The 133,840-nt window shown below is 34.4% G+C and overlaps 1 protein-coding gene across 2 annotated transcripts; it reads left to right on the forward strand.

Annotated features, from left to right (window-relative positions):
* Window positions 1-14,038: 14,038 nt before the first annotated feature.
* LOC111640832 (acetylcholine receptor subunit alpha-like) lies at window positions 14,039-117,019 on the forward strand. 2 transcript variants are annotated; one of them, XM_023386901.1, is made up of 8 exons: window positions 14,039-14,314; window positions 60,316-60,475; window positions 98,529-98,668; window positions 105,031-105,075; window positions 105,151-105,260; window positions 107,848-108,028; window positions 108,096-108,950; window positions 115,511-117,019. In XM_023386901.1, the coding sequence occupies exons 4-8, from the start codon at window positions 105,049-105,051 to the stop codon at window positions 115,700-115,702; spliced, it is 1,365 nt and encodes a 454-aa protein (XP_023242669.1). In that variant the 5' UTR covers window positions 14,039-14,314; window positions 60,316-60,475; window positions 98,529-98,668; window positions 105,031-105,048; the 3' UTR covers window positions 115,703-117,019. The 2 variants fall into 2 exon arrangements, with proteins under 2 accessions (XP_023242669.1, XP_023242668.1); XM_023386900.1 differs by lacking the exon at window positions 60,316-60,475.
* The last annotated feature ends 16,821 nt before the right edge of the window (window positions 117,020-133,840 follow it).

Here is a 133,840-nt window from a genome sequence, read left to right on the forward strand (position 1 = left end):
TCGCAAAAATTCATGAGAAATTACTTTATTAACCTTCTTGGGGTTCGAACCCACGACGGGATTCAAGTATCTGAATAATAGAATTAAATAGATGGCAACAATACGTATGCAATCACTCCCCTGTTTAGGTATTACAAAGACGAAGAAAAACTCGTTAAAAATCACGCAGTGAGGTGCGAACCCACGACCTTTAATGATTTTATTCACTCGTCTACTGGTGGGTATGTCGATAGGGACATCTTTATTTTAATCTTTTAATATAATAGGGGAAGATTCTTCCATTATTTACGGTAATAATAAGAGAAATAAAAGAACAAAAGAATTCGTTTTATGTATTCACAGTTAACAATAAACGTAACCGTTCCTTATCATAATAAAATACATCGGTGTCATTTAACTTTACAATAATATTTGCAGGGCGAAGTCGTAAATTCTCGTTTTATTATAAAGTGACCGGGAGACAAAATTAAAACGAATTTTAAACGTTGTCACTCGTGACGTTGTTACTTAAATAATTGTAAATTTATTAATCGTTTTTCACGTTTAATATTGTCATTTTAACCGCAATTTTAAACGAATTTAAAGTTAAAAATATATATATATATATATATATATATATAATATATATCGGAAATTCCTTCCTAGATTACCGGCATATAAGGCTCACCCCATTTGCAGTATTTTTTTAAAGGTTTTTCTGACAAAGAGAAATTACATCTAGCAATAGTGTAATTTTATTACAACCGTAACTCTCTATATTAAAAAAACTGGCAACGTTGTTGCTGTACTTTTCCGGCAATCTTCATTTGTTTTCATCCCTTTAAATGTATTCAGATTAGTTCGGAGATATTAAGTGGTAGGGCTATATCTCCCGAACAAATGGTTCGATTTTCATGAAAATTTGTAGAAACATCACACTATAATACGCACACCTCCATGCAAAATTTGAGAAATTTTCGACAAAGGGCACGCGAGTTATTTATCTTTGAATTGGGCGAACAAAATTGTGTTCATCCATTCATACAGGAACTTCTTTGTATTTCTGGAGGTTATATAGGGCCTATATATATATATATATATATTTAAGATTATTTCTAAAAATTTTGATGCGATATTTTCGAAAATTTTCTTATAAATTCGAATTATCGAATAAAATAAAATATATTCGGATAAAAATGGCCCGAAGGAAAGGGGAAAGTATCTTCGATCGAAGATTTAAGAGACTGTCGATTTGACTTATTTTACGAATTAAATAAATTCAAAACCAGTAAATTTATAAACCGCGGAATACGAAACGTAATCAATAAAATTGAATGCCTATCCTCCATTGTTTGATACAAATGACAAAGCTACAATCTAAAATATTAACTGTACAGTTTCGATTCTCAGTGGACTTCTATAATTTAAGTGAGACCTCTCTAAAATGGGCCCACGAATTAAAAAATGTGGCTGTATTTTTGGTACCTTGAAGTTTGGATTATTATAGGGGCCCTACTCAACCAGTAACAAGGTCAATAACGGGCCCTAAAGCTTAGATCCCACACTGTGAATAGATTCCAAATAACCTTCCACCCGTTACTGTATACGGCATTGCGTAACGTTAAGTACTACACTGGCTTATTTGACAGGTAATTCGTCTTTTTAAATAATTACGTAATAAGTGATTGGAATTTTAATTCATCGGGGGTATTCAAAGAGTAATTTTGTCGAATTTTTAATTAATTACTTTCTAAAATCAACTTAGGAATAACTGCGAATTAAATAACTCTAACTAGATACGATCGGAACACAGAATGTGTTTTAGATTTAATGCAAACTAATGATGATTGTGTCAGATATAGTGCAATAGATAATCTCGTTTCTGATCACTTCCTTCTTATCTACTTCGAGAATCGACGTAGAGAAAATTTTTGCTCACTTATCGACAAATAAATAGAAATTCTTCGTTTAACTACTTTACTCGGATAAATTTACACCAAATTATCTAATGGCCGAGCAGTTATGGTGGCAGCTTACCGCTCTGAGGGACCCGAAATCCAATCTGGACGCTCGAATAACTCCACCACCGGCTAGGACCACGATTGGTACCCTTTATGAATGGAATGCCATAAAGATGGAACCCATAATGAATTTTTTGAGGGGTTTATCATCTAGGCTAATAGAACCCATAATTGACGTTTTTAGGCTCTCTTAATGTCAATTATGGGTTTCGTTAGCCTACAAGGACCTCCAGGACGGAGATATTGCCCACTTTCGAAGAAACTTTTATAGTTTTGTTTTGTTCCGCTTATTCGGCAACGCGACACTTGGAGGATCTGACGAGAAGCGAGGACTTTCTATGGGAAATTGGACCCTATTTAAAGAAAACCCGAAAAACACGCGACCAGCGAGGAGCGGTTGAACCCCCACCACCAACTACCAATGTTCTGCGATTGTAATGAGTTTTAGAAGGGTTATTAAGAAAAAAAATAACTAACGAAACTAAAATTTTAATTTATAAATAAGGTTATTCTTTAAAATACGTCAAAGTGAATATAGTGGAAATTTTGTGAAATCGCAAATTAAGTGAAATGTTGTGTAGCAAACGATGCAAAAACTTATTATAACGAGCGACTTACGTTTAATGATAATAATTCTGAGAGAAACGGGGGGAGGGATAAAAACATTTACACGTTTGCAGTTTTTTAAAGAAATAATTGTAAAACATTAGTTTCTTGTCATTTATTTCGTTCATTTTCGTTTCGATTTTGTTCGAAAGTTAATCGATCCGACGAGACTTGAGAATTAATAGACGTCTAGTTACCGAGTGAAATGATTATTTATATACTACTGTACTTCCTCGGCGTATTTAAAATTACCAAAATGCTGGACAAACCCGTAAAATCGATGTATTTAATTTAATTATCGAGTTAAACTTCTCGAAATAAAAGATATTTCTTACACAATACTTCTGATAATGACGATTTGAAAAGGTTGGAATTGTTAGAAGATAAGGGGACCACCGGTGGCCGAGTACCATTTGGACCAGTTGGTCGTGGGTTCGTACTTCGCCACGTGGAGTTTTTCGGGTTTCTTCGCCTTAGTAACACCTAAATGGGGTCAGTTTCCATGAAAGTCGTTCCATGAGGCATTCCCACTTGGCACATTGCTCACGTAGCAAATTGGATATGTGCCAACCGGGAGGATTTTCTGGTTCAAATTTAGGTATTAGACACGTGAAGATAACTCTATTTTGGTATGGAACACTCACAGAACACTCGTGGGTTCGTAGAACCCACGAGTGTTCTGTGGTGTTATCCATTGATCACTATTTTGAAGAGAGTCTACGAGGTAACGAGTATGAAAGACATATTAAAAGAAAACATAAAAGAACGGATAATTGAATAAGTGTTTTTCTTTTCTTTTCTTTTAGTGAGAATAATCTCATCATTTAGAAAATACAGTCAGGTGCCACGACCTGAAACTAACGTGTTAAAAAAATAATCTTCTACTTGAAATAATTGGTTGCATTCTCTAACGACACGATACAACAATTAAATATTAAATGTAATAGTTTAACGGGGCAAAAATGACGTTCTATATAAAAAATAATTGGCAAATTTGTTCACGAAAGTCGTTAATTATAACTCAGATCGGTGCCATTGCCACCCGAAAAGTCTTTTCGGTGACCTGGTTCGAAATTATGATACTATATTTAATTTCGTAATAATGTCTAACTGAATTAATAATAAATTAAATAGATAAAATAAAAAAATAAAAAATTCTACACGAAGAAGGATTACGCACGCCCTTGAGAACCGCACCCATTCTTATCATTACTTTTTTATGTTCGATTTACGAAAAGACTAGGCGTGATATATTTAATAAAATTCTACGAATACCTCCGAATCGATCCGAAACAAAGGTTTACAAAAAACAAAACGTTTTAAGCGAGGCGATTCCAAATACAGTAAGTAAATTGCTCGCTTTATTATCAAACGAGCTTAGTATACGACAACGCGACACACAAGTGATCTGCCGAAGAGGATGCCACCCCGGATGTCTTTTATAAGAAATTGACCCTTATTTAGGCGTTACACGTGAAGAAAACACGAAAAATTCCACGTGCCAGGTCGTTAGCGAGGCGCGAACCCGCGACTGGTGTTCAGTGGTTTTATTATTCACTCGGCCAGTGATGGGTACTTATCGAATAAGAAAAAAAAATTATAGTTTTACAAACGTTAATAATGGGGCATGAAATTCAGATTAAAATATATAAATGGAGCCATTATATTATTTGTTAAAAACATCAATAAATACACGTAAGTGTTCCATTTATTTTATTTAGCCGTTAAAGAATAATAAAGATATTCCATTTAATTCTTAAAATATTGGAAGGTACTCGTAAAATAAATATTAGTTCGTGCCTCGGAGCATATTACACTGCAATTTTATTTTATTTTATTTTATTCAAAAAGTGAATTAATTATAAAAACTCTATAGCGTAAAATATATTTAATATATTTTTTTATAAGAATTTTACGGCAGAAAATAAAACAAATACGAGAATTTACACCGTGAGTAATTACAGAAGTGAAATAGTTAACACGGCCGTGGGAGTACCCATATTTCTGTACGTTGAGAACACTACTTAATGTTATTTTCTCACAAATATTTTACTTATTCCAAATAATTTGTGATTTTCTCTGATTTTTCTTTCTTTTTTTGGTCTTTTCAAAGCGTAATAATTTAATGAGAGAAAAATTCGGATAATGAATAAATAGAAGAATATTCAAGACACTTCTTTCTTGTGTTTACACTTAAAAATCGATATGCACAAAATAAACAAAGAGGAGGAGAATCGAGTCTCATTCAATTCTAATAACGTTTTTACCTTTCTGGCTGTTTTATATAGGCCTATAACAGAGAAAAAATATGGCCATCTGTCAAAAAAAATGGCCTCCCAGAAATACAAAAAATTGGGTGTTTTTTCCCCCTGTTTGTATGGGTTAAGCGTGTGAATAGTGTTTGTATATGTACAAGTCGACCCCCCTATAACACTGTTGATTATTCCGTTTTATATGAATTCCATGTTGTACGAGTCACTTAGATTTTACAAATATGTGAGCCGTTCACAGCCCGGCACACGCATTTATAAAATCTAAGTGACTCGTACAACATGGAATTGATATAAAACGGAATAATCAACAGTGTTATAGGGGGTCGACTTGTATCTAAGAATGCTCTTCTAGGGGGGTTTTCAGATGTATAAGGTCCTAGGCAAAGGATTAGGCATGCCCCCGTTTTAACGCATTTATACACGTAATTCTCGATATTACTAGGTATAAATAACAACGAATCTTGTGTACTCGTCTTGGACACGGTAAAAGAGGAAAGTCCTGATAAACAGCGACTGCGATTTGTCAAGCGATAAAAGTAGCGAGTCGCGTTTTCGAGGAAAAAAGAAGCGATAAAACGCCGATACAAATATCGTTGCGATAAGTAGCAATTCTATCGCAGTACTTGAGAGTTTCTATGGCTACTAAACAACATAATGGGTCGTTGGAAAACATTTTTTAAAACGTAAATACATATAAACTCTTGAAATCTTTAATTTTTTCTATATCTCGCTTCTCGCCTGTCGCCACGCGATAAATTCGCGTTACAGAATTAAAAATCGAGTTTTTTCATCATTTTATAAGAACGATAGTCGCCGAGCGAAAATTAATTCTATCGTTTATCGATAATCGAGGAAAGTGGTGATATGTTTATGATGAATTCTGAGATTATCGTAAATTTCTTTTCGCTTCTCGCAAATCGCTTGCTACATCTAAAATCGCCAGCGTATTTTCACTAATAAGTCGCGTAGTGAATACTTTATTATGAAAATATAATATATAAATGTATTCATTGTAAGACTTTTTATATTATTAATTATTATAAAATATCAAAGGCTTAATTTTGAGGGTAGAGATGGGTTTTATAAAAATTTTAAATACTAATAACGAGTAGAACCGTTAATTTCGACTCCAGTCGCGATACGACACGCGACTCTCTCTATCTCTTTAACCCCTTGGTCTTTAACCACCAAAATTTCACAGCACAAATGCCTGTAATACCCAAACCTCCCTGCAAAATTTCAGAAGTTTAAGACAAAAGGCATAGGAGTTATTTAAGCTTTAAATTAGATGGACAAAATCGCTCCCTACACACACATTAATTAACACGTGTAATAACGTCTATCTTTTATCGAAAATGTCTGAAATTTTGCAGGGTGGTTTGTGTATTAGGGGCATTGATTCTATTAAATTTTAATGGCTAAAGGTCTAGGGGATGGTGAGATAGAGGGGTGGACTTAATGACGATTTTACTTGTTAGCAACACAATATTTCTACCTTCAATTAATATCAGTCGACCCCCTATAACACTGTTGATTTTTCTGTTTTATATGAATTCCGTGTTGTACGAGTCACTTAGATTTTAAAAATACGTGAGCTGTTCACAGCCTGGCACATGTATTTGTAAAATCTAAGTGACTCGTACAACACGGAATTCATATAAAACGGAAAAATCAAGTGTTATAGGGGGGTCGACTTGTACAATTTTAACATTTTTGCCAGGAAAGTTACACAATTGCCTATAGGATTTTATGTATTATACAGTTTATTTTATACAAAAAACATATAAAAAATCTTCGTAAAATTACTATTATAAATTCGATAGAAGAACCATTTGTTTACTGAAATAATGCGTTTTAAAATACAATACATTTTTTCCAAAGTCTTATATAAATAAATCGAATTTATTACATGACAGCATAAATACTAGAAACATGCATTGTTGTGACGAATAGAAATTGCTGTTACGCGACACATATTTATATTGAATCTGTATATCATCGAAATATATCTATGGTCTACTATAATATAACGTCACACATCAAATTCGATCACATTTATAACACTAGGATATTGATCTAAAATAATAAAAATCTAAAGGTATGTCATTTTGAAACACAGAAGGATAAAATACTACGTAAAGTATGGCGTTATTTAGATTTTTCAAGGGATGGGAGATTGTTGAGGATGTTAGTAACTAAAATATACACCTATTAACCACAGTATTTTACGATAAAGAAACCGCTCGGATTAAACTTAACGGGGAGTGGGACACAGACATGTTGGTAACACTACATTTACCACTTCGGTACGCTCGAACCATTGTATATTTCTCAAATCTCTCTTCGGCGATGTCATCTACGTAATAAGAGCTTTAATTTGATACCTGAACCATATTATTATCTCTCGCAGTTTACTCGAACTAAGTCGAACAAGTTGAAAACATCTAAAATTGTCGTGTCTGTCGATAACGCTGTAAGGATTAAGGCGAAAGGATAATCAATTTTTTTATTGTTATAATTAATAACTAATTTATTTACCAATTTAATTAATAGTAATTAAGTAGGAATTTTCTGTAAATAAGAGAATTAAATAAATAATTATCGACTACTCTTCGACACTGGAGATTTATTGAGTGGCTTTCTAATCCAAGCACCTGTCGACTTACTTCTAACTTATCACCTCTATATTTTGTGAAGTAAATTTGGTAGACATTTATATTAAAAAAATACGACATTTTTCCAATCTTAATTTAAATATATAACATTAATTTATCAATAAATTAATGATTCGCATCGTCGTAACTCATGTCTCTCTCCTGTGTTCTAGAGAAATTTATGAGCAAACTCTTCGACGACCAAACTATTAAAACCGATTTAACGATATAAATTACTTTATGACGTATTTTAATGTAATTTTATAAAGTCTACTTAACTCGACTGACGAATTTTTAAGGTTTTAAAAGAGATTCGTACCCGTACAGAGCTTGTTAGTTCTCTCTCTCTTCTCTCCTCTCTGTCTCTCTCTATGAAAGATCCCTTCAGGATAAGAGAGATTCTGCTGTAAATTATTCCTTTATTTGGGATAAAGTGAAGGATTTCTGCTACTTCATATTGTGCAGTAGATATTAGTAAATATAATTAAATATAAATGCACTGCTTTAAGGGAAAATGTAGGCAAATATCAAAGTGCATCTAACCGTCGACATTACGTTAACATAATATAGAATTGCTGTATTTGAACGATTAACTTTTGACCATCGAAGCTGCAGTTAATTTGGATTGGAGCGAAACAGGTGCTCCTTTATTCGCCCTCGTTAATCATTACGTTGGTGGAATAGGCAAAGAGCCAATGATATAAATTCTCTCTATAAAAATATAATCGAGAAAAAACAAAATTGAATAAGAAAATAATTAGTTGGGAAAAGGTGAAAAAAGATGGCAACAATGTTGCTGGATTTTGCCGACATTCTTTGTTTTCATTCCTAATAATTGCTACTATTATCTTTCAGTCTTTAGATCGGTTCGGGAGGTGTTAAAGAGATGGGGCCATATCTCCTGAACCAATGCCCCGATTTTTATGAAAATTTGTAAAATAATCAGCCCCCAATACCCAAACCTCCTTGCAAAATTTCATAAATTTTCGATCACAGGTATGCGAGTTATTAAGCTTTAAATTGGTTGAATAAAATCGTGCTCCTCCCAAAAACTAACATCGATTTATACAGAAAACCTCAACTTTTTTGCACTTCTCGAGTCCAAACACATAAAAATCTTAAGGGTAGGCCTTTTTTTTAACCGGTTTCCACACTTTTCCTTTGTTAAATAACAGCCAAAAAAAGTAAAAATGGCGCTACGAATGAAAAACGATTCTGGCAAATTATCCGATAAATTATTCATTTATTTATTTAGAATGAGATGAATAATTAGGAGTAAATTGTAATAGAAAAAAATAACAAGGCGTTATAATAATGAATACAAGTCATATCGTTATTCAGTAATTAATAATCATCTGATTAAAGTAACTGTAATTTGGGATTTAAGTTTGAAAACAAAATTAACCTCATCGTCTTTCGTTTCTTTTTGCTTTCTAAAAGAACAATTATTCTCGTAATTAATTGCAAATTCTTTAGTAAAATACCGAGAGATTGGCATTTTTATACAGAATTTTATAATTAATTATGAAGTTAAGTGTACGTAAGGGAGAAATAAATCCATATTTTGAAACAAAATCGTATTAAAATCGGGAAGAGGATTTAATGATCTTTGATTTCTTTTGATGGGAAGAATTTAAAAAAGAAAATAACATTTAAGTAAATTTAAAATTTAAAAAAGAAGATAACATTTAAGTAAATTTTCTGATTGTCTTTTTCCCTCTTCCTTCTTTTCTTTTTTCCTGAAGACATTTGAGAAACCACAATTAGTTCCTCCTCAAGATCGATCTTCGATAATTTATTTACACGATTCTTCTCTGATTTTTCGTGAATATCTGTGAAAATATTAATGTTTCTAATTGAAGAAATGCTTCTCCCCACCCAAAAGGTGTATAGGTTAGATAGGTAATTGGCACGACTCTATTGTTAAAAGGAAAAGTATGATTTACAGGGGCAAGCAATGACTTTTGACTAAGATCTTTTCTATTTGATAATCAGAAACTACTAACCTATTTATAAACAAGGTGTAAGTACACAGGATATAGATAGATATTTAAAAGAGTAAGGATATAGAGAATTACTACAAAAATTACTTTGTAAATGGTGGGTGAAAAATAACTAGGCATTGAGAAATCGTTATAATTTTTATAATTTTCATGCAAAGTTAATAAAAATTATATGAAACGTATCTTATTAAATGAAAATATGGATGTATACCCTAAATTCGATGTAGACACGGCGTTATCTATCAAAGACACGTTTTTCTCAGATCGTAATGTGGATTAACGGTCTTATCTCTGTAAGTCCGCAACCGAATCTCTAGTCATTTTAGCTTTAAATAACAATTCTTAATTGTTTCCGAACGGATTATGTCATCACCGTACGCCACTATCTCTGTAAAGTACATCAACTACTGATTTTCATATCACAGCGTGGAGCAATCTTCGCTCGCTCCTAAACAGACGAGCGGTTGGCTACCTTATAAACTACTACGAACTGTATCCTCTCTCGTTTAATACCCATATCACCGGTGCAAGAACTATAAAATTACATTAACTACTATATACGAAAATATAAATTTTATTACGATTTCTTTATTTTTACAAAAGTTATAGCGATTTCTCAATGCCTAGTTACTTTTCATCCATACATATTTAATTGTTATTGAAATTAATTCCGTTTCATTAAATTTACATATTGGCGAAAGGTAAAAATCCAAGCACGAGTACAGGTAAAAATAAAAAAAAATAAACAGTAATCTTGTTTGTAAAACGAAAAAAAAATGAAAGAGAAGAAGAGAATTACTGATTGATCGCTTTAATTTCTCCATACGAAAAGTTTCAGTGACAAGGTGATATATAAAAGGTGGAAAATTTTTGCTTCCGAATTTAATTTAATAAGTAACTCCAATGTCAGATCGGTTTTCCCTACAATTATTCTTTCACCCCTTTGTTAATTCAACCCGGGTCTGGACCAATCGAAAGCTGACTTCAACACACTAAAAGCATTCGATTCCCATAATTGACACCGTCTTCCAGCAACAAAACCCCCGTATAACACAGTAAAACCTGTCTTAAACGGAACCTGGAATAAAACAAAAACCTATCTAAACCGTAATATTGTCCTAACGAAGCGATTTTATATGTTAAACGTATGTTTAGTTATGTAGTTATGTAACGCAACACTTGGACGATCTACCTAGGGGAGGACTTTTTAAGAGAAAATGACCCCTATTTATGCGTTACAGACGTGGAGAAAACCCATAAAACTCCACTTAAGGGCTCTGTGTGTTAAGTAGAAAGACCTATTTATAACGGAAACCTGTCTAAAGAGGAAGAAACATTCGTTACCACGCGTGTCCACTTTACACAGGTTTTATCGTATAAGTTCTTCCTCTCAAATAATAAAGAATAATTCCCTCAAAAATACGTCATTTACAAGAATGGGAAGAGAGAAATTACGTTTTAAATTTCGCGAAAATCGTTAGAATAAACAATTTCGAAAGAAAATTAAACGATTGCTAAATATAAATATTATAAGAAATTTATTCGCTCTCTCAAATAGAATATTCTTTATTATTATTATTATTACTTGCTTTTTTTGGATAGAAAATTGCAATTGAGAGAGAGATCCGTGCCTAAATTCATTTCGAAAATAAATTATTAAAATAGGAAGAGAAATTCTCCTCTCTCGAAATAGAAATCGCACGACAAATTTTATAGCAGCGAGAAAGATTAATCGCCGTTTACTCTATTTATAAATGGAGTAGTAAAGGAATACGTCCGAGAAACTTTATAATTACGAATACAGGAGTTAATATAACGAACACGGGAGAGTAAATAGATGTGTCGCGATTATCTTTCGGGACAAAGCGACAATTAGACTCGTCGTATAGCGCCGAGCGATTAACGAAAGTGTAGAAAATCGATCGACAAACTTCGAATCATTTAAAATGTAATTCAAGAAATAAATAAACATAAACACTCGTCAACACTGCTACTAGACTCGTCACTAATGATTTCTGCCATTAATGTTAACGTTGTGTTGAAAGATATTAAAGGGAGATATCCTCCGAAAAATGCTTCGATTTTCATGAAAATTTCTAGGAACGTTTTCATCTAATACGCGCACCTCCGTGCAAAATTTCAGAAATTTTCGACCAAAGGTACGCGAGTTATTAAGCTTTAAATTGAGCGTAACGAATCGTGCCCCTCATACACATGCTTAAAAATCTACCAAATTTATTGCATTTCTAGACGTTTGAAGGTCTCTCGAGTCTAAAAAACGTATAAATCTTGGTGGGGGGAGTCAATTTTTGACCGGTCGCCATACTTTCCTGTGTTATATATAACAGGAAAGACGTCTCGTTCACCCCTCCATTATATTTCTCTCCGTAACAATAGAGTTAAAAACAATTTATTGATCTTGTTTCCTCTGTTAATAGATTCGATATCTTAAATGAGACCATAAGTTAGACTTAACTACCGTTTGACACCCGATCCTATTAATTATATTTCCCTACTCCCAATAATACCGGGTGTTCTCCACCACGTTCTCGAGCCGTTTTCCTTCAATCTTCCTCGATTTTTAAGGACGTTTTCATTCGAAACGTCTATTATTCAGGCTCCAAATATGAAATTTTAATCTGACAAATTAATGGCGTGACTCCTGATGGAGGAGGAATTTCGTTTTGGACCATTTACGAAGAACATTGGCCCCTGTAGGATTCTATACTTGCAGCTAACTCATTGATTACATGTGTATTGCTCAGTTTATTTTTAATCATATATTGGCCTACTTCCGCCCTAACCTATTTGTTTGTTCGCATCCCCTCCTAATATCCCGCGAAAATACACTTCCGCTTCCGATCGAATTTTGGTTTCTAGTGTGGAACGACGTCTCCTTTACACTACGTTTGTTTTCTCATCTCTTTCATATCGGTGATTAAAGGTATACGTCATCCCAACTCCAACCTATTGACGTCACAAATAACGGACCCCCCCCGACTATCCAGGAGGACGTAGAACATTTAACCTATAATTTCGTGTCCTACTTAATTAGCTTATTGTTATAATTCTTCGATCGTATTGTTAGATGCACGATATGTTAGTACGGAGATTTACGTACAAAACCTATACGTTAAGGGGAGTTTATGGCGCTTCTATCGGTAAAACTGTTACTCCTATTAATTACCTCACCGGTAGATCATTTCGTACGTTTGAGGCCAGTTAAAAATGGCTGAGATGACAAGAAAAAGAGAAATTGTAAGCAATCCCCCAGACGAAAATTTCGTTGACCCTTTAAAAATTTATAACGTATTATTTTTTCACGTCACCAGGTACCACCCGGCCGAACGATGGCGTGACGAAGGTCTACTTTATAAAGAAAAAAATTAATAATAATAATAATAAAAGGACCGTAAACAAATTTACTAATGACAAATTTAAAGAGGGAGACGACGACCGTAACCAAAACAAATCCGTTTAATTGGTAAATAAAACATGCTTACAGTGAAATTCACGGTTATAAAGTTCCCAAGTTTCGGGTGACTCGAGCCCTTATATTAAAGAGAATCTACCGTTACGTCACTACCGGGGTCAAAGGGGAAGAGTAGGAGCGAGAGTCGCTCCGTTTCTCGCGACGTAATTGATAGAGTAAATTTCATCGCCTCGTGTTTTTTCGGACGGAGGACAAGCGAATTTGGTTGTTTTCTTAATAGAAGAGAGCTAAGGGGTGCGAGAAACGATAGAAAAAGTATTGTTTTTGTAGGAGACAGGACAGCCACAGGAACCGAATTTTTCTCTCCAAAAATTCCCTAGAGACTGGAAAAATCCCTTTCGAAAGTCGTCTTCCAGAAGAGGAAGAGGGACTTTTTCCCTCATCCTCTATCTCTGTTCGAAAATCTCCGTTCGTCTCTCTTCCCGACTGGCGAAATTATTAGTTTGGCTAATTACAAATAAGCAATTATTATTAATTAGTAAAATGGTGGTGACGTACGGGCCGTGCAACTTGGGAGAGAATGAGAATAGAGAAGACGAACAAACAGCCGGACGAACGAACGAACGACCAGACGTTGGAAAAAAATGGGAAGACGTGTTTAAAGACGTCTCGGATATCCGAGCTTCTTGGTCTTATTTATTTAATCAACGCGATAATTAAACCAGGAATTTGGGCGTAAACAGACTCTTCTCGCTCCTCCTTAAGCTACGGAGGAGAAGCTCGCCCCTAACTAATCCTCGAGACGCTCCAGGAATTTAAATACTTCTCCCTCTTCATAATTTATATCAATTTTCCCAACGCTTTCTTTCTGCTTTTCCCCGCTTGGGGAGGACGACGACATCTTTCCAGTTTAATTAATCTCTTTCCTTTATCAGGCGACGCGTGTGCGCTACGCGTCGCGTCGCGCATTTACCGCAAAAAAAAACCGCGACTGGAGCGTAGGCCTTGTCGTTTCGTCTCTTTAGCCTTCGGAGAGAAGGGCGCCACGTTCGAACGCCGAGACGGGACCCTCGAAGGGGCCCCTACCTAAAGGGAAGGCCCCGGGGGAGAGGGGGAGCGCTCCTTTCCGGCGGCGGGTCGGCGCGCTCCCGATCCTACGCCGACTCCTTCGTCGGTGGCTCCCCCTGGCGGCAGCGACGGCGTCCGTCGGGTCGATAAGGTAGGAGAACGGCGGTGGGTACGGCGGCGTCCGCGCGCTTCTCAGGATTACGGCCCGAAAATTCGCATCCGGAAGACGGGATGGAGCGACTGCTCAAGACCTGCTTCTTCGTCTTCTTGGCCGCAGGTGAGTCCCTCTTTCCTTCGGGTCCCGGCCCGACTCGCGGTCCTCCCCGGCCCGGGGGCCCGGTCCCTTCCCACCACCGGGCGGCAAGCGGCGCCTTCTGCCGGCCGGCGCGCGCCACCCCCGACCGGTCGGGCCCCTTCTGACGGCGGCGGAGGAGGCCGTCGGGCGGACGCCGTCTCCCTCTTCCGCCCCGCACGAGCGCGGGCGGCCTCCCCCGGGTAGGGAGCGACGCTCCGGACGGGCCCCGACGGGTTCCAGGCTCCTGAGGTCTCGGGGCTCCAGCGGTCCGGTCCCCCCGTTCGCCGGACCAGACGACGGCCGGCGGAAGGCGCCGCCCGGAAGAACACTTGTTGCGCGCGCAACAACCGGCCGTCGTCCGTCTTTCCGTTTCCGGCGGGCCGACGGAGCCCCGAAAAAACATTCCTCGCCCGCAAACACGTTGAAGACCGAGCCGAGGAAGCCGACGAAACTCTCCCTCCTCCGGGGGCGCGGGAGATCCATCGGGAGGAGGAGAATATTCGGGTGAAGAGGGAGGGACGACGGATCCTCGGGAGCCAAAAAATTCGGCGGGAAGGCCAGCGACTTCCGGCGGAGAGGAGTTCCGCGGATGCGGGAAGAGAAGGGAGAAGGAGACCTTTTTCCGGGCGCGGACGTTCTCTCTCTCTCCCTTTCGCCCGAAGCGGGAAGGGGACCGGAAGCGGCGCGCGGAGGAGCTATCGATCTGTTCCCGACCGATCCGCCGCTCTGTCGAACCCGAGGAGCGGCGTCGGGGTGGTCCTTCTCCTCTCTTCTCGCGGGAGAGGCGATTCGATCGACCTTCGACCTTCGACCCGGATAAAGGACGATTCGTACGAACCCGCCATCGGTCTCCTCCCCAATCACTTTTACTCTTGAGGGGGACGGAAACAGCCACGCCATTACGTTCGGAAGACGGAGCCTCTTTCGCGCGGCTCTCTTCCAACTCCTTTGTCTCCGCGCGCGACCTGTGCAGCGGTCTCTCCTCCGCAAATTTCTACAGAAGGGAGGAAAGGACGAAAGACAGAAGCGCCCGTCCGACGTTCGACCTTTTCTTGCACCGGAAGTAATTAGGTGAGAGGCGAGGTCTTTCGGTCCGACTGTCTCCCCGTCGCTTCCGTTTTTCTTTCGTTCTGGTTTTTTTTCTCAGAATAGCGGCGGCGACGCACTTCCGGTCGTCCTTTGTATCGTAATCGAGAAGGAGAGAGAGAGAGGGAAATCTTGATTTCCGAAGAAGAACGTTGGAAAACGACCTTTCACCTCCTTAACTCCTTCATCCCATCACTTTGATGGCGTTGCGTAGAGGGGAGGAGACATCCCTCCCCTCTCGATAGACGACCTTTCATTGAAAACCTTCCTAGTTGTAAGAACTTCGGAAAAGCTCAATTAATTTGAATTCCTACCTCCCGGTGTCTTTTCTTTTCTTTTTTTTTTTGTTTTTGAAGTCGTCGCCCCGCGTATTTAACAAAGATGGCGCCGTTTTCCGATTGAGAAAACTCGATCGAAGTTCGATTAAGATAACGGCGGAAAGGAGGGACGAGTCGAACTTTTGTTTTATTTCTGCTTGCATAAGACACGAGAAAGGTCGACGTAGACAAAGAACCAAACCCCTTTATAAAACTGCAAGAGTTTGGAAAGATTCTCCCTTTATAATCCCGAAGAGTGCCCTGTCATTCCAAGGAATGGAGGGAGGGATGGGATCGATTTAATTCCACTTAAAATTAGCCACGTCCCACTTAAACCGCGGGGTGGAAAGTTTTGCCTCGACCTCTCTGTCGAAAGAATTAGCGTGAAACGTTCCTCCCTCAATTTTCGTTAAAAATCGACCTTTCTTCAAGGTCATTTCGGGGTTATTCCAAGCCTTGGGGTCATTAAAATACCATGTCACCAATTCTACTGACGCTCCCTTTATCCTGTCGCAATCGTTCAGAAAATTTGTACACTTCCCCCACTCCATAGAGGACGTCATACTGAATAACCCCCACCTTTCTTTAGGGAGAAGCTTATTTAAGGTAGGGGTGAAAGAAAATTGCTTTGGTAAATTATAACAAAGGTTTCCTCTCTACTTCGCCTTTTTTTCGTTGACCTCCGAAAAGTTTTCGCCCTCTGAAAAGTTAAGGGGGAGTGTAAAATGGTAAAGGGGTCCTTCGCTCTTTCATTATACTAGAAAACACAATAGAAAGAATAGTTTTGGCTTTTTCGGCTCTCGACTCTTTCCAGGACCCAACAAAGAGAGGAAGACTTTCTTGTTTAACATTTCTATTCAGTTCGGTGGAGAGGATAGAAGAGTAACTTCTATTACGTTTCTGTCATCCCCCAAACAAGAAGCGCCGATCTAAGAGAAAAAGATGTCACGCGCACTCACCCAAACACGCGGTTTTGCCAGGAGATATCGTCCACCATTTTAAACTTTCTTTCCGGAGTTTAAAGAGGTCACGACCCTTAGAATTAATTCAATTGTTTCTACCCACTCGCACCCGATCGTCTAGAATATAAAGACAATTAAACTCACGCTGGCCAGCATATACCTCGCGAACATGGCGACTCCCTCTTGAAGTAGAAGGTCGAAGGTCGAAGGTCGATTACCATATCCACAAAAGGAACGTTGGCTTCCGGTATTAAAAGGCTAAATCACGTTCCAGTTTTATAAAATGGCGGAAGTCCAAACGTTGACGGATTTAAAACGCGAAAAATTGACGAATTTCGCTTATTTATTAGTAAAACCTTTGTCTCTCGATACGAAAAGTATGGCGTAATTAAGGGGGGATGATGCGGGTGTTTGATCCTCCCAGAGATTTTAGAATAAAATTTAAACTATGTGGATCGTTCTAGAAGGAAGATAATCCAAGTTTCCTTCTAGATGTATGGGGAAATTCTAGAACAATTGTCTACCTGGTATTTCAGGCACGCTTAATTTTCATTGTGATTTGTTCTCTCGGATCACCCCTCCAAGCAAAATCTTACTAATTACAATTAATTATTCTGTTATATTTAAATTAACCTCGTAGTAACGCGATTGAATTCTTTCACAATTGAATGCTTTTCNATAGGGCATGAGGCTGCTTGGCACAATGGACAAATATCGCTAGTTTCTTTTATACTTGCAGAATAGAGTAGAAGTTAATTTTCTGTTGTCTATTGCCCCTCCAAGCAAAATCTTACTAATTACAATTAATTAATCTGTTATATTTAAATTAACCTCGTAGTAACGCGATTGAATTCTTTCACAATTGAATGCTTTTCCTGTACGTATTTTCCTGGCATCCGTGCTTTCATGGTAATGGCACCATTCAGTCGAGTGCCAATCGAATTCTTCTTTACTGTTTTTGATTCCACGCACGACGAAACGATTAATTATTTACTCGATTTTACGTCTTTCTCTATCGGCTCTCACCAATAATAAATGACGTTGTATACCGTCTCGTAAAATTCTATGCAGATTTTCAAGAGAATTCCTCCCCCCCTTAAAATGGTGTGAAATAACAAAAAACGGGGGAATTCGAATACTTTAACTGGTCGGATCCGAGTCTCGTTCACGTGGAATTTATTATTGTTTATGTCGACAATAAACGTCACGATATTACGTATGACGTAAGCGGAATAAATGAAGCGTGCAATAACTTTAATTACGTGAATTTTATTTTTAACTTTTTACCATATTTGTTTTTGACAAGACGTTATAAACGAGACCATTTTTTTTACCACATCACACCATTACCGCTCAATACACATTTAAAAAAAGAAATCCTCGCTACGGTGGGCTTGATACAAAGGCCCTGTTGGTGCCCCGTGGATGCTAAAAGGGCCCCTTTTTAGTGGAATCGCCCGGGCCCACAATAGAATGGCCGGGACCCGATATACCCGTAAACCCACAAAACATTCCAGAGGTTCCGTTGGGATTCGATCCCGGTTCCTCCTGCAATCTTAATTCCTCGTGTTTAGGATATAACTTGTATAGAATAGGTGTATTATTATACGGGGGTGGGACTAATTTAAAAATCTGGCTTTCAATTTTAAATATCCATATTGGGCTGTAATTTTCATCGACGTATGCCCATTACGCGTGTCTGTCCTTCGCTAATCTCGAGAACGGAGATGGATGGATGAAAATAAAAACCGGATATGGAAAGATTAGGGGAAGAAGACTACGATTAACTACGTATGAACCGGAAATTACGTGAGGTTTTTTCTTTTTTTTTTTTTTTTGTTTTTGAAGTCGTCGCCCCGCGTATTTAACAAAGATGGCGCCGTTTTCCGATTGAGAAAACTCGATCGAAGTTCGATTAAGATAACGGCGGAAAGGAGGGACGAGTCGAACTTTTGTTTTATTTCTGCTTGCATAAGACACGAGAAAGGTCGACGTAGACAAAGAACCAAACCCCTTTATAAAACTGCAAGAGTTTGGAAAGATTCTCCCTTTATAATCCCGAAGAGTGCCCTGTCATTCCAAGGAATGGAGGGAGGGATGGGATCGATTTAATTCCACTTAAAATTAGCCACGTCCCACTTAAACCGCGGGGTGGAAAGTTTTGCCTCGACCTCTCTGTCGAAAGAATTAGCGTGAAACGTTCCTCCCTCAATTTTCGTTAAAAATCGACCTTTCTTCAAGGTCATTTCGGGGTTATTCCAAGCCTTGGGGTCATTAAAATACCATGTCACCAATTCTACTGACGCTCCCTTTATCCTGTCGCAATCGTTCAGAAAATTTGTACACTTCCCCCACTCCATAGAGGACGTCATACTGAATAACCCCCACCTTTCTTTAGGGAGAAGCTTGTTTAAGGTAGGGGTGAAAGAAAATTGCTTTGGTAAATTATAACAAAGGTTTCCTCTCTACTTCGCCTTTTTTTCGTTGACCTCCGAAAAGTTTTCGCCCTCTGAAAAGTTAAGGGGGAGTGTAAAATGGTAAAGGGGTCCTTCGCTCTTTCATTATACTAGAAAACACAATAGAAAGAATAGTTTTGGCTTTTTCGGCTCTCGACTCTTTCCAGGACCCAACAAAGAGAGGAAGACTTTCTTGTTTAACATTTCTATTCAGTTCGGTGGAGAGGATAGAAGAGTAACTTCTATTACGTTTCTGTCATCCCCCAAACAAGAAGCGCCGATCTAAGAGAAAAAGATGTCACGCGCACTCACCCAAACACGTGGTTTTGCCAGGAGATATCGTCCACCATTTTAAACTTTCTTTCCGGAGTTTAAAGAGGTCACGACCCTTAGAATTAATTCAATTGTTTCTACCCACTCGCACCCGATCGTCTAGAATATAAAGACAATTAAACTCACGCTGGCCAGCATATACCTCGCGAACATGGCGACTCCCTCTTGAAGTAGAAGGTCGAAGGTCGAAGGTCGATTACCATATCCACAAAAGGAACGTTGGCTTCCGGTATTAAAAGGCTAAATCACGTTCCAGTTTTATAAAATGGCGGAAGTCCAAACGTTGACGGATTTAAAACGCGAAAAATTGACGAATTTCGCTTATTTATTAGTAAAACCTTTGTCTCTCGATACGAAAAGTATGGCGTAATTAAGGGGGGATGATGCGGGTGTTTGATCCTCCCAGAGATTTTAGAATAAAATTTAAACTATGTGGATCGTTCTAGAAGGAAGATAATCCAAGTTTCCTTCTAGATGTATGGGGAAATTCTAGAACAATTGTCTACCTGGTATTTCAGGCACGCTTAATTTTCATTGTGATTTGTTCTCTCGGATCACCCCTCCAAGCAAAATCTTACTAATTACAATTAATTAATCTGTTATATTTAAATTAACCTCGTAGTAACGCGATTGAATTCTTTCACAATTGAATGCTTTTCCTGTACGTATTTTCCTGGCATCCGTGCTTTCATGGTAATGGCACCATTCAGTCGAGTGCCAATCGAATTCTTCTTTACTGTTTTTGATTCCACGCACGACGAAACGATTAATTATTTACTCGATTTTACGTCTTTCTCTATCGGCTCTCACCAATAATAAATGACGTTGTATACCGTCTCGTAAAATTCTATGCAGATTTTCAAGAGAATTCCTCCCCCCTTTAAAATGGTGTGAAATAACAAAAAACGGGGGAATTCGAATACTTTAACTGGTCGGATCCGAGTCTCGTTCACGTGGAATTTATTATTGTTTATGTCGACAATAAACGTCACGATATTACGTATGACGTAAGCGGAATAAATGAAGCGTGCAATAACTTTAATTACGTGAATTTTATTTTTAACTTTTTACCATATTTGTTTTTGACAAGACGTTATAAACGAGACCATTTTTTTTACCACATCACACCATTACCGCTCAATACACATTTAAAAAAAGAAATCCTCGCTACGGTGTGCTTGATACAAAGGCCCTGTTGGTGCCCCGTGGATGCTAAAAGGGCCCCTTTTTAGTGGAATCGCCCGGGCCCACAATAGAATGGCCGGGACCCGATATACCCGTAAACCCACAAAACATTCCAGAGGTTCCGTTGGGATTCGATCCCGGTTCCTCCTGCAATCTTAATTCCTCGTGTTTAGGATATAACTTGTATAGAATAGGTCTATTATTATACGAGGATGGAACTAATTTAAAAATTTGGCTTTCAATTTAAAATATCCATATTGGGCTGTAATTTTCATCGACGTATGCCCATTACGCGTGTCTGTCCTTCGCTAATCTCGAGAACGGAGATGGATGGATGAAAATAGAAACCGGATATGGAAAGATTAGGGGAAGAAGACTACGATTAACTACGTACGAACCGGAAATTACGTGAGGTTTTTAAATTAAAAGATGGTTGAAAATTGCAGCCCGGTATTGTGACGATGTCGCAATGAATAAAAAATCCTTTGTATTCTTTTCTTTATTATGTAAGATGGTTGTTTATTGGAGCGAATTTAGGTAACAACCGCCGGTTCTAAAAATAGATACCGGGATTAGAAATAATTCAGTCAATGGAGAGTTACTATATAATATAATATCTAGCAATAATTTACATTTATAGCCAGTTTTATATATAGGTTTATATATATATACACGTATAAGTTGGATTTATCTTTGCTGGCTGTTTTCAATTTTAATATAAGAAATTGAAATGGCAAATGTTTTATTTTAGAATGCGTACTGTTTCAATTTTTCATATCGATGTAGGATAATTTAGGATAATGTCAACTCGGACATATCTCGAGGAAAAATACACCAGAGAGGCTTATAAAATGTTTTGTCTGTGTTCCGCTCTTATTAATTATTACAAATACAAAATACCCAGGAGACGTTTCTAAATATAACAAAGTTAATAATTAACAGGATTTCAAAGAATATATTTAACACAAATTACCAGAAATATGGTTAAGTATATATGTAATTCACTCGGTAAATTTCGTCCATTGTCTTACCAAGTCTTTGTATTGAAGAAATCTGCAAATTTAGCCTATTGTTTTACAAATCTTTCGGACTACTCTCTATTTTAGTGCATGTATTTCTTATGTTTTCTTGTTTCCAAATGAGTTTTTGTCCCCTTTTGTATTCCAACACCCCTTCTCCCTATTGTCAAAGGGGCAAAAACCCTTGTGTCTTCTATCCAACACCCCTTCTCCTATTCCAACATCCTTCTCCCATTGCCAGGAAGGAGAGAAGGATGTTGGAATAAGAGAAGGGGTGTTGGATAGAAGACTCAAGGGTTTTTGCCCCTTTGACAATAGGGAGAAGGAGTGTTGAAATACAAAAGGGGCGAAAACCCTTGTGTCTTCTATCTTCCTGGAAAGTGTGGTAGCGCCCATTTTGAGAATCGTTGGAAATTAATGTTTACGAATGCATTCGTAAGTATTGATTTCCCATAAACTCATAGTATTTGCATGCAATAATTCGTTTCTAATTATTAGAATTAGTTTTCGAAAGTATTGACAATCTATTATTGATTTTTGATTTCATAATAATATATTCATTAGCGTATAATGTAGTGCCTAAATTATATATTATTATTTTTAACACCGTGTTATTATGGTACACGTAATGATCTATAATAATCTAGTATTAAAAATTGTAATAATGGGATTACTGTCAGATTTATTATTAACAATACTGTTAGGGATTAAATACGTTAATTGAATCGTATATAGAGCGATTACATTAGATTAGATTGTTGGTATAAGGCAAAGCAACACGTGTGGAGGACATGGGCATTGTGTCTTAACACCTAAACAGGAAAAATGCTTCCCTATTTAGCTGTCAAGATGTGAAGAAACCCGAGTTTTCCTGGTTTCTTCCGCTGATGGTCGAGAGTTTGTGCCCTTTGGCAAGGTGTTCAGTGGTTTTATCCACTCGGACCCTTGTTGCGTTGAAATAATTAGAATTAGAACTGTTAATAATTCATGAAAGTTTGCGTAATATCACGCCGAATATGTAGAAATGAATAAATTATGCCCATTTGATGGAATATCAATCAACTGGAATGTTTTTTCTTTCTTCTTCTTGCTTACTGTATCTTCACTATGATGTGTATACGTTTTCGCTAACGTTACATAAAAATTTCCACATAAAATATCTCGAAATATAATTATATCTGAAATTTATGGATTTTTATTTATATAAATCATAATTCGGAATAAATAATTTCCAGCAATGCGAATAGGAATAACAGTTTCGTTTATTTTTATTATACTCTGCATGCTGCTCGTCTTGCTCTGTTGCTTCTATTCTCATAAATTACCTTAAATTTATGAGTTTTGAATGGGGATTCGGTAAAAAAAACATTCTGTATTGGTCATCAAAAATTCAGAAGAAAGAGTAAATTTCAAAAATTTCAAATACTCTACGTTTAAATTAAAATTTCAAGCCATCTTCTAGTGTGGCACTATAGACGTTCATTTAATTAAAATGTTTCAATAATTATTAGAAATTTATCTGTTTCGTAATTGGTATTGTTAATTGAAATAAATATGAATAAGGTACACGCTCAACTCTTACGTGTACGTTGATTGCAAAGCGAAGATTGGTGCTGAAAATAAATTGATTGGTCTTTGCAGTTTGTGGCAACAACCGGCCCCCAAAACAAAAAAAAAGGGGAAAAAAAACCGGAAAAAAAGGGTATTGTATCTTATGCAAGAAGCTTCAAACACTATGACTGAACGTCGGATCAGCGTTCCGGGTAATTGCAATCGTGGCTAACTTAGCATTGAACATAGGGCATGAGGCTGCTTGGCACAATGGACAAATATCGCTAGTTTCTTTTATACTTGCAGAATAGAGTAGAAGTTAATTTTCTGTTGTCTATTGATAATGGAATTTGGAATCCTTGGGGATTAGGAAAATAGCAACCTAGACGTACCCCAATGTATGGGTCCCCTGGGTGATGGACACCACTCTTCAGGAAATTCAATCTTTAACTGGGGAAGGATTATCGACATTTCTGTATCTTTCCACAGATGAGAAGAGTTAGCTGGTCACTTCATTCCTTGAACATTTTCGAGATATCATTCCATCTTGTATATCTTATATCTTCTCCATTAAAATAAAGTTGGAATCAATTATACAGGTAAAAAAATGGGGTTCTTTATGTCACGAACATAACGTCGATGGTTTGGAAACACACAGTTACTACATCCATTGAACAGATTTTTCTCTAAACCATTAAGCCAGAAGATATTGGTTGGACATTTATCACCCGGGATCGTGCACGGAAGCTTTTGAGATGATTTTTCCGAGCCTCAGTTGATCCGCAAACAATGCATTTGGAAACATCTGTCAAATGCATTATTACACATTTCGCTGTGACTTTTTAATAATTAGGGTGAGATTAGATCGTCCGACACATGGCAATCCGTAGATATTTTCTGATATTTCTACAGGACACATTCGAAAAGTGTTCCACAAGTATCAATTTAAGATTTCATGATGTAAACCTGGACCACTCGGGATGCTAGATTCCACAGTTGAAAATTGATAATGGATTCGATATTCGAATTTGAAATATGGTATATAAATACACAAATATGCAAAATAGATTTTAACGTATAGGAAAATGAAATTAATTGCTTCGGATTAATTGGTTCCAGCAACGCGTCACGCCGAAATGAGATGACACAGCAGGATTTTTACGGGTTTATTGCAAACTGGATCCTATTTAGGTGTTACTAACGGTAAGAAAATCCATCCAAGTATAAATTCTAATAGAATTTCACTCGAGATATATTCGAAAGTAGAGAATTACAAGAAGAATTCTTTCTGTTTAGTTACACAGGACGATCAAAAAGTCACCGACCACCTACAGCACATCATATCATATATACTGTATTTGTAATGTAGATGCCAAGTGATTTTTCTGATCATACTGAAGTATGCATATTATATAAACCAGGATGGACGTTTACTATACATTGATTATTCAAGATAGACAAGATGGATACGAATATATTTGTATATATATATTTCCTGTAAGCAGATTTGATTTAATAATTCAAAAAACAATTGTTTTCCTTCTGTATTTTACCAGAAAAAAAAATAATAAAGAGACTTGGCAAAAATAGGAATATAAACGAGACACCTATTTTACCGTAAATGTCCTTTTTCATTTCGTTACATAATAAATAAATGTCGATTCTTAGAGATTTCGTTATTGACAAATTAATAATTCATCGTAACCCGCTTTCCTTTCTTACGAGCGAATTTTATTTATAGTAACAGTAAATGAAAATCCAAAAAGAAAATCATAAAAATATTTATTATACGACAAATAATATTAAATAAACAATAAATCGTTGCTGGAAAAGAAATGGCGGTTTTACTCTTACAGTACTGCCAGATGTCCATTTTGCATACGTAATAATATCACGTGGCTAATTCCAACTCTCTAATTGGCCTTTTAGTAAGAGATTTGAAATCTTCTCATTGGTTAAAATCGAATATTTCCTCGATAATGATCGATCAACGAATCGATCGAATTAGATCAAATTTATGGTGTGGCGTCACTAATTCTGTTTATTACGTAAATACATACGAGATTCTCTAGGGTGCCCTCGTTAGTTACAACGTCACACGTCTCGTTCTATCGCTAATTATTAACAATAATCTAAGTAATTATTTCGAAACTAATTAGATTTTAAGCGAACTCTTCTCTCGTTCGCGATATACGAGGGAAAATCTCGGCCGATGCCACTCTGTTATTTATATAAATCGCGAGAAGATTGTAAATATTGATTTTTGCTCGCTATATTTGGAACTCGTGTCGACAGCAAAATGCACGGTTCCATCCAATATCCGCTCTTGTATTCGGATCTGTAGCCGATAACGTTACCCCCGATTTATTAATATCTGTTAAATTCATACCAAAGACGTTAAATAGGGGGGATAAACTTCTACATTCGTTATACACGGGTCATCTCCGACTGATACGAATTGCTTATAGGTTCTCTATTCAATACTAGAACTACATACAAATCTATAGTTTCAATTATGTAGTATATTGTCTATGGCCTAAGTATGTGTGTGTGTGTGTAGAATACATGTACAAGAATAATCCTAATGAATGTATACATATATTTACGGTAATGGCGAGCAAAATTGTTAATACTCACATGAACGTTACGTATCGTTCTCCAAATATATGTAATTTTTGCATGCATAAATTACATATGTAGCCTATTTAGTAGTGTTTTTAGTAAATTTTAAGTGTATACACGTATATTTATACATGTATACATTACAGTTAATTAAGGAACAATACGTAACGATCGAATGTGTATTAACAGTTTTCTAGTCGTTACTCAGTAGAGGAGATTGTTATGCATAGTTTTGTTATAAGGCCCTTTATGTAATTGTTATTTTTATATTAAAAAAAGACGACAAAATCCTTGTGTAATTTTCGGTGCCCCCGGAGAGCGCCTGGTGTTTCTAATTGGGTAATCTGCCACTGCCGTTACTCAAAGAAATCTCTAGTTATTCCTAAAAGATAGAGGAAAATCAGGACAAATTAAGGGCGTGAGTTAAGCAGGAATTTACGAGGGACATGCCCTTAAATTTATATTTATTTATTCGTGTGTCCTTGCGTGTTTTTCGTCGTTACTCACGTCTTCTACACGTGTTACTCTATTTAGTGACGAATATTTACGTATTATATAGCGCGCTTTCGTCCTTTAATCCTGACGTTTTCGGACCATAAAATCTTGTAATTAATTTCTCATATAATTAGTGGGCCTACGTCTCTGTAAGTAGCAAATAAATGAGAAAAGGTAGTTTCTGCTAGAGTCGCACACTTTGATCCGCAATTAACTCAATAGAATAATAATAATAACAATAATAATAATAATAATTATCGAGCAGAAACTAACCTTCTATGTTGTAACACGTAGGATAATCATTGAGGATAAATTAATTCATTTATTTTTCGAGTAATATAATTAAAAAAGGAAATAAATTTATAACGTAAGAGGAAATTATTTTTAAAGTGTTTTTATGTTTATAAAATGTAGAAATCTTCAAAAATTAATTACGTTTGGAATAATAATTCAATGAAAATCTTTCGTTGCCACGTTAGAAAAAAGGAGTGGCACTCTACCTTTCTGAGGCTGTGTAATACTATTGATAAACTGTATTACTTTCCCGGCTGTTATATAACAGAGGGGAAGTATGGTGATCGATCAGCACCCTAAAACGTCGAGAAATACAAAAAAAAAATTAGAAGTTTCTGTATGTTTTAATGTATGTGGGGGCGCGATTTTGTACTTCAAATTTGAAGTTAAAAATTAATAACTCGCGTGCCAATTGTCTAAAATTTCTGAAATTTTGTAAGGAGGTTCGAATATTAGGTGGTAACGTATGTAGAAATTTTCAGGAAAATCGAACCATTTTTTCGGGAGATATGACCCACCCTCTTAATATTCCCGAATCATTCTGAAGACTTTTAAATGGAGGTTTTAGGAAAGTTTATCATATAAAATAAATCTTAAAAACTTTATCTTATCCTTTATATTATAAGGAATATTGTAAGATATTTTTATTTGTTTGTTCGAAGTGGAACCTTTTTATAAAATGAAATTTCGTTCGAGTTATCGTATTGCGAAGCGCTCCAAGATGATAATTATTTGATAAATAGGGGCAATCGAATCAACGTCTGGCCCAATTTTTCTATTCTTCTATTAAGTGAAATATTAAATATAAAACTACGAAATTAAGCAACAAAGAGGAAAAGAGAATGAAGAGTTAAGCTCAATAAAATAAGTTAAATAACACATTTTTGTAGCGGATTTTTACGACGAATCTTCATAAGACGTTTAATTAGATGTTTACGAACAGTTTATTCGTAACTTAAGATAAGGAAATTACTTTATATCGAGGAAAATGCCGTGTCGAGCCCCCTATAACACTGTTGATTTTTCCGTTTTATATGAATTTCATATTGTACGAGTCACTTAGATTTTACAAATACGTGAGCCATTCACAGCCCGGCACACGTATTTGTAAAATATAAGTGACTCGTACAATATGAAATTCATATAAAACGGAAAAATCAACAGTGTTATAGGGGGTCGACTGTATTCTTAACCGGTTTGTTTCTTTGTGTTTTATAAGTAGTCTGCGCTGTAAATTTTTAGAGCCAAGCTCAGAAAGTGGACGAGAATTTAAGCCATTGTTTATTACAAATAATAAATTTTAATTATACTTTTAATATAACGGTTATATAATAAATATGGGGATAATTAACACCATTCTCGCTTATTTCTTCCTTGTTACGTATATTAAAAATAACATAAAGAAGAGAGGGATTAAATGAGGAATTTTCAAAGTTGTCTTTTACTCCCGTTGTTTTCTTACCTAGTTTCTAGGGAATTCTTTTTTCCCTGTTTCCCGACGGACCCATTCGTCCTCGCCTCCCTCCCTGGGGAGGTGGAATGCGTTCGCAAATGTTTACGCGGAATCGATTTCTTACCCGCGAAGCGCTCCAAACACACTTTTATATCTCATCCCTTTCCCGGTTAATGCTGTTTTTTTTTAATATATATATATTTAATTTTTGATGACAGATTTCTTTACCGCCAACAGTAGCGGGTAAAACACATTTTACTCTATTGAATTGTTCGACGCGTTACCTTTGTGTATATAAATACAGTACAAGGACACATCACTAGAGAAAAACGCTCGTTAAAGCTAAAATTAGCTTCGACACGTACCAAAATACAAAGACAGACTTCAACGATACTCTTACAGGACTGATTATTTAAAGATAAACGCACTCTTAGAAAAAAACTCGATGTCCGAATGGGGGGAACCATCGTGGCATCGATTGTCGCGCGCGAGGGCCACCCAAATCGTGCCGCTTCCTTCAAACATACCCAGAATAATAGGCGTTAGTTCTCGGAGGTCTCTATCAGAGGGGAGACTCCGAAACGGAACTTATAACCATTGGAATTTTTGGTAAAATGCATAAAATATTCATAATCCACAGTAGCGCGTTATAGATTCATGGCACCCTAGCAAATTTGATTTAGCGATCCCATGTACAGTGTTGACTTTAAATATTTTTGTTGGGGGATTTTGGGGAATCTCCCAGGGACTTTTCTTCTGTGCCAGTATACCATGCGTCTGAGCCACAACGGCAAACTAGGATCTTCAGATGTTAGTTCAACCCCAGGGCATGTTCCCTGTTTGTTTATAGGCCGATAACCCATTTATGAAAGGAATGAAAAAACAGGTAAAAATCCGCGCCGCTTTGGGTACATTTCAGGAAAATTGACTGCGGTTATTATTTTCTAGAGGGCACCGTCGATGGTTTCCTCCCTTTTTTCCAGTCGTATACACCACAGGAGAAATATTGAATATTTTAAAAAATTATTTTTGCAAATTGATATTCGTTTAAATGCCAATAAAAAATGATTAATAACGTGATAATGTTTGGTGTAACTCGATTTAGGGTATCGATGACGTCGTCCCCGGGGCAAAAACACCACGTTATCGATGTCGTCCGGAGTGCTTTTTAGTGTGCGGTCGACGTAAATAGATTGTATCTATAAAAAATTAACTAAATAAATTTAAAAGGGAGGAAGGAATCTCGTGTAGACAGTAAATAACGTAAGAACGTGACGTCCCTTTCGACGTCTCCTTCCAACACTCATTACTTCTATATAGTTTGAAATTTATTGTAAAGTTACATGACTCCTTTAACACAGAGATAAAAGACACGGGTCGAGTTTAGTGTAAAGTACACAAGGTTATTCGTACTAACGCAGTGATTATCAGTATCGTTCCCGCTTTGTACGAAATGTGTTTATGTACAGTACAGTGAAACCTGTGTAAACCGGACTCGTATGATAAAAATACGAAGGAAAACACAGGAAAAAATTACGGTAATTCGTGTCACGCTTACACTTCTTCTAGTTCTTCTTTCTGCGCGATTAATACGTTGCATTAAACTAGAAGAATAATGACAGATCCATTCGTTTTCGGTGCATTAACGGTTTTCCATTCGATAATAGTCCTTTTACAGTATTTTTAAAAATAGAATCATCAGTTATTTAAATTTCCAGATGGAACAAAAGAAGTTTACAACCGTTCGAAGACGAATACGTCAATAATTAGCCGAGTTCTGGTAAACTTAATTACGATGAAACCCGTTTAAAACGGAACCGTAATAAGAAGGAAAACTTGCCTTTACGGGAAGAATTCTTTGAAAGGCAGCAATTTGCTGTGTTTGAAATAAAAAACCTGCCTAAACCGGAAGAGTTCTTCGAAAGGTTGAGTTAGAAAAACCTCTTCAAACGGAAAAGTATTCCATTCGGTTTACACAGGTTTAACTGTACTTATATAGTGACCGGGGGGATGCTTTCTTCCATCTTCTCCACGTGCTTCTTTCCCTTTCTCATAACACAGGTTACGATTTCCTATTCTGCCTATTAACAAAATGGAGGCAATTTATTAATTGCTATTTTCTACCATTATTGTAATGGATGTATAACATTGATTTAATAGGAATGAACTTTGTTTTCTAACGTCGCTCGTTTATCGATCGATGTTTTATTAATATTATTTTTTCCTCCATCTTTCCTACTCTTTACTTCATTAATATTATAAGTACGAAGGCGATTAATTATGTCTTAAATTCTCTCTTCCCCCCTTTGTGTTTCTGTCTCTTCAGAGCTTTCTTCTTTATACAGTTTACACAGTGTTTAATCATTGTAAGGCTTTGTTTTCCTTGTTTTTTTTATGTATAATCTTTCGATAGGACAGTAAAAATAAAAAAAAATACAATGAAACGTTCGATCGCGTGAATAATTGGTCGCTTCGAACGGAGATTTTCACTCTTTTTATTCAATTTTTTGAATTTTTCCCTCGCTTAATTATGGATCATACATATTTATCATGGAATATCATTAGAATTCGATATTTTCGACACGGTTCGACTCTCCATTTTTTTATTATTATTTTTCTTTCTTACATTACCAAGTTTCTCGAGTTTTATATTAACAAGAAGGCAGACATTTTCTTCTGTTAACAAAAGTACAATGAAAAAAATACGTCGAAATTTTGGTCTTTTCGTACGATTAAAATTCGTGAATTCCCAGGAAAATTTAAATCAGGGGATCCCTTGTACAGTGTCGACTTTTGTCTCGGAGGATTTTGGAGTAATTTCCCGGAACCTCTCCTCTATACCAGTACAAACAGTCGACCCCCTATAACACTGTTGATAATTTCATTTTATACGAATTCCATGTTGTACGAGCCACTAGATATTACAAATACGTGAGCCATTCACGGCCCGGCACACGTATTTGTAAAATCTAAGTGACTCGTACAACGTGGAATTCATATAAAATGGAATTATCAAGTACACCCTACTCCTTCACCACACCGGCAATCTAGTAGTGTCCTCAGATATATGCATTAATTTTAAATTTTAATGTTATTAGTACAGAAACGAGTTTATAAAAGGTTGGTTTGGGACCCCCTATTTGTGGAAAAATGCCCCTCCCCCTTTTTTGCCCGTAGGATAACGGGCCAACGATTAGTGGATGCCATTCTGTCAGAATCTTGCATGGATTACAATAATTCTTGTTGATTTTTTTGTGGGGAAATGAAGATGATGGTAACCGAATTGACAAGGAATTATAAACGAAAGCGAGATATTGATCCGTAGAAGATGAAAATGCTGAAGTTGCTTCCCTCGAAAGTAGAAGAGAAGTAATTGATTTCGATGATCAAAATGTTGGCAGATAAAGTGCACGTAATGTATTCTTAGAGATTGCTTGCCCGACACAATATACAAGAAAATCGATGATTGTATTATAAAGTTTCTATGTCTTTTCTTTCGCTTATTTGTAAGTAAAATCTCATGCGAAATTTTAACAAATATTAAAACAAAAGAAAACAAAAACCACCGTCTTTATCTGTAGAAAAATTAATTAAAATATTTAATCTCACTCGGTCTACAATTGATAAGTATTGTTAACGAGAAATACACCCATCTTGCCTATAATCAGTAAACATACGAATGGCATTAAATATTAAAATGGCTGCCACGTATTCTACAACTCGTACACTAACGCTTACGGAATTATACATTAACCAACACACCGGATATTCGGGGATATATATAAGTTATTCTTATTTTAATTTTGCTGTAGATTATATTAATTACTCTCAATAAAATCCAACTAATTGATGGTATTAGCAGAGGGACTGTGGAGTGTGACGTTGATAAAACTAGTGTTATAGTATAAAATTCGGGTGAGGAGATTCTATACGATAATACAAGTACCTTAGTAATGTGTTGATATCACGGGGCAGATGTATAAACACATTAATAGTTGGCAAAGTTGAGAGGGTGATGACATTTACCAATGATTCTATATGATTAATAGTTTTATGTATCATTTGATACGTATGGCTGATGTATTGTATTGTTTCTCAACTTGCACCCCTCATAAAACTTTTATCCGTACCCAAGTATTGATAAACGATGAGGATTATCATGCAGCCAGAATCATCAGCCCGTAGTATTTTCATGAATCCATGTAGAAAAGTGGATGGGAGGAACATTTATTGATCATATTACCATTATACAATTGTTCTTGTATGGCATGCTGTAATCATTTTGTATAATTCTATCGTATTTATTTTCGTAGCCTTAAGCTAATTTCGGCGAAGGAATCCATTATGTTTCAATGAATAAATGAATGTTTATTAAAGTAGAGACATTTATAATAATGAAACCTTGTGGCGAGTGGATTTACATAATTATATTGATAAATATATGAGTATTGTATAACACTAACAAGATGGGTTCGAGTACTATCGTTTAATTACTTTTACGGCTGTTGTATAATAGAGAGAAGTTCAAAAAATGACCCCCCTCAAAATTTTGGACCTTGAAAAGTCAAAAAATGGTAGAAAATTGGCGATTTCTTCTGTACGTAGTGCGTACGGAGGCACAAATTTTCACCCAATTTGAAGCTTAATAACTCACGTACCTTTTGTCAAACATTTCTGAAAATTTTCATGTAGGTTTGGGTATTAGGGGGAAATGTTGCTAGAAAATTTCAGGAAAATAGAACCATTGGTTCGGGAGATATGGCCCCACTCCTTTAATATCTCCCGCATCAATTTGAAGAGTAAATGTAATTGTAGCAATTATTAGGGATGAAAAGAAATGAAGAATGCCAGGAAAGTCCAGTAACAACGTAACATAGGAAGCGAATTACTAATCAACATTCATAAATTAACGCTAAGGTAGCTTTAATCATTTTTATACGCAGTTTATATCGACGATAAATGGAGAACGGAAGACTCGAATCCGGACTCTACCGGAATGAAGGTCGTAATGTCGATAAGACGTACGCCAGTGACCTTAAACGATAGGAAGATGTTGAGCTACACATTCAGGAATCGATGTTGTGTCTCGTTTCTATCGATCGTCACTCCACGTTTGTTTACTGCCCGGGTGGGAAGGTTGTTTACGGAGGAGCAGCAGCATCACCCGGTAGCTTGGACCCGAAAAGCTAAAGATTATCTACAATCTCCGCAGCGTACGTAACGAAAATATTTTGGTTACGTACGCTATCACCATTGTAATTCGATAGGAAGATGTAAGGAAAAAAGGGGGGGAAAAATGACAGGTTTAAACGAGTGTTTACAAACTCCCCTCCCCTCTCCTCTCTTCTCCGATCCGGAAAAATATGGATTCCTCGCCTATGATGTGACGGTAACGGTGGAAAAACACAGTCGATTATGTCAGAATGGAAGATGTGTTACTCACATATAACACGTTGTATAACTTGAAAGATATATTACGCGCTTTACTCGCTGCATTACAGCGGGTTATATAATAAAAAGACATTCAAATTTAACAGATAAATAATGCAGAAGATGCTTTACTTTAGAAATAAGATATTTTAAAGAAACAAATGCTATAACTTTTACCTCCATATAGTGTGAAAGTTTGAATATAGTTTACATGAAACGACAGGATTCTATAAATTTTGTTTGAATTATCTGTCGCTGTTACTTTCCCAATTGTTATATGTAACAGATGGAAAGTGTGGCAATAGATCAAAGAATGACCCCCTCAAGAATTATACTTTTTGGATTCAATTGTCTTTGAAACGTCGAGAAATGCAAAAAACTTTGGAGGTTTTCTTCTGTATGTATTGAGGTTTGTGTGTGTTTGGGGGTGGGCATGATTTCGTTCACCCACTTTGAAGCTTAATAACTCCTGTGCCTTTTGTCGAAAATTTTTGAAATTTTGCACTGAGGTTTGTGTATTAGAGGCTTAAATGCTGTTAAATTTTGGTAGTTCAAAGGTCAAGGGGTGAGGAGATAGAGGGGAGGTCCTCTGTCATATGTCCTTATTAACACTTGCAATTCTTTTATGCCGGAAAAGTCATTCAGTTCGTTTTTATTTCTCTTTTTTAGAGATTATAATTCAGTGTAACAGAAGGTTAATTGTGTCTTATTAACACCGCGTGAAAATTATTAGGTTGATTTATGTGTTTGCATTAGACATTACGAATGACGTAAAAGTAGAAATTTCACTAAACGTCGAAGGGTCCAGAGAAGTTGACGTGATCCAATCAATTTTAATATCTTGGCATTAAAATGGTTAAAGGTAGAGAGGCGAGGAGTCAAAAGCCGCTTCTTCACGCCACCGTATCTATTGATTTCCAGGATCATCTCGACAAGAAATCCATGTCGTTACCACTAAAATATTATCGTAAGGAAATTTTACTGCACTTAATTATCTGAAACTTATTGCATAAGATCTATTTTTCGTATGCCAAGCTTTAGTTTTACGAACAAGGAAAAATACATAAAGCAAACACAGGTTTAATTGTTACCATTACCTGTAATTCTTCAAATTGATTGGTGAGACATTAAGGGAGTGGGCCATATCTCCCGAAGTAATGGCCCGATTTTCCCGAAAATTTCTACAAACATTTTCCTTTAATACGCGAACCTCCGTGCAAAATTTCAGAAATTTTAGACAAATGACACGCGAGTTATTAAGGTGCAAATTGGGTAAACAATTATCGTGCTCCCCACACTAACAGCTACGTATACAGGGAAAAACCCCCAATTTCTTTGAATTTCTGGACGTTTGAAGGTCTCCCGAGTTCGAAAAGTAAAAATTTTAAGCCGGGAGGGTTACTTTTTTGACCGATCGTCATACCTTCCCTGTGTTATAACAAACCCTGTAATATGCTTTTGGCAGCCAAAAGCGGTATTGTATTTACTATCTGTGTGTTTGAATGTATGTAAGGGAGAAGATTATCGATTATTATTAATAATACACAGTATCTGCGATTGTTCGATAGAATCCATTGCAACTTATTAAAAACTTTATCGAACCGTTATTGTTATGTAACTGAATGGGCAGATATCAATAAAGAATAATAGGTATTATTGGATTATTCGTGTGGAGACTTTCGATGATATCGTTCCCATTGTTGATATTGGGTTGGGAGAGGGTGATGATCTGTGTTTTACAGTAATGAAGCTGTAAAACATTAAGCTAAAGAGGGGTGGACTTTAGGGGTTGTTTAAGGTGGGAAACTCCCACAATATTTTTTTGTAGTGTGTCGAATTTGGTGTGGATACGGTTTAGAAGACTACCTCACAAAAAATTAATTTGACAGCGATAGAATAGGGTGATTAGTTGATATATATATGCAGTATACATAAACTGCATGCCAATATTTGTGCTAATAAAAAGTATTCAAAGGTGTAGATAGTGCACGTTTCGCTTTATAAGCACGTATTCCTTTTGTATGAAGTTTAACATCATTTGCATCGGGGAAACAATAGAAAATCAATTGAGCTTTGAATAAAGAAACCGCAAGGAATGTCGGTAATTAGTAGAAACAATAGTCGTAAAGTGGGTCGAGAATACAAACAATAATTCTTTGGTAAAAAATTTCAATGGTTATTGTTAGCTTTCATTACTGGATTACTATCCAATTTCGTTTTCTTTGTTTAAGATTTGATTGATACAATTGTTCCTTCACGCATGTAGATTTTACCCATTTTACAAAAGGTGTGGCTTTACCATTTATTTACTTCACATTTCTAGTGTTTCGTGCGAATATTTTAATGTTTAGCATCTAGTGTTTGCATCGATCATACTTATTTCTTTTTTACTTGTTTAATACGTAGAAAATAAAGCAAATAAATGATCGAGAGGAGGGAAGATTTATAAAAAGAATAAAAAAAATTGAACATTATATTATTCCAAATTGAACAATTTTGGAAGACGTAGGTGTGGCGTTAAAAGGAGAGAAGAATCTATTCATATTGATGAATTGCGTTTTATTTATTCAGTAATTGCAACAAGGCGAACTTCATTCGGATTAAAAACTAAATTTTTAAAGAATTGTTCTGGAACTTATGCCCTGCCCAGCCCAACAGATAAAACCACTGAACGCTGGAGTCGTGGGTTCACACCCCTCAAAAGAGCTGGCACGTGGATTTTTCCGGGTTTTATTTACGTTTGTAACACTAAAATAGTGATTAGTTTTCTATTGAAAGTCTTTCCGGTAGCATACCCCTTGGCAGATTGCCCACCTGTCGCCTTGCTGTATACAAACAAACATACAAATTGCAGGCGATTCTATCAAACTGAAGTGTTCGTGTTGCGTTGGATCAGGTGCTGATATGAATCTGGATTCGATCCCATTTAATCCGAATCCTGGTAATATATCGTGAGTAATTTGGATCGGGTGTGGTTCCCTCCTCCTTCTTCTTCTTCTCCTCCTTCTTCTCCTCCTCCCGTGCCACTGGTTCCTATTGTCTGTAATGGACTTTAGTTAAGGTTTGCCATGTATTCTCTGTTCTGGTGCCAGACAAAACTACCCAACCCAATTCTTTCGTGCCGTGGAGCAATTCGAAGAGGTTCACATAATTCTACTGTAAAGAAATTTGAATTGAAATCCGTAAGAAATTTCTCTTGTAAGATTGGAGTGTCAGTGAAATTTCTTGTCAATGCAACGGTCACGCTTGCATAATCTTTGTATACGTCAATGCAACGCGTGGGCGATCAGCCAGGGGTGCCACCATAGTGGACTTTCTACGGAAACTGACCCCCGTTTAGGTTGTCACAACCGTAAAGTAAACCCGGAAAACTCCACTTGCTAAACCATTTGAGAGGCGCGAACCCATGACCACTCGGTGGTCGTGGGTTCGCCCCTAAATTTTCTACAGTAAAAACAATACAAAAAAAATTCAATGTAAGTCTATCGGTGAAGGTAGACAGGGTCAATGATGGCTTGTTTTTTTTGGGGGGTATTTCATTTAGATGCTTGCAATCTCAGAAAAATTATTATCTATATCAATCTCTTTTTATATGGACTATAAATAAAGCATTTCCAGTGAAAACATCGATGCAATACAGCAAAGAAAGGCAATTTCGTGTTATTTTTAGCTTATTTATTATTAGTTACAGCAGTTATAACTGCAGCTATAAAAACCATTTACATTAATAAATTATGATTCGACTAGAGAAGTGATAGAGAGGGGTTTTTTTGTATGTGTTATACAGAAAACATTTCTATAATAAAGGAAGTTAATTCTGCGAGAGTGTAATTTTATGGACGTATAAAATTTGCATTTTATGAAACCGAGAGATTTATTTTACACCCAATAAACGCTATTAAACATTACTTTGACACGTTATTATCCGATTCCTGGTGGCATCTTTATATTATAACGTACAAAAATTGATATTATTATTTACATGTTGTATGTTTTCCTATTGATTTTAAGTTTATCTTGTGGAAAATTAACTTTTTGTATGTAAAACCTTTAGCATAATAAATGATTTTGTGTGTGGAATATAATCTGTGTCGTTAAAACTTCTATTTAAAAATATCTTATTGATTTTTATTATACTTTACACGTTATATTTTGTTTTATTATTTTTCATATTCTTTATTAAAACAGTTGCAAGATTCTAAAGTTACGTTGTTTAGATTCATTATGCATTTTATTACGTACTTAAAGCTAGTGTTTGGTTTAGTAATATATTAAATTGAAAATATTGAAGTAGATACTATTAATTTGATGTACTAAAGTGCCAAGAAATGCAAAGCCTTACGAACTCCATTCTAGCTCAGTAACAATAAATTCGAAGGGGTGTTTATAGGGCATTTTTAGATCCCTGTATATCCTGTATATATAATTATTGAATAGTCTGAATGGATTGGATCGATGGCATAAGCTTAGGACTTTCTATTGTAAAAACTGACCCCTGTGTAGGTGGTAGACAAAAGAAGGGTGGAAAATTTCACGTTGGCAACCCATTTGTGAGGATCGAACTAATGCTATTCGGTGGTTTTAACCACTCGACCACGGGATAAAATACGTTTATATTATTTAATAATTTAAAATTAAAACACTACACGAAATTATAACGAAGAAAACTAGTCAGAAACACTACAGAAGGTTTCCATCTCTTGTCTTCTTCTATCAGTTCAATTTTACTGAAGAACGACGTAAAAAATTCAGGAGAAAATACGAGCTTAAGACGTTTGGCACTCTTGTTTACCCTCTAAGTCACAATGTAAGCCATTATCATCTAATGGATAACACGCAGCAAATTCTCTAATAAATTTAAATTACTAGTTCAATAGATGTCATTGAAACCAGTTTTAAATTAATGTTGTAAAAGTCACCTTGTATCACAAAATTATCCTTCTTTACTCTATACACAAGGGTGGGATTATGTATGAATATTGACGGGTGCCTTCAAAGAAGATAGTTTCTCTAAAAGCGTTGTTAACTTTATGGTTCCCCCATTCCAAGGATATGATTATTTTAAGTAAATAGTTTCATAGAAAAACCCGTAAAAAAGTTTTATACGCTTAAATTTAATGGAAGAAGATACTTTGGATAATTTTTTAATGTATTTCTCGAGTACCCGCATAATACGCGAATTAGATAACGAGTATAACGCGAATTAAAATTAAGTTTAATTCGTTTAACGCTTTTATTTATATCTTTAGGAAATAAAATACAGATCGCATTTTCTTTACTCATTTTACGCCTATTTTTATGGCCAGATACATTACGGGTGTAGCATCCTTCTTTATTTTACGGATCGTAAATGATACAGCCAGAAACCGTTATGAGTTCCAGATGACCCTCGCTTCTATCTGACTCAAAACGTTCGGAAAATTCGGCAATAATCAAAATTTTCCATGGATTTTCTGGTGTTATATATATACTAAGATCGTTCTGAAGAATTCCCCCCACTTACGGTTTCTATCATTGACGGATTGGAGTCGATTATAATTAAGATTCTTCCTCCTCTCGCTCCTTGTTTTCTTCTCTCAGAACGACTCTAAGAAAATAATTACTCTTCGCAGTTTCTCCCGCGAAAGGTCTGGCGAAAGGTCACGAAAATAATTCTTAAACAGATTCGAAAATTATCAACGAAAAGAATAAATTCACTCTGAAAAATCGATCCACGAAAATTACTAAAACATGAGGACGAGGGATTGTCAGGAGTTAACAAATGGCAACAATCGAAAACTATACGTATAAATTACACAGTAGGAATGCCAGACAAAGCTAATAATGCCGACGTCACAATAAACTTTGTCAAATCGCTCGTGACGGTTAAAGAGCCGTTCGCAATTATCCTCGTCGTTCCCTCCCATTATAATACGCAGTGTTATCCGCCAGGCAAATTTGACAGCTATGGAAACCGGTGTTGTCCGATAAATAAACAAATACTTTCTTCTTTAGGCAAACCATAGAATCACACAGTAATTTGCTACTAGAAAAAAAAAAAAATATGCAACTATTCTGAGCAAGAATCGAGCCATCCGACCATGGCAGAACCCTCAATGAATATGACTAGAAAGATTTGCCAAGTACAGTACCCTCAGGGAGGGAAAAAAGAAAATAGTAATAAAACATATTTGAGTATATTTACCGTATTATTTTTCCTTCTGTTTAGTTGGAAATTTCTATTAGTGTCAGTGGAGATGGAAGAAGAGGGGAGGGAGTCTCATCGACCGTCGAAGAAGAAGCAACCGCTGGATGATGCCACGATAAGGTAATTTAATTAATGCATCCAACGAATTGCCTCCGAAGTGCGGTTCTAATATTAATGAAAGAGGATTAAGTATTCGTGCACAAATCGTCTTCTGACTTTAAAACCTAAAGATCTGATGGAGAAGATTATTATTTTATTTTTTTCAACTGACATTTAACACGAACGGAACGAAGACACGTTCGTTCCTCCTCCTTCATCCTTTGATACGTAATTAAATTTTAATGAAGTATTAATTTTTTTCAATACAATTTCCGATTTTTTCGATGGTTTCCAATGATTTCTAGATTTGGATCCGGATTAGGTTCGTACCAAAGACTTGTTTAAGAAGAATTACCTCAGAATTAAAATTAAGAAATAAATATAATGACTTTAAACACGACCTCTGCTATAAAAAAAAAATAATCTATGGGAATCGATCGGAATGTTCAGATATCGAGTTTCAAATTGGGTTCGGATTTCTTGTAGAATTTGAAAATCCTCTGGAATCTCTTGTGACGTTCGAGTTGATGAATGGAAACGTTGAGACTATAAAGTTATTTGGGATTTCTAAAATTACAGATTAAGTTCAATTCGATAACAATTCTAGAAAAAATCGTAGGTTCATTCCGAAGAGTACTAAAGAGGAATCACGAGATGTTTGATTTCTTTTATAAAATTCGGATAAAATTCTTAGTTATTACACGTGTTTAATCATTTGTTTTATACTTAAGTATTTCAGTAAAAAAAAAAATTGAAATTTGTTGTTAAAATTCACACAAAATGGCCGTTATCTCGAAAGCTGAAGAAGATCGGAAATCGAAGAGTACCAGAGATTAATCTTACTTATACCATCTTTTATCTTATTTTAACCGAGATAATTTTTGATATGTTCACACGATTTCTGTTCAAATTATACACGTATAATTGATATCCCTTGTATTATTTATTTCTCATCTTACCAGAAGAATTGTCTGATCATCACCACCAGTTTTAAGATTCCGTTGCCATATGCTGCTAGAAGAATTTCACTTCAGACTAGACACTTGTCATTGGAGGAGGAATAAATCTGAATAGAAGATAAGCATTGTATCAATAGAAGATCGAACCGTGTGTAAGACGACCTTTCTCTGAATCATTCTTCTGGAAAGTCGTGGTGCAGAGGGGTCAAACGGGGCATTTCCTTTTGTATTCTCCACAATGGATCTCATTGCCTGTCGCAAAATAAACAAAAAAAAAGTTGATTGACGTAATTATTTGTCTTCAAGATTGGCCCTTCTACCGAAAAATTTTCTGCTGACGCTAGTGATTTGATACATTTTCTTCCAGAAGAATTGATTTGTTCCTATCTCGGAGACATGCGAAGATATTTTTTAAAAGACAGATAATAAATAGCATTATCAACTGAAGTAAGAAAGATCGTAATAAAATGATACTAGTGTAAGATTCAGAGTTAAATTCAGTGTCGTCATACCGCAATATCGGTATTTTAGTGTCCGATGAACGATATGATGGAAACGTTGTTTGACAATCTCTTTCGTTTCGAGTGTATGGAAACCGCTCTTGCAGAATGCATTAATCGATTGAGTCATAGAAGAATATGTCCCGATGACTCGTTATACCGTCTTACGATTACTTTTGAACTTGCATTAAAAAGAATTTCAATGCAACGGATTCTTCTGGTATTCAAAGAGTGAATTTCACTCAATACTATTGAATCACACACTCGATTTTCTAGCTTCTGTATTTCTAATTTACGAATTTTTACACTTTCTTTCTTTCATTTTTGTAAGGAGTACACTCGTACACACTGATCTGTTCGATTCTTGCAGTTTCCATTGTAATAACCACACAAAGAAATACACGAATATAGAGATAACTGTACTGTACATTTGTCTCGAGATGTTATTTTTATATTTTTGACATCACAAAACGAATATTAGAGGATGGAAGCAAAGTAGAACGATAGCTAAATGGGTTTAAGAAGTTGGTAAGACGGACGGGTGTCAGTTTCCATTGTGACGTGATGGTCTGGCGTCACAATCGAAACGTAAAGCTAATTTCGGATGGAGTTATTTATGACGTTTGGCCTGAAAAATCTTTCGAATTTCGTCATAATTTCGTCAGAAATGACAAAAGTTTTGTTCCCAGCAACGAAAAAAGAAAAGGAATTTCTGAATTATCTGCAGCAGGAAGAAACACGTAAAAGTTTCATTGTTTTTAAACACGTTCAGTCGAAAGGTAAATTTACTTTTTCACCCCTTTTCAATTTGAATTTTTTTTTTTTATAACCTTTACATCGATTTAAAGCGTAGAAATCATTGAGAAATTTTACTTTTTATGGAAAGTTTCTTTACCTTTTTGAAGAGAAATGATTTGTTACTTCTTGGGAATTCGTTCTATCGATTGTACTGATGAAGATAACATGGATCCTCTCGAAATTAAATTCGAAATTTTACTCTTTTTTTTTAACGCAATTCGATGTACGAAACTGGATAAAGCTGCAGAATTTCTCTATGGCAAAATACAAGATTTCTTTTGCATAAATTAGTGGCGCGTGACTAATAACACACCGGAATTTATATATTCTTCTACTCCATTTCTTTCGTAATCATCGAATATATTAAATTCGAAAACCTTAAACTTAGGGAAGAGGTTTATAATTGAAAAATCATTCCAACCATCAAATTATGCCATGGTATCAATAACGAATCGTGTTATTTACCGACGTAAGTAATAGAGAGAGGAAGTGACGTTTCGTTTATATTTATTTTTCCGGGTTTTATATGGCGATAAAGCCATATCCTAAAATTCGATCCGAAGCAGCGGGTAGAAATGGCCGTCATTCGTCTTTTTGTTTTTTGGTGTTGCCAATCAATTACGTTAAAAGTGAAGGTTTTTTTTTTTTTTGGACTTTCCCGGATGACGACACCAAACTTTTATTATACATTTTCATTTGCCACCACCGTTTATGTCTGTAGGGAGGAACGAAATTTTCTATTCCCCCCCCTCAGAGTCTCTTAGATTCGTATTTCTGCTCGCCAGAGCGATTTAATTCTGGCATAACTAAACGCGATACGTGATGGCCAACAAAAGGATTTTAAGTAAGTTAATGCAATTTACTTTTAAAAAGTTTAATATGTTCTTAACGTTTTAAATCTAATTTCACGTTTGGCTGAACTATTTCGTGAAATTTCGCTTACAGATTAAAACGGTGCCCACTAACTTCTGTCTAATGGCCTATTTTCTGATTTCTGTTCTGAAATTTCTGCCTTTCTACACCGTCCAAGAGAGTTTTCCATCCATACTTCCTAACAAATATACTTATTTTTGCATCTATTCCTTCTCTAGAATTGCTTCGCGTGGTTACTTTTAATATAAATTCTAAACTTTGGAATTGAGAAAATAATCTCTTGACGTGCTTGGTGTTGTCAAGAGATTTTGTTTATTATTTCCATTCTACAAATCGATGATGTTAGAATATATTTTCCCACGCTTTTAGATTAATATTTGATTCCTTCGGTATTGAGGAAAGTAGGGCGTTATCGAATAGGTGGATGAACTACCTCTTCTGGAGGGGAATATTTTAAGATTTTCAATATTACCTTCGTGAATTTGACTGAAATTCCTATTTCTAATTGGCATCCATTTAATTTTTCTTACTAGCAATGAGTATTATATTCATTACGGAATTTTCTGTGACCTTATAAGTTAAGTGTAAGGAAGTCACCCGATACGACACGATCATCAAAAGAAGAATAAATAAGCCATTAGAGATTGGTGTGGAATAAATTGTAACACTATAACGATCTGTCTTGTTATTTTCTAAATACGAAACCGAACTGGAGTCACTTCTTTATCTTTTCTGCTGATTATCATTGAGTTCTCTGTTCGGATCTGTCTGTCATCTTAGTATCGCGAATAAAATAAAATAAAATAAAAATATCTATCAATGAGTTGCATAATGGGCGAAAAACATTTAAGAAACACTAAGACACACTTTCACAAAGTTAAAATGTTTTGTGGAACCGTCTGTTATGAGATTGTATAAAAAATAACTTTTATATTATTAGTTATTATAAAATGGTAAAAAGCTTACCAACTTTGACATTTAACCACCAAAATTTCATGGCATTAATACCTCTTATACACAAGTTACCATGCGAAATTTCATTATTCAATCTTTACCAAATTCAATTCTTTCCTACTAACGTTCATATTCGCCATTATGGCACGAGTTGCCACATTTCGATTATTTTAAATAGACAAATATAAAAAAGTTATTTTTCTAGCGATCTTCTCGCTTTTATATTCATTAAGAATTTCACACCCCTACAATAATTTATAAAGCACAAAAATCCTCATTATTATCATCTGCAGAAAGCTAATTAGCAATTAATAATTCTATCTGCTAACTACGTTTTTTGGCCACATTAATCATTTGTAATTATTTTCCATTCTTGCTTTATCTCGAAAGACATTTTTACTTGTACTTTTACTTTCACACAATCGCCATTTTTAATTATCAATCCAATTCATTCTTCGAAGATGAATGAATATAGCGCAAATGCCCCCCAGATCATTAGTCGACTAATGGTTAAATTCTACTGATAAATACTACTTCTAGCATTTAAAATTATATATTTATGTATCCGTGAAGGAAATTGCAATATTTTGACTGACAATAAATGGTGGTTCCTGTAAGGGTAATTTAATTGGGCACGCTTCTAGCTTTCGGAAGTGGACGAAATCTTTCGGCATCGTGACGATTATCGCTAGGTTTTAGCCAGTTTAGCCGAAAATTCTAAATTTAGAACGTTCTTCACGTGTTTTACCTCAGTCTGAAAACAGAAAAGAACAATTGTTTCCTTTTTTTCGTAGTGTTATCGGGCGATAATGTTTCGTACCCGAACTCGAACGTCGTAACGGAATTTCGGTCACGCGTAACGAATAACAAAGAGCTGAAAATACGTAGCTACTTATACATTTAAAATAGCGTTATAATTAGTATAACGACTGCATCTTTCGTCATTTGTCTGTATCTTTGTTTATCTTCATCTGCCGTAGGGGTTTTTAATACCATATTCGGAAACGGAGACGAGCAGACGAATGTACAAGATCCGGAATCGCTCTTTGTATACAAAGTAGGAAAGATAATTCATTTGTCAGACACCCCCTTTACGCAGTAACAGGAAGAAAGTGGGAGTATCCAACGGGCAAAAGGGGAATTTGCCTGAAGTCTCCATCAATAGGAGGCTCCAAACCAATCGTTTATAAGAAAATATTTCTCTCAAAATATTCATCCCATAGGAAAATGTCTGAAGTCAACACGGGGCCCTTAATTCTAATTTGCATGATGAAGCTATAACGCGCCAATTCACTTATGGTGAGGATAAAAGAGTGAAGGGTTAACTACTGTGTGTCTGGCATACGAAGCACCTGGTGTTTTCAGTTCATTCTTTATTGAAATTCGATTTATTTACTTATCGTACAAATTAATTTCTCCTATCGATTATAAAAAGTTAACAATAAGCTCTTCGTGTTTTTAATTATGACGTAGTTTTAAGATAGAAAAATATAAATAATCGGAATTTTTCAAACGAGGTAGAATCTTATTTAGGCAGAGGATGGAGAGGAGGAAATTACAGTTTTTTATCGATCGGTTGTCGAGGGCCGAGAGTTAAGTGTTGTTCGTCATCAACCGGTGGGTCGTTATCTCGAAAGTAAATGACGAGTGGGAATTTTTTTCTTCGTCGTTTATCAATTTTCCGGTTAAAACACGATGGAACGAGATATTATTTTAGTAAAATGCAAATTTGAAAAATGAATACGAAATGCAATTACCGAAACTCACTCCAGTCCGAATGGAGAAGTTAATGTAGAAAGTCATCCAGCTTTTATTATATTACGTCACCAGTCATTGAAATTTAACGTCGCTGAAATTGTTTTAATTTAAGGGAAGTAAAAAATAAAAAAATAACGCACGCACGCGCCGGAAGGGCATCCCCCTATTTTAGAATTTTCTATCGACGTTTCGATCCGGAAAGGATTCGAGTTGGCGGTTTAGGAGTGGTGGACGATTCTAATCGAAGAGGGAAGAGTACCGCGAGAATCGAGTGGTGTACGACCACAACTAGAACTTATCGATCGACGAAACTCGATCCGTCTATCTGTGTTAAGTATATGGGGACAAAAGAGAAGAGAACCGTGACCTTCCTCATCCTTACAATGCAATTGTTATGCCCTACGGCTTGCTCTTACGCCACCTTTATTACAAACAGAGATTAAATCGACCCACACCTTCCTACAATATAATACGTACAAATTCATTCGTATGGAACACTTTCGTTCGTTTATTTCGCTTATATTATCCGAACAATATATTATTTACGTAAATTAAGTGATTAGTAGATGAGATGGGGTAGAAGTAAAACGTTACGATGTTCACCACGTGATTATCATCCAGCGTAATGGCTTTTGTCATAGAGAAAGTCATCACCCCTTCGGCAGATCACCCCCACGGTATGGCGTTGACATATACAAATAAACCAAGAAAAGAAGAGGAATGCCTTCCGGGAGATCTTTTATGGGAAACTGGTTCCTGTTTAAGTGTTACTCACGTAATAAAAACCTGAGAAATTTCACGTGGCCAGCACGTTTGCGAGGCCCGAACCCACGACCGATGTTCGGTGGTTTCAGCCGTAATGCCACCGCGTGGCACACAGGAGGGCACAGAAAACGTTGTTAAAAGGCTTGCGGAACGAATTTCGTGTGTATCAAATTTGTTATTTGAATACGATTTCAAGCGATCGTTAGAAATCCCCGAATTCTAATTGCCACCGGCACTTCCAGCAAAGTCTATACTTTCATTTATTGTTTTCCTCTGTTTTCTAGCCTCTAGTCTCCAAAACACTTTGTTTCTATATAATAATAAAACGTCCTTCAATAATTTTAATTAACAATATAAGATATATATATATATATATATATATATTTACAATATTCGATNATATATATATACGCCTCAGGTGTTTTAATTAAAAAGCCATTTTAATTAAACATAGGCTTTGCCAGGAAACGGAGTTTTTAAGGGAAAAATTAATTTTACCTGTTTAAAACTTTCTTCAGACGAAATTCCTTTTTTTTTTTCTTTATTGCAATTCTAATTCATTTTAATAAATCATTTATGAATTTCATTATTTTTTAATATTCGGATATTATTCTTTACAAAGTATTGCTGATTATTAAAACGTTTCGGGTGTATTTTTCCTGAAAAAGGGGTTATTTTACACTTTAATAATTTACTGAAATTTGAGAATATTTTTGAAGAAAAGTAAAAAATATATATATATATTTACTTTATAACCAATATAAAAAGCTGGCAACATTGTTTATGGACTCTTTTATTTGTTATCACCCCTAATAATTGTTACCATTATCTTTAAGTCTTCAGATTGGTTTAGAAGAAATAGACTATAACTCCCGAACCAATGGTTCGATTTTCACGAAAATTTCTATAAACGTTTTCCCTTAATACCCAAACTTACCTGCAAAATTTCAGAAATTTTTAACAAAAGGCACGGGAGTTATTAAGCTTCAAATTACTTGGTTAGATGGACATAATCGCGCCCTCTATACACACTAACATTTAGCCATACAAAAACACCAAATTGGTTTTTTATGTCTGGGCATTTGAAGGTCTTCAGGATCCAAAAATTTTTAAATTTTGGGGGTGTCATTTTCGAATGATGGCCATACTTTCCCCGTGTTATATATATAACAGCCGCGAAAGTAGAAGTAATTCCAATTGGTAAAAGTCAGCAATAGTTTTTTTTTTGTTTTTATTCTTCGATTTGTGCGAAAAGTCTTTTTTAATGTTTGGGTATTTTTATTGGATCGTAAAATAAAAAATAATGGCAACTGATTTTCTTCTTCTACTTAACGTTTGGATCTTTCCAGTGTAGAACGTATACTAGAGTTGCCAGTGCTATCTTTTCCCAGTCCGTAAATAGGATGCTACTCGACAGTTTACACGAATCTTTCCAATATGGTCTCTGACAGGATACTTCGTTTCGGTTTTAATGGAATATTTGATTTATTTTTTATTGTTTTCGATGCACGCATTCTTCTCCGAGTTTCTGTACTTTAGGATTGGTTTTACAGACAGGACGACGAGAATAAAAACATTTTAGTTTACCATAAAATAGTGGAAAAACTAAGGAGAGAACGTTGTAAATAGAAAATTGACTGGGGCATTTTATTGTAGTGTAGCTTAATAGGGATAGAGCAAAAATCAAAATGGAACCCACGAGAAAAAAAAGGGTAATTTAGTGTACCAGCGAATTGTTTTCTGTTATATTTATTCACTGTACTTTCCCTAAAACTGATCCCTTGCCAAGATCTTCACATTTTTTAACTCAGAGATCTTGAAACACCCAGAAATGCTTAAAAACTTGGGTTATTTTCCTCTATTTATGTGTGTGTTGGGGGTAACAATTTTGTTCATTCAGTTTGAAGCTTAATAACTCCCGTGCCTTCTGTCGAAAATTTCTGAAATTTTGTAGGAAATTTTGTATATTTGGGGAATTTACTCTCTTAAATTTTCGTGTTTATATGTCAAGACAATCGGAAGATAGAAGAAAATCACTTGTCATATCTCGAGTGGGGTAGGACTTAATGAAGGTTTTATTCGTTATTAACATTTATAAAATCTTTTATAAAACTCATATCTACCTTCAAAATTAACATTTTTTCCATTTTAGAATAATTAACGACATAAAATTGTTTAAAATAAAAGCTTGTAACAGTTGGCACCATACGTAATTTTAACTTATTTTTTTTTTAGCCAGGAAAGTTATGCAGCACGTTTCAGGGGGATATTTTTTTTTAATAAATATGTCAGATATAAACAAAATTTCCAAGCTAAGGGATTTGTTTTTCGCGCATTTTTACGAGTTTTACGAGGTTAGGATCATGGAGATTCTTTCTTTAATTTCAACAAAAGACATAAATTTCATCCTCTGGATCCGTATTAACGATTAAAAGAAAACATCCTGGAAGCATTCTAATGTACTTTTGTTTCACCGCGTGTAAGAGATAAGCGAATTACAATATTTCTATTTTTAGTAAGCGTAATTTCCAGAAAATTTTTACATCGCTTATTTTTTCATTTAGTTCCCGTAAGATAACGAGTGTCATCCAGTCGGATACGTCTTATTTTTCTTCAATTTTCTCGTAAAGAAGGCCGTAGGGATCGTTTCTTCCAGTTTCAATCTCACCAATACTCTTTTAAAACGTCATCTTCCATCGAAAACAGTTCCTTTGTGACGTCGTTGGAACCGTTACAGGTTAAGAAACAAGGATTATTAATTGCCAAGCTACATTTACGTAAATTTATAACCCTGTTATCGTGTGACAAACGGTTCTGCCATTTCCACTCGAGGGACTTTGGAAAGAAAGCAAAGCGCGGGATCTTAGAAAATTTAAATTACAGTCTAAAATATAAGTGAAACGGACAATTCCTCGTGCTCAAAAATGACAATTCCTTCTGTTCCAACATCCTCCTAATAAAGCCTTGAAGTAGAAATCGATACAAGTACAGTAAACCCCTGTAACTCGGACTAACACGAGATGAAGGTTGTCCGAGTTAGTTGAGTGACTTTTTTCGATAACGTGGAAAATGAAATAGATACACTGTACAGTAATTTATTACAATAGTATCTATACAGAAGTAGTACAGTATACAGCTAATGAGTATAGACACTAATAAAGTGGATGAAAACGATATTTCTATACACTCCAGTCGTATATAATAAGCGTGGACGTTTGAGTTATCCTCTTTATTAAGTGTAACACTGACTTTTAGGCGAGTAAGAAATGTTTCCTGGAAAAAATCCCACTTAGGAGAGAGTAAATAAAGAAAATTTTGATAGAAATGAATCGATTAGTTATAGAAAAGCCTTCTTGAAGACAGTCGAAGATAGAAGAAATCCTCCGAAAAGACAAATGGAGCGTAACTTTAGTCGTTCTATCGAATAAAATCGAGATAAAGTTCTGCTCTAGGTGTTGCTGCCGTTAATGAAAATCGAAGCGATAATAAAAATACATAATATTAAAACTTTCTCGTTTATTAAAATTCACGTCGGAGTTTGGCAATAAAATCGCCAATTTATGCCACACCAGAAAAATATCCGGTGTAAGAAACTGAGATATAAAACGGTTATTTTCTTCTTCAAACGTGAATTGGTGTTTATTAAACATTCATGTACGGCACGAAGACACTGAATCTTCTATTAATTAAAACAACACGTGGCCTCTTAATCCACGGAAATGTTTATTTTTATTATTTTTACAACACCTATTCTCTGTCTCTTTTCAGCTCGAAGAAGCCAGAGTTTTGTATGTAAAAATAATAAAAATGTAGATCCTTCAGGACTTAAAGAAAAGTCAACTGGAATTAATGGAAAATTAGGTGTCCTGGTATCCTAAATGATTATTTTCCTGTTACTAAGCTTTCGCGCAAAATACACTACTTCCATTGTATTCTGTTTCACCTTTGTTCTTTGACCGCACTTCCGTAATAAAACGTTAGAAACGGCTTCCATACTTGTCTCTTCACTCTTAAATCGGTTCGAGTATAAAAATCATCGCCCTCAAACACAGGAATTTCGGAAATTTCTCGTTTCCCTTCGACTCGACGATAAAAAAAAAATATACGGTTATTGTTTGTATCTAGCCGATGAAATGGCTAACGTATCTTCACATTACGTGGAAGACGACGTAAAAGACAGTAGATTTTTATAACCCGTGTTGGCATCCAAACTGTTTTTACTACAAAACCGAGTAGACGAACGATTGCCCAAACTGCCGTAAATATTTTATAAAGGAAGAAGAAACAATAGCTGAATGGCTGCGAAACAGATGCAAAGCGAATCTTGTACAGTACTTTACTATATTGTTATCAAGGTTTTCTCTTTTGTGACGTACAACTTGCATCACTATAAATGGCGGCGTGATTCTTGTGTTCGTACCCATCTCTTCTGATTAAAGTAATACTAAAATTTATTATCGTTATCGTAACTGAAAGACGTAATCTCTGACTTTCCATGAAGGAGAATATACTATTTTCTTGGATGTCAACCATCTATAATGATGAAAATACAACAACGAGTTGCTTAACTTTTCCGGCAATAAATGTTAAAATTATTTGTTACGAGATTTTATTTAATAAGCTTTTAATATTGTTAATTATTGTAAAGTAACAAAATGTTTAATTTTGAGGGTAATGATGAGTTTTATAAATAAATGGTAACGAGTAAACTCTTCGTTAAGTCCGATTCCATTGGAGATACGACACACGACCTTACTGTATTTCCCCTTGGTTTTTAACCATTAAATTTTAATAGAATCAATGGCCCTAATATATAAACCATCCTGTGAAATTTCAGAAAATTTCGACAAAATTCACAGGAGTTACGCCTGAAAATGGAGAAAAAACCGAGTCTTCAACACGTCCAAGTGTTTTTGCATTTCTCGACATGTGAAGGTCTCCCAGTCCAAAAAGTGTAAATATCTTAGGGATAATTTTTTGATCGATCGCCATGTTTTTCTTATGTTATATATAACAGCCGGGAATATAAAAGGTGTTATACAAACCGCACAAACAATGTCCATTTTTATGTACAGTATTAGCAAAAAATAAACCTCGCCTATATCGTTAATTATGTCTTTATCGCTTCGTTGACACGAAAGAAAACAAATGAGGAATCTTAAGTATCGAAACTTAACCACGACCAACTAATTTAGTTGTATAATTTCTTGGAGATAATCGAGAAACCGCGCTCAAACTGATTGGCATCGAAAATTTATAGACTTTAATTACCAAACATAAATTTTCCATGAAGATCTCTTAGCTTTGCCATTCGATTACTACCAAGGAATTTCACCGTATTTCGTGCCACTCATCCACCATGAATGCCACCGTCACCCTTCATATAATAACTTGTATTTAAGAAATCTCTGAAGTATTTCCTTTGAATAATCCCCTATTGTTGATTCTGAATGAGGATGGACATCATCTAATCCAATAGGTTCACCCGCATCACTAGCGTTGAGTTACACCTTCGTATTTTAAACCTCTAAATCTGGATTTTCTTCAGAAATCTTAGTGTTTTCTGTTAATTTTAAGAAATCTTCTCACATTCATCTTCCCTTTTTTAAACTTCTCTTCAGGAGGAACTCGCCCCTTCTCTCAATTTCCCCTCGAGAAGTATGGTAAATTCTATCAGAACGGTCGGTTGACATTTAGTGTTGAAGGAGCTGAAGCATCTGTTGAAGGGGGGTAGGTAGATACAGAACGGTTGGCAACACTGCAATCGTCGCCGTCACTCTTCCTCCACGACAATTGTAGTTTCTTCTTTGACAGGAACGGTAATAAAACTGTCATGTCAGACTGGATGGTGTGGAAACACGGCGGTATCCAAACCCCGACGACAAATCGAAAAAATACCTTTGTAGTGACGGGACGTATATATTGATCTGTTTATTATTCTAATTCGTGTTTTCTCGAGCGTTACCCTCTCGAAAATTCCAGTTTATAATATGACGCTGTCGTTACAAACGGGGATTATACACATAAAAAAAAGTAAGGTCGTCACGCGATTCGATTTAAAGTCTATCTCGTGACCGGGCGAAAGATGCCCCTCTGTAGTTTAAACGTATTCTCACCCCCCGAAATTAAAATGGAGGAATAACAATTATTATTTCCAGAAGAATCAATAAAGTATGTCGTCGAACAATACAGATTAACAGGGCAATCTGTTCTGTTTCCACTGCATTGTCCGAAAATAACTCCGCTACTTACCTTAAAATATCGACTCCGCTTACCTCTCTAATCTTATTGTTTCGTTTACTAAGACCGTCGTTTGTCTGTCCGGCTACAAAATCGGGAATTAAATTGTAAATTTTTCTATATGTACGGTACGGTTGTTTACGTGTATGCGGGGAAAGTTTTTGTTCGTCGAATTTGAAGCTCAATAACTCGCGTGCTCATTGTCAAAAATTTGTGAAATTTTGCACGAAGGTTCGAATATTGAAGGGAAATGTTTGTAGAAATTTTCGGGAAAATCGGATTATTAGTTCGAAAGATATGACCCCACTCATTTAACATCTTACGAACCAATTTGGACTAAAAGTAATGGTAGCAATTGTTAGTTAGTGATGAAAACAAATAATGTCGAGAAATTCCAGCAAAAGTGTTGTCAGTTGTTTTATTCTTTTTCTTCCGATTAGACGATTAATAGTCGTTTTCTGTTATGAATATTAAGGAGTCTTTTTCGGATTCGTCATTCCTTCAATCCACGTTTACTTCTTATCCGTAAAGGAGTTGGAGAAAATCCTAGTGTTTTAAATATCGGAATATCCCAAAATATAGATCTACAGGTCCCGTTAACAAACGGGCTTGTTAGAAGAGTTTATAGATTTATTGTTTCTGTCCTGGGGGAGCGTCAAAAAGGATCGTTACTAGTAGTGTAGAATAAATAGAGTCACTTAGAAGAGTATAGTGACTAGTTTAACAAATATCGACGTCTTTTCAGTGTATTTTTGGTGTAATTTTCAAATTGCATACCTGTAAATTCACACTGTAGTTCGTCCGAACGTCTGTCCGTCCTTTATCTCGAGAAAGTATTCGTATTCTGCGTGTATTTATTGTTTAAAGTATTTGGAGACGTTATCGAGCCCGATCCGGTGTAGAAAAGGGGGTGGATTGAGGAACGAACTGAGGCTCGCACCCACGAGATTTTACTCTAATATACAAACTATAGAATGCGTTGGTAGTTAATTCTCGAGGGTCCTTTTAAAATCGAACCGGGAGCATTTAATCGCTAGAAAAGTTTGCGAAAGTTGCGCGAGGTCGACGTAGGACGATTTAAGGACCGACTGCCGTCCGTAAATCAAACTACAAACAACACCCGAAAGTGTTACTGGAGGGATAAATCCCTGGGATGCGAGAAGAATCGCTCCTTTATTCTTTCACGCTTTCTTTCGCGGCCGGATACACTCGCGATTTATTATCTGGTCAGGTATACACTTCTAGAACGATTTATCTCTAACGTGGATCGTTCGATCTACGAGAAAAGAAAATTTGCCGTCGTTACGTACAGATTTATGATGTGTTACGTCTCCCAAAGGAAGAAGACCTATTAATTAAATCTTGGAAAGTTTAGTAAATCTTTGGTTGGATCTTTCCTAGAAGAATCGAAGTAGCAATGCTTACTGGAAGAGGATAGAGTTATCTAATGATGTCTCCGATTGTAGTATGCCACTAAAAAGGGTCGTTTTGTCTAAATTTTAGCTTTGTTGTTGTGAGAGTAGCTCGTTTGAGACGAGAAACGATTGAAAAAGTCTTGTTTACAAGGCAGAGAGCCGGAGAAAACGGGTGACGAAACGCTCCAATCCTCCGTCGTAACGGAGAAAACGACGTTACGCGAAGGGGAAGAGGGAGGTAACGGAATTCGTTCTCATCCTTAAACTTGATAAAGCGTAACATACACGAATTCCTCGTTGTAATTATCTTGTCATTCACGATCTCTTTACACATAACACAGGTGACAAAGTAACGCCTAGAGATGTCAACGTCAGGAACTCCAGCGTAACTAAAATTCTTAAAGACACGTGAATATACTAAGAAATATAGGACTGGATACTCGAAGGAGTAAGCCATTTTAGTAGATTAACACAATAAAATGACATTGTCTTGCGGTTTACCAACCTATAAATAGTTAATTTACGAATTAGCTTTAACCAATATACTTTCCTCCCCCCATAATTTAAGAGGAGCCAATTTTATAACGCGATCGACGATCTTAAAATCGGGATTAAGTATTATTTTACGAGGTGGCGAGTACAAGGTTTAACGATCCTCTGGGGAGGGACCATTCGTTTAGCGGAAATTATCACGCGGAGGACCGGCGACATTGAAAGATTTCGCACCCAAACTGTCTTAATCTGGATTTAGCGCCGCTCTTTTCGTGACCGGGACGTAATTACGAACCATTGTCGGGCGACATCCGAAGGGGGGAGAGGAGACTCCGAGGCTCCCGTTTTCTAGTCGACGGTAATTAAGATAATCGATAAAATCCGGGCGCGGAAACTCGTAACTTTCGATCGAATCTGTTCGCGTTAAAGCGGATTTTCCTGGATGAACGAGGATTATTCCGCTCCTCCCTCTTATCTACCTAATGCAATTATCTGTGTAGGAAGAATCAATGGTTTATCGTTAACCTTTTAAACGCTTACAGAAGTTCCTTGCTACAAATAATCAGGATGATTCAGGATAAAGTCTGCTTCAAACATATAGGAGACCGAGAGGTTCGAAGGAAAGCGTGAACTTTCGCTTCAAAAGGTTGAAAGGAAAAGTTCGAACTTATCCAGTGATAATGTCTATTTTCGTATAGAGTAACGTTTCAACTATTAGTAGTTTTCAGTAGTTTTAGTGGTTTTTTGAGTGAGATGTTTATAGTTAACCGCGACAGAGTTTAGGAGTTCAAAATAAACGAAGTTATAATGTTTCATGTAGATAGGAATTGAGAAATACTTTCTTGAGAGCTCACTTTGACACTACAAAAACTTGATAGTTTTTAGAAAAATCGAAAGAAAACAGAGACTAGATTTACAAAAAATTCATAGTACGACCTCCCTCAAGATACCACACAAGTCCTTTCTCTATCTCCTCACCCCTTTACCTTTAACCACCAAAATTTCATAGTATCAATGCCCATAATACCCAAACCTCCCTGCAAAATTTCAGAAAGTTTTGACAAAAGGCACGGGAGTTATTAAGCTTTAAAATGGGTGAACAAAATCGTTTCTATCCATACACATCCATACGCAAACATCCATGCATACAGGAAAAAGACCCAAATTGTTTTACATTTCTCGATGTTTGAAGGTTCCCTGAGTCGAAAAGCGTAAAAAATCTTACCACGGTTATAATCAAACTTCTATTCAGTTGGCCACATCTTCACGCTTTGCAACACCAAAACAACGTCTTTACTCTAATTCCAATCTGCTCTGCTCTTTACTTAAATCTAAGCATAAATATAAAGAAAAATTTGACTTTCTCGTTAATGAAAATTCACTTTGTTTGTTTAACTTTCGCTCCTCTCTGCGTAAATTTTGATTCGATTTGCAGAAAATCCAATCTCTTGAATGGAGTTGACTTCCCAATTTCTTGAGGAACTTCTACGTGGTTTTTTTAAAAATTTTACAAAGAAACTTCATGAATTGCCAAAATACTGAAGATTTCACAATTTAATTTAATTCTAAATCAATTCCTGTCAATAATTTCGGCGAAAATTTCTCGTATTCTGAAGTTCAATTGCTCGAGTTCTTCGTTGCAAATTCTTACTTTGAGATTAATTAAAGTTTTTCTGAATGAAATTACTAAATTTGATCATCTTCGACATTCGAATCCATAAATTACCACAAATGAACGAATGGTTCCTTATATTTTTGACTGATATCGGAGTTTTAACACGCGCCGTTCCGTTTCTCCAAGTAAGCTACCCGCTTATTGCATTTATATGTAAAAGCCAAACGAGGAAGGATGAGAGGAAAATCTTACATTTTAAAATGTTATCTTGGGTTTGCTGGTGTGTAATAATAATGTAAAATCGATACAACGTGCCACGTGATACCAGTTAAGGTAGATTGAGTCGTGGTTTTCTTCAGCTGTGTTTCCGTTGTAGGCGATTGTACCGTTATTAATATTGTTAGAGAAGAGAAAACAGAAAAGATTAGTGATAATTCGTGTGACGTTAGGTGGTGGCAAAAGCGAAAATCGAAAAACTAAAAGAGGTCGAAGCTACTGCATAAAGAAGAAAATTACGCAAACGAGAAATAACGAGGAGATTCCAAGATATAAAAAAAAAAGGAAGCGATTAGCATATAGGTAATTCAGAAATTATGATAACGGGAATATCATTTGTAAATTAGAATTTACAATTACCGTAATAGCTTTGTTTTATCTTTCTGTCATGATTCGTTCTTTTAAAATTTCGTTTTTCTTTTTACTAGATTTTTTTTTTGTTTTTCGCAATTTTTTTCTGCAGATTTATCTTTCCTTTTCCCACAGATTTTTATGCGTTTCGCTCCCGTTTCTACAGATTTTATGGGTTCGCTCCCCTTTTCTACGGAGTTTTCTGATTTTGCTCCTCTTGTACAGATTTTTCTGATTTTTTGTATTGCTTCTATAGATTTCCCCTGGTTTCTCCACCTTTCATGATTTTAGCCCACCCCTTTCTACGGATTTTTCTGGGCTTCGCTCCTCTTTTCTACGAATTTTTTCGCCCCTCTTCTACAGATTTTTCTGATTTTTTGTCTCATTTACAGATTTCTCGGGGTTTCTCCCCTTTTCTACAGATTTATCCAGAGTCTATAGAAAAGGGTATCTTACCCTTTTCTATAGATTTATCCAGGTATCTCCCCCTTTTCTATAGATTTATCCATGTATCTCTCCCTTTTCTATAGATTTATCCAGGTATCTCTCCCTTTTCTATAGATTTATCCAGGTATCTCTCCCTTTTCTATAGATTTATCCAGGTATCTCTCCCTTTTCTATAGATTTATCCAGGTATCTCTCCCTTTTCTATAGATTTATCCAGGTATCTTTCTCTTTTCTACAGATTTTCATGGTTTTTCGTTCTTTTTTCTAAACGATTCGAAAATTAGTTTGTTTTTTTTTATTTTATTTTTCTTTAAGTATAAGAACTAAGTAATTCAAGGATTCGAATAAATTTTTCTCTTAAAAAGCAAAGTAGGAGCGTAACAAAAGCCTTTCTTTAGAATACGGAATATTAGAATGAATTGATAATCTAATATTATTGTTAATTATCTACTTGGACATTATTTATTAATAGGACTTAATACTGGTGTTTAAAGATTGACACAGCAATGAGAGTTAGTTGAGGAAAGAGCAAAATTTCTTTATTATATCACCTGTAGTAATAGTTTCTGAATTGATAATCTTCTTAATGAATTATTTAAAATTAAACAGGACTTCAGAATTTTAATGTTGTTTTGTATACTTAGTCAGACTGTTGGTTCTTATCTGGGACGGTGGTTAGCTTCTAAATGGGTGACCTACTGTACAGGGAGACTTCTTCAATCTATTCAATTAAAATTAGAAACATGGTGTACCTTTTAAATATTTGCTAATGAAAGACAATTAATGTATAGTTATTAACTATGGAAGATGACAGATTACACATCTATCTATACATTTATCTATGTTAATTCTGTAAAATTCCAGAATAAATATTAATTGATTGATTAATGATAGAAAAATAAGAAAAAGTTCATTAAATAAACTTTAAAACTGTTTCAAGCTGAACAAAATTAAGGTTGATGCGAACTTCTAAAGATGTGGATGATGACGACTTCCAAAGATGCGGAGGATGAGGAGTTTCAAGTATATGGATGATGCTGATTTCCGAGGATACGGATGACGCGGACTTTCAAAGATGCGGATGATGCGAATTTAAATAATATTCGCGAGATTATATTGGCTTTAATGCTGGAGAAGACGTGTAAAATATGAATTTTTGTTTCTAAATTGAGAAAAATAGATACCTCATTTATTTAATTAATTCATTTGACGTGCTAATATCACTAAAGGAGTGAGAATCATTGGTATGCATTCGTTCAAGTACTATAATTAATTCTGTCTGCCAATATAATCAAATTAATTCAAACTAATGTAAAAGTTTTCTTTGATTTAAAGCGACTTCGTGAAAGAAATAAAACCGGGAATGAAGACATAAATTATCATTTATTTCTAATTTATTATAAACATTGTTAATTTACATCCTTTTCTTTATTATTGAAACTTTAAACAGCAATCCACTGTCTGTCTGCTTACGAGATATACAGTCTAAGTTCTGTAAAATTCTAGAAAACTTTCTACAGAATATGAAAATTGTACTTTAACTATGCCTAAAGTAAGGTGTAAGCCGATTCAAAAATTGCCGAATTATTTGCTTTGGACTTAATTCCTTGAGAATCTACATACGAAAATGCCTTAACGCAATCTTCGTACCCCTCTCAATCGTTTAAGATCGACTTTTTATCCCTTCTTATTTTCAAATTTTCTTCGCTCCTCAATGTACTTTTACTATTCACGAAAACCTAAAAAAAACTTGTTGTAACGAAATAAACTAGAATTTCAAACACGATAACTGATTCAACAGAAATGTACACTTCAAGTGATTAACTAACGGATTAAACTTGACGAAAATGTTCAGTGAAAAGAATCTGATACATGCCAAATAATTGTTTTTTTTTCGTCACTATTAACGAAGCCAACAGCAATATTCATTCGGCTTTCCACTTGACAGATTTCATAAAAACAAAGTAAATTATCGCGTGAATTATTAAAAAAAGAAAAAATCAAATATAAAAATATAACTCTTAACATTCTAAATGTTTCTTATAGATATAAACAACGAAGTACCGTCTACGAAATATGAATCATAACTTGTAACACTGTGTAAAATTAACACGTAAAAATTTTAAAACCGATCGATAATCAAACGGTTTACAATTAACTATATAAAAAATTTAAATATGAAACGAAATTTAACAAATGAGAATACAAAAAAAAAACTTAAACTGTTACGTTAAATATGATTCTAAATGTATATTTATAGCTAACGAAATTTGGCTGACGAAAAAAAAAAAGTAAGTAAATTAAGCTTACAACGATTTTAAACTTATTTAAATTGTAATCCGTTTGATTGTCTGTCCGTATAGAAGCCTTTTCATAATATTATACTCATAGTTTTTAAGGTGATTTACCTAACCCAACCCAACCTAACCTAACCTAGCCCAACCTAACTCAACCCAACCTAACCTAACTTAACCCGACCTAACCTAACCTAACCTAACTTAACCCAACCCAACCCAAAACAACACAACGCAACCCAACCTAACCCAACCTAACTTAACCCAACCCAACCTAACCTAACCCAACCCAACCTAACCTAACCCAACCCAACCTAACCTAACCCAACCTAACCTAACCTAACCCAACCTAACCTAACCTAACCTAACTGATTACAGGTTTAGAAGATATCAAATTCGTGGACGGTACTTCTTCGTCCAATTTAACCAAAAGTAAGTTCAATCTGTATAATTTACTTTTTAAGCTATAAAATTAAGTTTTATTGCTGGCATTCGACTCCACTCGATAGCATTTAGTGGTTGGTGACGTTTTGCCACTCCGCACAAATTTGTATTACAGAAATTCACGTGGACCCGCGAAATTCGAGATGGGAAAGTTTGAACGGGAGAGAAAAAAATAATTCGGGTTCCTCTCGTGCCCGTCCTTTAGAGGGAGCCGAGGGCCCTCCCGGGATAGGAATTCGTGCGCGTTATTTAAAAGGTATTGGTATTTTTTGCAATTGCGACATGTAATTAATGTGGCAATCCTTTAATTCAGGGCTCGGATGGGTGCGACCCGATGACCTTCGACCTCTGAGCGACGGCCACGGGTGGAGGAAGAAAGAGGGGCGATCCCGTCTCTCAAAGACAATTGTCATGCTGCCTGTCCGAAATAAGACGGTCCGGGTCTTAGTCCGAGTTGCAAGTAAAGCTGTAAAGTAAATAATAATTATATTTACTATAATAATCATAATATATTAATAATAGACTAATAATAAAATTAAATTAAATAATAAAATACTATAAATACTAATACTAACGCTCTAATATATTATTATTATTAATNATTTTTATACTAAAATAAATAATTAAAACTAAATTAATTTAATAAACATTTTTTAAAAAGATAAATATATATTTAATTTTATTTTTTTAATAAAAAAACAAAAAAATCGGAGGTCGTATCCTCTCCCCTCTTCGGACCCGCCGTCTAAATCCTACCTAGTCGAAACCCTATCCCCTTTCCCCCTATGAGAAACCGTCTTTATCGCGCGTGCCACTTTAGAAACCTCCACAAACTCCTCCCCCGCTAGAAATAATACACCCGATCTTCCTCCCTCGATCAGAGAATCTTCAATGGATCCCATCAAATTCCCTTACTCTACGTATCATACGATACGTGTACTTTATTTTTGTGTGGAGTCATGGCAGAACAACACAGAAAGTAAGACATAGGGATGAAAATAAATATGTCAGGTGTATAAGTTACCCATATTTATTACATTTTATAGCATCCTTCTTCAGATATTTCCATTTTTCTAGGCAATGAGAAACACCCTTTTCGAATAACTCAACTTTGCATAAAAATGGGTACGTAGATAGAAACCTGGAGACTCACTTTAAATAAAAATATATCTATTCGATACGTAGAAAAATGGATTTTATATATATATATACTACGATTGTATAATGAATGGAATGTTTAATGACAAGAAAGGGGGGGACGAGATACAATCGATTGTTTCTCGATGAAGAATCATCTACGAGAAATAATACATCACGAGTATTTAATTTATACACCTATCAATTTATTGTAGAAAACGTAGAGACGTCAAAGAAGAGAAACTTAATATCCCTTTTAAATTTACAATTACCTCGAACGTAACGAATGTTTCCTGTTGTAACTTACAGGGGCATAATTAGTTACGATTTCGGGCAGTAACATATAATTGGAAGAGGAGAAACTCTCTTTTTATCTTCTCTCTAGCTGAAGGACTCTTGGGATGGTGAGATTAGAAGAGGAAATTTTCTTAACTTACAAAAGAAAATTATGGTAGAATTTTTTTTATTTTGCAACTTTCCACTCGATAAACTAAATTTCCACATTTTAAACGAGTATAACATTTTTTTATTTGTTTGTTTCTCATGAAATGTGAATTTTCCATTAATCCCTTCAATAAATTTCTTTATGCAAATGCTAATTCCTTCTTAAATGGGTGATAATTGGATAAATTCTTTCTTTAGAATTTAATTAAAATTATCTTCCTGTTAATGAATTAAGTCGGATTTATCTTCCATTACTCGAAGGATGAGTGATAAGTAAGAACTGAAAAGAAAATCTTGAAAATAAGTCGATTTTTAAAATGGTTTCTTCTTTGAAAATCAGCTAAAAGGGTATTCTTTTGATGAAAATTTGTGATCAAACGTCTTATATATTTACTAAGAAAATTCTCTCTGAAATGAAGACAAAATGGAAGACGGATTTCGTTGAAATTCACTTGAAATCTTAACAAAGAAGAAAGAATCAAAGCTCTTTAAAATTCACTGGCATCCTTCAACTAGGATACAAGAAATTTAAATACATTCATTCTGCCTCAATTTCTAAACTTTACGTTTCGAATACGTAAAGTCAGTGTATAGAAACACTAGTTTGGCATATAATAAATGCTGCTACAATCGAGATAACTTATTAATTAAATTGTCAATTGTAATTTTCTTATTCTAATGTGGGACGTCTTACAATAACGATGATTGTTACTCGTACATACTTTGAATTCATTCGAAATTTCCCCATTTTTTTCAAGCGCTTGTTAATTACATTTATGGTTCGCTAATGTTTTGATGTTAACCTTTGACTCTCGATAAGTTTATTGACAGATTTCAATAAGGTTAGCAATAAAAATTTAATTGTCGTTTGAAGAATTTTCAGAAAGTTTTAATGTTCGAGAGAGACTTTTTGTCGATCGATGCTGAGCGATAACTAGACATAAAGGAGCTCGTTTTAATTATTCAGCCACGCTATAAAGCCAGGTAATTAATTTAAACTTTCATCTTATATCTAGTTCCTAGTAGAGGTAGTCCTACGGATATGTTTATACTTGACACGTCTTTATTAACATGTATTATTTATAACGATGCCCTTCAAATTCGAAAAACTCGAGTGCTGTTACTACGACATTACTCTTTATATTCCTATATATTGACGTGCTGTTGAAGGATGTTTGAAGGGTCTTTCCAATTTTTTAGGTACTCTACACTTCAATAAAATGATAGCTCTAGAGATAAGAGATATATTTATCTGTAGATGTTACTCATTCAAAAATATTTATTCGTAAAAAAAATCTGAATCCAACGATGTTTGAAGAACGAGTAGAACATCTTTGGAACGATAGAATCTTCTGTGTTGTTAGAATTGACGCTTTTTGTAAGTTTTTATGCATTAAAATTGTTAAAAACTACGAAAATTTAAGCGAATGATTCCTTCTTATGGTTAAAAATGAATAGGCAAAGAAATATCAAAATTTATTGCTATGTTAGCATACAAGCTTTATTTTTAAACATTGTCCAAATCCCAATCTTTCGAACCCTCAAAACTGAATCCTCGAAGCCTTCAAATCACAATCCTTCAAACCTTCAAATCACAATCCTCCAAACCTCCAAATTTCAATCCTCCAAACCTTCAAAACTCAATCTTCCAAACCTTCAAATCACAATCCTCCAAACCTCCAAATTTCAATCCTGCAAACCTTCAAAACTCAATCTTCCAAACCTTTAAATCCCAATCCTCAAAACCTCCGAATCCCAATCCTCAAAATCTCCAAATCCCGATCGTTCAAACCTTCAAAAGTCAATCCTCGAAGTCTTCAAATCACAATCCTCCAAACCTCCAAATCCCAATCCTCCAAACCTTCAAAACTCGATTCTCGAAGCCTCCAAATCTCGATCTTTCAAACCGCCAAAACTCGATCCTCCAAACCCCAACAAAACCTATAATTAGAATTAATAATCGCTTCCACTAATTAAGCCGAAGAAGATTTTAGGAACAACCCAATTTTAATATCGTTCCTCTTAATTTAGGATCCAAACTATTCATAAAATTTGATCCAAGTCGAAAATATTTCGAATACTTTCTAGTTAATTATGAAAATGATCGCCGGAGCTTGACGGACTTTCATCCATTAAATCAATTGTTCAAATCGTACTTGGAAATTTACTGCATTTTTAGATCATTAATTAATTATCTTTAATTCATTTAAATCCGGAAAATGTCAAGATCACGTTTGACCCTAAAGTGACCTTTAAACTTCTTCACAAGTACAGTACAATACAATGGAAAAATAATAAAAATAAAAAGGTTATGGAATGGTACATGTACATTTGTATTTTATTAATATTTTATTATGTCGATGGCAAATAAATTGAATTATTTATAAACATTTTATAGTAGAATTTTCGAATTAAAGTATTTTTAGTTTGTTACAGACAAGCCATCATTTTTTACTGTGAACTTTACGTCGAATCTGGTTGTGACGTTTGGGTAATTCATCACAGTTTTACGGTGTATTTCGAGATAGTTCGCGGTAGAAAATTGCAAACTTTACTATAATTAACTATAGTAAATCTCAAAGTCATTTTATACCGTCCTGTCGATCTGTCGGTCAAATTCTTACCAAAAATCTATACTTTGTTCACGTTCTATTCAGTAATTTCACCTGTTCATTAACACTATCCTTTAGCATGTCCTTCATTAAGACTTAAGTAATGAGTAAAGCAGTGAGAAGGAGAGAGAGGGAGAGGGAGAGAGAGAGAGGGGGAGAGGGAGAGAGAGGGAGAGGGAGAGAGAGGGAGAGGGAGAGGGAGAGGGAGAGAGAGGAAGAGAGAGAGGAAGAGAGAGGAAGAGAGAGGGAGGGAGGGAGAGGAAGAGAGAGAGAGGGAGGGAGAGAGAGAGAGGAGAGGGAGAGGGAGAGGGAGAGAGGGGAGAGAGAGACTGATAGACAGAGGAAGAGAGAGACAGAGGGAGAGACAGAGGGAGAGACAGACAGACAGAGACAGAGAGAGAGACAAAGACAGAGAGAGAGAGAGACAGAGACAGAGAGCCCCCTTCCTAACGTCACTTCCGCTTACATATGTAAGCGGAAGTGACGTCGTAAGCTATTCTCATTCCCATGTCAGTATAAGGGAGAATCCCCTTTACTATACAGTCAATTGTTAGCTAATTTCAATATTATTACTTTGTAAATTAGAATTAATTTCAATTTTACGATATTACGAGAAATCTGACGTATAATATATTAATTTTATGCTTTAAATATTATGTAATAATGTTGTTAAGTAATATTAAAATTCGGTTTTCGATTATTTAACGTTTATTAAAATAATAAAATAGAAAATGAAGAGTCGTGTCAATTCTCAAGAACAATTTTTAAATCCTAAATTTATTGTAAACGTGAAATATAGGGTCTGTGAATGGAGTAAAAAGTTCTTTTTTTCAAGAATTAATGTGTTTAATTCGTTAAATATTCCCTTTTTGTAGTAAAGTAGAACAAGGTAAGGGCGTGAAGGGGATAATTAACATCATAATACCTCGTAAAATAGTTTAAAAATAGCAGAAAAGTGAGTTTCCTAATGACTTACCTAACTTATTTTAAAAATGAGAAAGTTATAAAGAGTATTATCCAACAAAATTTCCTTTAAAGTTGAAATTATTAAGTGTTTCCGTCTTCTCAGACTTACGAACAAAGGAACATTTCAAAGAGGATTCTCCAATTGTGCTTTGTTCCTATTGAACATGATTAAATTTAAATCCTAAACTGAACATTTCGATTAAAAAAAAAAAAAGTAAAAGATACTCTTCCCCTATTTATTAATGTATACATATACGTAATACTCATAGTTTAACCACATACCTTCTTAGTTTATGATCTCCATAAACAGTAAGGTTACTTCTATTGATTTCTTTTATATAGTTATAAATAACCAGTCTTTTTATAAAGTAACTGAGTAGATGAAACCACAGAACCCTAGTCGTGGGTTCGTACCTCTCAAATGAGCTGGCCACGCGGATTTTTTCGGGTTTCTTCACGTTACTAACACCTAAATAGACTCCAGTTACCAATAGAAAGGCATTCCGTGAGCATCCCCCTTTCATTTGTTAATTGCGGCATACAAACATACCAATTATATAAAGTAAATTTAAATTAATTTTCTTAATGGATAGAGGTAAAGTTCGGCATGTTACGCTTTGCAATACGTGTGTTTCTTCATTATCGATCGTCAATAAATCGACATAGACTTTATATTTTCAACTCAAATAATTTTTAATACATTAAACATACTGTTAATTTATCTAATTTAAAATACGTAAATGCTCTCCACCTCAAATTACTAATGTCTTGTCCCTGTAAATCATACTTTTCCTGATAACATCATTAATTTTCGAATTAAATTCTTGTATTTTCATTCTAGGCCGGAAGTTCGTATATAGTGAATCGGGTTCTTCTTCCCCTAATCTTTCTATATCTTTCTCGAATTTTATCTACATAACACCATTCTTGAAATTCGGAAAGGACAGACGGATGGGAATTTATAGGTCTACGAGTCTTTTCAAATTGCAGCCAAAAAACTGATGTATCTTCTGTAAAAGTTTCTCTCTGCAGAAACATCTCTACCAAGGTATATAAATCCATTTGTTTCCATCTCCTTTGCAGTGGACATTAAGGAAAACTAAACTTGTTTTTCGAATGGCATCGTATCCACTCGCCGGACTTTCACGACACATTTCGTACAGACATACGACCCACTTAAGATGGACGAATTGACGAAATTCAACCGTTACAACTAGAAGATAACTGAGAAATTCGTCATGGATGAATTGCCCCCCAAAAAAATACGAGATCCTTACATCTCTAGAATCACCGGAAAAGGAAATAATGACGAATTTTTTATTGTTTTTTTATTTACTTTCAAAATACGATAATTTAGTTTTTATAATGTCGTTAAAATCTGCAACGGCTAATTGCAATCATTTCAATCACGAGATGGAATCATTAAGAATCGTTATCAACATCAACTAGAAAATTTTGCAGTGGTACGAAAAGTTTATTGTGTTAATTAAGCAAATGCTCTTTCGGCAATCGATGGCATTTTATCTTTGTCGTGACGAAAGCCATGACACGAGATTGTGACGTCGCGACCACGTGGCGTCATCCTCTAAACGTCCGATTTATCCGGGAAAAATCTCTCATCTTCTTGATCTTTCGGCTCCATCAAACAGGATTCTTTCTTTTTTATTACCGTTCTTAATGCACATGAAAGAGAAACTCTCTTCGTTACTAATTACATTGAAAGATTATGTTAAAAAAAACAAATAAATAACATATTTTCAACACCTTTTCTTCCTTATTTTTTCAACTAATTATCGTATTTGCTTGCGTACTTTTATTGGATTGTGGCTACAGCATTTGTTTTTTTTTTATTTAAGGAAATTGTTTGTATTGGAATAAATTGGAATTTAATTTTACAATTCTTTGAAGAATTTTTATAAGCATCGTGTATATAAGCATCTTAAAAGATGAGAAAGAACTTTGTGAAATTTATTTAAGAATTTAAATACAAAACCAATCGGCTTAAATAAATAATATAATCTTGCCAGATATTAAAAGTGTAGAAATTAAATAAATGTTTCCTTCCTTGTAAGTGTTTTTTCCGTATATTACATTTTAACAAGATGGCTCTTTGTTTCTCTTAACGAATGGATGAGGAAATAAATATAAAAATCAAATTTGCTCGAGTCTTTTTTTCCTCTTACATACTTTTTTTTATATTACGTTATATTTATTATATTACGTTTTATATTATAAACGTCTTCGTCAGTCAATTTCATTAACGTTCGTTCATGAACATTAATGAAATTGAATTTCATTAACAATTTCATTCTATACGTTTCGTTCGACTTTATCGCGAAGGAAGAATCCCCATTGAAAGTTGCTGAATTTACTAACACTAGCGTGTTTCTTCTAGACCCCTATTGCAACTCTTGTATTGTTATATAATTTCTTTTATAAACTTCAAAATTATGAAGTGTTTACTTCACTTAACGCTGGCGTGCAACACTTCTTTCGGGAAATAAGCCGAAGGAGTTCGTACTTAGGAGTCGAATTTGATATTCTTCTGGGTTATATAAATTCTGGGATGCCGCTCTCACGTATATCTGATATGGCTCTTATTTGATAAAGTTTGGACACTCCTGGTATGAGGTCTCTCTCGCCTCTCTCTTTCCCCCTCTCTCTTCTCTCTCTCCCATTCCTTTCTTTCCTCTCTCTCCTCTTTCTTTCTTCTCTCTCCTCTCTCCTCTTTCTCTCTCCTCTCTCCTCTTTCTCTCTCTCCTCACTTTCTCACCTCTTTTTCCTCTCTCCCCCCTTCTCTCTCCCACCTCGCCTCTCTTTCTCTTCCCTCTCTCTCCCCCCTCGCTCCTCTTTCTATCCTCTCTCTCTCTCCTCTCTCTCTCTCCCTCCTCTTCTCTCTTTCTCTCCTTTCTCTCTCTTCTCGCTTCTATTTCTCTGTCTTCTCTTTCTTTTGAATTCCTTTTCTCTCGCTTCCCTCCTCTCTTACTTCTCTCGCTCTCTTTTCTCTCCCTTCTTTCTCTCTCTGCTCACATAACTATTAATGAACGTAAGGAAAGCTTTAATTTATATATGTATATACTAAGGCTTTAACTGCCAGGATGTCGATTGGCTAAAATAATCAGTCGTCGCACACTTTTATTAGATTTTGTTTTGCTCGTAATTTGTTAATTATTGCCGTTGTTAATGGCGCTACTCATTACGACTATGATTTAAAATTGCTACGATACATTAGCCACTAATTAACGTTTGTGTTGTGGATCGGAATTATTTATTTATGACCGACGAATCCATCGTCCACGTTTCGTACCGTACAACAGAAAGAGGAAGCTTAGAAAACAAGCAAATGTTTTTATTCTACCCACCTTATAACCTTATTTTTTCTTGTATGATTTTGCTGGCAAGACCATTATGTTAATAAAGCAATAAAAATTCTTCACCATTTGTATGAAATATTGTGTTTTTTTTAATGAAATTTTTCAATAAACTCACCGCGGCAGAACGAAAAAACGACATTTTATTCGAATTTTCTATAGAATTAATCCTAACTCGTAGGAAAATATAAATAACTTTAAGGTTAAATGTTTGCTCCTAGTTTCATTTTGAATATTTCCTTCAACCAGGAGCGATTTCCATAAAGGATTAAGCGCGTATAATACGTTCCATTTATAGTTTCGTGAATTATTACGTGATTTTTAGACTTCCCCCACCAAAAATAAGACGATTAATAAGATCTTTGCTCGGATAAGAACATAAAAATGGAAGGAACGAAATAAGCAGGAAGAAATCAAAGACGTAGAGTAATTGGTTTATGAATCGAGCGAGTCCAACTTTTCTTTCCCTTTTCGCGGCTTATCATATTCTTCCGACATTTTATTTTCTACGGAATTCTTTTTTATAGATGTCAACTGGATTTTTTTTCGATAAATATCTGTTCTTTATTAAATCGAGTTATCAAAAAATTCATCCCTTTCAAACGTTTCTATCAAAAGTCTCTCGAATCATTCTTATCTTTAAAGAAAAAAAAATTTCAGTCGAAAAATGATTTGGTCGAAATGACTGCTTACATTCCTTCTTTCACGGAACTTTATTAAATAACATTATTGCATCGTTGGAGAAATTCTTGTACAAATAATTCATATTTTACGTTATTTTTATAAAGCTGGATACACTTACCTGTATACTTGTATACGTGTGAATTACAGAATTGTCAGTTTCCTACATACAGTACACCTGTATATCCGGCTTACACGTTTATTATGACTGCTTTAAGCTGGTATACATGTATTGATATACCTATCCACACGTTCAGGTATACCAGAAAGGAGCATCTGTTCAGGTATACCAGATAGGATCATCTGTTCAGGTATGAAACGTGATCATCTGCTGAGGTATGGAAGAGGAGAGAGAGGAGAGAGCGAGGAGAGAAAGAGGAGAGAGAAGAGAGAAAGAGAAGAGAGAGGAGAGAGAGGAGAGAGCGAGGAGAGAAAGAGGAGAGAGAAGAGAGAAAGAGAAGAGAGAGGAGAGAAAGAGGAGAGAGAGGAGAGAGCGAGGAGAGAAAGAGGAGAGAGTAGAGAGAAAGAGAAGAGAGAGGAGAGAGAGGAGAGAGCGAGGAGAGAAAGAGGAGAGAGAAGAGAGAAAGAGGAGAGAGAGGAGAGAGAGAGGAGAGAGAGGAGAGAGAGGAGAGAGCGAGGAGAGAAAGAGGAGAGAGAGGAGAGAAAGAGGTGAGAGAGAAAGAAGGGATGATCCTATCTGGTATACCAGATAGGATCATCTGTTCAGGTATACCAGATAGGAGCATCTGTTCAGGTATACCAGATAGGAGCATCTGTTCAGGTATGCCAGATAAGAGTATCTGTTCATGTATACCCAGCTTTTAGCCCATGTTATTGCTATATTAAAACTTAACATTTAGGGATAACCAAGAATACATTTAGCAAATTTATTCCGCATTGTTTTGTTTCTCTATTATACACGAAAGAATAAAATAAAAACCGAAATTTTATGAGTCATGCTGATCGAAAAAAAAACTGAAAATCTTTTGTCTATTTTTTCAAATTGTTTTATTTATAACATAAAATATTTCCTGATTTAGTAAATTTTTCCATTTTAATACTTTCATTTCATATCGGAAAGCAAAAACAATGAATTGTGTATGGGTAGTATCAAAAGAAATGGGCGTAAACATCCTCCAGAGACCTGAAAGATAATAGATTTTACAATAAGAAGCGGCAACAACGACCGTTACTCTTTATATTGAATTATATAATAGAGTGCTATTTGAAATATTGTCATCGTTTCTTTCATTTATGACTTTAGATACGCTTGGCAGCATTCAGAAATGGTATATTTATCTGTTTAAGACAGGAGAATATTGCTTTCTCGCATTTACTAAACCGATATTTAGATTCGAATTTATCTTTATTCTTTCAAACCGGAAATTCGTATATTCTTAATCGGGGACAATTAAGAATATAAGAACTTCCGGCTCCTAATCTTTCCATTTCTGGTATTGTATTTCATCTATCTAATTCCGTTCTCGAGATTGAGGAAGGGCAGACAGACTGATGGATTACCAGTGGGAATTTATAGGTTTGCAATTTTAAAATTCATCCCAATAACGTCTAAATTCACTAGAGAAATGAACCCCCCCGTCAATCTTCCCACTCCTTTGATCTTTAACCACCAAAATTTAATAGAATCATCATAAACCTCCCTGCAAAATATCAACACTTTCCCTGTGTTATATATAACAAAGGAGAAAATAATAAAGTCGTACGAACGTGCTACAATTAAATACACAGAAAAGAACATTAAGAAATCATTAAATATGTCTCCTGGATAAAAATAATTTACCATTGTTAGTTAAACTACATTCGAACTCGCCTGTTGCACGTAAAATAAAATTAGAAGTAATTACTCTCCCTCTTATCCATTCCCTCATTAGGAACCATAAAGTTAGCCATAAATTTCTCATGGTTAAATTTACGATCCCTTGAAATCTTATCCCATTAAATATGTTTGAAAATCTTTAATTAATCGACAGATTTCTTATTAAAATTAAGGAAGAAAAAAAACAATGGGGTAATTCGCGTGATTCGTGACGTATTAAACCCATTATTACCGTTTAACTTAACAGGTAAAGGAGAGACGTCATTCATTTTTGTCGTCAGGTATTCCTTAATTTAAGCGTGGCAAAAAAAAACAATAGTTAATTCTGTTAATTAACAAATTAATTATTTCGTTTTAATGCCAAAACTAAAATTTAATTATACGTGCCGACGACATCCTAATTAATTAAAGCACCGCAATTTACGATGACGATCATATAAACGGATCATCGAGTATTCTCTTCCCTCTTCCTTCCTAAAAAAAACGGAAATGACGTAGTCAAAAAAGATTCCTCGGAGGGGTCCTTCACTCCTTATGTATTATGCATGGCTTAAACAAAATCTTCTATATTCCTTATGTAAATTTAAACATCCAAACAAGAATATCAGTAGAGGAAGTGTGTAAAATTCGAAGAGTAAAAAGGGGTGTTTTTATGTCACGACGATTAAATTGGATTGCGTCACTTCCGGATTGATCTGTAATAATTAAGCACGCCGTGCTTGTAATTTAAAGTGTTATACGTAAATTATGGAGTAATCAATGGAGAGGGCGAATTTTCATTAGAGTGTATGTCTTCACGTGTGTTTTGAGAGAATTTTTTTCACCCAATTTGAAGCTTAATAACTCACGTGCCTTTCGTTGAAAATTTTTAAAATTTTGCAGGATTGTTCCTGTATTACATGAAAATGTTTCTAGAAATTTTCGTGAAAATCGGATTATTAGTTCGGGAGATATGGCCCATTTTCCTTAATATCTCCCAAACCAATCTGAAAACTTAAAGGTAATGATAGCAATTATTAAGGATGCCGAGGAAGTCTAGCAACAATGTTTCCAGCTTTTTTATACATTCCAATTGTTGATAGAAACGATACAATTCACTAAACAATTCGAAATTCTCTCTTTGGCATGATTTACTTTATGACAGAAACTAGAAAGGCGGCTCCGAAACTCATAGAATTTGTTATCCCTTTCGATTATCCCATCTTAAAGATTTTCATTTCTATATAAATAGTGAGAATGAATCGAAAATATAAATCCTAATTTCCAAAATGGCGGATTATCGATCCGGGATTACATCACGACCTCTAACACCTTTAATAATCGGAAGTTAATTATATTTATTTCTATTGCAAGACGTGATTAGTTCAGGGGATTGTTATCGTTTACTTTCCCTCCAATCGGTGGATTAGTAGGGAACAATACGTCGATAATCTTTTCACTAGGAGAGGAAGTATATTAATAATAAGTCTCTGGTTGAAACCTTCCCTCGAACAAATTCGTGGATTTCGAATGGATTGGATTCTTTATTTTTCTTGTGTAGAACCAGAGGAATCTTTCTATAACCGAAGGAAATCGATTTGGGATAACAAAAGCGAGGAGTGAGCGTTACGCTTCGGGTTGTTTCGACAATACTTTCTTCTATTTTTTGTTTTCTTTTTTTTCTATGTTTTTTTTTGGGGTCCTTCTCCCGAATCGAATTTGGAAAAACGAGAAACTACTGACAAAAATAAAGAAACGTCTTGTTCTTCCATACAAAATCTCGTTTCATCCCGGCTTTCCTGAAAATTACTTTGGCTACAACAGAAAATTTACGAATTCCCTCCTAATTGATTGGTATTTAATTTAAAAAAATAGAAACTTATTTATTACATTTAAAAAAAAATTCGTTAGAATATCGTTAATTTTGTTAATTGTCGTATGTAGAACAATCAAACGAACGTTCCTTTTTCGTATTTCCATGGTAACGATTGTAATTCCATTATTATTTCCTTATTTTCTTTACTTTATTTGCATCTGGTTGCGTTTATTAAAAGATTTTTCGACATCGTTTCCGTTCGAAACGTTTCCAAAAATTTTCCCTTAATGTTTAATGACCGTTTAAACTAATTGTTATTTAATTGCAAAATAAACAAAAATATCAACAATTATTTATTGTTGTGTGGACATAATGACAGGAGGTTCAATTTTTAATTATCTTTTAATTAAAAAACTTTACGTCAATTTTAAGATTTCCATATCTGGTCTCGATTAACGTAGCATCTTGCCCCTGTACATCATACTTTTCCTGATAACAATCGACTCGTGCCGACCTTTAACACCGTTCTGGAGGAAATTTGGAATTGAAATCACGTGACCGGAAGTTTATATATAGTTATCAGGCTTTCTATATATAATATTATGTACATTGATCCACCTATCACGAGTGGATAAATGTATATGAGGAGAAGGATGCTCAAACACTACTGTCCTTAATAAGTTATGTGGATGTACACTGGGTTCGAATTCGGATCAAACGCCGAATTAACGTGTAATTGATGACGTTTTAACGTGTGGATCAGTTTCGATCCCTGTGGAGTAAAAATTTTGATGGATTCGAATGAGAAAAATTGGAGAACCATACGATGGTACAGTACATCTGCCATTTTTGTCACGTTATGGACCGGAATACGATATCATCGATCCGCATTTTTGTGAGAGGACAGCGTAATATTTTACTACCCCCGTCCACACTCGATTCTACAAGGACCTGTTTTCAATATGGCATCTATTCGGACGAAAACAACAACGAAATATCGGTTGGAATACGTAGACGATCCGATCCGGGATAATAGAGAAAAGTTTGAGAATAAACATCTGGATGAGTATCAGAAATCCCATCAATTCTTGGGAATTAATGGTAAAAAAAAATTAAATATTCCTGGTTTCATGTAGCACGTTATCTTCAACTGTTATTTATTAGAAAAATTAATATGAAAATCGAGACCAGATATGGATATAGGGGAGACCGGGGCAACTTCGGCATGCGGGGCAAGTTTGTCAAGCGCTTTTTTAAAAAAACAAATTAAAAGGAGACTTTGGTTATAGGTTAGGCAGTTGAGTTTTATTGGTGGCTTGTTGAGTGTAGTGTTTTTATTGTTCTCCAACAAGCGTAGTTGAATTATCAAGCAAATTTTCATTTTCGTTCAATTCCATATAATATTTTTTTTCCATTTATATTGAATTGGCAGGTTTTGTTATAATTCCATGATAACGAAAGTTACTTTTCCTGTTAGAAGGATGTAACTTCAACTTATTCACGTGGCCAGATCGTGGCTTGGCATTCTGTTCTCAGGGTTGTACTTAATGTTTCGAAATCATGACTAGCGGGGTAAGATCGGCAACATAAAGCCACATTAGAAGCAAAGGATAAAAATCAAACAGATGATAAATGAAAACATGTTTGCATTTGTTATTCATGTATATATGTCTTTGAACTTGCATTTCGTTGTAATAATATTAAATGGGTGTTGGATTTGTATTTCTTTGTTTTAATAGTGAATTCCAACTTATACATTGTTAATAACATAATTTTATATACGTGCCTATCTTGCCCCATTACTGTTGCCCCTATACCAGGGGCAACTTTAATAAAAATAATTAAAATAATTACAACTTTACAAAAAGAGAGAAGTTGCCGATCTTGCCCCTATACCCGGGGCAACTTCGTCAATTTCTCTCTTCTTGTAAAGTTGTAATTATTTTAATTATTTTTATTTCCAAACTGATTTTAACCAGTTCTATAGTAAGGTAACATTCGAATGAACAATATGCAAAGCTTTTTTTCAGTTTACAGCAGTATTTATTACACAAAATTTAAGTAAAGCTTAACATGCCGATCTTGCCCCGGTCTCCCCTAAGCTCAAGAATGGAGGTAAATAAATTAAAATCGAGACCAGATATGGAAATAAGCTCAGGAATGGAGCTAAATACATGAAAATCGACACCAGATATGGAAATAAGCTTAATAATGTAGGTAAATAGATGAAAATCGACACCGGATATGGAAATAAGCTTAATAATGTAGGTAAATAGATAAAAATCGAGACCATGCAACACTTCTTTCGGGAAATAAGCCGAAGGAGTTCGTACTTAGGAGTCGAATTTGATATTCTTCTGGGTTATATAAATTCTGGGATGTCGCTCTCACGTATATCTGATATGGCTCTTATTTGATAAAGTTTGGACACTCCTGGTATGAGGTCTCTCTCGCCTCTCTCTTTCCCCCTCTCTCTTCTCTCTCTCCCATTCCTTTCTTTCCTCTCTCTCCTCTTTCTTTCTTCTCTCTCCTCTCTCCTCTTTCTCTCTCCTCTCTCCTCTTTCTCTCTCTCCTCACTTTCTCACCTCTTTTTCCTCTCTCCCCCCTTCTCTCTCCCACCTCGCCTCTCTTTCTCTTCCCTCTCTCTCCCCCCTCGCTCCTCTTTCTATCCTCTCTCTCTCTCCTCTCTCTCTCTCCCTCCTCTTCTCTCTTTCTCTCCTTTCTCTCTCTTCTCGCTTCTATTTCTCTGTCTTCTCTTTCTTTTGAATTCCTTTTCTCTCGCTTCCCTCCTCTCTTACTTCTCTCGCTCTCTTTTCTCTCCCTTCTTTCTCTCTCTGCTCACATAACTATTAATGAACGTAAGGAAAGCTTTAATTTATATATGTATATACTAAGGCTTTAACTGCCAGGATGTCGATTGGCTAAAATAATCAGTCGTCGCACACTTTTATTAGATTTTGTTTTGCTCGTAATTTGTTAATTATTGCCGTTGTTAATGGCGCTACTCATTACGACTATGATTTAAAATTGCTACGATACATTAGCCACTAATTAACGTTTGTGTTGTGGATCGGAATTATTTATTTATGACCGACGAATCCATCGTCCACGTTTCGTACCGTACAACAGAAAGAGGAAGCTTAGAAAACAAGCAAATGTTTTTATTCTACCCACCTTATAACCTTATTTTTTCTTGTATGATTTTGCTGGCAAGACCATTATGTTAATAAAGCAATAAAAATTCTTCACCATTTGTATGAAATATTGTGTTTTTTTTAATGAAATTTTTCAATAAACTCACCGCGGCAGAACGAAAAAACGACATTTTATTCGAATTTTCTATAGAATTAATCCTAGCTCGTAGGAAAATATAAATAACTTTAAGGTTAAATGTTTGCTCCTAGTTTCATTTTGAATATTTCCTTCAACCAGGAGCGATTTCCATAAAGGATTAAGCGCGTATAATACGTTCCATTTATAGTTTCGTGAATTATTACGTGATTTTTAGACTTCCCCCACCAAAAATAAGACGATTAATAAGATCTTTGCTCGGATAAGAACATAAAAATGGAAGGAACGAAATAAGCAGGAAGAAATCAAAGACGTAGAGTAATTGGTTTATGAATCGAGCGAGTCCAACTTTTCTTTCCCTTTTCGCGGCTTATCATATTCTTCCGACATTTTATTTTCTACGGAATTCTTTTTTATAGATGTCAACTGGATTTTTTTTCGATAAATATCTGTTCTTTATTAAATCGAGTTATCAAAAAATTCATCCCTTTCAAACGTTTCTATCAAAAGTCTCTCGAATCATTCTTATCTTTAAAGAAAAAAAAATTTCAGTCGAAAAATGATTTGGTCGAAATGACTGCTTACATTCCTTCTTTCACGGAACTTTATTAAATAACATTATTGCATCGTTGGAGAAATTCTTGTACAAATAATTCATATTTTACGTTATTTTTATAAAGCTGGATACACTTACCTGTATACTTGTATACGTGTGAATTACAGAATTGTCAGTTTCCTACATACAGTACACCTGTATATCCGGCTTACACGTTTATTATGACTGCTTTAAGCTGGTATACATGTATTGATATACCTATCCACACGTTCAGGTATACCAGAAAGGAGCATCTGTTCAGGTATACCAGATAGGATCATCTGTTCAGGTATGAAACGTGATCATCTGCTGAGGTATGGAAGAGGAGAGAGAGGAGAGAGCGAGGAGAGAAAGAGGAGAGAGAAGAGAGAAAGAGAAGAGAGAGGAGAGAAAGAGGAGAGAGAGGAGAGAGCGAGGAGAGAAAGAGGAGAGAGTAGAGAGAAAGAGAAGAGAGAGGAGAGAGAGGAGAGAGCGAGGAGAGAAAGAGGAGAGAGAAGAGAGAAAGAGAAGAGAGAGGAGAGAAAGAGGAGAGAGAGGAGAGAGCGAGGAGAGAAAGAGGAGAGAGTAGAGAGAAAGAGAAGAGAGAGGAGAGAGAGGAGAGAGCGAGGAGAGAAAGAGGAGAGAGAAGAGAGAAAGAGAAGAGAGAGGAGAGAAAGAGGAGAGAGAGGAGAGAGCGAGGAGAGAAAGAGGAGAGAGTAGAGAGAAAGAGAAGAGAGAGGAGAGAGAGGAGAGAGCGAGGAGAGAAAGAGGAGAGAGAGGAGAGAAAGAGGTGAGAGAGAAAGAAGGGATGATCCTATCTGGTATACCAGATAGGATCATCTGTTCAGGTATACCAGATAGGAGCATCTGTTCAGGTATACCAGATAGGAGCATCTGTTCAGGTATGCCAGATAAGAGTATCTGTTCATGTATACCCAGCTTTTAGCCCATGTTATTGCTATATTAAAACTTAACATTTAGGGATAACCAAGAGTACATTTAGCAAATTTATTCCGCATTGTTTTGTTTCTCTATTATACACGAAAGAATAAAATAAAAACCGAAATTTTATGAGTCATGCTGATCGAAAAAAAAACTGAAAATCTTTTGTCTATTTTTTCAAATTGTTTTATTTATAACATAAAATATTTCCTGATTTAGTAAATTTTTCCATTTTAATACTTTCATTTCATATCGGAAAGCAAAAACAATGAATTGTGTATGGGTAGTATCAAAAGAAATGGGCGTAAACATCCTCCAGAGACCTGAAAGATAATAGATTTTACAATAAGAAGCGGCAACAACGACCGTTACTCTTTATATTGAATTATATAATAGAGTGCTATTTGAAATATTGTCATCGTTTCTTTCATTTATGACTTTAGATACGCTTGGCAGCATTCAGAAATGGTATATTTATCTGTTTAAGACAGGAGAATATTGCTTTCTCGCATTTACTAAACCGATATTTAGATTCGAATTTATCTTTATTCTTTCAAACCGGAAATTCGTATATTCTTAATCGGGGACAATTAAGAATATAAGAACTTCCGGCTCCTAATCTTTCCATTTCTGGTATTGTATTTCATCTATCTAATTCCGTTCTCGAGATTGAGGAAGGGCAGACAGACTGATGGATTACCAGTGGGAATTTATAGGTTTGCAATTTTAAAATTCATCCCAATAACGTCTAAATTCACTAGAGAAATGAACCCCCCCGTCAATCTTCCCACTCCTTTGATCTTTAACCACCAAAATTTAATAGAATCATCATAAACCTCCCTGCAAAATATCAACACTTTCCCTGTGTTATATATAACAAAGGAGAAAATAATAAATTCGTACGAACGTGCTACAATTAAATACACAGAAAAGAACATTAAGAAATCATTAAATATGTCTCCTGGATAAAAATAATTTACCATTGTTAGTTAAACTACATTCGAACTCGCCTGTTGCACGTAAAATAAAATTAGAAGTAATTACTCTCCCTCTTATCCATTCCCTCATTAGGAACCATAAAGTTAGCCATAAATTTCTCATGGTTAAATTTACGATCCCTTGAAATCTTATCCCATTAAATATGTTTGAAAATCTTTAATTAATCGACAGATTTCTTATTAAAATTAAGGAAGAAAAAAAAAAACAATGGGGTAATTCGCGTGATTCGTGACGTATTAAACCCATTATTACCGTTTAACTTAACAGGTAAAGGAGAGACGTCATTCATTTTTGTCGTCAGGTATTCCTTAATTTAAGCGTGGCAAAAAAAAACAATAGTTAATTCTGTTAATTAACAAATTAATTATTTCGTTTTAATGCCAAAACTAAAATTTAATTATACGTGCCGACGACATCCTAATTAATTAAAGCACCGCAATTTACGATGACGATCATATAAACGGATCATCGAGTATTCTCTTCCCTCTTCCTTCCTAAAAAAAACGGAAATGACGTAGTCAAAAAAGATTCCTCGGAGGGGTCCTTCACTCCTTATGTATTATGCATGGCTTAAACAAAATCTTCTATATTCCTTATGTAAATTTAAACATCCAAACAAGAATATCAGTAGAGGAAGTGTGTAAAATTCGAAGAGTAAAAAGGGGTGTTTTTATGTCACGACGATTAAATTGGATTGCGTCACTTCCGGATTGATCTGTAATAATTAAGCACGCCGTGCTTGTAATTTAAAGTGTTATACGTAAATTATGGAGTAATCAATGGAGAGGGCGAATTTTCATTAGAGTGTATGTCTTCACGTGTGTTTTGAGAGAATTTTTTTCACCCAATTTGAAGCTTAATAACTCACGTGCCTTTCGTTGAAAATTTTTAAAATTTTGCAGGATTGTTCCTGTATTACATGAAAATGTTTCTAGAAATTTTCGTGAAAATCGGATTATTAGTTCGGGAGATATGGCCCATTTTCCTTAATATCTCCCAAACCAATCTGAAAACTTAAAGGTAATGATAGCAATTATTAAGGATGCCGAGGAAGTCTAGCAACAATGTTTCCAGCTTTTTTATACATTCCAATTGTTGATAGAAACGATACAATTCACTAAACAATTCGAAATTCTCTCTTTGGCATGATTTACTTTATGACAGAAACTAGAAAGGCGGCTCCGAAACTCATAGAATTTGTTATCCCTTTCGATTATCCCATCTTAAAGATTTTCATTTCTATATAAATAGTGAGAATGAATCGAAAATATAAATCCTAATTTCCAAAATGGCGGATTATCGATCCGGGATTACATCACGACCTCTAACACCTTTAATAATCGGAAGTTAATTATATTTATTTCTATTGCAAGACGTGATTAGTTCAGGGGATTGTTATCGTTTACTTTCCCTCCAATCGGTGGATTAGTAGGGAACAATACGTCGATAATCTTTTCACTAGGAGAGGAAGTATATTAATAATAAGTCTCTGGTTGAAACCTTCCCTCGAACAAATTCGTGGATTTCGAATGGATTGGATTCTTTATTTTTCTTGTGTAGAACCAGAGGAATCTTTCTATAACCGAAGGAAATCGATTTGGGATAACAAAAGCGAGGAGTGAGCGTTACGCTTCGGGTTGTTTCGACAATACTTTCTTCTATTTTTTGTTTTCTTTTTTTTCTATGTTTTTTTTTTGGGTCCTTCTCCCGAATCGAATTTGGAAAAACGAGAAACTACTGACAAAAATAAAGAAACGTCTTGTTCTTCCATACAAAATCTCGTTTCATCCCGGCTTTCCTGAAAATTACTTTGGCTACAACAGAAAATTTACGAATTCCCTCCTAATTGATTGGTATTTAATTTAAAAAAATAGAAACTTATTTATTACATTTAAAAAAAAATTCGTTAGAATATCGTTAATTTTGTTAATTGTCGTATGTAGAACAATCAAACGAACGTTCCTTTTTCGTATTTCCATGGTAACGATTGTAATTCCATTATTATTTCCTTATTTTCTTTACTTTATTTGCATCTGGTTGCGTTTATTAAAAGATTTTTCGACATCGTTTCCGTTCGAAACGTTTCCAAAAATTTTCCCTTAATGTTTAATGACCGTTTAAACTAATTGTTATTTAATTGCAAAATAAACAAAAATATCAACAATTATTTATTGTTGTGTGGACATAATGACAGGAGGTTCAATTTTTAATTATCTTTTAATTAAAAAACTTTACGTCAATTTTAAGATTTCCATATCTGGTCTCGATTAACGTAGCATCTTGCCCCTGTACATCATACTTTTCCTGATAACAATCGACTCGTGCCGACCTTTAACACCGTTCTGGAGGAAATTTGGAATTGAAATCACGTGACCGGAAGTTTATATATAGTTATCAGGCTTTCTATATATAATATTATGTACATTGATCCACCTATCACGAGTGGATAAATGTATATGAGGAGAAGGATGCTCAAACACTACTGTCCTTAATAAGTTATGTGGATGTACACTGGGTTCGAATTCGGATCAAACGCCGAATTAACGTGTAATTGATGACGTTTTAACGTGTGGATCAGTTTCGATCCCTGTGGAGTAAAAATTTTGATGGATTCGAATGAGAAAAATTGGAGAACCATACGATGGTACAGTACATCTGCCATTTTTGTCACGTTATGGACCGGAATACGATATCATCGATCCGCATTTTTGTGAGAGGACAGCGTAATATTTTACTACCCCCGTCCACACTCGATTCTACAAGGACCTGTTTTCAATATGGCATCTATTCGGACGAAAACAACAACGAAATATCGGTTGGAATATGTAGACGATCCGATCCGGGATAATAGAGAAAAGTTTGAGAATAAACATCTGGATGAGTATCAGAAATCCCATCAATTCTTGGGAATTAATGGTAAAAAAAAATTAAATATTCCTGGTTTCATGTAGCACGTTATCTTCAACTGTTATTTATTAGAAAAATTAATATGAAAATCGAGACCAGATATGGATATAGGGGAGACCGGGGCAACTTCGGCATGCGGGGCAAGTTTGTCAAGCGCTTTTTTAAAAAAACAAATTAAAAGGAGACTTTGGTTATAGGTTAGGCAGTTGAGTTTTATTGGTGGCTTGTTGAGTGTAGTGTTTTTATTGTTCTCTAACAAGCGTAGTTGAATTATCAAACAAATTTTCATTTTCGTTCAATTCCATATAATATTTTTTTTCCATTTATATTGAATTGGCAGGTTTTGTTATAATTCCATGATAACGAAAGTTACTTTTCCTGTTAGAAGGATGTAACTTNGAAATAAGCTTAATAATGTAGGTAAATAGATGAAAATCGAGACCGGATATAGAAATAAGCTTAATAATGTAGGTAAATAGATGAAAATCGAGACCGGATATAGAAATAAGCTTAATAATGTAGGTAAATAGATGAAAATCGAGACCGGATATAGAAATAAGCTTAATAATGTAGGTAAATAGATGAAAATCGAGACCGGATATAGAAATAAGCTTAATAATGTAGGTAAATAGATGAAAATCGAGACCGGATATAGAAATAAGCTTAATAATGTAGGTAAATAGATGAAAATCGAGACCGGATATAGAAATAAGCTTAATAATGTAGGTAAATAGATGAAAATCGAGACCGGATATAGAAATAAGCTTAATAATGTAGGTAAATAGATGAAAATCGAGACCGGATATAGAAATAAGCTTAATAATGTAGGTAAATAGATGAAAATCGAGACCGGATATAGAAATAAGCTTAATAATGTAGGTAAATAGATGAAAATCGAGACCGGATATAGAAATAAGCTTAATAATGTAGGTAAATAGATGAAAATCGAGACCGGATATAGAAATAAGCTTAATAATGTAGGTAAATAGATGAAAATCGAGACCGGATATAGAAATAAGCTTAATAATGTAGGTAAATAGATGAAAATCGAGACCGGATATAGAAATAAGCTTAATAATGTAGGTAAATAGATGAAAATCGAGACCGGATATAGAAATAAGCTTAATAATGTAGGTAAATAGATGAAAATCGAGACCGGATATAGAAATAAGCTTAATAATGTAGGTAAATAGATGAAAATCGAGACCGGATATAGAAATAAGCTTAATAATGTAGGTAAATAGATGAAAATCGAGACCGGATATAGAAATAAGCTTAATAATGTAGGTAAATAGATGAAAATCGAGACCGGATATAGAAATAAGCTTAATAATGTAGGTAAATAGATGAAAATCGAGACCGGATATAGAAATAAGCTTAATAATGTAGGTAAATAGATGAAAATCGAGACCGGATATAGAAATAAGCTTAATAATGTAGGTAAATAGATGAAAATCGAGACCGGATATAGAAATAAGCTTAATAATGTAGGTAAATAGATGAAAATCGAGACCGGATATAGAAATAAGCTTAATAATGTAGGTAAATAGATGAAAATCGAGACCGGATATAGAAATAAGCTTAATAATGTAGGTAAATAGATGAAAATCGAGACCGGATATAGAAATAAGCTTAATAATGTAGGTAAATAGATGAAAATCGAGACCGGATATAGAAATAAGCTTAATAATGTAGGTAAATAGATGAAAATCGAGACCGGATATAGAAATAAGCTTAATAATGTAGGTAAATAGATGAAAATCGAGACCGGATATAGAAATAAGCTTAATAATGTAGGTAAATAGATGAAAATCGAGACCACATATGGAAATAAGCTCAAGAATGGAGATAAATAAATTAAAATCAAGACCAGATATAGAAATAAGCTCAAGAATGGAGCTAAATAGATGAAAATTGAGACTAGATATGGAAAGAAGCTCAAGAATGGAGCTAATTATATGAAAATCAAGACCAGTTATAAAAAACTTAGTCAATAAACTATATATTCCAGTCTGAACCAAAGACTGCGTGATTTTTATATCAAAAATAGGATTAAAAATTTCATCCCATCATAATACGTCACAATAACACGCATTTAATTTTTAATTAAAATTAAATGTAGGGAAAATATATCCTCGACAAACATCACGTGTTATTCTAAAAATGACCGGTATTATAACCCATTTAAGCGATAATCCACGAATAAGTAGAAACGAGGGGAGTAGGAAAAAACCTCCATTTAACGTTTCTGTATCCTGTACTGTACATTCTACACGCATTTACGTTCTCGTTAAATATTCATTACGCTTTAGTTTTAAAAATATATACACAAAAAAATAGAAGTGAATAAAAAAACACGGAAAAGACATTAAAAAATTAAACTTTTAAAAGGCAAATTTTAGAAGAAAAATGCGGATTTTTTCCTGACGGACATTGTTACTTTCCCATAAGATCTTGCTGCTCCTTTTTTTTTCCTTCTTCTTCTTCTTTTGGATCCGGGTTAAAAGGTAGGAGAAAGCGAGTAGATTTGGAAATTCCTTATTTAATATTAAAGAAGGTAAATGCAAAATGTCTATTTAATTGACAAGTACGTCACAATTTCGTAAAGTTTTCGGTCGGAATTGACAACCTGCCTTGTCAGAAATTATAAATGCATGACTCGTGGTATCCCCGAGGAAAGAATTCCAAACTTTTAGATACTGTGACGTACTTGTCACTCTTTTAACCGTTTCCTACGTAACCATTTAATATTAAAATCGTATAGAAGTGTCTTAAATCTACACGTGACTTTTCATAAAATTTTGTGACCTTATATAAAATTTCGTTGGTCGTATCCAACCGGGCGTAATCTCGATTTTAAAATTCATATTATTTATTACGAAAAGACATTTATATTAAAAGGGAGTAAGTAGAACGAGGAGTGGAAAGGGAAGAGAGAGGATGGAGGAGGAGGAGGAGGAGGAGGGAGGGGATTAAAATAAAAGTGAAAGTTTAGCTAAATCCGAAGGTAATCGTTGATCGATCATACCGATCGATGCATAGAGGGTGGCATGAGAAGTTTAAGAGTAAATTTAAAAAAAAGAAATTTATATTAATCCTAAAGTAATAAGCAAAATTTTACTTGAAATTTTCGTGAAAATTAACGTATTTAAAATAGATTCGTCGCAAGGAAAGAGCGGAGGAGGGGGAGAAAAAATAAAATAAAAATAAGAATATCTGTCTCGTCGATTTGTTTTTTTTTTTTACAAATGATACTAGTGATCTCAGTAAGTGATCCTGTAGGCATCCTCTTCATCGCATTACGTGGAATTCTCTTTTTATTTTATTTTATTTCACTTTTTTTTATTTTTTTACTCTTACAAACTGCATCAGGAACTGCATTAAATCCTTGTATATCGATTTGGAAAGTAATCCCGACTTCTTTAAGATAATTCTCATTTTGTTTCTATTATTAATTTACTCGATACTTTCGCAATTAGATTAAAGAAACGAGCAGAAAAAAAACAAACAAAAATTAGACGAATAAGTTAATTATTTTTCCCATTTTTTGATGCTCGATGTTGAATTTTCCGGCTAAAAATTTCAATTTTTATTTATTTATTTATTTTTACAATTGTCTTTTCCTCTTTCCAGATATCGGTTTTGCCTGGTTACTGTCGGATAATTACTCCCGACGGGAAGTCCTACAATTAGTTTTAGTATCGACTTCCCGCAGATAAACAGTTTTATCCGTTTAGAAACAGTTTTGGTGTCGCGTAATGCTAGAAAGGATTGAATACTTCTACAGGAATTTTCTCTACCTGCCATTTTCTAATGGAAGGAGAAGAGTGTCGAGTTAACTCGGAAGTTAAAAAGCAAAAAAACACAGGTTGGAAGTACGTTCCACTATTAAAAAATTATTATAGATTTTGTGAGGAGGAAGTAAAAAACATACCTTCACGTTCTACTCACTTTATATATGATAGTTGGATAGAAAAAAAATGGAGAGATTGATTACGTGTATGAAATTTTACGAGTCACCATTAGAAAAGGTAAAAAAAATCGCCAACCAACTCGATCAAAACTCGTTTACTTCTTAAAATATTTTGACCGCGATTGAAGAAGAAAAAACAATCCCCCTTCTTTGTATTCTTTTTAAATAATTGCATCCGAGAGTCAAAAGAATGTAAGCGAAAAGCGAAGGTTTATAAATCAAAATAAGTAGAGAAAACGTGCATTTTTATAGAATTACAGTTGAAATTCTGAAGGGAAGATGGATGCTGGGAGGCCCCTCTTCAACAGGTAATTAGTTATTCGTTAGTCTTCGGTTAAACAGCGGTATGCGTGTATGATGTAAAGTTTATTAAATACTCGACATATCAGTAAATGAATTTCGTCTTATATAATGAAAGGAATCCTGCTGATCCTCATCCTTTTTGCGCTTTTCAATTTTAAAGCACGAGTCTATACGCCTTCTCTTTTAGAGGAGAATCTTCCGAGCGATCGATACAGACGGATTCTTTCATCCGCATCCGCCTCATCCGTTTTGCTTCCAGAGGAAATCTGCAGCGCTCCTCCTACTGTTTCTTCCATCTTTTAGAATGGAAGCGAAAGAGAAACCGCATCTTTATTATAGATGAGAACTGTAATGGAGAATGCCCCGAGTGAGCATTCTCCATTCTCCAAAAGAAAAAAAAGAATTGCATCTCTCCGGATCCAGTAGTTTATCATAAACGAACGGTTTGTGAACGTTCCGCGGATAGGACCGGAAGTTAATCTTTTCCATCCGCTTTCGGCTTCCGGTTAGAGTGATTTGTGAATTAGTGCAAAAGACATTTAAAATGCCGGCGGATTCTCGTTCTCGTTAATCAAAATGGTCGACGAGGAAGGAGAGAAACCCTCGAAATTAATATCGACCTTAAGAGTGGGAGGAGAATCTATCCGTCAAGGTATCTTAACAAATTTGTCATCCTCCTCTACTAAATATATTCACCATTCGTGTTTTTCTTCTATTCTCTCCTCCCGAATCGTTTTGCTTATGATAAACAAATTTCCTAGATTTGCATTTTGATAAAGACAGCTTTATTTTGAAGTGTCGAGAGGAAAATACCGATGAGAATACGCTTTCTAAAAGATGTAGAAAGAGGAAAATTATTTAAATTTTATTTTTTTTTAAATTCCTATTGTAAATATAAGTGTAAGCCATTTACAGACGAATGAAATTCTTGCTTCTTATTAATTTTACTCGAATTTTTATAGGGAAGAAGTTTTATTACGTAAGAAAAATCGTACTTTCGTTTAATGTCGGCTTCCCTGCCGTGCTTCTCCGAGTCGTGCAGGAAAAGCAGCTTTACAGGGCGTCGTCGAGACGTCTATTCAATACAAAAGAGCGGTTATGCAACGGGTTCTGTTCGAGACTGATTTTGTTGTCGCCATTGAATCATCAGGATTACAGCGACATCGAATCGAATAAAAGAAACAAGGAGACCGTAAACGGGTGGAGGGAAAACGAGAGAGAGAGAGAGAGAGAGAGAGCGTTCAAGCATAAATTTATTAATTTACAGTCAACTAACGACGAACATTTAAAAATTACATGTAAAGTAATTAGTTTACGTTTAAAATTATTATATTTACTTACGTACATTTATAGGATAATGTAATACAAACGAGGAAAATGAGAAATTAAATAGAATTAAATCGATTTTTCTAACTTATTTATGAATGATGTTTTTCTGTTTAAAATCATTTTTAAATCCCAAAATGATAATTGTTCTTCTCCATTAATTAAATCGCTTTCTATACCAAGAAAAAATTGAAGGAAACAATCATAAACTTTATCATATTATCTTGAAAATATAATGTAAAATATATATGAATTTATACTGCTTATTAAGACTGGGGGTTTCGTATAAGATAGCGTGTCTTAATATTTAATTATTTAATTATATGTGATTAGATAGAAAGTGTATTATGATTCTTTAGTGTTTAACTTTCGATTTTCTTTTCTCTGTTTTATTTGCAGATTATATTTTATCGTTTCTATTAATGTAAAATGACACACGAAATCTTCTCCATCATCTTTGACATTGTTCTACGTTCGAAATCCTCGAAGATTGACACGTTATTTATTATTTTTAGTTAACAGAAAGTATATTTTTTTTTATATCGAGTTTATTAAATAGGCAATTCAGTTAAAATTTAATAAATTTGTTAACTTGATAAATAACAAATCTATTCTTTTTTGCATTGTCGTCTCTTTGTAATGAATTACATAGGCGTTACCATTTAAATATATATTTAAAGTAACTTAACGATTTTTCCTAAAATCCGAATCACATGATTAATTAATATTTACGAAAGGTCAAAGACGAGGAGTGTTTTTGTCTTTAATATAAAGTCACGGTATTTTTGATGCTTCTTTAATGGAGTTTATCGTTAGATTTTCCTATTGTTTACATCTCTTACTATTAATATAGTGTTAACAATAGGAGTATCTAATTCTCTTTCTCTCGGTCGACCGAACTTTATCTCTTCTCTGGATCTTTATCGAGAGAATTAGACATAGAGGAAGGAACTTTTCTTTTCTGTTGTAATTAGAAGAACATTTATCTAACTTATAAATAATTATTTTTAATACATTATACTATTTTCTCAGATAACTTACTCTTACAATTTTTCAATATAGCCTATATATCGAGTGATACGTAAAAGAAAATACAGCAACAAGTTGCATGACTTTCCCTGCAAAAAAAAAGGTTAAAATTGTGTGTGGATTTTATTTATAAATTTTTATATTATTAATTATTATAAAATGGTAAAAAGCTTAATTTCGAGGGTTGAGAAAAGTTTTATACAAAAGTTGTAAATGCTAATAACGAGTAAAATCTTCATTAAGTCCGACAAGTGATCCTCTTCTATCTTCTCACCTTTTTAACCTTTAAACACCAAAACTTAATATTATTATTTTCACTAAAACACAAAACTTCCAGCGAATTTTCAGAAATTTTCGATAAAACGTAAAGAAGTTATTAAGCTTCAAAATAAGTGAAGAAATTCCTTCTCCCAAATGCAAATATAAACCTCCATCCACACAGTAAAAAACCACCAACTTTCTTTACATTTCAAGTAAAACTTTACAAGGTTTAATTGATAATTTATAAAGTGAACAAACGAAGTTACTTCATTGGAACAATGGAGAAATAATGCATCCAACGAGGACGTAATCTACCAATGAAATATCTCGACTAACAAGTAAGACGAATCGAGATTAAATAGATTATTGCTTGTCAAGAGAAAAGTAACGAATAGATTTTTGGAGGAGCTCGACGTAATTGTTAGACAGAATAAAAAATGGTAAGCAGATCACGTAGAAGAAGAGGAGAGAGAGAGAGAGGGAGAGGGAGAGGGAGAACGAGGGAGAGAGAGGGAGAGAGAGTGAGAGGGAGAGAGAGGGAGAGAGAGGGAGAGAGAGAAGAGAAGGAGGGAGAGAAAGGGAGAGAAGGGGAAAGAGGGAGGGGGAGAGAGGGAGGGAGAGAGAAGGAGGGAGAGGGAAAGGGAGGGGGAGAGAGAGACAACCTTCTGTTCGAATCGTTAGCGTTGATAGTTTACCACATTTGGTCACATAAAGAGAGAAATAAAGAGTGTTCGTTTCACCCCCTTTAGCTGGACGAACACGAAATATCAACTATCAATCGAATGGTGGAAAAATGACTTTTGGAAAACAAATTCCATAGATAAATCCGGGAGATTAATGTAATTACATTTTGTACTTTGACAGCTCATCCAATCGAAATTTGTTCGCTCCTAATTACCGTGTTTGTGAATGATAATAATAGATTAAACCATTATTTCTACGGGAGCGTTAACTACATCTTATTAATATTATACAAAAAGTTTAGAGATCTTATAATAAAAATCAAATTTGGAGCGAATTGAATCGCTTAGAATTTACTTAACTTTATTGTTATCATAATATTTCAGCATTGGAATAAATCACAGTAGACCTCCCCCCTATAACACTGTAGATAATTCCGTGTTATACGAGTCACTTAGATTTTACAAATACGTGTGCCGGGCTGTAAACGGCTTACGTATTTGTTAAATCTAAGTGACTCGTACAACATGGAATTCATATAAAACGGAATTATCTACAGTTTTATAGGGAGGGGTCTACTGTAGTAGAAAATTTTACTCGACGTCTTTTGTAGAATTTCCTAATCTAATGTTTATTATAATAATTCGAATCTATGCCCTAATTTAAGGTATTTTAGTGGTTTAATATTAAATAATACACTGTATATATTTGTCAATTTCTCGTCTATAATGGTGAAAAGTCGTGTACTGTACTTCTTTTCTTTAAAAATAGAATATTTTTTAGCTTTTTTCTATTGTCTTCGAGCATTTTCTAGAAAAGAATAAAAAGAAATTTGACGTTTTGTAAAGTTCCGTTTCGATTTTATACGGAAACCACCACCCAAGGCACATCCGGCGCGCGTGACGATTCGTTAGGAATTTTGTTGTAATGTTTTTTATTTTAGAATTTCGTTTGAAATTACACGAAAAAAAGGAAATCCACCAAGTTTTCAGATTGATTTTAATATTATACGCTCACTTTTTTATATCCAGTAATGTATAGAAAGTTGGAGATGGAGCGTATACTTACACTCCGCTCGGAAAATACGAACACGTACGAGCAGCGGAAGTGACGTGGCACCGTTTAAAAGGCTATTTTATTTCCAAAATTTTGTCGACGTCGCGTGTAGAAATTGTGAACGCAAAGAAATATTTGGGAGAATTCTTTGGATAAAAATAAAAGTCACGATAACTCCACCCCGGCATTTACTGTCTACATAAATGCTAATGCCAGAGGGTTTGAGAGAAAAAAGAGATGCCATCCGAACTTTCTTTCTTAATCGAGTAGTTAGCGGCCCTTTAATAATAGCCCTATCGATCGAATAGGTTGCCTTTATTAAGGAACGTGTCGGCCGCCACCTCCAACCGAGGGTCGAATGATTAATCCCCCTTTATTGTACTTAGCATTTTTATTACTCGACTTCCGTTTTCTGGCTTGGAATATTTACCGGAAAGGCATTAATTATTCGTTGCTTTTCTAGGTCTCGAGTCGGAAATGACGTTCTGGAAATGGCCGCGCGCGCGACCTTCCTCCGATCGATGACATTTTATTAAAGTATAGGCGCCGAATCCTTTGTAAAGAACCAAAGAATCTCTTAAAAGATAAAGGAGTAATCCCCGGGGCTATTCGTGTCGCGTGTTTTTGTTCCCAAATCCTGATTTTCGTTCGGATAAACCTCGAGTAATTTTTCTTGTTTCCTTCCTCCTCCCATTCGACCTGTTCCTTCCACCGTCGTTTACTTTTACACTGTTGCCAACCAACCCATAAAAATCCTTTAGAGAAAGTAAATAAAGATTAAAATTGTCCCCAAGCGTTTTTTTTTCTTGTGTGATTTATTACAGTAATCTTTCTGTAAATCTTATTAAATACATTAAAATATTATTTAATCCGGAAAAAATAGAAATGAAAGAAAGAAAGAAAAAAAGGCAACTCGTGGGAAGAAGGAAATGTTTGCAAATCTTATAAAAACAATAGCGAAAATGTGTACATTAAAAGGCTAGGAACAGATGTTTGAGTAGAGAATTTACATTCGACCGAAAATTCGATAGTCTCTTATAGAATCTTCTCAACGAATTCTTTCGCCTTTTCTAGACACCAAAGAAATGTTTTTAATAGCATTCCCTTCCTTAATTTTCGAATTTATTGCATGACAATGAATATGGACACTCACACAAAATTTTTCGTGGAGGTGTCCGAGCTTGGAGACAAATTTTTGGAGGGTTTATTCGCGGTAGACTATAGAATACAGCTCTGTATAAAAGTCACCCATAGTCGAAGACGTAATGTTACATATCTCAATTACTTCCGCACTATAATATAAGGCATCTTTTTCTTTATTCCAGGGAGGGGTAAGGGTCCCGTTTGCACCCCTCTGCTAATATGAAAACATTTATATTAATTAATATAACGAATTTTAAAATGTATACACTACTCCATTATGACTTCAGTTTATAGTGTTTACATATATATAACATATACTTACACAGTTATACGTGTTTACATTACACTAAAAGCATGTGAAGTTGAAGTATGAGGTGTTTATAAATGTAAATTTAAATATATTTTGAGTCTTTATCTACAGCTTATTCGATTTTATAAATTTTGTCATTCGAGAAAGTCATCAACTTCCATTGAAGAATTTCGTCTGTACTTCTTGTAAACATTTTAATTTATCTCATTATATTATAAGAGAAATTGTGAAGCGTGAAGAATAAATAGAGCCCATCGAAAAATTCCTCTATTGTCTACTATTAAAGTAAGCATCGATGTAAAGACAGTGTCAAACAAGAACAATGTACACTTACCAGGAACATACAGAATCACTTTAGTCTAACGCTAAATGAACTAAAGAAGGACGACTTTTGTAACTGGAAGATAAAAGTATGTCTAAACATTTGAACAAAATTACTTCGTTGTTACAATGGGAACACAAGAGAAAGAATAAATTCCATTATAAAACACCAATCGAAATTCTAAATTCCGGAGAATTCTCGTTATCCTATAGTCAAAAAGTGCAATTGTTTGGGGTCCCTAACCGAAAAAAGAAACACCGAACCAATCTTTTATAAGAAATTATTTACCCCAAAAAATTCTCTCGTAGAGAATGAATGGGGGCACCCCTAATTCAAATTTGTCCGGTCCCCGCGAAGTTATATAACATACCGGAGAAGAAAGAAGAATTAAAGAAAAGAGAGTATTTGGAGTTAAAATAAAAATAAAATAAAATAGAATTTGGTGGTTTTCTTTTATTTATAGTTAATTAAACTTCTGTTTTTTTTTGTATTTTTTCAAGGATTATTTATTTCAATCGGTAGCATAGTCGGCAATTGTAAACAAAGCCAATTCAATAGATAAGAATTGACTTTAAAAATTAAATAAACTTTTAAAATCCTTTGCAATTTACGGTTGTTAGATTTCATAGTATTATATAAATTTTATTATATTCTTATGATATTATTAAGTACATTTATTATTACAATCGTTCTCATTAATGCAGATATTTTAAGAAAGAATTCTCTGTAAATTCGCTCATTAAAATTTATTAAGTCTCATTTCGCTTTCTCAGACCAGTTCATTTGTCATTACGTCTATCCCCGTTCATATTATCTAGGATATTTTGATGGATATTTTCTGTGGCCATGTCATTTAACCTCTCACGAGTCATTATCAATCGGGTAACGTTTTAATACGTTCGAACGAAGAATATTATCTTCTATCGCGCCGCACGTCACTTTTATCAAATTAATATGTTTTGAAAGATTTTCTCCGGGAACTCGCTTTGTTTTTTTCCCTCTTCCTTCTTTCGTAAATATATTTCGGACGTGTCTGCATTCTTTATATAAAAATTTATGATGTCAAGATATAATGATTGATTCTGTTCTCGGTGGTGTGAGTTTTAAAATTCGCACCTGTTAATTATTAATGAAGCGGATGAAACCACTAAACATTGGTAGTTGATCGCGGATCTGCACCTCGCCAATGGGATGCACACGTAGAGTTTTCCAGGTTTTCTTCATGTTTATAACAACTAAATACAGGCCAGTTCCTATAAAATGCCTAAATAAAGACCAGTTTCCCATAAAAAATGGCTAAATAGAGACCAGTTTCTCATTAAAATGCCTAAATAGAGGCCAAATTCCCATAAAATGCCTAAATAGAGACCAGTTTCCCATAAAAAAATGCCTAAATACAGACCAGTTTCCCATAAAAAATGCCTAAATAGAGACCAGTTTCCCATAAAAATGCATAAATAGAGACCAGTCTCTCATTAAAATGCCTAAATAGAGGCCAATTTCCCATAAAAAAAGCCTAAATAGAGGCCAGTTTCCCATAAAAATGCCTAAATAGAGGCCAATTTCCTATAAAAATGCCTAAATAGAGATCAGTTTCTGTTAAATTTCTAGGTTTTCTTTGTGTTTCTAACTAAACAGGTGACAGTTTCCCATAAAACACCTAAACAGGGGCAAGTTTCCCTTAGAAAGTCTTCCCTGAGGCATTCCTCCTCGGCAGATCGCCTTACCGTTTACAAATAAATCAAATCTTAATGTTAAGAATGTTGATGGGAGGATTTACAATTCCGACTTTTTTCGTGTGTACACGTGACAAAAACCGGAATAAATGGGTGAGAAGAAACGTAGAAAATAAAGAGGTTTTTTTTCCTCGAAAAAATGCATTAAAAGTTTTCCTTTTTTTTTTATTTGTAGAAAGCGTGATTGACAAGACGACAGCCAATAAGAGAAAGCAATTTCAAGAATGGAGAGAAATAAAATAGTCGAACAATGCCTTAAAGTAACACTTATAGCCTATTACACGAAATCAAGTTAGAAAGAATACGTTGTTTAAAAAGGAAAGAGAAGCCAAAGTTCTTCGAAATATATATATATAAATATATAGAAATAACGTATAGCTTGATAGAGTCCAGTCAAATTAAAATTAAGAATTGACTTTAGTCATTTTTCTTCGAGGGAAGTTATTTAAGAAATATTTTTTTTATAAAATATTCTTTCGGGGCACCCTGTTGATGGGGACACACAGACAAATGCCCTTTTTTTCCCGTAGGATAATGCGCCATTGTAAAAACGGATCAACAAATCCACACAGTGTTGATCGGATCGAACCCGGATTCCTCTTTATATTAAAACAATCGATCGATCCCTCGCAACTTATGCATATGACACATTGGCATTCTTTAGTAGTGCATCCTTTCATTTAGTGATATTTTATTGTCTTTCATCAATCTTCATCACGTAAAAGCACGCGAATATTCGTTCGAAGGCCATCGATAAGATTGACGTTTGCGGCTCGATATCCAAATCGTTTCCTGTTATTGGTTGTCAACACGTCATTCAATTCCCTTCCCTCTAACGTATTGTTCTGTCAACAAAAGTAAAAATCCCGAAAACATTTTTGTACCTTTTTTATCTTTATTCGTCTCCATCGAGGCCTTCAGTGGAGAAGATAATGGAAAGGAATCGCTTTCACTTTGATTCCTCTATGGTGCATTTACGCTTCAAATCAGATTTAACTCGTTACCTCGATTTTACGTATATCATATTTTATATATTGATTTCTGATTCGCTACTATTTCGAAAATTGAAAATTTCTTTCTTAAAGAAGAAGAAGATTTCTATTGAAACAAAAATACAATATTCCGAAAATCTCTAAGGATCCATCCGATCTCCACTGTGGATGGTTTTGGAGAGTTTAAATTCTCGAATATCGATTGTAAAAATTTAATTGTAGTGCATCTTGTCGAACGAGACGGTCGAACAGCGATCGAACTCGTTTATCGATCTTCTTCGATGTGGTCAAGATCGATATTTTGAAGCGATCAAAAGATGGCGAGTTGCCTTTGTTGGTTCTCTACAAAAAAAAAAAACATTTTAAAGTACTTTTTAACATTTTTAACACCGAAAGATACGTTTTAAAAGTAAGATATACGCTTACTTATACACTCAAATATTTAAAAAGTCCATAGAAAAAGTATACGGTACGATAAAGAATATAGAATTTTTAGATAAATGAAGGCTTATTGTATATTGTGACCTTTCAGAACAGGCCTACACACAGTGTATCTTTAATATCTTTTCTTCGAGATGTAGTTTTTTTAAAGCCATTTTATATTGATAAAAAAAAATAGACTTGAAAGAAGTTGGCACGGAAAAGAAAAGATTAAAAGAATATTTATTTTTATAAAGTAAAAGTGAGCCATATCTTCTATATTTTTGTAATCTACTTCGATAAAGAATGTACAGAGTTGACTTCGCGTTATAGTATATAAAATTTTCAAACCCCCCCCTTCCACTTATTTTTCTCTTTACAAAATTTTCTTTTAAAATTTGGAGGAAGCATTTCCATTCATTCGAATCACAAGAAGCGTTTTATCTACGGACTAAAATGGCACATTTGAGAGTGCCAATCAAATTCGCACGCTACAGAAAAATTTATTCGTGTTTTGTTATCGTTGTTACAACACAAATATGACGTTTTGTAAGGTATTTATAAAGGATCAAAGCTCGTTTATGAAACTTCACCAGCCGTGATCCTCTAAAGTACGCTTGGCTTCGACGATACCAAGTAAAGGTACATGTTTTTCTTTTCGTTTGATGGAAGAAATCTTCGTGCATCACCTTATTTTATGGTTAGAAATTTTAAATTTATGACGTTCCACCATATATTTGTTCTCTTCTACATAAATTCACGATTTAAATTTCGATGGTGACATTTAATATAAACTTTTCTTGTTGGTAACGGAGGAATTGCAATTGATTTCTATAAGAACTTAACCAAATTTAAACACGAAATTCGTTTGTAAACAAATTAATTATTGATAAATTATAAATGGGACAGCCGAATAATATTTCTTTATGCTGGGTGTTCCACTTAAAATGGGCACGAATGATATAATCGAACGTTACTGAGGTACTGTACTTTTATAAATAAAAAAGTGTATCAGAAGTGTTCTCTCCATAAAAATACTTGTAGAGTTAGTACGTTAAAAATCTCGAAGAAATAATTAATAGATCAATAGAAAAATAAGCCTTGTAATATATAATTCGAACCTCTATAACCTCAATTCTTTTTGTTTACTGCCACAGACTGCATAATATGGAACGGTAATTTAGTTAGTGAAAGTCATGTCATTCAGTGGGATATCTGCGAATTGGCTGAACCCCTTGGCGAAAAACTATAATCGATAAAGGCACGTGAGCTGGATCCATCGCGTATCGAACGATCGAAAGATAATTTTCCATTTCCACACTTGCATCTTCGTTATACTGTTAAGAATTGTTGCATTTATTTAATAATCTTTTCCATATCTGATCTCGATTTTTCATCTATCTAATCCAAATATATACTTTAATCTTGAGATGAGTGTGTAAATGTACTGTAGTAACGTATACGGTGGTGATGCTCATCCTCATCACTCTTATCCCTCCCTATTCCAGCATCTAACATCCAATAAACTTTCTGTACAATAGACAATATTTGCTTGTGTTCACGTATCATTTTCGTTACCCCCTTATCACGATTGTTTTGTTTCGAATTAGAAACGTAAAAATATACATTTAACGAATAAAATACGTGTTTACTCGATGTAGATCGAATGGGTCCGTCGACCCCAAATATATAATTAACAAATAAGACAACGTTTCGTGATAGGATACGTAATTTATTCTGAATTCAACGACGTAACTAAGCACGTATTCGACGTACACGTCTTCGAATGCGTGTACTGTACGTCACACAGCATCGTAAACAATTCATTAAACAAAGAATCGTTACGTTAAATATTCCCATTTGGCAAGTTTCCGTTTTATACAGGTTCTTTTTTAACACAGAAAATCGTTATTTCGAAGAATTCTTACCGTTTAGATAGGTTTCTGTTTTATTAAAGTTCCGTTTTAAACAGGTTTTACTGTATAAATTTAGAATATCACACTAACTGACGATGGTATATGATTCCAAAAAATGACCCCCAAGATTTTTGGGGAATCGGGGTTATTAAAACATCGAGAAATAAAAAATATTGGTGGTTTTATTTCTGTATGTATGGGGGTTAAAGTGTTATATTGGGGGAACAAATTTAGTTCACCCAATTTGAAGCCCAATAACTCTCGTGCCTTTTGTCGAAACTTCCTGAAATTTTGCAGGTATATTTGGGTATTAGAGGAAAATGTTTCTAGAAAATTTCAGGAAAATCGGTTCATTAGTTCGGGAGATATGGCCCCACTCATTATCTCCCAGACCATTCTGAAGTTAAAAATAATGGTAGAAATTATTAGTCAATAACATTGACAACCTTTCTAAAGATTGGACTGTTTAAAAGTATTGTTAACATATCACAAAGCATTAATAAATTATAATTTTAAAGCCATGTTTGCTATTTCATTAAATTAATTTCGGTAATACGCAAACACAAGTTTTTAAAACGTTGCATCGTGAAAAAAAAAAAAAGCGAAAACAGTCAATTTGCTCCAAGCAATTAATTAAATTAATGAATAATAAATAAACAGCATTTCGATTATATGCGAAGACTTAATATAAAAATAATTTAATTAAACTTTTTTTTCATGTTAAATCCTTCCACCTTGCAGCCATTAAGAGGACGTTTCTAATTAAACCCATTGACCATTATGTGGCCGAGTGGTTAAGGTGTTAGTCTACCGCTTAGTGGCCCTGGATCGAATTCCCACGGGTCAAAATCCCCCCTGGACCTAATTGAGGTGGTCTGTATCAGATATTTGGATCCATTATAAGCGTGGTTGAACCCATAATAGACCCTTTTAGTGAAACAGGGTGGAGTTAGAATTACACCTGTCACGGGTTCGGCCTTTGGTGAGGGAACACCGTCATTACTTACATATTGGGAATGGTCATCAACATTCCTACCGAAATCTAGATCGCAATTAGCATGTAATTATAATTAATACAATGCATAATGTTAAAAAAATAATAATAACATGGCAGACGTGATGCTTAGAAGTGACACGATAGATGGCCACTAGGAAACATAAAAGCAGATGAATAATCCGTAATAATCATTCTTACTTTGGCTTTCAGGTAATTTACTTAAATATTTTTGAAACGTTCCGGTTATAAAACAAATTAAAACTCACAAGGAACGTATTCTTAGTGCCTCCTCCATAAAGACCTTGTAATGTGTCTACTTTTCGATGGTTTTATTACCGGAAATAATGTAATAGAATGGATATATTTTATATCTTTACGCGAAAATTAAGTTGGGAATTAGAATTTCTTAATCGACGGTAATTTAAATTATATAATTAGATGATTGGTAACTTTCTTAATATAAGATTTTGATGGATTAAAAGTAAGATAATTGCTTGGTTTGCAGATACCCTGGCCAATCCGGACGCCAAGAGGCTGTATGACGATCTGATATCTCGATACAACAAGTTGGTGCGCCCGGTGGTCAACGTCACCGAACCGTTAACCGTCCACATCAAACTCAAGCTTTCGCAGTTGATCGAAGTGGTAAGTCAGCTTTCGTTCCCTCTTCCCACCCCATTTTTTTGGCATTTTCTCCAATCGACAACTAACTTTGATCGAAAATGCAAAGAGACAAAGAAAGTTCCATTATATTTCTGCATTTTTAGTAGAAAAAAGAAAGTTATTTGTTCGAATTTGAATGGGAACAGATGTTCGGTTCGAGACTGTATTTCGTACTCCAACGGAATTCTAACAACAATCGAACCGAATTTAGATAATAAAGATCGAAAAATAATGCAAAATACCCGTAGAATATTGTATTTCCAAGAATTTTGTGCATTTTTTTTTTGTATTTTTTTGTATAAAATATTGGAGAAAATTCTAACTTAATAAAGAATGCCTTACCTTTAAACTGTTACTTTACGGTAATAACGAGAATAATGATGACAAGTGAGAGGATAGATTGTGAAAAATGGACACGATCTGGAATATTTTTGATAAAATTTACCAAGCGATATCCCTCAAAGCTATTCAAAATTATAATAAAGAGGAGTACTTACGATTATATTTAATAAAACTAAGCTTTATTATATCCAGTTTAATGTGCTACATTAAAATTATGTAAATTTCTATCAGTTAATACAGTACGGTCGCGTTAATTCGAACATCTTCTCCCTTTCTTCTAATTAAAATAATGGACTTATCAACTGTACGCTCGCAGCTCACGTGTTGTAAACATTACCGCTTATTCCTTCTATAATTCTATTTAATTTAATAACAATTTTTTACTTGTATTTGCTCCTGTAAAGTACTTACAACATTAAAAAAAATGGCCTTAAAGCGTATAATACACTCGTTAATCTAAATCTCAATTAGTTCGGATTATTGCGACAGTATTGATGATACGTCCGGAATTATCCGGACGACAGGAAAAAACCTAACGTGTATTCAAGAATAATTATCGATTTTCTTCTCTAGAAACTTACGTATCACTTATAGAATTGTGTAAATAATATTTATAATACATTTTTGTGCTGGTATATCGATACAAAGGAGCTTACTCTTTTGGGTATTTCGTTACTGAATTAAGAGAAGTTCGTAATTCAAACACTAGAATTACATAGAAAAAAATATATATATATAATTCCAGACATTTATCGATGTAAGATAATTCAATTAGTCAATTATCTTTTAATTAATTACAATGGAAATTTGATTTTACATTTCTTCTTTGACTTTAAAGATATATAATTACTGTATATCATTTTTCGTTGCGGATAAACAACTTTTTTCCTTATAAGAATATTTCTATTTTTATTAATTAATAAGGAAATAATTAAATAAGGAATAATGCGCGGTAGGAAATCAAATACAGTATGATACGTGATGTATTCCCTATTGCTAGTATTAGTTGAAGGAACGACTGCTAGACGGAGTATCAAAAGGTATTGTTTATATACCTGGTTGGAAGTGCGATTTTTTTCTATTATTTACTATAATACAGGCTATCCTAATGGCCTAGTTAGTTATTAAGTCAGTCACCCGCTCTGAGGTACCCGGGATCAAATCCCAATGCACGACCATTGTTGGATGAGACAACCAAACAATGGTTCTGGTTTTGCGCCTCACCAATAGGATGTAATTTTCTAAGTTTTCTTTGCGTGTTTAACACTTAAATATAGGAAATTTCTTATAGAAAGTTATAGAGGGAGGTACTCTTTCTTGTCTTGCATTGCCTTATCCCATCACTCTACTCTTTTTAACATTAATATCAATTTGAACAGAAGTCTAACACTTTTGTTTCTATATTTGGCACAACAAAGTTTTGTTTCGTTACTTCCCAATTTTGGCAATTGGTACAAAACAATGGTAAAAAAAAACAATTGGTATGGTGAAGTGTGGATTGGGAGTAAAGAGCGATCGGTGGATAGTAAAGAGTGAAAAAGAATGACACAGTAATCCCAGAATTCCAGAAAGAAATGGTACAGAAAAGAAATAGAAGAACGAATTGTCATTTAACAGTATAACAAATCGTACCTATAGCTAAATAAATAGATTTTAATAAGAAATTTTCGGAAAATAAGTGTTACGCCAAGAACTTGATGCGATAAGTTACCCCCTTTTTTGATGAATAACCTATATAATATTGCTTGAAATTCTTATTAATTCACATTATTACAGACATTATGACAATTTCTAATGGTTTCAATTTCGAATTTTATTACAATGAAGGATAATAATTAACATCAGTTTAAAACGTTATAAATAAGCTGTCTAATTTTTCACTAGTCTTTAATAGAATTTTCAATCAGTAATTATAAAATTCCATTAAAATTCATTGAAAACTCCACGGGGTTATTATAATAATTAAGTACGAAATTTGAGTTTAATGAACATACGAAGTTCATCATTTCAATTATACAATGCACATAAATGTCACCAACGTTATACAGATTCATAATACCCAATTTTATTACGTAAAATCTGGCTTTCAATTAATAAATTCTGGGAAGGAATTATTATAATCTTTATAAGAATACAAAAAATAATGGATCGACACTGTGTAAGGGGTTGACTATTCGATAGAATACATAGAGAAGTTCTGTTTTCGGTTTGGCATTTTAACGTTATGGCACCTGAAATGCCAAAAAAAAGGGCACAAAAAATGCATTTCGAGGGGATAATAATGGATCGATGACGTTTTTAATTATCCCTTTAGATAAACAAAAGGAAACAAACAAATAGACGAAGTTAATTAATAGAGTTCAAACTTCACTCGAACGTTTTAAAGAGTGAAAGCGATCTCGGTAAACACGAATGTAAATGCGATATAATACGTTGCAAATATTTACTTTAGAGAATTATGCTAAGCATACGGATAATTGGATAACGCTATTGACGGGTTATAAATATTACTGGCCTTAATCGATGTTAGTTATTAGAATAAATATAACGTGTCTAACTCGGATTTATTCGATTCTTCTTACCTGAAGTGATTGATTTTTTTGCAAATCGCTAGAGAAGAAGGGGACGTTAAAATGTTTTATCGTGTTCTACGTAATCTACGTCACAATACTCGTTTAGGAATAATGATACGCGATCCACCGGTTGGAAAATGGCGAGATAAATTGATAAATGTAATCCGTGGTTAATTACTAAAGCGTTATCGTTTTCGATTTTGTATAGAATGCCCTTAATTACGGTCGTTAATCGCTTTCTGCCATTCACGCTGGTTACTCAGCGATTACTATCAATAGAACGTTATTATTGAGCCATATTTCCCGTTACGCATATGAAAACGAATAGCAATGCTCGAACTATTCTACAGAAAGTGTGACGTATACATTTCTGTACACAAGATCTGGTGTTTGTTGTATAATCTTCTGAAGGAGGCTTTACTCTGAAGATTTGTTGATTTCAATGCTGCTTATATGCTGTATTTTATTATTATTATTATTAAGGAGAACAATTAAAATTGCACATCTTGAAATGTTACAAGAGTACAAAGGGATGGAAGTAGCACGGAATTGAATTTGAAGTTTTGTAACTTCCAGCAATTGTAGATTTGATTGATTAAATTTCTTTCGGTAGAGACACGACAATTTAAAGACAGCCGGACAATCAAGTTGTCAGGTGTTACAGGGAAATACGTATTTCGGGTGGGATGGGGTCAGTCGAGCGAACGACAAGTGGGTGGGACTCGATCGGTGACATAACAACCGAAATAACAACGGTCGGGTGGATGCATCGACGAGGAGAATTCATCGATTGTTATCTAACAACCCATTGGATGCGAGTAAACGTCGACACGTCACTTTAAAACGAAACAACAAAAAAAACCCTCCTCCCTCCTCTAAAAAAATATACAGAAAAAAATCACTGTTAAAATTTAATATCTGGTAGAGATTTACAGATAAATTAAATATCGATAAAATTATTATCGATCCGCATCTTCTCGTGATTTACTATAATAAATGTCTTTATAAATATTCGACCTCCCATTTCATACAGGAAAATTGCATTCGATACAACTCTACTGTACACGAGTAAATTCCTTTATCGATGAGAATTCCTATTATTAACCACTGTAACGCAATATTTGATATATTGTGAAATTTAAAAGGTTTATCGACGATCGATAATTATAACTGACGTCCATAATATTTACGCAAAATTTATAGAAATTCGTGGTTTAGTAATACGGTCGATACAACGTCCACCCCAATGAAATCGGGTAGAGACTGAGATTTCCCTTTTCTTAATCAAAGAAAATGCGTTGAAATTTACTAAAATAGAAATATAAGAACTTTTTTGGTAGATTATTTGGTAGTGTGGCTAGTAGATAGGGGGTAAATAACGTAAAGTGAAATTTTCCAATAAGCCTGGTTTATCACTCGTCTATCCACTCTCTCCTGGTGAATATTTAAAGAGATTTTTTTTGTAGTCGCTTTCGTTCCAGGTTACAATATGTTAAATTCATCTTTCAAATGAAGATTTACGTCCTCTCCCGCGAATACGTAGCAATAGAAAAATGTAAAAACATTTATAATAACGAGCCACTGATGTGATAGAGGTTTTTCCAGCTTCTATAATTGGTAATTTTTTAATTCTTTTCTTCCTAGATCGACGTGGATTGCAATTTAATAATATGAAAATCACAAGTGTTGCGTAACTTTCTGGGTAAAAAAGTTAAAATGTTTTGTGGCTCCATCTGTTATGAGATTTAATTTAAAAACTTTTTATATTATTAATTAACATAAAGTGATAAAAAGCTTAATTTTTAAAGACAGAGACGAGTTTTACAAAAAGAAAAACAATTGTAAATGCTGATACCGAGTAAAATCGAGATATGACACATGACTGTATTTCTTACCCTCTTGATCTTTAACCACCAAATTTTAACAGCATCGATGCCCCTAACACCTGAACCTCCATGCAAAATTTTATAAACTTTCTACAAAAGGCACGCGAGTTATTAAGCTTCAAACTGGTGAACAAAATTGTGCCTCTCACACACATTATAGAAAAAAAACTCTCGATTATTTTTGCATTTCTGAATGTTTCGAGGTCCTCCGAGTCCAAAAATGTAAAAATTTGGGGGGTCAATTTTTGACCGTTCGCCATACGTCCCCTCTCGTGTATAACATCCAGGTAAGTGCTGACTACCAAATTGTGAGACGAGAATTGTTATTGTTTACATACGTCGTATCTGATGTACACTTATAATAGAATTCTGAGTCGTTTGACTATAAAAACGTTTTCCGTTACTTTCTATCCGTCATACAACCGCAAAACATTATTAAAATCGATTGGGCATCGATTCCGAATTCTTCGTCACTTATAATCGATTTCCGAATGAAAGTAATCGTTCCGAATCAATTTTAATATTGTTAGTCGCCTGGAGACTTTAGTAAACGTTGAAAGATGTTTTCTTACTCCACAAACGTTTTCATTCCTCGCGGTTATATAAATTTCGGTGATATTTTTGGCTAAAAAGAATAAATTTCTTCTCCTTCCACAGTTTGATCGAAAAAATGTTTATATTTATTAACCTAAAATTGCCTAATTTATGATTTAAAATGATCTATTCGATTGTGGTGCCTCTAAGAATTTTTCCATTTTCTTCACGGATATCAATTTGTTAAAGGTAGAGAGAGCCATTTCCACTTCACTTCTCTCCTCTAAATCATCGTTCGAGTGGTGAGGCACGTATAGCAAGTGACCTTTTGCACCTCGTTCCGTTTCTCTTCCAGAATTTCGAGTGTTCCGTCTGGACTATCACTCGTTTGGCAGACCGGCACGTTTCTATTTTGATATCATTCATTTGTCATTTCTTAACGAAAGATATATTTGTCTACCCGAAAACTAGAAACACTTTTTGTTTATTTTCTGGAGCATTTTACTTTAACAAAAACACATTATATTTCAAAATAGGTTTCCCTCTCGAAATAACGTTTTTCTCTTAGAATCGTTTCGCCTTGTGGGCAGTAACAGGGCCTTTTATTCAAACCCTCAAGCCCACATTTGGGCGGTTAGGGATGGGCACTTGAAAAATCTTCAAAATTATAATTTAATTATTACTATTAAACGTGCCAAATATGAAAAAAGCTTGAGAGATAGATCAGATGACTTTAATTAAATAATACTTCTGTAACGTGAATCACAATTGTCAAGGGTTGTGTTCATTAAACACTCATCAGTACTTGAGGATCACCACCCTTGACAATTGCCTTATCCCAAGAAATTCCTAATGAGGAACACATCTCTAGGAATTCCTGGAGACATGTTCCTCATTAGGAATTTCTTGGGATAAGACTCAAGTTAAAATCACTTAACATATAAATATGTGACGATATCCGTGTTGCTGCCAGTACATTTCTAACAAAAAAAATATCGTATGTTTTCAGAACTTGAAGAACCAAATCATGACGACCAATTTATGGGTGGAACAGGTAAGAACGTTCCGTATACAACACTGAATGGAGAAAAGAAAAATCGACTGGTATTCACTTATCTTTCTGTTTCAGTACTGGCACGACTACAAATTGACTTGGGAACCGAAAGAGTACGGCGGGGTAGATATGCTGCACGTGCCTTCCGATCACATCTGGAGACCTGACATCGTTTTGTATAACAAGTAAGTACATTTCTCCGCCTGAGAACTTCTACCGGAGATAGAATATTCGCTTCTATCTCGGACACGAATCAAAATCCCCATTCGAAGTGTTTCGATTTACATATTATATCGTAGAATATTTCGTACGCGAGTGATGATTTTCCTCTTGAAATTCTGTTCATCCTTCACAGATTTTCTGTCTTTTTTAACTGGAACAAATGAAATATTTTCGAAATAATAAAACTAAAAAGAAATGGAGAGAAAAATGTAAGAATTTATAAGGAAACTAAGAAAATCCTCAGAGACTAAATAATGAATTGTTTCGATCTCCACGACATATTACTTAATAAATACCTCTTGGCTATTGCCATAGTGTAACGATATTAATTTTCTTATCTTATACGAAAATTGAAAATAAACTTTGAAGTTTCTATCTCGAAAATTATTTTCGTGAGAAGACAATCGCCGGTTTTCCTAATATTTTCAATGTCTTAATTGATTTTCTGCATCCGAGCATCTTCATCTTCCACACAATGCAATGACCATTTCCTTTAAAATAACAAGACTTGAGGAAATATTTTTAGCAGTTTACAAAAGAAAACAAAATTAACTATTGTTATTTCTTTACTTTTCCATCCGCAATATTACCTTTAATTCAATTTTTAAGAATTCTTTAGAAACACTTAACTGGAATTCTTTCTGTTTGGAAAAAAGGCGCATGAAGTTTTAAAGGGATATTCTGTGTCACATCTTCTACATTATACACAATTGAATTCTGATTCTATTGTAGAATATTTTCCTAATTCTTCTGGTATATTTAATGCGAGTAATAAGGTTAACGATTAGACTGCGTGCACTGGAAAAAAAATGAAACATTCGTGACGTCGAATCGTTGAGAAAATTGTTGAGTAAATAATTTTCAATAAAGTTAAAATTTAAATAAATATTAAAGCGTAAGATACTTTATTTTCTCCAAATAAAGCAAATATACGATTGGCGTTATAAAAGGGGATAAAGTTTTCTGTACAAATGTACGTGTGTTTTGGTATCACGCTCATTCTTCGACCCCACTTCTAACGTTTACTTCTATTCTACACGTGAGTAAATTTGATGCTTTACGTCAAATTTTTGATAAGAAATTTGATAAATTATCGTTCGAGAAATACCACTTCTAGAAAATCTCCACTCGAACGATCCCATCGATTTTCGATATAACGATCGACGTTCGATGACCCACCAAAAAAATAAAGCCCGAAAGCCCGAAAGCAGGAAACAAAAAAAAAATTCATGTAATTATGCGATTTATTAACGTAAATTACAATTTTCGCCGCATAAAAATTTAAATTTTCGATTGTTTGGCATGGATATGAATAGAAATTCTTAAGTTTCTTACGTTCTTTGTCATAAATTTTCTTGGGGATTTTTTTTTTTTTGTGTGTGTGTTTTATGTTTTGCGGTTGTGTAAATTTGAATGAAGAATCGATTATTCGAGCGAAAACGGGAGTAAAATTTTTAATTAAGTCGAGGAACAGATGCCGAAAACAATATGCGAATAGGTGTGATTCTTAAGAGGATGGTAACAAAGAAGAAGAAAGGAAGTTGAAGTTTCTTTGCTTCGTTTTAAATTCGCAATTACATGATAATAGGCGAAAGAATTTCTATTTCGTATAGAAATTTTTCCTATTTATAGTTTCGATAGGTTTTTAATAATGATTTCTTATGGAAGTGACACAATTTTTTATAGAGATTCAACTGTTATTCTACGGTTTCGTCTATCTGCATCGATCACCAGAAACATGGGTTCTAATGGTTACTGAACAGTATAGTGTTCGCTAATAGTCATTGTAGAGGAAAAATGGAACCTAATGGGCACTGTGGAGAGAAAAAAAAGGAACCTAATTCTTCACGTAGAGGTAAAATTATGAAAATTTCTATTAAAGTTTTGAGAATTTTGCCTCTACAGGTGCATTATTCTTCTAGTATGTCTTAATTCTTCGTAGATCCTTTTAGAGATCATTAGAGTAAAAGAAATGATTAACACTCATTATTTACTGGAATAAAACATTGAATTTTATCGATACAAATGGAAATGTGAAGTTGAACGAAGTAATGTCACCATAGTTAATAAAGGAAGAGCTCATTTTTCTTGTTACGTGTGTAAAAATAAAAGCGACAGTCGACAAGAGTTCACATTTTCCTTGTAATTCACGCTCAGGCAATAAGCGCACGTATTTGCTTAATGGCCGAGCATCCGACGTGTCTTTTGTATCCAAGAATTTACCCGAATTATATACTTTCGCTCCTTCTTCTTTTTTTATTATTATAGAAGGGGAAAACGAGCGTAATCTTTAAAGAGAGTCTTTAGTAAGTCAGAGTAAACGAGTTAAATGCGTTTGAGTATGAAAACAACAAAATGAAATCTTATATATAACTATTTAATCTCGAAATTAATTAATGGCATTTTTGCTAATTAAAAAATACTCGTTGAATCTTTTAAGTAATGCATTTTGTATTGAAATTCGAGTTATTTCGTGAGTTGCAACGTGCAACTAGCATTTGTTTTTATTCATTTCATCCATTGTATTTAGAAATTTAATTTCTTTTTCAGCGCCGATGGAAATTTCGAAGTGACTCTGGAAACCAAGGCCCAGTTGGACCATAGCGGAATGATCCAATGGAAACCGCCCGCCATCTACAAGAGTTCCTGCGAAATCGATGTGGAATACTTTCCCTTCGACGAGCAGACTTGTCTGATGAAATTCGGATCCTGGACCTACGATGGCTTCAAAGTAAGTATTGCCGTCTCGCGATTCTCCTGTACTGATCCGATGACCTGGCGTTACTCCCGGTTTTCAGGTAGATCTCAGACACAAAGACGAAGCCAAAGACATCAATCAAGTGGAAATAGGCATCGATCTGACCGAATTCTATCTGAGCGTGGAATGGGATATTCTGAACGTTCCCGCCGTTCGTAACGAAAAGTATTACACCTGCTGCGAAGAACCTTACATCGACATCACTTTTAACATCAGCATGAGGAGAAAAACTCTGTTCTATACCGTCAACTTAATCGTACCGTGCATGGGGATCTCCTTTCTAACGGTGCTGGTATTTTATCTACCGTCGGACAGCGGTGAAAAAGTTAGCCTGAGCATTTCTATTCTGCTTTCTCTCACGGTGTTCTTCCTGCTGCTGGCGGAAATAATCCCCCCGACTTCTCTGGTGGTGCCGCTGCTGGGTAAATACTTGCTCTTCACCATGATTCTAGTCACGTTGTCCATCTGCGTGACGGTAGTGGTGCTCAACGTACATTTCCGCACTCCCTCCACCCACCGTATGGCTCCTTGGGTCAAAAGAGTGTTCATGCATCTCTTACCCAGGCTACTTCTCATGCGTCGTCCTTCGGGATCTTCGTCGGAATCGCCCAAAGTCATGATTCGCACCTGCCACGGAACGGAGTTGAAAGACTACAACTTTCATCATGCGGACACCTGCCCCGTCAAGCAAATGTACGATCCCGACTACGGGGGCCATTACAACGGTTGCAAGATCCACGGTCCCGCCCCTCGCGTAGAGGAGGAGACAATCATTCGCGAAGAAGCGGGATCTTCCATGAGAGGCAAACTTCACTTCTGTCCCGAGTTGCAGAGAGCTCTGGAATCGGTCCATTACATCGCCGATCATACCAGCAGATACGAGGAAGAAATGAACGTAAGTACCACTTTTCACACTCTCAACAACTATCTTGGCTTCTGTTAATTTCTCATTTATTTATGCGACAACTGACACGAGTGCGATCTGTTGAGGAAAGATTCTCACGAGATGACTTTCTATAGAAAACTGGCCCCTATTTAGGTGTTTATAACACCTAAATAGCTTCTATGAGAAACTGGTTTCTATTTCTATGAGAAACTGGCCCTTATTTAGGTGTTATAAACACCTAAATAGAAGCCAGTTTCTCATAGAAAGTCACGAATAAAATCAGGAAAACTACACGTCTCCAACCCACCAGTGTTCAAGAGTTTTTAATGGGCAGAAATCAGAAAGAAATTGTTATAAAATTGAGGTGAAGATGTTAATTAAAAAAAGATTTTCTAGAATACCGAAATATTCTCAGATATAAGAAAAATACGAGAGACTTTTCAGATATAATAACGTGATAAAGTATCTCTTTGCCATATACCTCGATAACGTATACCCTACCTAATATCCTTTTAATTACGCGATCGTTAAGAATTTCTATAGAAGATAATTCTAGAGAAGGACTTTTTCACTATTTCGATAAGATAAAAATACACTTACGACGTACCAACACTACACTAACACATAAATATGTAAATCACGTATTAAAAGGCGTAAAAATGGAGGGACAGTCCATCTCCATAAACTGGATGGAATCGGAATTGTAACTAGAAAATATTTAACTCCAGGGGGTTAGGATCAGTAGTGTGGTCATTAAGATATTAACGTTTCCTTCGTTTTAAAGTAGGAGACCGTCTCTTATCGTCTCTCGCATATTTTAATGTTTCTAACGTCTCTCGAAAATTTTCTTAAATGACCAGAACTGTCGTTAACGATCGGTGATAAAGGTGCGAAGCGAAAGGCATAAATTTTTACCAAAGTTTTTCTTCCTCTTTCGGAATTTCTTCGAGTTATAAACGAAAAAAAAAATAATAAGAATATTTCCAGTATTTTTTAGAGGTTCGAATTGCTGTATTTTGACTCGTTAAACGAACACCTGTAAAATTACAAGTCAACCCCCCCCATAACACTGTTGATTTTTCCGTTTTATATGAATTCCATGTTGTACGAGTCACTTAAATTTTACAAATATGTGAGCCATTCACAGCCAGGCATACGTATTTGTAAAATTTAAGTGACTCATACAACATGGAATTCATATAAAACGGAAAAATCAACAGTGTTATTATAGGGGGGTCGACTGGTAATAGGATTAAATTATTCGGTTAGATACGGAAAAAATGGGTTAAATTGTGTCTTCCGTTTGATCATTTAATAAATACGTCAGCTCTTAAAAACCATTTTTCTCTTTTAAACTCGTTGCTGAGTTTGAAAAGTTCAATACTGTGAATGAAAAATGGAGAAATTTTGACTCCCTCCGCTCTATTTTAGGAAATCGAAATAAAGCTCCTCTTCACTTCTTCTTTTACTTCAACCTCATATAAATGTAAATTCTTTTTTATTCGGTGACAAAACAATTTTCCAACTCGTCGTTCGGATTTCGACCACTTCGAAACTTAAGAAAAATGGTTTATTCACTCTTCACACTACTTAAAGAAGTGGTGAAGAAACTAACGTCGAAACTCTCCACTTGAGACACTCCACGCTCTGTTAATATACGTTAAAAGTTTAATTGATTCGTCCTGTTTAATTATAAATCGATGAAGTTTTATTGTTGACACGTTTTCTCACGTATAATTTCCTCTTACACGTGTATATAAAACACTACTCCTGTATACGTGTATACAGGGAGGAAGTTTCGAATAACTTGATTATATTCGGTGCCGTGATTTTCAATTAAAACACATTAGCATTCTATTTAGGTGAAATTTTAGAGTATGGAAATAAATTTATAATAAATATTGATTTATTTACTTTAAAATTAATTCCTCATTCGGTTGAATTTTCTTCATATATTTAGAAAGTCACTCAATTTTTAAGAACTACAATTAAGTTTTTTTCTCTATTATTTTATTAAGAATATGATTATTTCTTGTTAAATATACGGTATATTTAATAATATTATATGCGATGGGATGGGGTCTTATGGATTAGGATGCATAAGACAGCATCTATTATAATTATTGGGCTGCAATTTATAAATTTCAAGACGGAACAGACACAGTGGGAATTGTAGATTCCCACTGGGTTAGTCTCTCGGGTATTGTTTTATGAGAAATTGGCTCCTATTTAAGTGTTACTAATATGAAGAAAACCTGGAAAACTCCACGCGACCAGCCTGTTCGAAATGGATACAACCACTGTACACTAGTAATTGGTGGTGAGTTCGCGCCTCACCAACGGGTTGGCACGTTTAGTTTTATGGGTTTTATTCACGTTTGCAACGCCTGAAAAACCAGTTTCCCATAGAAAATCCTCCTGAAAGGCACTGTCGGCAGATCGCTCACGTGTCGTGTTGTAATACAACAAACAAACAATACAGATATATATATATATTTTGATTTCTTTTGAGGTTTCCACCCTGTGGGTATTGAAAGGGCCCTTTTTTCCTTATCTATTACGTGTACAGCCAGGCTTAAAATGATATGAAACAGAATTCGACATATAACACCACCAACTTTGATCATTCAAACACAGTGATTGTTATTAATCAATTGTTTCGTTTGATTATCGTTTAAAACTGCCAGAATCACAACACGCTGTCTATAAATTTAATTGAAATTATTAATGTAAGTGTCCTTCTAGAGATGCATTCGTTTTCTTATAAAATAGATGAAGTTTTGTACAGTAGACTTCTATTCTCGTGGATTACCAATAAGATATGGATCGTTAGTGTGTCTGGTCGAAGGACAATTGTTTATATTGTAACGCAATTTTAACAGGGAAACAGAACGCCTCGTTTAAATACCATTGTATCGATTTAAATAAGAATTTTCTTATTTAAATAAGAATTTTCTTATTTAAATAATAATAACGAGTAAATTCTTCATTAATTCCAACCCCATTCGAGATACCACACTTGGCCTCTCTATCTCTTCACTCACTCAACCTTTAACCATTAAAATTTAATATTATGAATGCCCCTAATATATAAACCTCATTGCAAAAAGCACAGGAATTATTAAGGTCGTTCTTACATTTACATTAATTCATGTCCATGGTTGTGTCCATGCAATCCGTCGTGTTGTATCCATTGTAATTCATGTCCAATCATTATTTTTTCCTGGTTATATGATGACATTTTAGTTTCTTCCATATGTTTTGTACGGTTTTTTGAAAGGATTTTAAGACGATTTTCGTACAAAGTATTTATTAGAATATTCAATTCTTATTTTCAAACATTCGTGTAATTTCGTATAACTTTTGTTTGTTTGAAAGTCGAGATTTTTGTAGCAGTAGTAACTCATTTTATGTGTTTTTAATAGGGTAATTGCGTGTTGCCCATGTTAAATATTACAGTATAATGTCGATACGCGTGTCTATATCCTGTTTATCTTCGAGGCACGTAATTGCATCCCTCTAATTTATCATATCTATTTTAGTATTTATAATTTCATGTATATTTCTGTTACTATGGACGATGTATTTGGGCTTTTAAGTTCCTAGAATTTTTTACAATGTTTTATTAAATAAAGAGTATAAAAGGTTATACGATTACCTGTTATAATACACTTAGATGATGATGTAGGATATTAGTATGAAGCCAAAAAGTCGCCTTGCCGAAAAGTCGCTTTGCCAAATGGAAGTAATCGTAGTCCTTATTATTCAGGACTCAATAATGACCGCAAGTAGTCGCTATAACTCCGAATAACATGTGGAGCATGCTTTATTGTGTGGAGACAATCACGGAACAACACCAGAATTCCTTCGACCCCATCGAGTCCTTTTTCAGCCTTCACATCAAGCTGTTGGCAATGTTCTTGCGAAATTTAAGAAAACATTCAGTATCCTGGAATGAAAACAAGCTCCATTCGTTGTTCGAGAGTCGTTATTGCATCCAAAACAACAAGTACATTGATTAAATCCTTTATCAAGCTATTTTTTTACCACACTGAATAACGAAAAATGTAAAATAATGAGAGATAGTTGAGCGAAATTGTTTCGGACACCATTTATATAAGTATTGTATCACGAAATACAATAAAATTCATGTCAGTTACTGTCTGTTTGGCAGACATTTTAATGGATTTTCGAATAACCTTATAACAAATTTATTGTTAATTTACCCTCTTTAATCAGTTTTTCATTAGCAAATCAACATATATTATTAATTATTAGATTTCATTATCTCGCATGAAATCGAATTTCTTGTTAGTGCATCGTATTGTTTGTGGGACTTATCAGCGGAATGAGCTTGTCCTTCGTTTTGGTTATTAAAAAAAGGACTGACCAGTCCTTAAAACACCTCAACAGTTAACTGTCGTTATTCGAAATTTAAGAGTGTTTCCAATATTTAATAACTTAAAACAATACTTAAACTGTATTCGTTTATTTGTACTCATAAAATTTACTATGTTACATACATTAAAAAGATTACATTTTAATGATGAAATGTAGTGACATTCTCAATTGAAATTGTTTCAGTTCTCTCAATGGAATTGGGAAGAGTGAGTAAACGAACGTCTGTTTGAAGTTTTCGTAAGAAAAAGTCTTTAAAATCCGCAAAGAATTCGAATCTGGAGTTCTCATCCGGTCGATTTCATGATTGCATTCTTATATTGTTGTTAGATTAGAAGCACAAACAGTTATTTCGTTCGATACGGGCACTCAACCGTTTTCCTCGATGAAAACACTCCGGTAGATACACACATTCGTTGCTTTTGTTGACATGGTGAACCTTTCGACATCTTTATCTACAATTCCAATTTGTCACGTCATGAAATTTTGATGGAATAGTCACTTAACACTATAGCAAAGAATAGGATTTTGTCTTGCGATTTTTCACATGTTTTCTCCTTTTTCTTTCTTTTAATCGCTTTAGTATACACGATTGTCAGTGGTATGTCATAGCTTCATGGGCTCAGACAAATTTGAATTAGGAGACCCCCAAGTACAGTGGGAATACTTTGGAGATTGCTCGTTCGTTTCTTAAGTCCTGCTTTGTGTTTGTGCCACACCGGCAATCTAGGACTTTCATGTATATTGTTACTAATGTAATAAGAATGATTTGGGGCTTTCTGTTGATGAGGGCACCAGGCAATTGCCTTTTTTTACCCGTATAATTACGCGCCACTATCAATTGCTATTTAATTTTGTCCATGAGAGGAGAGATGGAGGACCTCGAATATACACGCATCCTCGAATATATCCATGTCACGTTCCTTCGACTGGAAGGATCCGCATACACTAAACGATGTGAATCGTAAATATCGATTTTCTTCACACAAAAAGTTCAGTATGTATGTAACAAATGTTTTCTTAATTAAATTTCCAACTATGTATGAACTAATTTCGAAATATTGTAATAAATTGATTATTTTTAATGCAATATCTTATATTAAATTATTATCTTGGGTAAAATGAAAAATTTAAATTGAATCGCACCGTATTATTATTATTGTATTATATCTGAAACTAAGATATAAAATCGTGCGACGGAATATACGATGAATGATACGGATTTAACAGGAAAAAAAGAAAGAAAAACATTTCTAGTGTTAGTAAGTAAACAAGTAAACTCATTTGAATAATGTGTTTATAAAATAAAATGTAATAAATATTCAATAGTATTTTGTAATTACCATATATTTTCTTGAAAGGCGATTGCAAATTTAAAATTTGTGTAAGAAATTGAATGATGGGAGAGAGATATGCCAATGAAAAACATTCCAGCCCAATCCTTGATAGACATAACAAAAGCCTTTTCTTAGTGGCATAAACTTTGGGAGTTCAATATAAATATATATATAATACAATTCCTATTAAATAGGGTAATATAAATATTTTATTTAATTACATTAGTTTATTATTGATCGTATTGTTGTAACAATGGATTTACAAATGGTATTTCAACGCAAGCAGATTATAGAACAAAGTACTGAATCGATAAAAGAAAATAGATAAAGTGTCTCGTGTTCGACGTTGTAAGGTTACAAAAATTATAACGTAGGTGGGCAATTCTGTCTCAATTCGTCATAAGTGACGAATTGGGCACGCAAACGTGACGTATTTGGCTTTAACAATAAAATATAAACCTTTATCTGACTACACGTAGCGGTTGCAATTTTTTGAATGATTCGTCGATGCAATGCTGCTTCGATATTCCTTTAAGTCTAGACCGAACTTTCAATGGGTGGTGCCTAGTGTTTGAATTTATTTAAATAGGAAAATTCTTCAGAATCCTTTGTATCAATACATATTCCCCTTTTCCAGTGTGGACGTAATATGTAAATGCCCCCTTTTTCTACAAATACATTGCCAATCCCTGTTCTATCTTATCTTCAAAGTTTAAAGAGATCGTTCATTGAAAAGGGTGGCTAGAAATGTGAGCCAACAGCATGAAACAACCAATTACTTATAGACAAATGCGTGGTGTGTAGGTAATAAGAGTTTTTTTGTTTATTTTTCAGGTGAAGGAAGACTGGAAGTACGTGGCCATGGTACTGGATCGTCTGTTTCTGTGGATCTTTTCCGTGGCCGTTCTGGTTGGAACTTGCGGCATCATTCTGCACGCACCAACGCTGTACGATACGAGAGAGCCGATAGACGTGGATCTGTCGGAGGTGGCGATGGCCACTATGCACCACAAGAGAACATTATGATCCGGCCGAGTGGCGCTAGGTGTCGGGACGGACAACGAAGCGTGTCGTCGGCGCCATCACGCTCGGTCGACGGCGATTTCGATCCCCGCCCGCAGAGCGGAGCGGCGACGATCCGATTTTAACCGGGTACCGAATCTCGTCGGAAAATTTATAAGGAAAAGAGTAACTATTTTCGCAGCTTTCCGAAAAATTTCGGCCATTGTAATTCTACTGCCAAATTCGGTCGACCGCCGAATGGACGACCTCGTAAATTAGAAAATATTTTTGTCGTCGGCACCACAACTAGTGTAACTATTAAAGATGATTTCTTCTTCAGGTGCACTGCAAACCAACTGCATTGATGAGGACCTATGCTTTCCGTCGCGCCACCTCGCGTCGAGAATCATCGGTGCCGTTCGTTTCGGCCCCCTCTCCCCCAAAAAAAAGGAGCCGAACGGATCGGGTGGGGCGAAGATGCTTTCGTTGTAGTCACTGGCATCGACCTTCTTCAATTTCTTTTGAGGGCTCCCGAATGCCAAAAGTCGCAGCTCTCTTTTCTCTGAGAGCCTTTGCAAAAAAGACGTGTTAGCCTCGAATTTCTTAAGCAAAACGAAAAAATAGCTCCCGTTCTTCAGATTCGAATCCTTCTCTTTAGTATTTTCGTTTTCGGCACGATTCTAACGTATCTTCTCCCCATCCTCTAACACTTCGGCATTGGCAATGAATTCCTCCTGAAAGATACCGTTTCTCTCGCCTCGGCTACCGAAGGTGGGGCGCCAAATAACATTCGGAAAGCTGGCTCGCTGCCTTCTACACACACTGCCTATCCATTCGGTGCAAATTGTGTTCCCGTTATATTCCTTTACTGATTGTAGGGTGGCGTTGACTGTAGGTTATCACAATTCTCACTCGATCGAATTGGAAAAATAAGTAGCGATAACTTACAAGAAGTTCCAGATTGGTGGAATCTTCTTCGGTAATCGCTATTGATGCTAAACCCCGATTTGTGTGTGATGTATCACGAATAAGCAGAAATACCGCGAATTGTTCGATATGGAGGGAATTTTCTTATTTATGCACCTTGACAACAGAAATTCCCGTGGTTACCACAATTTCGTAAGTAATTACCAAAGAATTTCATCCAAGAACTTAACTTCCTGAAGATCCACGATGATTATAAATTATCCATGAAGTTCTTACCCGAAAACACTGAGGATTTTCACAGTAAATATTTAAATTTTAAAAATAATTATGTGGTTATTTTTTTTTTAATGTAAGAAAGGTATTTTGCAAATTTATAAAACTGTGTTTTGTTTTAGTTTTTTTTTTTTAAATTCTTAATGCAACTCTTAGTGAATAAATTTCGTTCATATTTATTTGAAAGGGAAAACATTTTCTTTTTAAAATTCTGCTGAAAAGAAAATGATTTCCAAACTTTGCATTTTGTGTTCCATCTGTTTCGTGTTCAGCAAAGAAAAGGTAAAGATAAAAAAAAATCCCCAAGAAGTGACATAGAAGATTAAGATTTAATGAAGTAATAGCTCATATGTCGTGTGCGAAGTAACACTACGAAAGAGGTGTAAAATATTATCATCATTTGTCTCGGAAAATAATCTAACTTATAAGTTGTACTTCCATTTATCAAGAACGTGATTTCCTTAGATGCTGGCTATAAATGGCAACAGATTTCGATTTTATCGTCGTTAAATGGAATTCCAGATTAGACATTTTGTACGTCACAGATATTATTTACTTATACATATATATAAACACAGTATATTCGTATGAGTTACACTAAGTATTTGTCTTATAAGCAATCATTTTAATTAATTATTATATTGCCCAGATAGTTAGGAATGCCTACTCTTATTGAGATTCCGCATCTTCTTTTCTAGTATGCAAAAAAAAAACTTTGCAATAACGCAGAACATTTTATGCAGCGTATAATTTTATTTAAAAAATTATGCATTATACACAGCACAGGAGTAGTGATACATGCGCTGTATTTCATTCGATTTCTATTATTATACAAGCGATAAAACCTATATAAAACACATGCTTTGTTCATTCGTATAATATATAAATATATGCGTATTTATAATATTTAGATTGCAGAATTTAGCCCGAAGAGTATTTCTCACAGAGCTCAAAATTGTTATCAGGATATCGAAAATAAGTGTGTAGAAACTACTTCACCCTAAAATTTGCAGGTTCCTACATTATTTAAATTCCCTTAACTGTAGATAGATCGGAGACAGCGAAAAAGAATCGTTAAGCTAAATTTAATCTATGGCACTACACTCCACACGTGGTACTACATTGTAGAAATGCTGCTGATGTTCCTCAATTGGGACTTTATAGTCTAGGAAATAAATACAATGGATAAGTGTTTCTTTCGAAAATTTTCAACCATAACAGGACAAACAAAACGGTTAATTATAGACAGAATTTTGTGGAAACAATTGATAGATTACTGTGGGATCTGTTTGACATCTCTTCCATTCTGTTTCAAATTATTGTGTTATCTTATTAAATTAGATAAGCACCATACCTGTATGAGAAGTCATGAGTACAGTCGACCCCCTATAACACTGTAGATAATTCCGTTTTATATGAATTCCATGTTGTACGAGTCACTTAGATTTTACAAATACGTGAGCCGTTCACAGCCCGGCACACGTATTTGTAAAATCTAAGTGACTCGTATAACATGGAATTCATATAAAACGGAATAATCAACAGTGTTATAGGGGGCTGGTATATACATATTTAATTTTATGTAATAATTTCCTTTCCAACGAGGCTATTTACGGGACCATTTAGAAAAGATGTGTAGAGAGAGAGTCCATTTCGGTGAGAATTCGTTTTCAACCCCACAAAAGAGCGACGATACTCATATGTCATTTTAGTATTCTAAATCGAAAGCGACTCTGTCGTTAGTGGTTTAGATTTAGACTTTAATGGGGACAATGAATAAATTTCTAATGACACTCGAATATAATTATTTAAATTAATGAATATTAAAATTAGACATTATGACATTTCGTGAATTTTGTATCTCAAACTATAAGATTTAATGATCTTATTTTATTACACTCGTTACTAACGTTTAAATTTAGCGTACTTATCAATTAATATTATTAATTTTTACATATTTCGTATGTAAACAAAGCTGATTTTAATATTTTGTTATATTAAATACACCATTCTTGCTAATTTGCATAACAATTTTTAATTCTTAATGCTACTTGTTTATTAAAAATGCAATTAAACTTTACTCTGATAGAATCTATTGTATTGAGATAAGTCGAATTTTCGTTTTATTGAATAATTCTTTGTGTTTTTTTAAAACAATAAAATAGCGACGAAGATATATATATATTTTCGTAACGGCATCATTAATAAAAGTCAATATTTTCTTATTTTATTATCAGATACAAAAGTCGAAATGAATATTTATACACAGCCATTTGGAAAGTGTAAATAGATAAAAGAATAAAATTATTCCTTTAAATAGTTGTTTTATATTAAATACGTAAATATCTGACGTAACAATTAACCTATTGTGACGACAAGGGTCGAAGACACGATTATTTAAGGAAAAAAAATCGAAAAGTTAATCAAATTCTGTCGTTTCTTTCTTCGACCAATCGCCGTAAAGACAACCACGTTTCTAACCAATCATCGTTTACACATTAAATCTTACTTATCAGGCAGAGGACGACTTATGTTTTTAATTCAATTTTTCATTGTTTTTCGAATTTAATTAATTAGTTAATTAATTTTTTCACTCCGGATAGGCATTTTCTGAAAAAAAAAACACCTTAGCTAAATAGGCTTGTAGATCTTATGTATCGAATAGAAAAAAATATATTAGAAATCGGCGATACTCAGATCATTTAAAAGAAATAAAAATATGTAAATTAACCAAAAAAAATATAGTTGTAAACGAAGAAATTAGAGAGGGTATTATATTCTCATTTTATATCCGAAGAGTTTGTATGTGTTTTAGAAATAAATGTTATATTTTAATTTTTGTCATTGTGAAATTTAATAATTCCTGAATTTTGACGGTCAAAAAACGAATCGGGACGAAGAGATATTTCAATAATAAATAAATAAATAAAAATGGAGGTGCAGTGTGGGTGGAAGGCAGCGAACGACCGATTTCGTTTCCGACCTCCGACGATACTAGCGACGTTTCCGACTCTGTCGATTAGAAATTCGAGAGAATTAGCAAAATGGTAACGTCTTCCACATTTTTATAGCCCGCGACTTTATAAAGTATGTAAATACTTTATATACTGGGCCTATGCGGACATCACACAATATTCCATTATATCGATGTCTATATGTGTACCTGTAAATACATTTATATATTCACTAAATATAAAAAATGTATATATATACATATATATATATATGGCTTAAACAGGACTTCCTGCCCCTAAGATTTNATATATATTTAAAAACTTATATTTTATATATGCGAATATAGGCCTACATATATAAAATATAATTTAAACTGCGAGTTCGCGCGCTGTTTTCGGGGGAAAAATAAATAAATAAATAATGCGGTAATTCGAGGTTAGGTTTAGCTTAAGTTGTTTTATGTAAAAAAGTGTTGTTGATATATAAAAGTGAAGATTAATCGAAATTCTTTCGTTATTTTAAAGTAATAAGGTGAAAAGTATCGTGTTGGTTTCATCTACCATCGTTTCTTTCTTACGCGGCGCGATTCAATATGGCGGAAGTGACGGGTGCAAGCGGTTAATTTCGTATGTTACTGAATCGTTTAAAACTTTAACGTGGATTTTCGTGGTTACGAAATCACGCAAATCGAAATAATTGTACTCGAGAATGTATTTATATACACTCTCGTCGATAAATTGAAGAAAAACAATGGCTTTATAACCCGGTAACTTTGATAGTTTCGTGTGAAAAGACTGTTTTGTATATACGAAATTGAATGGAACTACGTTTTATGAATGCCACACGAAACGGAAAATCAGAAATAATTTAAAAATCGTGAATTCGGGCGAGTACGCGCAATCTGGATCGTGCAGCGCGGACAGGTGTGTGTGTGTGTGTGTGTGTGTGTGTGTGTTAGAACAATGCACGATATCTGTCACACATAAATTAGTTTGTACTGTGTTTATTTTAAGAGTTTGTATCCTACAGATGAAAGGTTTTTTTTCCAAACTGTAATTATTCTAAAATTCCCATATAAATTATCGAAATTTACCATAAATCGCGTGCGCTCTCTCCCTACCAATTCTGTCGACGCGTCGCGCTCAAGAGGAACCGTCTTTGAATTTATTTCGTCACAACAGCACGCGAGCTAAAACACCACACGAAATTAATTTAACTTTTTTGTAATCTTTCAGCCAATTAGAATGCTTCGTTTTGTCGTTGAGTAACGGATTTTCTCGAAGAAAAACGACCGATGAAATGGTGAGATGGGAGAGGTCGCGACGACATATTTCTTCTGGCGATGTTCCGTCATTACTTCATTTATTATCGGAGGGAAAGAGACGATAGCGCGACCCGCTTCTTCATTAATCACTTCATTATCTGTTCCAAAGCGATTCATAAAAGTGTCATCGCCGAGGGAACGTTCGTCGGTACATCTGTTGAACGTTTTCTGTTCGTTTTACTTGGTTTCCAACCACTTGCAATGGCCGAATTCTCTTGTTTTCAATTAAATTATTGAATTGAAATTTTGACCGTCGAAAATAAATATTTAAAAAAAAAAGAAAAATAATTATTTATGACAATATTTAAACTCCGTCAGTAACAAATTACAGGTAAAATATTTGCTAATTTGGTGAAAGTTAGAGATATTTGCATCCTCTCATCTCTAACTTGGGAGATTGTATCCTGGTGGCACGCGCTGTACGGAGTAGATACGGTTACTATGGAAACTACTCGAAAGTTCGTCGCTTCCTCCTAGGAAGATTCCAAGGTGTCGAAAATTAGACACGGATAGGGAAGATAAGCAGGGTCGTCGAGAGGGAGAAGAAGCTAGGGATTATTCCCGAACTTAGTTGTTCCTACTCCTAAAAAATGGTTACTTTTACTAATAGAAGACAGTCTCTAACACTGCTTTTTTATTAATTAAGTAAAATTTTACGTATTTCATTTAAAAAATCAGACAGCTAAATGGCTCCACTCTATCCTGATGCCTGGTACAAGCACTGCAAGGCCCTGAGGGTAAGGAAATGCCACCCGATTCTGGGTGTCATATCGTTTGCTTTGAAAAGAAGGAAAGAATACGATTAGCATATTTATCAATTGATCCTTAAACTGGAAGAGCAGATGGGATTTTCTTCCTGGAAGGAGCGCATCTTATTAACTTAATAGCGATAACCTCCCTCATAAGTGTCAGGGATCAAATCCTTGGAGCTATTATTCTCCTCCGACTATTCCCTAGTGTGAACAATAATAAGACCGTTAACTCTCGCTCCTGCCCTACATTTTCGTTACTAAGCATTCGCGATTTACTTTTCTAATAATCGACACTCATCAATCCGACAAAGGAAGTTGTTAAAATATCAAAGAGAAGATTCGAATCCCCTCCTCAAGTGAGGCACATATCAAGTTTCACTTCTGAGAGAGGACAATTTCTAGTTGGTTCTTAATCAACATTAAAACAGATGTATCCATGAATTTATCCTTCCTAAAAACATGATTTTTTGCGGTAATCTGGAATGTCAGATGAGAAGATAATCAAGCATCATGCGCGTGAAAAATCAAACACCTTATTGAGTTATTAACAAAAAGTAATTATACAACCAAAGTCTTTGTAACAATATAATTATACGCGTAATTAGAATATATTAATTAATTTACTCATTATTAAGCGTTTAAGTTTTTCCTTTCGAGGTAATTTTTCGCTACGGTATTCAAATTACGTCGATATTTTCTCGGAGCGTATCAAATCGAATTTTCTCTTCCCCCTCGCCCCGAGCGAAAATTTAACTTTTACTCGCTCTTTTATCGATTTAACGCGAGAAACTCTCGCTCTCGATTTACCGAACACTTTATTTACTAATACGATTAAACGATTAGTTAATCGTGTTTTTCTTTAAAATCGATTACTCCTTGTCGGCACCCATCCATCTTACATTGTTACTCTCCATAATGAGAATGGCAATAATTTCGCCATTCTCTCACATCTTTCTTTTGTTATCCTTAATGTTTTCTGGAAAATTAAGTTCAATTATTAACTAGAAACAGAAAACTTAATGTAGTTTATATTATTAATTCTGAATTCCACTTTTAAAGTCATTTCTTATACAAAGATCTTCTTGTTTTACCTTTGGCTCTTACTCGTTAGAAATTCTGATCTTCCAGCAATAACTTGACACTGACTTCATCGAGATTCACCCCTCCTGATTCACCTTTGGGAGGGGGTTGTCTTCGTAGAGAAGGTGTAGGAGGGGATTGAGGTGTCCTCCTGAAAACTTTTCCAATTGCTTTCTCTTTATATAAACTTCTAAATTGGGGGATTTAGTGAAGGTGTAAACATTTAATTCACAATGGGAAGTATGAGGATATAGAAGGATCTGTGTTAAAAATAACGTTTCTTCTGTTATAAAGTCTTTACGGATTGGATGATCTTGTTTTCTTCCGACCAATTACTGTAATTGTTTAAACTAACGACATGTGTCTAGTCGACATGCTTTATGTCAATAGTTTTGTTATATAATTCCAGAGAAATTTTGAAAGAGGAGATTTGTATAAAAAAAAATAATTAAAGATGTTTTCGGTTTAATACATAAACGATTAGTTTCAGTAATAAAATGTAGAATATCTATAAAATGTTTTATTTTTAATGGAGTTTTCTGCGTGATAATCTTCTTTTAGGATGTAAAATCTCTAACAAACGAGGACCAAGAAGATATAAATTCTTCTTTATCTTCTTTATCTCGTCTTCTCTTCCTTATTAAATTATAAAAAGTTAGTATTTTAAAATTCTAATCGCATTTTACTCCGCGTAAAATATTTATCTTTACGATTCATACAAGTTTTATCGATCAATTATTATTATTATTTTTTAAATATATATATTTTCTATTGGAAAATTTCTAACGATAATGAGCAACTTTATCAATTTCTTTTCCTAATTTATTATTGTTTTTCAATATTTCGATCGTTCCTTAACGATTAATCAAAATTATTCTTAAAATATTTATTTGATTAATTGTTTTCCAACGAAGAATTAATTCTTTATCCCTTCTTATTATTATTTTTCTCTCGTTATTTATGTAAAAGTAGAGTTAAATTAGACGTTGATTTAATCGTCGACTCGTCGCCATGTTGGAAATCTAAACGTTCGTACGGAATAGAGCTAAGAACGTGATTTCACGTCTAATAAATAAGGATTTCGTAGTATATTTCGATACAATACAAAACACTTGTTTATCTTCTAGACAAAATGATTCAGTAGAGGTAGGATTTTTCAGAGAACGTTCGATTGTATATCTGTTTTTATCTTAATCTTCTCTTCGATCCGTCACGTATTCTCATCGATCAATCTAGAGGGTGGCGAATGGACTTTTCCAAATCTCGGATTAGTAAATAATACCGTTGATCATCCAATAAAAATGTGTATAAAAATTTTTAATTTAATATTTCTCCATCGACTCTAATGTCGCGTCATCCCTTTTATCGCCCCATTAACTGAAGAGACGTAATTCAAGTGTTACAATCCTTTTGTATTAATGAATTTGTTTACGTTCTTATTCATAATTTGCAATTTTAAAAGTTAATTTAGTATTATTGAACACAAGAAAAGTGTCATACGAAAGTTGTGGTGTATGCGTTATTTTTATTTGTTCTAGATTATCATGGACAAATGGAAGATGAGAAACAAGAAGATTTCTCCTTTACGTGAAAGTTTTCTTTTTCCTCGTAATAAATATATGATTTTTATTAAAAATAAATGAAGACGTCATACCTTATTTACATAATTAATTCGTTTAGACAGTCACGCAAAGTTAATTAAAATAATTAAGTAGATCTTTTCACGTTATTCTTGATGAGCAGAATAACGTATTATATGATAGTTTCTTCTATATTATATACCAATAAAATCACCTTATGATTGTTACATTATTTTATAACACACGCTTAGATCGCCGAATAACCTTCACCGCTCTGTTTTGGCCTTTCAACGAGTCTCTTATGGGTGCTATTTGGCCTTTCAACGAGCTTATTATGGGTGCTATTTGGCTTTTCAATGAGTCTATTATGGGTGCTACCAAGCCCACAATAAAGCAACCGATTGAAGATCCACATATCTGGACAATCTCTGGGGCGATTCGATCCCGGATCCACCAAAGCTGTAGGTTACCACCTTAATCACACGGCAAAATGGCCGCTAATCCTTTCTTCTGTAATCCTGAGTGTAATAGAATATAAAAAATCAATTCTGATATAAAAAAAAAACTTCACAATTTATTTAACTTAACAGGAATACGAGTATGAGGCGATACCTTTTCTTAATTGTTCGTTCTTAACAGGCAAGAATCAAGTGGAAGACTTTGAATCCCAATTTTAGCAGAATCTACTTATTACTTGGTTCGATAATTCTCAATTGATAAATGAGGATCGATGGCAGTTTTTAATTGACTATAAGCATGGAAAACCGAAAGAGGAATTCCTTCTTTCTTAACATTCGGAAGAAGGACTTTTATTAGGAGTTGAGGAAAGCTGAGTAAAGATCTCTGTCGTTCGAGTGCTTCATAAATATGTTCTTGTCTTTATAATTAAGAAGAAAAACAAGAACTTTCAACTAACATTACACGAGTACCCTTCTTCTCTTCATCTTACCAACCTTTTCATTAACTTTCTCTGGGAGTACTTCCGCCATCATTCTTACTTACAGAATGTTTAACAACAGAATTATGACATTATTAATTTACTTTTCATTTTAATAATTAATTAAGTTTATGATTAAATTAATTGACTTTTCAAAAATGACAATGTTATTGTGTTCTAGAATTTATTTCATATCGAAAATACAATACATTAGACGACTCTCGATAGCCCTTTAATTCTTTCGCACGAAGGGTGCCGGATTACCGAGAGTACATAAGCTAAATCTTAAATCCCAAATGAATGGCGTAAACTGTGGTTCTTTGATAACGATTCTTTTTGGAAATAGGCGAACAAATAATACACCGCACTGAAGTGCAATACTATACGCGACGAATTGCTTAACTTTCCCGGAAACAGTTAAAAGTGCGTGTGTCGTGCCATCTGGTTTTATATTTTATTATTAAAAGCTTTTTATATTTTTAATTATTATAAAATGTCAAAAAGCTGAATTTTCAGGGTCAAAATCAGTTTTTTAACAAATTGTAGATAATAAAATATGAGTAAAATCGTCATTAATTCTGACTCCACTCGAAATTTGACACGCGATCCCCTTTATCTCCCCACCCTTTTCACCTTTAACCACCAAAATTTAATAGCATCAATCTCCCTAACACTCAAACATCCCTGAAAAATTTCAGAAGTTTTCGACAAAAAGCACGGGAGTAATTATGCTTTATATAGGGTAAATAAAATAGTGTCTCCATACACACTAGTGCCCATACATACAGGAACAATCTACGATATTTTTTTTTCTTGCATTCCCGACATTTCGAGGTCCCTTGAGTCCAAAAAATGTAAAAATGTTGACGGTTCACTTTTTGACCGATAATCATATTTTCCCTTTGTTATATGTAACAGTGGGAAGTAGAAATGAAACACCAGTAAACAAAGAGACAAGAGGTATGACATGACTAACATTTTCATAGAGCAAAAGCACAGAGGTTAGTGTTTTTCAACCCTTTTTCAATAGTGGCACCCCCAAATTGGCGATCTTTCCTCCCCGTATTTATTACTTTTATTATTGTGTTCTTTCTACTTTCGTGTGTAATAAGTATTCTGGCGCTGCTCAGCACTCCGTTTGAAAACTACTGGTAAAGGCAATCACAGTGAAATATATGTGGAATTATTCAGATGCCGGATTAGCGAGAGTCCGAGAAGTAATATAATTCTATCGTAACTCGAAAGAAACAGAACGTTTATTTCTACAAATTAATATTTACCACAATAAAATAAATAAATAAATAATAAAAAAAACATACTGTTAAAAATAAATGTTATTTTCTCTATAATCAATGTCACAGAAAGAAGAATTAATTGTTAATTTTCTATTTTTTCCCCCGCGAATTTGTGATGAACGACTTCTAGAATTGATAAGATAAATATCGGCTCACTAATAAATAAATTACACAGAGAAGTAACAACAAAAAAAAAAAAAAAAAATCAAATCATTTATTTACGATCAAAAGGCGTTGCGAATAAACACACAATTCTGGTAATTTCCGCGCTGTAAAAAACCTTAATATTAAAAAAAAAAAAAAAATCAAATCATTTTCTAAACAGGTCAATGACAAATGATTGAAATCTCAAGATGATCTGAAATTGGCTGCGCAAATTAATTTAACATAAATAACATTTAAACTTGGCACCATATTCGAAAAGATGAGAAAAAATGCTTAATTCTGGAAAATTTTACCAAATAAAATTTTAATTTGGTTTCCAGAATTAAGCATTCTTTCTCATCTCTTATTTAATATAACTTTACCAACAGCTAACCAATTCTTTACAGTAATTTCTGTATTGTAAGTTTATATCAAAATAACAGAATGGTAGTAGTTAGATAAAGTTGCAATATTAGAAAGAGTAATTAAAAGAATTCTTATAGTTCTATAAATTTAGACAATTGGACTCTATAGCTTTTACCTTTGAATTATACAAAATAAATGAGTTTTTAGCACATTAATAAATAAAAAACCTTAATTATAAATTAATGTATTCAACAGTTAAATTTTAAAAAATTAATAAATGTAACTTTTGCTTTTCCTCAATTTTAAAATAATCAAAATTAAAAGTTTAATTACACCTTTATCAAATTTTAAAATATATTTAAAAAAAAAAAGTAAATTTCATTAACTTTTGGCCTATTAAATATTTCCTATCCAAAAACTAGCCTTTGGCAGTTTCCTTGTGAATGCCCTGATAACAGGGCCTCTTTGAGTACATATAGGTCAAGATTAGTTGAAAACATACATGAAAGATATATTAATTTTTAAATGTATTGGTAAAATGGAAAAAAGTTAACCTTATCATTTTATTACAGAAAAAAAATTACCGTATTGAGTTCCTACTGAAAATGTAGCCAAATGTTCTAACAGATATGTAGCACCATCCTCACTCGGTTCGCTGTGATGATCTACATAAAAGATAAATATCATTATAATCTACATAAAAAAAAAATATATTTTTAAAAATTTCAAATAAATAATTTTATAATCTTACATATAAATACTGTAAAGTCNGAGCATTTGTTCTAGAATAGATTCACAGTGTATTTGTTCTAGAAGATATTTACAGATTATGTTTTCTAGAATATACTTACAGATTATGTTTTCTAGAATATACTTACAGATTATGTTTTCTAGAATATACTTACAGATTATGTTTTCTAGAGCGGCTTTACAGTACACTATGTGTTCAGAACAGATATTTCTTATCGCACACTCCAACGCCCTCATTATTTAATGAAGACTTCAAACAGGCACATTATAAAAGTTAATAAGAAATTTAGACTGCTCTATTTAGTTTAGTTCTTTAATTTTTGAAAAGTAAAAGCGCCTTAAATCGATGACACAAACAAGATTTTAATGGAAATCGATCGAGAAATTTAAAGATAAAAAAAAAAAGTGAAGACAAACAAGAATCTGTTTACGTTATCGAGAACACATTAATAGAATGTAAGATAATTTGTATGATATGTAAAGTACTTATAGGATTACTTTCGTGAAATGTTTTCTCTAGAATGATAACGGATATTAATATATATGAGATATTAAAAAGTCTTATTTAAAAATAATAATAAAATATCTTTTCAATTACTAACCATGCTGTCAGTTTAGCTGTACTAATATAACTAATGTTATTAACATATTATCACGTAATAATATAAAAATAATTTTTTAATTTCTTTATTAATTAAAAATAAACATAAAGTTGTCAACGTTGTAGCTAGATTTTCTCGGTATTTTTTTTTATTTTTTATTTGTTTTCATTTCTAGTTATTGACACCATTACCTTTTTAAGTCTTCAGATTGGTTCAAACAATATTAAAGAGGTTGGGTCATATTTCACGAACTAATGGTCCGATTTTCCTGAAAATTTCTAGAAACATTCCTCTCTAACACACAAACTTCCGTGCAAAATTTCAGAAATTTTTGACAAAAGACACAGGAGTTATTAAGCTTTAAATTGGGTTTATAATTGTGCTTTTTCCTAAACACATACGTACAGAAAAAAATCCCATTTTTCTGCATTCTGGACGTTAGAAGTTTCCCTGAGTCCAGAAATCTGGACTCAGAAGAGTTTGAAACGTTTAGGTCAGGGGATAAAAGTCTGTTAGAGAGAAAGGAGATTACAGAACTTTTTATTCAACATTAAATTAAGGTTTCTTGTATTGATTTATATGAAATGTTGAAAAAATAATAAAAGAAAAGTAAATACTACACTATACATTAATTTTAATTTTATACAACGTTGATATAAAATTAAAATTAATGCTTTAAAAACATTTTAGGTGTATTAGATTAGTTAGAAAACATATTTATTTTAAAAATAATTCGTTCCATGACAAATGTAAATTAAAGATTACAGTTGAGAATGAAAATAGTAAGTATAGGCACACACCGGACATGTGACAAGGTGACAACGTGACAGTATAAACAAGGCACTGAAAATGGAATATATTCTAAGTTTAAAAGGAAGGAAACAAATAAAATCGGCTTAAATGATCTTAAATATCTTCAGTGTTACACGACAGAGAGCTACCCATTAACGTTATACAAATCCAGGGTAGAGTTTTATACAATATGTTAAGTTGTGTAAAAATACTATATTTTAAATCGATGCTACAGCTCGTACAGTACAGGAAACAAGTAAAGAACACTGCAATATATCAAGCAACAGGAATACAACAGAATTATATGAGTTAGTAGCGACACAAAGCTATTCCCAAGACTAGGATCATATCTAATTCATCACTTCTTTTCACACACACTCCTTAGTTTTTACTAAAGACTCCTTAGAAATTTCAGTACAAAAGTTTAGTAATATCAACAGTGGAAAAATAAAATTTCCAGAAAGGATCTTCTATTGGGGTTTTCTGTAAATTCTGTAATACTGAACCACGTATTTTCTCTATGTCTATTGAATTCCTTAATTACATCTATAATTTCGCCTATTGTGTCTAGTGTGCAGCTTCACACTAGCCACATATTTTTAGAAATGGTAGTTACACCACTGCTTTTAAGGATTTCCACTTGTTCCAGCCAAAATCTTCAGAAATTTATATCAAAATTCGATTTAAAGATACATCTACAGAATAAGTTTCTTAATAATTGTGTCAACAATATCCACGTGGTGACGACGACAAAGAGTAAACGTGTTCTTTTGTTGGGACGAAATGCGAATCGGAAATTCTATCAAAGATCGAATGATGACTCTTGAGCCAAGAGCACATCTCTTATTATCTAATATCGAAATGGAGATGTTTTCGGCACAGTCTATCATCGAAATAAATATCTCCTTCCAGCATGTGAGATAACTTTTGTATTTTGTGTGGGTGTTAAATGGCCGATCGTCTTGATAAGAAGGGACGAATTGTCGTATAATGCGTCAATCAGTCGAAGAAAATTCATCGATTTTCCAATATTCTGTGGCCTCGATTCGTCGCTTCGTCTCTTAAAAAGATAATAAAATAAATAAAATAAAATAAAATTGGTTTGGATTGATGGAATAAGGCGATCTGCCAAGGAGTGTGTCTGACGGAAGGACTTGGAACTGGATCTTATTTAGACCTTAGACTGGTCCCTATGTAAAATTACACTCTATTGACTGATACCCACGTGTAACTGGATCCTATTTAAACCCTATTGAGGTGATAATTATACAAATAAAGATAAGCCAGAAAACTCCACCTGTATAGTACGTTGGTCAAGCGCGAACCCACGATTCGATGGTTTTATCCTCCCCAAAATATGACTCTCTCCTATCAAAAGAATTTAATTCTATCAACAATACATTATTACGCACTCTGTGTGTATTTTAAAATACAAAATAAAATTAATTTGACTCCCAATTCACGTCCCGTTTTGTAGAGATTTTCTCGTGTTTTAATGTTATCAAAATACGAGGAAGGGGGAAAAACAAATAAATTATTATAATAATTGTTACGAAAACAATGCTCGTAGTCTCTGAATCGTTGCTATTGTATTGTTCAACTGTTTAAGCATAGACTTTAGCGATTATTGGCTTGGAGCCTTCTTCCCACACAAGAGCAAACGTATAGAAATACAAATATCTGTTTGTAACACGGAAGATTTCGTGAACAATTGACACGAATCAACTTCTCTTATGTTCAACAAAAAGACCGAAAATAATTTTAATAAACACTAATCGAGAATTACAAAAACGTTTATTTTAAAGTGTCTTTCGCTCACAAAGAAACGTACTGTACAAGAATTGCTTTATTGTTGTGTATTATTACCGTTCTAATTTCGATTGCACTTTTTACGATCGTTTTATATACAATTTATACCAGTAATTAATAATGGAATAAATTATTGTTTACTTCCATAATACATCACCCTAGCAACAAGCTTGAAAGATAAATTCCTCGTGTTCAATCAATACAAACCATCTATCGATATCCAGGCTTGGTGATAATTCGATTAAAGTATAGGGATATAAAGTTATCAAATAATTAGACATTTCTATCAATATTAAATTATTGGATATCGTGTTACCTAATTATGAGGTCATAATAAAAAAAGGGGGTGCGATTGTTTAATATAATGGGGCTGTTGATGATTGGTGGGAATTGTTGAAATTTGTGACGATATATATGAAAAATTTGAGAGTTAATATGCTAATCAGCTACATTCTTACGTTTTCTGGTGTTCATTCTTCTTGTCACTAATGTATGAATATACAGTAAGGCTCTGTTTGCTCTATACGGTAATAAGAGTGAAATACAGTCGACCCCCTATAACACTGTTGATTTTTCCGTTTTATATGAATTCCACGTTGTACGAATCACTTAGATTTTACAAATACGTGTGCCGGGCTGTGAACGGCTCACGTATTTGTAAAATCTAAGGGACTCGTACAACATGGAATTCATATAAAACGCAATTATCAACAGTGTTAAGCAGGATGCACACATGCGGCGCGGCAAGGAAAAGCGGTGACACAAACGCATCTTCGCCGCGCGGCAGCACAACCACACAAGCGGCAATCCGCTTACATTTCGGCGCATGCGTTCAGTATTCAAGATGGCGAACGATATCCACGTGTTTACACACTGTCCCTATCCACGTGTTTACAAATTTTGTTTTGTATGACTCGCTTTATTTAGCTAAAAGATTTTGTCGAAGATTTGAATTAGAGATACTTTTTTGGATCGAGAAAGAACTGGTGTACAAAATAGACTTATTCGTGGATCAAGATCTCTCGATAAAGAATACTATTTCGCGTAAGATTCGGTTGTTTTGTTCTTTGAATTAAATTATATATGATTATTTGTGTAGAATTTGTTTTAAATTTGTTATCCTTTCCTCTTTATTCTGATTTTAATTATCTCGGTTAACCGCCTCGAACTTTCCGCCATTAAAACACCACGTGATTGTATTTTCTCACGTGACTACGAGACAAACTGTTATTGGCTGATAGAAACGCGTCTTGGCGGCGTTGCCGCAAAAGATACAAAATCGACTTCTGCGGCGAGAAAAAGTGACGTCATTCTGCCGCTTTTCCTTGCCGCGCCGCATGTGTGCATCCGGCTTTATAGGGGGGTCGACTTGTACGCTACGTTTTGACAAAAACTTACTAAATTAATACTAAAAACAGAAGGAATAATGGTCGTTTAACTAAAGTAAACCCATTACCCGAATCTTCCTACACGCAATGTTAAAAATAAACTCATTAATGAGCTCAGAGGAAACCGTCGTAAAGCGAACCGTCGTATTTTCCTCAATTTTAGTGTAATAAAATTTAAGTTACGTTCTTAAAAATAGGGAATTCAAGTATGTAATATCACGCAGAGAATTCCAATAAAATAAAATATAATACTTAAATACGTCGTTTTTATAGTCGAGGAAAATTTATATCAGTCGTAAAACGGGTCTTGTAAAGCTGATGGTCGTAAATTGGAGGGATTGTGGTTATGTCTTTTATAGAGACATTTATGTTACTATTATAAAAGAAAAATTTATAAACACAATTTAAATGTCTTTATTATAAAATATTAACTATATAAAAGCAAAATAAAGATAGGAAATTATTATATTAACTAATGAGAATTTCAGTTATAAGAAGTAAAGTATAGGCCTATATTTAGCTGTATTAAAGTAAATAATTAAAATACAATTAGTAGATTTACTATAAAATGTCGTCGTAAATTTTCTTCACAGACTAACAGACACGTTGATTTTACTATTAATCCCAAGTTGGTTGTATGGATAATGATAATAAATATGTAATTATATATTACGAGTAGAATTATCAATTAGAATTTGTTAGAGAATGATTACGCCAAGTTACTAGGAAATGAGAGAACGAAACGTCAAACCATTGATTTCATAGAAAATAAATTGTTTATTAACCAGAAAGCCACTTCCCAAGTAGACACTTCACAGCAAGTGTAGTAATTATCGTGGTAATGTGTTACTCTCAGTCTGTAATACGACCAGATATTTAATGACGATAATTTCCTTTTTTTGGACTAAATAACGATAGAAAAATATTCTTTTAATTCGATATCGATACCAAAAGTTTTACTAATTAAATTTAGGCCTAATGTTTAGTATTGTAATCGATATACTTGTATTGAATCGATATTCTTGTACCAATTCAACAGTGTAGTTGATACTCTTGTACCGTTCAAACAGTGTGATTGATACTCTTGTACCGTTGCAACAGTGTAATTAATACTCTTGTACCGTTCAAACAGTGTGATTGATACTCTTGTACCGTTGCAACAGTGTAATTGATACTCTTGTACCGTTC

This window comes from Centruroides sculpturatus, unplaced genomic scaffold (genome assembly GCF_000671375.1).
Source record: "Centruroides sculpturatus isolate CEXI.00-Female unplaced genomic scaffold, Cexi_2.0 scaffold1491, whole genome shotgun sequence".
Taxonomy (NCBI): domain Eukaryota; kingdom Metazoa; phylum Arthropoda; class Arachnida; order Scorpiones; family Buthidae; genus Centruroides; species Centruroides sculpturatus.

What these genes read in the sequence shown, in the direction of transcription:
- LOC111640832 (XM_023386900.1), top strand. Translation starts at nt 14,269, where the DNA reads ATGGAGCGACTGCTCAAGACCTGCTTCTTCGTCTTCTTGGCCGCAG. An exon ending in CCAATTTATGGGTGGAACAG is followed by an intron (nt 105,076 to 105,150) that starts GTAAGAACGTTC and finishes TTTCTGTTTCAG; the next exon opens with TACTGGCACGACTACAAATT. An exon ending in GATACGAGGAAGAAATGAAC is followed by an intron (nt 108,951 to 115,510) that starts GTAAGTACCACT and finishes TTTATTTTTCAG; the next exon opens with GTGAAGGAAGACTGGAAGTA.